General features: G+C 38.7%; 2 protein-coding genes and 1 long non-coding RNA gene across 6 annotated transcripts; all 3 read right to left on the bottom strand.

Annotated features, from left to right (window-relative positions):
• Positions 1–2,274: 2,274 nt before the first annotated feature.
• LOC100726042 (interleukin-22-like) lies at positions 2,275–6,983 on the bottom strand. The gene is made up of 5 exons (XM_003475934.2): positions 6,797–6,983; positions 6,317–6,382; positions 6,070–6,213; positions 5,118–5,183; positions 2,275–2,621 (listed from the first exon to the last, which is right to left on the bottom strand). The coding sequence occupies exons 1-5, from the start codon at positions 6,974–6,976 to the stop codon at positions 2,523–2,525; spliced, it is 555 nt and encodes a 184-aa protein (XP_003475982.1). The 5' UTR covers positions 6,977–6,983; the 3' UTR covers positions 2,275–2,522.
• Positions 6,984–14,174: 7,191 nt separating this feature from the next.
• On the bottom strand, positions 14,175–38,341 carry LOC134477172 (uncharacterized). Its single transcript, XR_010049083.1, has 3 exons — positions 38,236–38,341; positions 19,742–19,910; positions 14,175–15,997 (listed from the first exon to the last, which is right to left on the bottom strand). It is a non-coding gene; the product is annotated as an uncharacterized LOC134477172 (long non-coding RNA).
• A 1,902-nt stretch (positions 38,342–40,243) lies between these two features.
• On the bottom strand, positions 40,244–66,537 carry Mdm1 (Mdm1 nuclear protein). Of its 4 annotated transcripts, XM_063255099.1 has the most exons (15): positions 66,201–66,534; positions 65,238–65,352; positions 61,640–62,007; positions 60,471–60,608; positions 58,026–58,190; positions 56,252–56,355; positions 56,073–56,172; positions 51,304–51,333; positions 50,804–50,979; positions 49,511–49,813; positions 48,672–48,781; positions 48,477–48,586; positions 45,655–45,907; positions 43,670–43,729; positions 40,244–42,547 (listed from the first exon to the last, which is right to left on the bottom strand). In XM_063255099.1, exons 1-15 carry the CDS (start codon positions 66,216–66,218, stop codon positions 42,435–42,437), a joined length of 2,163 nt encoding a protein of 720 aa, XP_063111169.1. In that variant the 5' UTR covers positions 66,219–66,534; the 3' UTR covers positions 40,244–42,434. The 4 variants fall into 4 exon arrangements, with proteins under 4 accessions (XP_063111169.1, XP_063111171.1, XP_063111170.1 ...); XM_063255101.1 differs by lacking the exon at positions 43,670–43,729 and having other exon boundaries at positions 66,201–66,537; XM_063255100.1 differs by lacking the exon at positions 51,304–51,333.
• Positions 66,538–144,179: the final 77,642 nt, after the last annotated feature.

The raw sequence follows: 144,179 nt of genomic DNA on the forward strand, positions 1-144,179 counted from the left end.
CACATGGAAAACTAAGGGCATGGGAATGGCAGGTAAATGACGGGATACACAGTAATGAAACCTGAATGTGGTGATGCGATGGAATTCATGGAGGAGATTGAGGAGGCAATTTGATAGGATGATCAGGCAGGTCTTTCAAAGACAGGAACATTTGAGCAGCAATCTGAATGAAGGGAAGGAATGACCTCAGAGCCCTGGAGGGAAGATTGCTCTGGACGTAGGGAACAGAGGATGAAAGCCTCCTAGGCAGAAGCAAGACTGACGTGGGTCAGAGCCATCAAGGAGGCTGTGTGGCGGAAGCAGAGAGGAGGGGATGAGGATGACAGGAAATGAGATGAGGAAAGGGCAGGGGTCATGATGAGAGCTTGAGATTTTGTTCTCCATGCGAAAGTAAGCCACTGGGGAAACAGGAAAGTGTCCAATGTAATGCTCTTGTTTTATGTCCTTGTTTTATTTTTTTTGTTTCATTGTGCTTTGTTTTTCATTTACTTGAACTGTTGGATTGAAAATAAACATCAGGAAGATGTTTAGAGGCTAATTTGGACAATTCGATAGAGAGATAATAGTGACTTAGGGAGGATTTAGCCTTTAAGAGAATGAGAGGGTTCCATCATTATTTTTGTGTTAAAGCAGAGGAAATTTTTGACACATTGAATGTACAGTGTTGGGAAAGTAAAGGCCAAGGCTGAAGCTCTAGTTGTTTCTGAAATTTATCTGGGATCCTAGAAAATTTGATAACTCTCCTAGAAAATCTTTCCCATTTTAGAGATGCATTTTACTTCAATTATGAAGACTCAGCTTTAAGAAGACTTCTAAAATCAAATATGATATTTGTACAACTTAAAAGTATATTGCCACTACAATGGCTGCATATATTTCTCCTCAGCAACATCACTGGCTGAATATTTCTATAGCCTGCTAACAATGTAGATAGATTTTTGTCAATGTCCTGCCTTTTTCCTTCAGAATATTATGATGAATCAACATAATAAATCTGTATAGCCAACATAGCAGAAAGCCTTGTAAGAAGACCTGCCTCAATATACTTAGAAAATGCTTCTTGACCTTATCTTTGATTTGGGTTTCTCATCTGTGAAATGAGGACACATGAAACCCAGTTTTCTATCCCATTAACACAGACGTAGGACCACCAAATTTGGACTCACTCTTTTGGAGCTTTGGTCCATTTTCAGTTGGCCCCATTGTCTTTAGGCTTGTGTCACCACCATACATGATGGTTCAGAGAGGGGACAAAGCAGAGCTGCTCATCTCTTACAGGGGATATAAAAGGAAGAGAAAGTGGAGGAGGCTAAGGTCTCACTGTCCCCTCAGGACTCTCTCCCAAAGATCACTGTTTTAGCTTGTGTGCAGATGTCCCCTCAAAGCTTCATGAGGTCATAGGTGAAGCCTCTCAGAGGTGGCTGGATCTAAGGTGTGTGATGCTAGGATTAAGGGTGTGTGGAGACTAAATGAGTCCACTGATTGGTTTTGCATTCCACTGGAACCAGATAATGGGGAGCCCCAAAAAAAGGGTCAGTGCTATCTCTCTAAGGAAGGATGCATAGCCTAGCTAGAATATAAGGGATAAAAAGACATCTGGTGTTGTCACTTGCTTCTTTGCTGCTTTCTGCTTGCCATAAATAATTTCTCCTCTGCCGTGCCCCTGGGCTGTGCCACCCTGCCTTGGAGCCAGACAAACATGAACTAAAATCTCTGGAAACTGAGCTACCATAACCTATCCTTCTTAACTTTCAGGTGTTGGATATTTTCTCTAAGCAATGAGGTAAGTACCCAGCTTAGTGGGGCCTTCCTCTAGACACCAACGCCTACTAGGTCCTCTGCCTCCCAATAGCATTGGCCTTGAGACACTGACTTTAACACGGGCTTTTGGGGCCATTTCAGATCAAAACTTCCTCAGTACGACACAGATAGCTATATCATCTTCTGAAATCAATCATATAAAGTCAAGAGAATGATTCTCAGATGATGATGGCATTGATGATATTGAAGAAGAAAACTCACAAAACTAGAAATCTTATGATGCACATGTGTTTATTGAACTCAAATGAACATTATATTTCCATAATTATTATCATAAATATTAATATTGGACACATACTCAAGTATCAATATGAATAATACCCTTATAAATAAATCCTTATTAATAAAATGGCATAAATAAAATGCATACTTATAATAATAAATAAACTTATAAATATAAAATATTGATTATGGAAATGAACTTATTTAGGTTTTTTCTAAACATATGACAAATAAGGTTTTGTGAAAAGAGACAATTACTTAAAAATCAAGTTTTTTGTATAAAACATCAGTTAACCATAAAATATTATCAGTATATCTCTATGCTAGCAAGGTTTACCCTCTGGTATTATGGGCAAAGCAAACTTGGATTCTTTTGGTTCATGTGAAAATTACCCACAAATTGAGCTTGCCTTTCCATTTTCATTTAGTAAAAAAAATCCTTTTGATATTCTTATTTTTAACAGACAGGAGGGGTTCCTTCATTTTCCAGCTTCACTCTTTGGGACACAGGAATTTTTCAGGGTCATAAACAGCAAATCCACCTCGCCAATTACTTTGATCTCTCCACTTTCTCCAAGCTGTAAAAATAAGAACACAAATGAGTTTGCGTCTTTATGATTTGTGTTCTAAAATTGGGCAAGTTAGTGAAAGATGGCATGAATTAATTGCTGAAGACAGGAAACAAGAACAAACTTTAACAAAAGTACTAATAATACTTTTAGAAAACTATAAACTGTATGATTTGCCAGAGACCTTAATACCATAACTATCTGGACTGAGAAGACACCAAAAGGCATGGTATCTTAAGGTCACTTAAGCTTTGGTAGGTAGGTATGTTAAATAGTAAACAATGTATGCAAAAGTTAAAACATCACATTATGACTAGAAAATTAGCTAACTATTACTGGTCAACTAAAAATAAATCAAAGTTGAGTGGAAGTGGAAGGAAAGTGAGGCACAGAGCTGCACCACATCTAATTAAAATAAACAGATTGCATCTGCACTAGGGTCAGGGAATTTTGAAATTCTTCCAGTATGGCTGTCCAGGCCCTATCACCCACCACTGTCTGTAGAAAGTTATTGACTATAACTCAACCCACAAGCCTTGAAGCAAAGCCACACATACTACTTTGCGTTTGGGATTTTCTATTACTACTTTCATGACAAAGAAGAGGACACAAAAGCAGGTTTTAACTTTTGTGAGAAAAATAACAGCTATGCTCTTTTTAGTTGCTTAAATGAGTGACTACCAGGCCTACCTCCTTATGCCCTTCTTTCATCCTCCTCCCAACAGAGTTGAGGCTCTCAAACTCAGTGGGAGGAAAATGCAAATCAAGTCCAAACTGCTGTCATACTAAATTCATTTAGCTTATGAAATATCCTCTGGATTATTCTACTAGCATTGTTCATTCTCTGCGTTTTATTCTTTCTCTTCTTACCTTCCTCCATAATTTCGTTCCACATTTCTCTAGACTTGGGAAAAGATAATAGTTTGTATCTCAAAAATTCTGAAGACAAAATGAGAATTTCATGATGTGTCCTGTTGGCCACCTTCCATGCATACTATGACAGCCTGTCCTATGCTTTCACCTCCTCTGAGAGAATCAGTACCTCTCACAACGGGCCCGTTATTCCAGACAGCTCTGACCGCTTGTTCCTCCCCTTGAACTTTCTCTAAAGAGCATTCCTTGCTTAATTCTGCTTTTTGTTTGTTGGGTTGGTTCTTTTAGGGGAGCACCAGGAAAGAGCAAAATTACTCTTCCACATGGAAACCCAATGTCAAATTGAAAGTTAATGGATTAAAGGGCAAAGAATTTCTTTTCCAAAACCAACCTGATCTCCTAGATTTTATTCTTTCACACTTCAATGTTCTAAAGATGATACAATAAGCTAACATCAGAGATCTTTTAAAACCAGAAGTACAAAGCAGTTCTTATCTCTGGCATGCTAACATTCAGCTCTCTGTATCTAGGTGATAGCTCTACAAGAGGATGCATTTCTGCAGTGAAAAACTACAAAGCCTATAGCAATTAAGAGTAGCCATGTTCATTAAATTATACTCAGGAACATTGATCAAAATTAAGAAAGTAAAGGGGGAATTGAGGCTACTGGCATAAAGTGAGAATTCCATCAACTAGACAGAGCCTTCCTATCAGTGAGTATTCAGTTACCTGGCTGGCAAGGACCATCACTGTCACTGCCACCAATGACTCCTCTGGGTTGAGGATGACTCATATTTGCTAAATGAACTGTCTACTGCTGTTCTTCTCCCCCATAGGCCACAGAATGTTACTATTCACTGCAGATATGTGCAGTCACCCTCAGACATAAGAGCTCATGGGGATTTGTTGAGGAACTGAAGCAGGAAACATTGTAGAAACAAAGGTGAAAAAGGTGAGTAAGAAAATAAGGTCCCTGATTCTAACTTCCCATTTCATTGTAGTAAATCCATGCTTAATATTTTCACCCTATTGAAAATCATAGAAAAGAAATTCATCATTGTCCCCTTCTGATTTTAAATTGAAATCAATAGCTATTAGCTAATGTAGTATGATAATTTAAAACATGGACCCAGGATTTCACAAGTTTATCTTGTATAAAATACCAGTTTTTTCTATATTGTTCTGTGCTGATTTTTTGGAGTTTTAGAATATTAAAGTAATGGCTTGATAAATCACTTCAAATGAATTTTAACCCACGCACATTTCCACTTTTGAACCAGTGCTTTTTTCAGATTATGTGGGTCAATATGATTCTGAAATTTCTCAAAGAATTAATATTAATAAAATTAACACAGGGCACGTACATTCCAGCCATGACTCGGACACCAGTCTGCTTTCCCCAGAACATAGGATGATGAGACTGAGTGACATAACTCCCTGCTGATTCTCAAATTTAATGATTTGAGAATTTGGAAATCGATTCACAGAAGTATAGACATAACTATATACCTATGCATCAAATTAACCAATCTGATAGTAATACAGTCAAGTAAAATATCACAAAGTACAAAAAAAGAATATGAGGTCAATCCCCCTACTGATGGACTTATGGGAAATATTTATCAATATTACCTTTTTCACTGTGTCCTTCAGCTGTTGCACATTCCTCTGTATATGCTGGTCGTCACCGCTGATATGCTACAAAATGAAAGAAAAAGTTACCCTTGGTTATGCGGAAGCATTAGCGACCTCAGCCTTATCTGAGGCTCATGACTATTCACCTGGACTGGAAGCTTTCAGTAATTTTACCCACGGTGACCTAGATTCCAACAGTGACCTACATTATCTTGGAAACCAAAATCCAGAAACTACAAAGAGCCTTGTACTCTTCATCTCTGGGAAATCCTACTGAGGTTCAAGTCTATGACAAGAATCAAACAGAGCATGCCAATTCTCGCAGAAGTAAATCACTAATCTTAGCAGGCCAAAACTGTTCTGAGAACAAGAAATGTTTCCAAACTACAAAATAGTTTATGTGGAATGGTCTCAGTTAACTGGTCACCATTTCTGCCCACTCTACTCCAAAATTCTTCATAGTTTTCGGCATTCAGAGGCACTGAGTTCTCACACTTCCCATGACATAAGAAGGAGAGTAAATTTGTCCACCTACCAAGACTAGTACTTTCCACTCCCCTCCTTGTTTCCTAATTTTCCTGTTCATGCTTCCCTCAGATCAATTAGAATCAACAAAAACAGAATGAATCCTATATCAAAACATTTCTCATTATGGCTCCCAGGATGTTTTTCCTCATATGCAAACCAAGTTCTTTGCTCTCCACAAATAAATAAGGCTGTCTACATGTGTTTTCCAGACACCCACCACCACTATAAATACAAAATGTGCCTGGGTTAGAGCAAAAGCAAAGACTCAGTCACTCCAAATGAATCACAATAGCAGTGCTCCTGAGGCAGTTATTAAGCCTACTATGGGGCCAAGGAGTAGGGCAAGTTTCACTGAATGGAATCTAAGTGGAGAATCAGGGAGGACTCACAGGGAAGGATGTGACCTAAAAGAAGGACTTACACATAGGCTGAGCTTTCTGCTGAGGTCAGCCAGGAAGGGCACAACCTGCTCCATGTAGGGCTGGAATCGGTCTGATTGGGGGAGCAGCACTTCTTCAAGAGTGAAGTTCAGCACCTGCTTCATCAGATAGCAGCGATCTCTCATCTGCAGGAGGAAGGGAAGAAGCAGGTGTCATACTGTGGGATACCCAGAGACCCTTCCACCATTACATATAACCTGAGACCTGCTCAGTAGAATGATAGCTTACATTGACTCCTCGGAACAGTTTGTCCCCAATGAGACGGACATCTGTGTTGTTATCCTCAAAGCTGGCCTGCAAAAGAGAACAACACTAACTGCCTGGACATTGAAACAAAGAGAAAAACACTGTATGGGCCTTCTCCTCTTTCCAGAGCAACTTCAGAGTAAGTTAAGCCAGAATTCAGATATGTGCATGACTTCACTTCATTGCACATAGAAGAATAAAAGATAAATTGATAGTGTACTTTAATGAACCACTAAGAGTGTTCACTGGAAAAAAACCTCAATATATGTGTGCTGAAGGCACAAATGGAAGGAACTCTAGTAAACATGAAATCTTCAAAGCATTTTGGAAGATATGCAGAGAATTATCCACCTGTGGGCATAAATGATGGGTTCCTAAAGAGCTTAGAATGCAGCAATGAAAATTTTAAGAGCTACTTAGCTCCCAAGTAGACAAGAGAACAAGCAAGATTGAGAAGAGCACCTCCTTGGCGAGCATGAAGGTGTAGTTGGTGATGTAGGGCTCCTGGAAGTTGTGGAGCCTGCAGTGGGCACCCACAGGCACGCCTGCTCCTCCCTGCAGTGCCAGGGCAATAAGAAGGACACAGCTGGCGGCCACAGTCCCCATCAGGGAAGAGCTCGCAGATTTCTGCAGGGCAGCCATTGCAGACAACTTGAAGTGAGTGACCGGCAGCTGGAAGAACAACCTGGTAGCAAGAGAACAAAAGAGAAAGCCAACATCACTCAAGCAGGTCCACACCAAACGGACCCATGGCTCGGGTTACTGAAATACTCACCTGTGTCGGTGATGCTGCTTGTGATGGGGTTCCAGACGCGGCCGCTTTTATAGCCCTCGGGACTTCAAATTTTTTGCGTTGTGAAAAATATGACATCAGCAATTATCTAATTTCCAGTACTGCTTCTGAGAACTACCCAACCACCACAGGAGCCCACAAAACACCACCTCCTGTCTCTCCCACCTTGAGATGCAAGTGTTTCCCTGATACGTCACTATTAGGACCCAGAAAGTGCGTTGGCCACTAAGTCCCACAAATTTTCTACACCCTACATATTTTTCAAAGAAAACAAATGCTCTGCCTTAGTCGACCCCAGGTTTACTTCATTATTCTTTGATCTTCTCTGGTAACTGTTTAAGCATATTGGCCACAGACTCATTCCTACCACCTTGATAGACTCCTGTCTGTTTAGAAGTGACCAGAAACATACAGATAAAAAAAAGAAAAAGACCAAAAAGAAAAAAAAAAAGTGACCAGAAACAATGGACTCATGTCATATATCTGGTGCTTCCAAGCAAGTGCTAGCAGCACCTTGGAGAGCATTCCAACATTTTAAATAATTTTACCTCACTTTTAATGTATGCTGAATCTCTAACTTGATTCATGTTTTTAAAATAACACTATTGACTAATCAGTATCTGTTTCCTTCCCAGAGTCTAAGTGATCATAATAAGTGTGGTAGTTGCAAACATAAAATTTTACTGATGGAAGTGCAAACAATGACAGTTAAAGTTTAGATTTTCCATACTAAATAAGCTAATCACTATTTTTCAATATATACTTTTAATAAAACAAAATCATGTATATAGTAATTCATTTTGAAATTTTATCTACAGTAATTTTAGGTAACATTCAAATACCAAAAGACTTGTTCCAAATGACCTTTATTATCTATATGGACATCCAAATAAGAGAACTGGAGAATATAATGATGGCATATTGACCTTAAATTATTCATAATACATTGAGTCCCAGTTAATTACTAAACCTCTACTGGAAATCCTCCCAAGCATTGGGAGCAAGTGTAAGTTTCAAAATGCTCATAGCTATTGCCAATGAAAGGAGTGTGAGTTAGTACAAATTAGTTTGATTGGATTTGTGTACCACACAACTCATTAGGATCAGGCATCCTAAAGTACTGGAAAATAGAAATCCAACAATTGTAAAATCTTGATCATATGAGAGATGACAGAGAACTGAGAGAGGTCCTTAATCAATAATTCAAAATAGTATAATACATTGACCATTTGAGAAGGAGACCTTAGGAGAAAGGGAAACTGAGGGAAAATCAAACTGTTTGATCTCAGAGATTTATGGAATCAAAAAAGGTGAAAAACTGAAGTGGCATAGGATGGTGCCTTTCAGCAACTGAGGCAGGAGATTGGAGCATACAGATCAAAGAATGCCAAATTTCAATTAAAAGGAAGCATTGTGGTCAAAATCTCTGTTGATCATACTTAATAACAATATATTATATGTATAAATTGCTCAAAGCTATATATGCCCCCTTTACAAAAATATATGAAGCCAGTTATTAATTTGATTATTTATATATCTATATATATTTGCACACCATAAATACATACATTCATTTTTCAATTAAAAGTAAAATTCTTTCTTTACTTAAACAACATAAAACAAATCCCTGGACCTCTTTGAAATGTCTCAAACATTTGTTTAAGTTTCTTCATGATCCCAAAAAAGATGAAGAAGCTCTTTCTTTTCTGCTTTTCTGTTGTATGGAATGCGGCAAGTTTTGTACAAATTATACAGACCTGTGCATAATATTAACACTAGATTTGAACTATTTTATGAATTAAATGGGCTTTTGTTAGTTTGTCTGAGAAACCGAAATTTCACACCCATGGGAAAACACATTTTGATATGATTGAATGACATGTTTTCAAAGGAAGTCTCTGTGTCCTTCACCTTGCAACTCTAACACAACAGTGGTTCGTCCACAGGAAAGGTGCAGTAGCACATGCTGGATGAACAGACAGATTTGTGCATTTAAATAATGTACTACCTTTGGGAGCAGAGAGGTGATCTGGGGACTTCCTTAACAGTATTTCTCAAACTAGGGTTTGACCTGCTCCTACTTAACCTCATTAGTGAATAAATACTTGTGAAATAGAAATAAATTGCTAGAAATTTGCAACACACTCCTTAAGAGCAGCAATATATCTCTGATCTATTATATTCCCCAGTGGAGCAACCATTAATCAGAATGTGTTAATGAATCCAAGATCTTAAGTTTTCATGAACTTGACTGGATCTCACTAACCGAAATCTCTGGAGCTATCTGTAAATTACTATAGTTATAGCAACAGTCTCAAAAATATTTACTATTAGGCAAGAATATAAAGTATTGCTACTCCAGTGAAAAGAGATTCCAGAGACATGTGTGCTAAATAAATTCAGGTCTGCTTCCTCGCGAATGTTTAAGTCTCCTCCATAGCTGGCCCTCATGAAGCACCACCCCAGCACCACACTCCCAGACTGCACCTAAGGCTGATCTTCACACAGAGGCTGCTTTTGCTGAAAAGCACTGGCTGATTCTTCACTTGGACCTGCACTTGCATAGTGAGTTATTAAAAGGAAGTCAAATCTTAGCATCTTTGCCTTAATTTTGTGTTTGTCACCTTTATTATCTTATCTTTTGGCTACATTTCTGCCCAGCTCTGCACATGGGCGTATCCATCACTTAAGGAATGTCTTTCTAAAAACGAGCGGCCTGTACTGAAATTACCCCTAACTTTACATAACCTGTCTCATTCCCCTACAACACTCAAGACACCAAAATAAAAATAAATAATATGTTTTCTAGATTTCTAGGAACATTCAACGCCAGCTTTTACATCATCCTCTTTCAGAATCCTGCAGTGTTGGCACCTAGAAGTCTCCACTCACTCCCCTAATTGTTCCAGGAAAAACAGACCTTTGCAGACAGATCACCACATAATGGGATTCCCCCTGCCATCCCAGTGGCAACAATGACCTCAAGATGGGAGATGAGGCTTCCCCAGAAGCAGGAGCAATCATCTCATGGTGGAAACACACTTGCTCCTTCAAAACATTACAGCAGAAAACACCTCCAGAGCCACCTCCCACACAACCAGAACTCAGACAATAATCAAGAAACCTACACTTTGATCAAGACAGCTTTATAAGGCGTATTTCTTAACCCACAGCACAGTTCTCCCTCCATTTGAACCTATAGCTCGGTTCAAGACCCCTGAAAACAGCTAAGGGCCCCTGATATCCAGTTGTCTTCCCAATATGCCCATGTTGGTTAAATTGTTACTACTTCACCATTAATTTTTCTTGACTGGTCCAATTAAAAATCACCAACCAAGAGCTAACCTTTTGCTGTCTCCTTCACTAATAATTTCTAGCACCTAATTCATTCCCTAAAATCATTGCCTGATGCTTGGAAACTCACAACTGGAATGCATTCTTTAAAATACAAAATTTTATAGGAGAATGCTTTGTTTTTGTATCGCAGGTAACAAGATTTATATTCTTCATACTTCTCAACCCGATAATTAATTTTTAATATATGTGCAGAACCTAGACCTATAATTTTGCATTTCTTCAAATGGCGAGTCAGTAGTCCCAATAGAGTCTGAGAGGATGAGTCTTGCATCACATGGGAACTTCTCTCATATAAATATTACTGTCTTTGAATTCTCTGTTTTGTTCCATTGGTTTATTTGCTTTTGTCTTTGAGTTTTTGACCTAATTCTTTAAATTTTTATTAAGAAAAAGGAGATAAATGTGTTTCAAAATGCTCTCCCTGAGGTCTTGGAAATTCAGTTTAATTCCTTGTTACTTTGTAAGGAAAACAAGATGTTGAGCTGTGGGTAGTCACTCTCAGCTTGGTGTGAATGATACCCAAATGGCTTGAGGAAGAGACTTCTGTTTTCTAATACCCAGAGAGAGAACTGTTTCTTTTCCAGCTCAGTGGTAAGGAGGAGAGGTACCAGCAAAAAGAAAGAAAGAAAGAAAGAAAGAAAGAAAGAAAGAAAGAAAGAAAGAAAGAAAGAAAGAAAGAAAGAAAGAAAGAAAGGGAAAAAACTCAGAGGTCAGGTTTCCAAACATATACTTTATTTATTTCTCAATTCTGCTCTAAACTGATCCTGATGGAACTCAGAGCAAGTCTCTCCCATGTCCTGCTCCCTCTACCACACCCTGCCCACAAAGACACTTGTCAACTATGGTCACTCTTCCCTTCTGCCTGAGAACTGATCTTGCCAAGCAGTACTCACCTTACCTTGAAAGAGAAACTCTACCCACGGAAATGTCTCATAGTGTAAATGAGTCTATTTTGTGCTCTAAGAATGTGGGGTAGAGATCAGTCTAAAAGGTGAAGAAAGTTATGCTTATGCAAATTTCCTACTACTCTGGCACAAACAGAATTTGGTACAGGTTTCCTGACATTTGCCCTTTACCAGCATCTTACAAGTCCATCGGTTTTTCCCTGTCTCTTTCTTCATTAACTATTTTGCTAATAAATAAAAGTAACAAATCATACCTCATATTTGCTTGAGGTGCCAGAGACTCAAAGGCATAGGTCATTAGTATCAATGAATATTTTACCTCAGGCTTCTAACCAGTTTTCAGACTGTGAAAATTTTTCCACTTATTTTGCAGATTACGTATTATTTTAAACATCACTTTTTAAAGTCATATTCAGCTACCCTTAGTGGTACACATCTGTAATCCCAGCACTAGGAAGGCTGATACTAAAGGATCGCTATCAGTTCCAAACCTGCCTGGGCTACACAGTCAGCTCAAGGTCAGCCTGAACTATAGAGACCCTGTCTCGATAAAATAGAATACTAAATTAAAAACCACATTTAAAGCTCTTTTTGCTCTAGTGTACTTTTAAAGGATCTTTCAGCCTTTGATGGGAAAATTGGAGGACACTAAATATTTCCTATATTCTTATGACCTTGTTGAACTTTTAAAACTAAGAATAATCAAACATTGTCCCAATTCTGAGACCATTTGGTTTCAACATATCACAGATGTCAATCGTCAGAAAAGGCTCTTTTTCACTTTTCTTTGTCACTGTCCTAATTCATAGGCTGTGTGTACGTGCTATAAATAAGATAAAGTACCAAAAATTTGTAAACCAGCTGTCTTTGGGCGAAAGGTGCAAGCCTGAAAGGTAGGCTTTAAAATAAGTACAATTCTGCTAGTTCTGTTGTTAGTTCCAAATTTTCACAATAAACCAAACTAATAATATTTCATTGTACACAATACATATTTTATTACTGTTAGAAATATTTTACCAAGAAGGGTTCCTTGAACTTTCATTTCATTATTTTTTTAAAACACACACACAGTAGCTAACAGTGTTTGTTGTGTTTTACCAGTCTTAGTGTTAACCAGAAGGCTTTTAAGATTAAGGAGAAAACATTCAAACTACCTAAATGTAAACACTAATTAAAGGACTGGAATTTAAACTGCACTTATACTGCAAATATCCCTTTTTTTGTTTTTAACTTCAGATATTTTTCTTATTTTTGAATATTTGTCAATACCTAATAGGATATCTAAACATAAAACTGGTTTATGCTTTATATACATGGTCTGAAGATAATTTTATACAATATTTTTGTCCATCTATGCCTCCAATATAATCTATCACATGAGGCCAGGTGGAATTTCCACTTATATCATGTTGGCATTCCAAAAGTTTCATAGTTTAGAGCATTTCAGCTTTTAGATTTTTAGATGAATGCTGTTCCATGCGTATTTGATTAGCATTCTTTTAGAGAAAACACATGTACTGGAATGAGTGTGGTTGGGAATTAACTGTGAGAACTAGCTTGAAATAGTACTTAATATACTTCACTGACTGTAAAAGGGAGGCATTACAATAAATAATACAATTACAGACAAGTAGATTCATTTATGAAAGTGCATGGCTTATGTATGCACAGGTCTGAAAGAAAGTGTCTTGGGTAAAGTTTGCCAAGAAACCAGACAGAGACAAAGAGCAATATTCAGGATAGTAGATAAGAGGAATGAGACAGTATAATTTATGCATTCATTCATTCATTCATTCATTCATTTAGTCTAACGTCAGTTCCTTAAGACATAGGCTTTGCCTGCCTTGCATAGTTCTTAGACTATTGGAGCCCTCAAAACATTATACCTGGACAGTTTAGTTATAAGCACAGATGAATGAACAGTTACTGAATAAGTAGCTCTTGACAACTTCATTCATTAAGTTCTTCACAGACTGCCTAGCAATCAGTAGGGATTTAATAACTTGTCTCTTAAAGTAGCAAATGAATACATTTTAAAAATCCCATTATCTCCTCTTGTCTCTAATGTATAAATGGCATGTAATGTTTTCCTTTCCCTTTTTCACAGTTGGAAAGAATGAAATTTGTTTGTGACTCACTCAAAGCCACAGAGAAAGACAGAATTTGAGTTCAGTTCTTGTAACTCAACAATCAATACTATTAATCCATGTCTCTTTCCTTTTTAATCATCTATAATCAATTTATTAAGATCACTTTGACCCATGCATTTTTTGATGCTGGAATTTGATTTAAAGGAAAAAAGGAAGAACCATGGTCAACTTGAGGTCCCATGTTTGGAGCTCCAGAAGCAGCCACTAAGAGCATGACATTCCTCATAAATCTGCTTAGATCTGAATCTTTGATCTGCCTCGTAGTAAGTGGATAGCCTTAGCTAAGTTACCTAAATGTTCCATAAAAAGAGGATAATACTACCTACTTCATGGAATTGCTAACTATCTTTATGAAGTGCCAAGCAAATGACTGAAACATGATAAATGTTTAAGAAATTTAAAATGTTAACCAAAGCTTCTTCATGGGCAGTATACGAAACAACCAAGAAAAGGGTATAAATGTAGTGATAAACTACTAAAGTGTTAAGAAGCAGAGACTCTACAATGTAGTAATTATTTTATCTTGCACAGTCGAAATTGTTGAACAAATGAATAAATCTTGTTCTTGACATGAGATCTTAGTTTGGGTTCTCTTTCTCTTCATTCTCTATGGATTATTTTGTTTCTTCCTTTCAAATATATATTTATGATCTGTTTATCTTCTGATCAGTAAGTATATACTAATACTTTCTATTTTTTCAACCATTACAAATCAGTTGTTAAAAATAATCCCAGAAAAATATTTTAATGTATCTGATAAAGTTCTCATACCCAGCATATATAAAGAGTTCTTGTAAATCAGTAAGAAGAATACCAAATAGGAAGGGGAAATGGACCAAAGCTTAAATATGTACCTGGAAAAAGAGGATCTCTGATAAACATATGAGAAATTTTCGATTTAATTAGTCATATGAATTAGTCATAGTCACCAGAATGACTAAAATGAAAGGGACAAATGATATCAATTGTTGCCAACCATTTAGATCAAATGGAATTCTCGTAAAATGCTTGAAAAACTACAAATTTTTACAACTTCCCTAGAAAACCATTTTTGCAAAATCTACTAAAGCTGAATAGATGCTCTCTGACTCAGCTATTTCATTTCTTCACATAAATGAATTTGTCTACCAGAGACAGTTATAAATATTCATAACAGCATTTTTTCATTATAGTGCCACACTGAAAATATTCCAATGGGTGAAGCTGGTATCAGCAAGGGCTGCAGGCGGCTCATGACACCATGGCAAGGTAATTCCTGCTATTATGGGGTGAGAGGCCATGCTGACACTGCTCAATACCCTGAAACACTTGAGCAATTAGTAATTAAGATTAGAGTTAACTCCAACTTAGGCCTGTGACATAAAACATTTTTTCAAAACTTTAATTCAGGCAATTGAGTAAGATAAAGTACCACAAATTTGTGTTAGTTAATGTCAGCTACTTTAAGATGTTTTAGACACTTGTGATTCTTGCCAAGAAGTGCCATGAAGCCATGGTGATTGGTCAGAAAATCTGGGAAACATTTGACCAACCCATGCTGCAAAGATGGTCTATGGAGGTCCCTGAGAAACCTAAAGTCATTGGGGGAGAAAGACAAATGGAAGAGAAACTGCTGATTTTATGAGAAATTGAGGCCAAATGTGAAGACCTCAGACAAAATCATCAAAACGCTACCACAGCCTAAATGCTTACTGATTTCCTTCTCTCTATCAATTCCTGAGCCCAGAAGGAGTGGCTCAAAGCAGTCCAAAGGATTCTGTCCTGTCCTCTGATACCCCCACATCCCTCCCTCTTTCAGCTACTGTGGGAAGGGGTGAAGGATGGGAACAAGAATGCTGGGACCCTGGGAGACAGGAAAAAGGCAGTTGGGTGGTGAACTGTGGCCCCACAGATGAGGGCTATCTACCTAAGATGGAGAACTGCCAAATGTCAGAGTTAGTTGGCAAAGATTCTTTGCTTTCAACTACTTGTTTTGACTAAGTCTTGGCACAGTCTAAGCCAGACTGAGTAAAACCAAGGTTTTTCAATTTCTCATCAGAGATCCAGACAATAAAGAGGCAAATGACTCCTTGCCCCACCCCACCCTCACAGGACTGGGAGAAACATGCAGGGGAAGCAGCACATGGGAAGGTGATTTATGCAGAATTTCACCTCATCGTAGGACTTGATCCAAAAACATCAAGAAGGGACTGGAATGTTCCTACTTAAGGAAAATCTTTGACCTGACATTTTTGGTCTTTTGAGTAAGTACCACCCCTCCCCCAGAATAATTATTTTCAGATTCCTTCATATTCAGGCAGACTTCTCCAACACTGGCATCATCTAGTTCTCCAGGTCTGGTTTTTTCTTCTCATCACTTAGAAATTCTCAGGCTGTTCTCAGACAGTAGCGACCACAGCTTCCATCCAGCTTCCCGTGGAACTGCTTCAGAGCCTCCAGACAGATGTAGATATAGATTCTATTGGAAGCAAAGGAGGTGGTTTATCTGTGAAGATGACAGTGACTATGCCACATAATTTCTAATCTTGCTTTCCTTTTCCTATTTACACCAGGGGCAATTATCTGCATTTCTAAATAACTATTATCTTCAATTAGAACTGCCCTAAGCAAAACTGTGGGATAATACAGTCCGAGGGCTTCGGGGACCTTCGTCTCTCCATTTCTACGCTCTTTCACTCACAATTGCCACCTTCTGCCCTGTCTGTTTATATTCATATTGTGGTACATCATAAACTACTACCATCCACAATTTTACTCCACTCACCTAGATTTTATTTTATTTGATCTTTACACTAACCTGCAACATTACATTATTTGAGTTCTACAGATAACATGAGTCTCTGAAAAGTGAAATAATCCTCTTCGTGCCACACTATTGCAAGTCCAGAACTAACTGAAGAGCTTTCTTCATTCGCCATGTCATCTCCGAATGAAGGTTTAAGCTAAATGCGTCTCCACTTACAGGACTACTTAAGTTTAATAAAGGGGCAGATTCAGTCACTAAAGATGACTCTTCTGGACTCTAAGTTTTCACTTCCTAACTAAGCTTTACAGTGCTTTGCATTTGCCCCTCTCATAGTACATGTCAATCTGAATTTAAATACTTCATTTTTTCTCTCTCCCCCCAAGGGTACAAGAGGAGCAAACCAGTGCTCTCTGTTTGGTGGAGGATTAAGCCCATGCATATGGCAAAGACAGCACCTACACCTTATCATCTGAGCTAGGATCAGACTTGGGAGACTCATTCCTGGGTCTGGAAGGATGAGGGATCTGTGTCTCAAGAGAGTTGAGTTCTCCAGCTCTGCACACCACAAACAGGCGTGTCTGCACCCAGAACAATTCATGTTCACCATGAGCCTGCTCTCTCCTCATCAACTGCAAGTGCCCTTCCTGAGGGCACTGTAGGTGCAAACCACAGTGACAACCACACATGGCTTCTTCACCAGCCCTGATCTGTTCTACCAGCCTTGATGCCCTTATGTTAACAGCAGGCCTACTGAGATTTGCAGTGTGTCTGCAGTGAAGACCCAACCACAGAGGAGGCAGCCCAGGTTCTGGACTCTACCTCCTGCACCCTCAATGTCACCAAAAATTCACCTGGTCCATGTTGCTACTACGTAAGGCAGCACTAAGTAACTGAGAGTATAGTAGCCAACTAATCTATTCCTAGGCATTACTAATTAACAAACCTTAAAAGCAAGTAAGTTATTTACAAAATTCTTTAGCATCTTAGCTCCAAGTAATAGATAATGGAAAATCTCAACAAACTGACAAAGTTGTGAAGATTTAGAATGAGTGTTTCTCATCAACTTTCTATCGCTCACACTTCATGTTAGACTAAGCCCACCCTTAAGGCTCTGACTTTCTCATAACTTTAAACTTCTTTGACCTCTTTGGAACTATTTGTGGTTAATTTCATGTGTTACCACTGAGAAAAAGTAGAAGGTAGTTTTGACATTTTTATATAAGATCTAAGAGTGGATTTTTGCTTTGTCTGGTATCAGGTTGTTTTCAGGGACCTTACTATATCCTGACTACCTGGTAGCCACTAACATCCCCAGGATGTTCCACAAACCTCTTCTAGGGACTGCTGTGAGAATATGTTCTGATGTCCTGTTCACCTATGGGATTCCCCTGCATTGCTCTGGTGGTTTCATGTTCTCGACAATGACTTTGAACCGAGGAGGACTGGGGAAAAGAAGTGGAAGCTAGCATCACTTTACCACAAGTGCTTCCTTCTCTTATTTCTTTTTACCCACAGATAGAACCAAAACCCTGTCTTAATCTTGTGAGATAATCCACCTTCCTAGATGTTTACATTTGCTATTTATTCTATGTTGTAGAGAGATTTCATGAATTGATTAAACCACAAACTGACAAGAGCCTGAACTTGTAAAACATTTGAAGTCCTATTTCAGCCATACCACCCTGAATATGCCCAATCTCATACGATCTCATCTGGGGAAATTAAATGTCCTGGAGTTCTAAATGGAAATTCTTGCAGAAATCCTGATTTATCTGCAAAGGCCCTCTTGGTGAATTTACAAAAGCCACTCTTGTCCACAGGTCAGTCTCTCAGAAGGACTTCTGAGGAGTAACTACTTTGTGCATAGACCTGTGCTAATCCTCATTATATAGGAGGAAAGAATCACAATGTAATCATTTTATAATTGAAGCAAACCTAGAGAAGCAGCAGCTAAGGAGAATTAAAGTAACAATATTAACATCAACTGCGACAGATTCCAAACAAGGTGACATACATGTATGTAAGCTAAGTTCTTATTTTAAAAATTCTTTTTTTTTTTTTTAGAAATCTTGCTCTCTTTCTTTTTTTTGTTCTTGTTGTTTTTTATAAGTGAAAGGAATTTGCCCCTCAGGGTCCCAGATAAGCTCAACAGTGGTCATTACTCATTCACAGTTTCTGCTCTGAGAAGTAGTAAATAATAACATAATAACATTTCAGTCGATCTTCAGTTAAGCTTTGAAATAATAATCTTCTAGGCTGGCAAAGACTCAGCCTAAAACACAGCTGCCCTCTGGACATACAAGGCCCGAACCCTATGAGAATAAACTTAAATCATTGGAAACTGGCGAGTCCCAATTTGGCAGAGAGTAGAAACAATGTAAATTATAACATTACCCAGAGAAGTCTTTATCCCCAGTTTTACCAGTTCCCTGACCAGAATTTTCTCCTAAATAGAACTATCCAACAAATCAGATAGGGTGGTGCATTTCTATAATTCTAGTTACTCGGGAGGCTGAAGCAGGAAGATAACACTTTTGAAGCCAGCCGGGGCAACTTCGTGAGACTGTTTGAAAATAAGAACAGGCTGGGTAGGGATGTGGCTCATTCCGTGGTAAGTGCTTGCGTACCATGTACAAGACCATGGTTTGAATCTCCAGCATAGCAAAAAAATAAAAATAAACTCTGGCCTGCCCAACAATGGAAAGGAAGGAATCATCTTATGAAGAAACAAGCTCTCCTGTTGCTTCTGTGGAGCATACACTGCTAGGAGACTCTCATCATAATTCTCCAAGCAAGGTATTTTAGAAATGAGCAAACAGGAACTTACATGATACATGAGCTGCCATTTGGTGATGGGATAGAGGAATTTCATGCCTTGACAGATGTTCACTGAGTTCCTATCAGCTGTCAATTGCTCTGTTGGATCTGATGGTTACAGCTATGATAAATATGGTCCTGTTCTCACTGACGTACAATCCATCCAAGGACAAAAAAAAAAAACTAGAGGCCACCATCATACATTGTGCAAAGTGTCACGAGGAACACAAGGAACTAGGGAGCACAGATGTATTTACCTCAGCCTAGGCAGATGTGGGTCATTTCTTAAAGAGGCGACACCTCAGTAAGTGCAGGTGGGTAAACGAGGAGCTGGTCAGCAGTGGAAGTCAGGCCAGGTAGCATGCAAGGCTCGGAGGTGTGAGTGATGGTAGAATGATCACGTGGCAAGGCCAGGCGTCGAGAGGCGGCTGAGATGGGCACAGTGAGCGCAGTGCGGTCCCACAGGCACACCTCGCTCCCTCCCTGCTCTGTGCTAGAGTTGGATCCTAGGTTCCTTCTCGGCTGGGCTTTCCCTAATCAGCCCCTCATCTGCTCCTTTTTCCTTTTGTGTTATTTATCTCTGGCTGTACCACACACTGTACCAAAACTTAGCAGCTAAAAACAGCAAACACGTATCACCTCATAGATTTTAGAAGGTGTCTGTCTCTGGGTCACTTGTGATGTTGTACTGGAGATGCTGCCCAGAGCTGTAGACATCTAAAGGCTTGACTGGAGCCGGGACTCAGGTGTCACTCTCTTTATAGGGCTCTTCGCACCATGGCAGCTGGCATCTCCCAGAGTGTGAGATCTAAGAGAGAGAAGAAATTCATGATGCATTTTGCTTTGATTTGTTTTGTTTTGTTTTGTTTTGTTTTGTTTTGTTTTGTTTTGTTTTGTTGAGAGAGTCTGCAGTTCAGGTTGGCCCTGAGCACACTTTTTAACTCTGGCTATTCTTAAACTCACAACAATCCTCCTGCCTCAGCTTCCTAAGTGCTAGGATTACAGGCATATGCCACCACTCCTGGTTCATGATGCTTTTTTGGACCTAGACCCCACAGTCATACACCAGGGATAGTGTCCCTACTACTGCAACCCAAAACCCACTTCCTTACTCCAAAGTGCCAACACTGCAGCTAAACCTGAATAGTGATGTTTTAGTTTAGAAAAAACATTCATACCTTAACTTCTTTTGTCTTAAAAAAAAAATGACACATGGGTTTGCCACCACTGTCATACATCATCACTCCTGACTTATCGTATTCATTTGAAATCAGTCACCTGCCTTCACATGGAGCAGAGAGGAATTAGGCTTCATCTTTTTCTTTTTTTATTTTAAAGAGGTTAAGATTAAACAGAACAAAACAGGTCATAATGAAATAATTTAAAGAAACACAGATTTCAAAGCAAGTCCACTGGAGATCTTCACTATCTATCTTATTGCCTCTAGTTTTCTTCCAAATAGTTGTTCCTCATCTTCACACACATTGAATACATACTGAACATTATAGAACTAATCAAATCATAACAGGATGATGAAGGCTTTTTTAGATCTTCAAGACCTGACATTGGGGAGGTCAATAGTGACTGCCATAATGTCCCTCATTCTCTTCGTAGTATCTGTCCTTATCTTTACATATGCTGAAATTGAACATAAGAGACTGGACTGATATCACTCTGAACAGTGAATAATAGTGTTGTTAGATTTTATATCATAATGCTACAGAAGTAGCACTGGGTTTCTTAGTATCTCTTCTTCTTCAGAGTATCTGTTCATTACATCATGCATTGTATAATCTGTTCCCGTAAACAGTTTAGAAATTCTCCCCATGTGTGAATCTCTACATTTATATCTATCCTTTCTGTATTATAGGGAAAAACAGATCATAACAAGGCAACAAAAAAAATTCCTAGAAAAAACATGAAATGAAAAAGACATATAAAACCACAATATTAGGAGATCTACAGTAGTTACTATGCTTTCTCTTGTTATTTTCAACATAATTGTCCACATCATCAGGCTTAATATAATGGAACATAGCATTACATAGCTATTTTAATAAAAACACAACTTTGGAGACATTGTAGGACTTCAAAATCAGTTAATAATCAAACCACAATGGGTATTTTATTATATCTTGTCATCTTCAGAGTAGTTGCCTCTACTTTTAGACTTGATACTATCAAGCATACCAAATTCGAATAAAATCAGTCAAGGCAAAACAGCGGTCTAACAAACCAGCTTCAAATAAGATCCGTCATAGTAAGACAATGTAAGTAATACAGGGCTTCAGTTTAAGTTAATAGGAAATTAAGGATAGTTACTGTGGTATTAGGCTTAATCTTTCAGAGGAGGGAAAATCAAAGACTCGTGTACATTTTAATGGCTGCCATTCATACTTTATTGCCATAATGTCCCTCATCCTCTTCGTAGTATCTGTCCTTACATTACCGTCAGTGGTAATGTCCATCGTGACCACTTGATACAATCTAGTTCGTTGTATCTTTACTGTTTACTCATTTGTTTATCCCCTCTCTGAGACCACTGGAATATAAGCTCCCTAGAAATTTCTCTACTTTATTTACTATTGTATTTCTTTGAGTCTCAAAATAGTATTTGGTACATAGTAAGAACTCAGTAAGTACTTGATGACTGGATTGGTACAGAAATCAAAAGATACATTAGTGAATAGGTGAAATAAGATTGGAAAGATAAATAGAAGCCATATAGGAAGGTCCCCTAGACTATGTCCAGAAGTTTGGATTTCACCCCTTGAGTACAGAAAGTGGTCAGAGTTTTTAAAAGATGGCTGGGATGTTGTGGGTGTCAGGGAGAGACTCTTGCATGGCTTGGGATATGAGCCCCTCACTGACTTAAAATATATCCTGTATCACAATGACACAAACATCTTTGCCACTCCAGCCCCTCCCAGAGATCCACATATTGTTGAAATAGCCTCAAAACTTAAAAATTGCTTCTGTAAGTACTTGACAAACTCTAGTTTTTTAGAAAAACCTATTCACTGAATGATAAAGACCTAAGACTTTTATAATATAATCTATATTATTAAAGAATTATACATCCCCAAATACTGAAACAAAAACTCCATAATAGACAAGGCTCCATTCTGAGGCTGGTACACGTACCTTTTTTATAAATTGATAACATTTGCTTAGAGAAGGGATCAAGCTAGAAAACATTGTCCCGTAGGTTGTGAGGAAGCAGGATAATGGCAGTTGCAGTGATTGGGCAAATTATTGATTGTTGTAGCAGCACTTACACTCTGCAGATGAAGAGAAGCAAAATAACCCCAAGGATAATGCTATAAATAAAATTTTCTAAAGTTTTCTGCACATTTTTTGCAGAGAAAAACCCAAAATAAGTAATGCTAAAAGTAGAAACTCCTCTAATCCTGCCCTCCAGAAAAAAATCTTTTGATAGCCACGTGAAAATTCCTTTCATTGTTTTTAAAGACATGTTAACTGTATCATTCTTATTCCACAAAAATAGGGTCACGGTATGCACATTATTTTGTGATTTTTCTTATGGTGCTTAGTTTTTCAAAGTTCTGCTTAAGTCAACACATTTTTTTAAAGTCCAGCCTAAAAATCTTCTTATGACCATTTAAAAAAAATACTGCACAACAGGGAAGAAATATTTTTATTTCTTTCTTTTTCCATTTGTTAGCTTATCTCCAAATGCCACTAAACATTAAAGTCTTCCAACCCTATGTGTAACTTGTCCAGGAAGAAAGAAAAATAAATAGAAAAAAGAAATGATATGCTGTGAGCATATACCAACTCCCCATGATGAATGCAATCATTACGTATTGCAAACACATACTAATTAAAAATTTTTTTAACATTTTAGGAGAAAGTTTAAGGAAAAAATTAAAGCAAACAATTCAAAATGATGCAGTGATCAGTAACACATTTCTTGAAAAAAATAACAATAAAGGAACATTTTGCATTATTCAAAGATTATGCAAAAGGGAATTTATTGCCTACTTCAAAGTTATTTAGACTTTTCATCAGTTCTGGGAAGGGTTGATGCTACTGGAATTCAGAAAGGAAGCATGGCTGAGCTTAAATGTGTCTTTAAAGGAATAAGAAAGAGTATTTGAAGGGTTTCAGGAATTTGCTTTTTCCATGCTATGTAGCACCTGATATGATCAAAACTGGCTATTACTATGATTTACAATATTTTTCACTGATTTTACATATATATACATAAAACATATATGTATATATGCTTATATATGTGTATATATACATATATGTATATATATATGTTTGATATATACATGTATATAACACCTATATACACATGTATGTATAATACATATGTGCATTGTGTATATATATATATATATATATATATGTATATGTCCAGTTAAAAGTTCCCATGGTTAACACCTTCAAGACAAGGAGCCCATTTTTTCGTTTGACAAACATCTATGCTTCACCTTCTCCATACAGTCCCCTAGCCATGCAGTAACAGTGATTCATAGATCCTGCCTTCCAGGTGTTTTATGCCCAATGTGCAAAATTAGAAGAGGTATATTATGAAGGTGGGGAAAACACTGCAAACTAGAGATCCTCTGAGCTTTGGACTTGTCTGAGAGGAATCAACATGTACAGTTCCATTTTGTATGAACTTCGAGTAGTGAGAGGCCAAAAGACACTATAAGAGAGAGGGAAGTAGAAAAAGATGAAGCTAAAGAAAAAAGCATGATGGGTTCAGTAACCAGTATGAGTTTGCACACTATGGTGATGACAATGTACCAAAAGATTACAAGGGATGAACTATGGCGATCCCAGCAGCTCCTTAACAGTGGCATTCTGGAGAGAGTGAGGAGGAGAGCGGAGGTAAGATCAGAAGTAGAAAAACAAGTAGCAAGCTGGAGCAGGAGGCAGGAGACAGTGACCTGAGCTGGCTGTTGGAGCAGAGAAAGCACAATACACAGGATAGGCTTCGACAGGCTAAAGACAGACTGGATATGAAGCTAGAGCTAGGGAAAAGTTGGCAACTCCAAGCTTTCTGGCTTGAACAGAAGCCGTTGGTGTTTTATTTCCTGGACATCTAGGGAAAAACAATATAGAGAAAGAAAATGACTAATCCAGTTTGAGCCAGTCTGGTACAGAGGCCCAGGAAACAGTTAGAGACAAGGATACGGAGTGAAACTGACCATAGGCCACTGAGCTACAGTACTGATCAGGGACTCATCACTTACTGACAGTCATGCAAGAATGAGCTCACCCAGACAAAGGACATTGCGTGTAAGAGAAGTGCATGCAGTTGGAAAAAGACAGTTGAACAGTAAGTGTGGTAAGTCAAAGCTGCAACAAAAGTTTCTAGTGTATATTTGGGACAGATAAAAAGAGAGTGTGGTCAGCTCTACTTGGAAAGTTCTGGAGCTGTTATTCAAGGAGATGATGCATAAGCAGAGTGTGGTAAGTCAAGTAGGTTCTCAGCGAAACGAAAGAAAGATCAGGGCAAGCAAAAAACATCACTAAAAAATGGCACAGAGATGTGGAGAGGCACAAAGTGTGCGGGAAATCACAAGCAATGTGGAATTGCTGGCTTGGAGGATGCACATAGAGACAAGAAGTAATTTTCAAGACGTGGAATAACTGAGGTGTTAGTGTTTCATCATCAATGAACCTCGGTCTTCTTTAATAGGTAGGAAACAGGTATAATGGTGCACAGTGTGCGAATACAGATAAAATGTGTCAAATCTCCCACCCAATGCCTGGGACACTGAGACAGAAATGAATCTCTGCTATTACTTTGCTAGAACTTCACTCTGGCTTCAGTATGACAAGAGGTTGAAGGTGTAGGAATGGGACCACAAAGTGGCCAGCAGGTGAGGAATGAAAGGAATCTTCAGAAGATACAGGATGGCTCTTGCACTTGAGACATGAGACAACTCTTCAACAACTAGGCATCATTTCAGGCAATGAAGCCTTTCCCCAACAGGCACAAAAATACAAGAATGGGCAGAAATGACATCACAATAAGGAACTCTCTTAGAGATTTCCGAGCTGAAGCCAGGGTGCTGCCTTTCTCAGCCTCAGCTCAGCACCTGCATAAAGGGCAACTCCAAGTGACCACTACTCTGCAAGAAACCAAAAAGCCCATCAATATCAATATTGGAGTTACACATTAATTTTAGCAGAGACAAATTCACAACTACAGAATCTCTATACATAAATTCAGAGAAAGGAATGGTCATTCTTGAAAGATATTAGGGCCAGAATGGGACTATTCATAAAAGGAAGAAACAAATATAGTGTTATATTTTACAAAGCACACAAAGTAAGACCAGGTAGAAGCCATCAGACAGAGACAATAGAAGGTAGCTGTTATCATTGGTTAGAACACTTTCAGAGGAAGAATTGAATCCAGAGTTTAATTGTTGTGGATTGGAGAAAAGCTGGGTGATGGGAAAATGAAAGGAAGGGAGACAGAATTATCTTGGGAAGTTTGGCTGTGCTATTCGGAGGGTGGGGAATGTAGATAATCAGTCTTAAATGGAAGCTCTGAGATGGTTAACTTGTGTTTGTTGCTACTTTCTCAGCACCGACACGAGGGCCTAGAACATATCTCAATCCAGATCTCTTCCTAAAAATAAATTTAGGACCTTTTGAGATCATAGACCTGTGCCTTAATTTCATAAAGTAAACTTTGAGACTGTTAACAGTCATGCTGCTTGCTAGCGGCAGACGCATGCTGGAAACTCAAACTCTCATTGTTCTCTTGGTGTTCCATTTTCTATACCGCGTGTGCAAAGTAGGCGATAAGTGAAAATGAGTGGGAATCTAAACTTTTTATTTTGCCATTGCAATAAGATTTCAGCATGTGCAAAGCCAGTGTAGGCTTTCCAAGTGAAGAAAGTGAACTGCAGAATAATGGATAGAGTTGACCACATTCTTGTGAAATAAAATAATCTAGTTGGCACTGAAAAAACTTCAGGATCACTAGACAGTTAAAGTAATTTTCTCTGCATGATAAAATTACCAAAGACCTTCAGTTTACAACATATTTCTCAGCAGTGATGGAACTTTATTTAGTATGTTTTATCTCTGTTAAGAGAAAAATAATTTTAAAAAATACTTTCAATGCCCATAGGACAACATCCGTTGCCATTGCTAATTAGGAACAGATTATAGAAAATGTTTAAGTAAATTACTGGCCAATATGTAAACTAAGTTTTGTGGGAACATCAGCCACATCCTCAGAGAGCCACTGAAGGCATCTTTGAACACCATGGTAGTCTAGGAGAAGGGGGAGGAGAAAATTGCAACTGTAATGTGGAAGAAAGAAAAGGTAGTGGGAAAAAATTGGGAGGCATTCCCACTGCGGGGGCTGAGGTATGCTAAAACAAACCACAGATAATCTAGGGATTGCTACAACAGGCACCTACTGAGAAAGAAAATGACTCAGAGATTTGTAGTATCAAGAACAGAGGGTTTCCTGCCTCCTCCACCTCCTGTTCATATTCACGCAAGCGTGCACAAACAGCTCTGCCACGCTCCTGCTGTGGACACAGTTTGTAAATTACTAAACCCTAGGAGCCGACTTCATCGAGGCTGCTAGAGGATTCTGAAGCAAAGCTCCAGGATAGCAGCAGACCCCAAATAAGTTATGGTTATGGTAACTGAATGAAAGGGCAAACTCAGAATGCAGACACCTTGAGCAAGTTCAGAGAGTTATGTTATGCTACACAGATGTGTTTTTCTAATTAAACACCACCCTACAGCTTTATTCAGAAGCATAAATTATTGCAGAGATAGAAGTAGATGATGATGGTGGTGGATAGATAGGTAGATAAATAGAGATAACAAATAGTATGGTTTATAGGCAAATGGATATACATATGCACAGATATAGAGATACATCTCGTGCTGATGATGATGCTAGGAACCCTCCCACTCAGTGGTTGTTCTGTATTTTACTGTTTGAGGCAGGGTCTCGCAATATTCCCCAGGTGGGCTTCAAACTCATAATCCTCCTGCCTCAGCCTTCCCAGTACATGTGCCGCCATGCCCAGCCTCTGTGACTATTTTCTGAGAAGATGGTGGACAAGAGGTAGGCTACAGGTCTCATCAGTCAAAGTTCAAGAGCCACTCCCTTTTATTCCCAAACTCTAAGTTAACAGTATATTGACTCAGAAAGCAAAAGGTTTGAAACTCCGAAGAAAGGCATAAAGTACAAGATTTTCAGCTCTGATATCATTTGGCAGTAATTACATCTGTATCTCAGAGTTCTGCCAGTGCAATTCCTTTCTTGGGATGGTTTCAAACATCCAAGTGGAGCAGAAGACCAGCTCCCCTCTCACCAACCTCACACACTTATCATGCCCCTTGGAAAATTAGACGGTATCATTGGTCGCATACAGACACCTAAATGCCCATTACTGCTTCCCTTTCAAGGTTATTCAAGGATATTCAGTACGTATGATGCATTAAACAGTGAGACTTTTACATTCTTGTTAAGTGACAGGGACAACTTTCTACTTGGAAACATTAAGAAAAAAATTCCCTCTCTTCTGTACAAGAAATATCAGAAATTATTAAAATATACTATAAAACTCCAAAAAGTAAATCTGAGTTATCACCAAATACCTGAAGGAATTTGCTGTATGGTAAAAGCAACTCTCAAATCAATAGAGTGAGGATGGACATTTTAATAAAATGGCAATTGGGAAATCAGCTGCAAAAACACAAACTTGGATCCATAACTAAGGTAATACTCATCATAATTAATTCCAAATAAATCAGAGATCTAGACATGGGGCAGGGTAAATCATAAACATATGATAGAATACATGTAAATTTCTTTGTGGCATCAGAGTAGAGGTCCTTTTCTAACTATCCAAAGTTCATGAGAGAATAATGGTACCTTAACTACTAACCACACAAAAGCCTTCAGAATAGCAATAGTAATGATAATACACAACTAAAGGTAAGTGACAAACTTGCAAAACTATTTGTAACTCATCTCAAGTAATGTGACTTTGCTCTATACATTTTTTACAGAAAGAAAATACAATTACCCTTAAAGATATGAAAAGATTCTCAACCTCAGGGTTAAAGAAAAAAAAACCTCTAAGTCAGAATTATACTAGGAAATCATTTTTTACTTGTCAGATTGGCAAAAGTCCAAGAGTGAAATAATTAGTGAGCCTGATGGTTACTCCACTGAGACCTGACCAAATGCAGGTGGGAGAGTGCAGCCATCAAAAGTTCATTTACCCTTCGATCTCATAATCCCACTTCTGGAAATTTACCCTAAACGTACAGCTACATTAGAAAAAAATTCATTTGTACAGTTATTCACTGAAATATTGGAATCATGTAATTACAAAATTACATACAACCTAAGACGTCTAGTTAAAATACAGTAGAGTCGTGCAAGGAGATACTATATAAAGATACAGAATAAAAAGTGGATTCTGTGTATGCTTTAAGACAGAAAAATCACTATGAGAGATTGTCAAGTAAAAAAGCTTTAGTGTAAGAGAATACAAATACTTTTGTATTTGCCTATATTTACATGAAACATATTATACAAGAAACTCAGAAAAATATTTACTAATTTGGAGGAAGAATAAAAGTAGGAACAAAAACAGTAATGAGACAACTAAGTATGTGTAAATGTCACTTAATATTGTTTTGATTTTGATCCATAAAATATGTTTCTTCAACAAATAAAATGTTAAAGAAACATAATGCTGACATAGAATATGGCACAAACCCTGAAAAGCACCATGCTTCTGCCTCCTCTTCTTATTGTAACATATTTAAATCACATCCTTAGGTAAAGATCCTCCCAAGCCTCGCAGAATAACACTTTCCAAGAGACAATTTATTTAGTCTCTTGTTTTCTTGCTGAAGGGAGAGTTGTCACATAACAAGCAAATAAAGGTCACTATTTGAAGGATAGCTTGTTCAAGGATCCTCTGGCACAGGAACGAATCCAAGGCAGACTTTACATTTGAAGGGCAGGCAAATCATGAGAACACCAGATGTGGGCTTAGGAATTTTTAAACAACTTACAGTTGCTCACATAAGGACAGGAAATCTGGTCCTTGTGCAGGATCAGACCTATGTGTGGAGCCGGTCCGGTGCTTACTGGTTACATTTCTACAAGGGGTGGATTCATCAGTACAGTCATATCTGTGGCCTCTCAAGTCAGTGGGGGATGAGCCCCACTGCCCCAAAGCACCACTTAAATGGAACATGAATATGGCTCCATTACTCGGTTTCCATAAACCTGTTTCCAGATGTAAGATACCAATAATAAGGTTATCCACATGCAGGCACTGAGCACAATGTCAAGGACATTGTAAGCACTTAGTGTTCAGTAACCACTGATATTGATATTGATATTGATATTGATATGATATTAATATTGATATTCTATCTGTACAAAAGAGAGCCTATTTTTTCATTACCTCATCAGGCAAAATACCATGTACATGCATTGAAGTTATGAAAGAGGAATACCAAACAGCTTTGCTATCTCCCTCTTTTTAAAAATTTTATTTGATTTTTTTGTTTTGAATTGAACAATGGAGCCTACATCTGCACAGTGCCGAGTAAAGCCACATGTGTGAAAGTGTGGGAGCCCCTGGGGTGTTACCCTGCACGGCAGGACACTGACCATTTACTGTAAATTAACCAGGTGTAGAAAATCTAAACTCAGATTGGACATCTTTGGTTAAACTCATCAAACCCTTCAAAAACTCTTATACCTCTTGATATCAGAAAATTTTTATAAAGTAGGCTGAGGCAGGAGGATCACCATGAGTTTGAGGCCAGCCTGGGCTACCTAGCAAGATTCTGCCTCAAAAAAAAGACAGAAAATCCTTTCAATGCAGCTACTAATAGCCAGTTTGGTTTTAACTATTTTATAATCATCTTGGTGCTTCACTACTCGCGTGTCCTTGCTCATGCTAACAGCAATATGTATACAGAAGACACTGTCGATACTGCATTTGGTGGCAGACAGATCAGCTACTACCCACAAAAATCATTTCATTGCCACATCAAGGCGAGGGCGTTTATCTGCCATCATCTGAATCACTGAAAGCTCTGTGACGTTGGTGCTTATCTGAGAATCCAATTTAGAGAAAGCAATCGCACTTAACTCTAGCAGTGTTTCCATGGTCAACTCACAGTTTTACAAGGAAGAATCAAATTTAGTAAGGCCTTCATTGGAAGTGATATTTTTGGCTGGCCTAGTTTCACAAGTACTTTGGCAATGCTGCATTCTCACAAATCAGAGCACTCGCAACTGACATATGCAGGGTTGTTTATCAAGTACTGACTTAACTTATCAGAGAAGGAGGGGGAGGCTGCTGCTTTGATCTGGAAAGACAGGATGCAAAAGGCAAAGAAATTAAATAGAGCAGCTCCATGGTTATGCTCTGAGGCTTAGCACTGAGCCGATCTCTTTCAAATTCCTCGTCAGAGCCCCACCAGTCACATGAACTTCAAAAAATGTCTGAACATTTTTCACCCCAGGGTCCTCTTGTGAAGGTGGAGAAAAGTAGTATCATTTAATTAGGTAAGAAAAAGAAATAAAAAGGATAAAGCGATATGTATAAAAAAGAAAGAAGTCAGATGATCGTTATTTGCGGACGACACGATCTTTTACGTCGAAGACCCAAAAATTCCACCAAAAACTCCTAGAATTAATAATCAAATGCAGAAATATAGCAAGACACAAAATTAACACAAAATATCAGTAATGTTCTGTGTCAGTAATGAACATAGCAAAAAGAAGTTAGGGGGAAAATACTACTTACAACAGCACCAAGAAAAATTAAACACTTGGTAATTAACTTGAGAAAGTTAAACACCTCTACAAAGGAGACCATAGTACTCCTTAAAAAGAAATCAAAGAGGACATCAAAAAATAGAATGACATCTCCTGTTCCTGAATAGGTAGAACCAAATAAGTTAAAATGGCCTTACTTCCAAAACTGATGCATACATTTAATGCAAACCCAATGAAAATATCAACAGCATTCTTCACAGACCTGGAGAAAACAATCCTACAATTTATGTGGAACCAGAGGAGACCCAGGTTAACCAAAGCAATCCTGAGTAACAAAAGCAAAGAAGGAGGCATCAGAATTCCTGATCTGAAGTTGCATTACAAAGCTATAATGATTTTTTTTAAAAGGTAGTATGATCAATGGATATATGGGTCAATAGAACAAAAGAGGAAACAACCCAAGCATATCCAACTAGTTCAACTTTGACAAACAGGATAAAAATGTACACTGGAAGACAGATGGCTCCTTAATAAATGGTTCCAGGAAAGTTGGATAGCCATATGAGAAAGATTAAAATAGACTCATATCTCTCACAACTAAAATCAAAATTGATTTAAAAATCTAAATATTAAAACAGAAACACAATCTGATGGAAGATAAAATGTAATATACTCTTGAAATCGTAAGTGTAGGCAAGGGATTTCTAAACAAAACTGGTTTCACAGAAAATAGTTCCAAGAATTAATAAATGGGATCATATAAAATTAAAAAGCTTCTGCACAACAAATAATAACAGAGTGAAAAGATACTCCACAGGACAGAAAAAAATTTTGCCAGCTACACCTCAGACAGAGGACTAATGTCTGGAATATAAAGAACAAAAATAAAAAATTGATGTTCAAAATAGAAGACCCAATAAAAAATGGACAACTAAAATGAATAGACACTTCACAGAAGTACAAATGGCTAATGAATACATGAAGAAATGTCCAATATCACTGGCCATTAAAGAAATACTAATTAAAACAACACTGATATTCCATCTTACCCAGAAAGGAATAGCCACTATCAAGAAATCAAATAATAACAAAAGTTGGCGAGCCTGTGGGGAATAGAGGAAACCTTCTCAATGCTAGAAGGAATGTAAACTAATACAACCACATGAAAATCAATACAGAGAGTCCTCAAAAATCTAAAAATAGAATTCCATTCAATGCACCTAATCATCTTCTAGAAATCTTCCCAAAAGAGGTAAAGGCATACATCATATTACAGTTTTACATATATATCCATGTTTATAGCAGCACAATTCATAATAACTAAACCCTGGAAGAATGCCGTATGTCCATCAGCATGATAAAGAAAATGTGGTACTTCTACACAACGGAGTATACTCTGCCACAAAGAAAGATAAACTTTAGTCACTTGTAGAAAAATGAATATACCCTGAGAGCATAACTTTAAGTCAAATAAATCAGGCACACGCACACAAGCTTAAATATTGCCTGGTTTTTCTTATATGAAAAACCCAAATTATAAATAAAGAAAAAAATAAAATGTAAGAAGTAGAAAGATCTTTCTCAAATGGGAAGGAGTTCAAGAAATTTAGGGAGTGGAAAGAATGGGGAGAAAGAAGTGAAAGCAGATGAAAAAAGAAATTAAAATGTGTTTTTCACATGTACCAACTCCAAAAGGAATGCAAACAGTATGTACTATAGACATATACTAATGCAAAATTTAAAATTCAAAAGCTAGTATTTCTCTCGTAGGAATGAAGTCATTCATATAGAGCATGTAGTAATAAGTAGTAGGCATCCAAAATCACTGATATATTCATTATTTAGTAAAACCTTCATATACAACTTGATAGATATAACTAATGTAAACAATAATAGTTCTCACTGCATCTAGTTATTATGACACAAAGTGAATAAATGTATATAAATACTTCAGCCAGAACCAGGACACGGTCAAATCCCATAAGTGGAAGGTTTATACAGCAAATACATTTTCTCCTTTCAGTATAATTATCATCTAGGACTTCTTTGGGAAAGAAGAAAAATTAATCTAGAGTTGAAGTTCCAGTTTAATCAATAGTTTGAACTACATCAATTATTTCTACCTGCCAAAAGATCCCAATCTCTTATAGCTCAATCTAATACCTTAATTTAAGCCTCTTTTTATTGAATCCTCACTTTCTCCTAGAAGCAACTTTGGTAAAATGCCATCTCGTGTATGATATGATAGGGTTGGACTTTAAAAGAACAAGCCCTCCAGACCAGATATTGCCATCTAGATCAGCATCTTAGATACTCCAGTTAACACAATGGGCTCAAGCAACCATCTAGGTTAGACACTGACATCTAATCTCAGTGTCTCACTTATTTAGGAGTAAGTGGGAGGAGCCCCTTTTCCTCTCTTTCCATGGCAAAGGAGAGGAAGCTGAGAGACCTGGATTTAGACTACAGTTTAACCTCAATTTTCTAAGTGACAGAAGGAAGAGAGTCTTATATAATTATCTAAAACACTGAATTAAATAGTGTAGGCACAAGACAAATTGCCTAATGTATATTGGACACTGTTGCTTTGTTTCTGGTGATAGTTAATATTTTTATAGAGTGTTTGCTGTGTAGAGATGACTATGTCAGAATCCTATCTGGATCTTCTCATTTAATCATTATAGCAGACCTAAAGACAGGATAGAGATGCTCCATAACTTGCCTAGGAGGACACTGTCATCCTGTCAAAGCTGACATCTGATTCCAATAAGTCTGAATCACAGCCATTTAACAAGTAAACGACCCAGGGATATGCTTTCTTGAAACCATAAATTGATAATAATACTTTGTTGCCTACACTTATCAAACCTTTATAACTTAGAACTGAAGGACTTGGAGAAGTGATTCTCAACTCATTCATGCAGAGACTCCCCAGCTGGTTTCATGACTTTAAGAGTGAAAGTGATTTAAAAAAAAAAAAACAGCTTAAGCCACAGGTATATGGAAAAACAGAACTTCATTTATTTTTCTCTATAATGCTATCTAATTTTTTTAAAGTCCCATGCCAGTGGGTATCACAACAGAGTCGACTCCAAGTGATCACGAACAATTAAGACTCTCACTTCTCTGTCATCCCTGCAGTTGCCTCCACATTGTTCTTCACCTGTGGGCAAAGGTAAGAGCTGGTCCTATGTGGCCCCCGGTCCCCTCTTCTCTACTGAGAAGTATAGCTTCCTCCTGACCTCTGACTGATCCTCACAGGTGTGGCTCCATTTCTATGACCGAGCCCCTCTCATTGGAACAGGACAAATTCACACTTTCCTATGGCACCTTTGTCACCAGGGGAGATGCTGACATGTTCTACCTCAGCTTTTCTCCAGGGCTTAGCCACAGACCACAGCCATTTGCTCTTTTTAACAGACAGAATACAAGGGGGTGGCATATGTCCATAAAGCTGGTCGCCTTTCTCCACTCCACTTGGGGAAGTGTGGCTGATTCTACTTTCAAGAATCTCAAGCAAGTAACTGTCTAATATTTTAGACCCCCAAAGCGAGAGGTCCAGCTCTGAAGCAACTGTCAATTGCTGCAGGGTAAACTCTCTCACCATGACCAGTTTCAAGTTATCAATGTAAAAGCACTAAGGTGGAATCAAGAAGAGATGACACCACGGACTCCCCCAAATAGCTGACTTACTGCCCTAACAAATGTGTCACCCTCACCCAACCAGCACAGCACAGTGGAGTTGCAGGGAACCTGCCACCACTTGTTCACCCTTCTTCCCATTTTCATTCCCAGTCTTGTGGGTTTTACTTTCACAGAGGCTTAGAAATTGCTAGGGTTATTTCCAAAAGATGAAAAATATTAACAAAAAATGAGAAATATAAAATAAAAAGCGGCCTTTATTCTGAGAACACGGAGAGAGATGACCGGCACCCCCACCGCTGGGTCCGGCAGTCTCTCCGGCAAACACGTGGCGTTGGGGGCCTGTAAATAGCCTTGGTTTGGGGTGGAACCTAATGCGGGCATTTGGGATACACAGGTAGCCCATTGGTCCTAGGTTTGGCGCCATATGTAAATTTCCAGGGGTGGGAAGATGGCGTCACAGGTAACTTCCTAGGGGCAGGGGAGATGGGGCTTCCTGCTTCCGGTTGTGGCTTTCCTGGCTACAGTGTCCTATCTGGGCCAAAACCCTTTCAGAAATATTGGCTTTGTATGATTCCATTTTTATCTTTTAAAAGTCAAATCTAAAACTGGACTCTCTAGTTATGCAATTAAAACCCTCAGGTTATAACAGATTATGTAATCTAACAGGCAGCAAAGGCATATGGACTAGTGCTGAATTAGAAAATACAAAGTTTAACCAAAATTGTCAAGTATGCGGTAGGGGGTGGGAAGAATTTATATTCACTATATCAAAATAATGCCAATATGTCACAGACATTCCACTCCCTTACCCAGCTCCCAAATCCTCTGCTGGCATCTGCCATTCATTTCCAGCCCTTTCTGTCTCCCAGTGGGTGAAGGTTGGCATGTGTTACCGCTGCAGTCCAGTAGCCCCGAGGTTGATCCTCCAGGCTTGTACACCACTGTCATAACACCTGTTTCACGTCCTAGCTACATTTTTTGAAATAGCAAAGTAATTTTTATTCCTCCAAATAGAACTGTTTGCTGGGGATAAACATTTTAGGAAATGTAACTATTATTGAGCTATAAGCATATGCTAGAATCGTGTTCAAATGCATGAAATCAAGAATCATACATTTTGAGATAATTTATGATTGTTAATCCTATATTCCATTACTAGAACTCTGAGAAGTTATCTGATCCAGGATCACAAATCTATTAAGTGGCCAACAAGTGATTCAAACATCTCCTTGTATGACCCAAAAGTTTATCTTGTACTTAAAATTAACATTTGTAATTGTTTTTTCCCCAGCTTCTTGTGATTTATTAGGATTATGAAAGAAGATCTACTGTAGAAATACTGGTGAAGATTCAATCTTTCACTCAGAGATAAATTTCCACAACTGTATTCTAAACACATTTGACTTTGTGTCATTGATACATCTGGATTTCAGGCACAAGGCAGAGGTCAAGGTAAAAGTGATCTCCAGGGTCCTACAGCCACCAGTACCTTTAATCCCCAAAAAGAATGTTCTCCAGACATCCCCTGGAGAAGCAGAAGACAAAGAGAAGTTGTTTTTTTGTTTTTTGCTTTTTGTGTTTTTTTTTTTTTTTTGAGGTAGGCAGTCTAGCAGAGGGGAAAGCATACAAGATTTGTCATAGTTTTACTCTTAATGTACAACAGAGAGCCATAGAATCTCAAAATGAGTGTATCTGTATTGTCATTAACACTGTCACGAACAGTGCTCAGGCACATACAAACCACACATGTATTACTTGTTATTATCAACTTGGAAACATAGTTAACAACGGGAACCTGACACAAGAAAAAGTAATGCTTACGGGCTATGCTATCCTTCAGAGAAGGGGGAAATGGAAATTATTTGTCACAGAAAATCTGAAAATTCATAAAGCATGGGAAGAAAAATGATCTTTCTTATATAGAATTGATCAAAAATGTCTATTAAATTATTTTATAATTATTTGCACCCACGACTTTTTAAAAGTAGGTTACTACTGAAAGATACACTGATATTAATGTGTTGCACATATTGGAAGTGAAATTGTGTGGAACGCCACTGAATTTGTACAAGGAAAAGCATCAGTGTCTTTCTAGAAACTTCTCTGACAATATTAGAGCCTTTGTCACTACTTCTAAGTTCTGCCTTTATTGTATTATCAGTTGAAGAACAGTACAAATCTCTACTACTATATGTTCTTATATTTCTTCAAATTATAAAAATAAATGTGGGCAAAAATTTTTGATCCCAATATTTTGATTTTGACTGATAAAAGAAACTGACATGGACGTACAATTTTCTCATCTCCTCTCCTCACCCCTTACCCTTGGTTCGCTGCACCCCTTCCCATCTGCAAAAGAGCCTCTCCTTCTATCCCTCTTTTATGTTTCTTTTAGTTTGTACTTTGCCTTACTCACACAAGAAATACCATATGGTATTAAAGTTTGTGTCTGATTTTCACAGCCAAATTCACAGAAATTAATTTATACGATCACGCTATACTTTCTTTGAATACTACAGCACTTCGGATGTTTCATTTCTGCAAAATTACACAATAAATAACATCTGGGTTCTTTGTAGAACCAGAGTGTTAGTATTGTCACACAACCTATTTTCAATTTTGTTTTGATTTTCCCAGCACATTAACCGTTTTGACCTAAATACTTACTTAACGGGAACACTGAATGCTAAAGGTCTCATTGTGGGCAAAATTTTCCTGAGTGAGATGTCCAAGCTGACTAAAGTTGAAGTTATGAATGCAAAGCATCTCCATTTACACTTATGTGTAGCACTTAGGTTAGTTTTTATTTTCTTCTTAATATTACAAATTAGAGTTTTGCTTAGTTCATCTTAAAAGAGAAATGATTTACAGCAAACTTAGGAAATCTTTGAGATTGCGTAGATATTCATCCAGAGACCAACTTTGCCTGTCTTCCCTTTCATCAGTAATTATCTTGGTCCTTCATCTCCACATTTTCTGACTCATAGCTGATAACATCTCTAGTTCAGGGTTACTATAATGCAGTTCACATGCATCAGATTCCAGCTTCTACAATCGCTGAGTCACAATGCTGCAGCCAGAATCATTTTTGCTTTACCACGTAACAGAAGTAGACGAATCATTTCAACATCCCTACCCCAAATTGCCTCTGTCTGAGCTGAATGTAGGTCATAAAAGATACATCTGCAATGAGATGCGCCATGATTTTGGGGTACCTTGATGCCTGTGTGACAGATTTACACTTAGCTTCCGTGAAACATGTCTTTTATTTCCTATTACTTAATAGGAACATGCCATTATAAAAAAATATTTTGAAAAGCATACGTGAAACACCTTTATAAAGTTTATGCTATTCAATCTCAAAACTAAATTGCTAAGCTATTATCCCTATCTGCAAGATGACAGCACAAGCTCAAAGTTTCAAAGACTTCCTCAAAGTGAACTTGAGACCACAGGTTACTATAACTCTAAAACCAGTGGCTTCTGACTACCCAAATATCACAATCCCCTGTAAGGTTATATGTACAGATTTCCACCATATTCTACAGGTCTGTCCTGGATAGCTTCCCTCTATAAGTCTACCACCTGCTGCTTGTGGTTCATTTTTATTTTCTAGGTGGATTTCAGTCAAGAAAGCAAACCACCAAATGATTTTATTTGTATAAACCAGAGACATGAATGTTATAATGTTATAGCAACATACCTTTTCTTTTTATCTCCTTTCTAAAGCAGTTTGTTTGTTTCATCAGGCAAATCATGGAAAGACCAGGAAACAAATGATGTAGTGGCTGCAGCTGTGGACTTGCAAATTGCCTCTAGGGGGTAGAGAGGAGAAACTCTGATTTATAGCATCTGATTTCATTCCCTCCATGATCAGTTTTAACCTATTGATACTTTAACAACCTGTTCACAAAAGTCCTAAGCATTAAACAACGGACCCATGGGGGCTGGGGATTTAGCTCAGCGGCATAAGTACCTGCCTTGTAAGCAGGCAGTCGTGAGTTCGATCCCTGGTACCGATAAAAAAACGAAAAAGACAAAAAAAAAAAAAAAAAAAAACAACGGACCCATGAGCCAGTTCCAGCATGCAACAGTAGAATGTCCAATGGAGAAAGCAAATAATCTCCCAGCATAATCTAACTTTTTTTGGTAGTGATTTGAGTTGGTGTGAACATCTGAAACATCACTCTGTTTTCAACAGACTTACAAAATTGTTCCTAAGACTTGATTTCACAGTTTTAAAGGAAATGCTCTGCTAGGACTATGGGGCCTAATGAAGCCATGAATGACACTAGTGGATGGAGCACTTGTTGAAAGAGAAATGGATGCCATCTTTAGGATGACTACTCTTTCACTCTTACCGCCATGGGACAGGGATTGCAGGATGGGAGAGCTGACCGTGCTCGAGAGCACCAGGGAAGGAAACAGCAAATAGGATTCACGGAAGTTTGGCTCTGAGCCTGAGCGCAAATGGGTCTTTCTGGGCCTCTGCTCACCACAGAAGACATGTTGAGATTAGAGATCAAAGCCAACACTAGCATTAGAGTCCATGAGCACAGAGCTAAAGAAACCAATGGCTGGATGTAAGCTGAGGGCAAGCTGTGACCAGGGATCACAGTTTGATCTGTCCAGTGGCAACTGTTCTGCCTGGAGTAGCCTTTATGCAGCACAGTCACCGTGGAACACTGATTATGGCAGTCTGACAAACACTGATCCCTGAGCATGTCAACACAACCACTACTCACTGCATGCAAAAGAATCAAAAGCATTTTTCAAAACCAAGTATGATTCTAGGGTCACCTACTATTTTATGTTTCTTTTGCTAAGCTTCCAGAAGTCAGGATAAAAATGTACATGAAATGATACAAGCTATGTAATCTGTCCTGGAGCTCCTTGGATAGCTTACCTCAGCATGGTTCTAACCTTAAAAGGATAAATTTGTTTTGAAACCTAACCGATTTTCATTCTTCTTAAATCCACTTGTACAGTGATTGTGAGGACACTCAGTTTTCCTGATTAGGAAGGCAGCTATTTCCCTTCCAAGAAAATGAAGTGAAAAATCAACAGCCAAATGAGTCAACCAGAAAGAATTCAATCATCATAGGTCTTAAATTTTAGCAGAGACTCCAGAAACAAATGTAGGGGGATTTCAAGTAAGATTTAGATTTAATTCACCAGCTCAGAACTCTTGAACCAATCATTCAGCCCAGTCTGTTTTCCCATCCACAAACGGGAATTTATGCTATCTTGCACAGCAGTATTTCGTACCATGTACTAAACACGTTTATCGTGTTATCCTTAATTATCAAAATCAACCTTTAAGAATTAACTTGGAATTCAGATTCCTATGGGATCCCGAGATGACACCAAAAATTAACATGTAAAGACTTCCATGCATGTATGTGTATATGTGCATTTTTATTCAGGCCCTCAAACAGGGAAATGCTGAGTATTTCAGTATCTGGGGAGATGACAGAGGTGGGGGTGGGTAAAAGGGCATGTGTGCATTTTCAGAAAACCTTCCATTGTGACTTTGATATTCACCCCTCAGTCCAACTTATGAGATGCAAATTTAGACAGTTTGTAGTGTTGATGTGGGCATATTGTAGACATATACACAAAGTAGGTGTTAAGGAAAAATTAAAGGTTTAATTTCTTCAGTATTTTCCAGAGAAATGAAAGCATGTCTATAACAAGGACTCACACACAAGTAGGAACAGCAGTTTTATTAATTTAGTCTCAAATTGCAAATAACACAAAGGTCCACCAGTTGGGGGAATAAATGAGAACATACACAACAAAACATGAATGATTTTCAAAAAATATACTTAGCAAAATCTAGGTCTAAAAGATGATTTCATTTTCTAACATTTTTCCAAAGTAATCTTACAGACAGCCAGTTAACAGCAGCCTTAAGGAATAGGGTGAAAAGCCTGATTACAAAGGGAAATATCAATACTTTCAGGGGTGACTGAAGTATAACTTGATTGTGGTATTAGCTTCACAGATGTCAACATCTGTCCAAACTCATCAGCTACACATTTAACAATCCCAATTAACTCAAAAGTATCCCTTAGTAAAGGTGGTAAAAACTGAATTAACAATCACAGCTCTTCAATGCTAACAAATCTCATGAGACAGCTCCGTTTCTAAGACTACTTACCCATCAATTCAATTCATGTTCTTTGAATTACTCTTCTAGTACAAGTGAATGAACCGTAATGAGTCCTCAACACTATTGCCCCATCCCCACTCCCTGCACCAGTTTTTAAGACAGGTAGTCAGCGGTATACTGCAGTTAAATCATCAGACAAGAAAGACAACGGGATCATGACCTTGCCTCGTGAAAACCGTACCCTCGTCTAACTGACACCTGGTAGACCAACTTCAGGTATGATTCACTATAATAGGCACATCCAGATAGTAGTCTGTACTTTAGGGGACGTAGATGGAAGTTAACACACAAGCCCCTGAAAGTCTGCTATAATTTCTTTACTATACACAGATGGTCATTGAAAACTGTCCTAGTCAACTAAACTAGCCAGCTTCCTAAAAGGAAGAAAATGATTACTATCTTGAAGCTTATTCAGGGACAATTAAATTCCAAATTTATTTTACAACCAATATACCTCAGAAAACATTTGTCTAGAAGATAATTTATGTTCTAAAATAGTTATTTCATAATTACAAACTTTTATTTCTGTTTAGTGTCTCAGTAAAATGTGTTCTTTATGAACGTATTATTTCAAAAGATTAATAGAATATAAGCAAATATTTGTATGCTTATAGTTCCTTACAACCTCAGATGAGATTTAACAAACTTACTGTGAACCAATGATTTGCAAAAGCACTTTAGATGAAATCAGAAGCACTTTAGAAGTATTAATATTCTGTATCTTTTATCTTCAATACTTTTATGTATAATAGTAAAAATCTTATGTTTTATAAAATTCCTTATTTTTAGAAATAAATTTAGTGTGATTTGTAAAATAGAGTAAGACAATGGAATATTCTATGAGTGGATATAATCAAAAACTGTGTCAAATGTTTTAAAAATGAGCCTGCCTTAAAAATTCTGTTAGTCCATTTACATAAAAAAAACCTGTAGCCTTAGCTGTATTGCATTTCACAGCTACAACAGAATTACAACTTTTGACTGATCTGACCTCAGTAGAATAATTCTAAAAGATAACTGCTCCGTATAATAACTTTCTGGAGAAGACAAACACACTTAAACAACGTTTATTTCAAAACATCTACAAAGTTTTAGTTCTCCATTATACAAATAATGTTTCAAAATCCAGACATTATTCAAATGTAACCCAAAGGTATTATACAAATAGCATACACACAAAGATCAAAAATATATATATATACTCTCTCACCAAACTGTGTTACACAAATAAAAATATATACAGCTGGGAATTTCAAAGTACAATTATCTTAAATAGTGCTACAGCCATATACAGAAGGTACAAAAATAAACACTAATGGGAAAGTTAAAGGAACAATAAACTCATTTTGACATCTATAAAGATACAAAAAAACCAATCTGGTTTAATTTTAGTTCACTTCTCTTTAAAATATTCTCAGAATGGGAGAAATTCACAACTCTGCCAGTTATACCTGACCCCTAATACAGAAGAAAAAAATATGTGAAGAACTATACAATCTGTGTTGCTGTATTTTGGGATAAACGTAAAAGAATTTTTAAAAATTGAATTTGTATAAGTCTAGGTTGAGATTTTCCAAGTAAAATGAACTATTGAAAAAACTCAAGTAATTTAAGTTGGAAATACCAGAAGAAAATTCAAACACTTAAAAACTCTTAATACAGTAATCAATAAAGAAAAATTATGTCAATGGTTCAGTGAATTAAAAAAAAAACAAATTTAAGTAGTTTTATGTTTTGCCCCAAAAATTCTCCTTTCTTTTCTGAGCCCGTGTCAGAGTTTGAAAAGCGCGGAGACTAGAAGCTGCAGAGCGAGCAGAAATCTCGGACAGTCTGTCCTCATCTGTAATAGAAGAATCCCAAAATCATACTGAGGGCCAACATATTTCCTAAACAAATATTATGCTCTACATAACATTAAAGAGACTAAAAGTATCAAGCCTTATAATATCAATGTTGGGTATATCAGAAAAATATCCATTCAATGTAAAATTTTTAACATTTTCATATTTCATTGTAATTTTCCAAGTTTTATCATATATAGGTAAGTGAGCAGTTTTCCATTTTGAAATCCCATAATGTTATTACTGAAGCTTACGATTTCAGTATATTCAGAGACAGAACATTTTGAATTTCCCTACTTTCAAAAGTAATTACTTGGGTCAAAAGGTTTTTAAAATTTTTAAAAACAAAATGCTCTACCTTAACTGGCATTTATATTATGTTTCTAAAATAATCTCATGTAATACAGAAGCTATCCTTATTACTGAAATTCCCTATTCTGAGTAAGCAAATCTATTATAAGTTTATTTATAATCACTGTTCTTTCCCTTAAAAAAACAGAACAAGATTCAAAGTTACCAGATACTTTGAATTTGAAAACATAATCCCTTAATTTCTAGTCTCACTGAATCATGGGGGGGAAAACCTCAGACTTCTTAAGTAAGAGAACACTTTTAATATATGTACAGTATTTAATATATAAAATATCAAATTCAAATTTATTTCCCAATTTTGATTGTTCCTGTAAAAATTCAAAATTCTTATTATTAGAAGCAAATGAACATACAAAACAAAATCTATTTTCCTAATTATATAATTTTGGGCATACTGCAAATTGATAAAAATACAGATATTTGGAAAAATATTTCTATGTTCCTGGAGTCCCTAAGCTCAATAGAGCAGAAACTCAGAAAGTGTCCGAGCACTGCTGAGAGGTAAGATGCAGTCTCTGAGCATGTTTCCCTACGAAAAACTTCACCACTTCTGAGTTTACTCTCTTTTAAACAGGGATAATTTCACCCCAACACAGCACTTCAAGGCTCTAACAAAAAATGTGTGGACATACTCTTTAAGCCATGAAGTGCTAACCAAAGATAAGAACGTTCACAATTATGAACTATCTTATAACAAAATGTCATGGTTTTGTTTTTGTTTTTAGTATCTTACATAACTACTAAAATACCTTCATTGTTAAAGGCTTCATGCTGAGGTAACTGGAAATTTTTCATCTTTGCTTTTCCCACTTGAAAAAAAAAAGGCAGAAAAAAAATTATCCTTCAAAGCCACCAAAGAGCATGTAGTAATCATATGGTCTGAATGTCTGTCCCTTCAACATTCATGTTGAAACTGAACCGTCATCGAGATGGCCTGGGATGGAACCTTTCAGAGATGTTCAGGCCACAGAGCTTTGCCTGCTTTTCCTCTTCCTCCCGCTTTTGCTTCAGTATGCCAGGGAATGCTGCAGCAGGAAGGCCTGTGCCCGACACAGCCCCTTTACCCAGTGTCTCCCAGCCTCCAGGACAGTAAGGCCATGCATTTCTATTTGTAATGCACTGCCCAGTCTGGGGTATTATAATACAGCAGCACTAGACAGACTAAGATAATTACAGTAATCTTCATAAAAGTTACAGGCTAGGGATTTAGCTCAGCAGCCTAAGCGCCTGCCTGGTAAGCACGAGGTTGTAAGTTCAAACCCCGGTACCAAAAAAAAAAAAAAAAAAAGAAGTTAATACCAAAGGACCACTCATTAATTTTTAGTGTACTTAGCAAGTATGAAAACTATAAATAACTTCCTAGAATTCAATGTTAATACTGATCTAACTGTAAAGAAACGTAGTACACTACTCTTCGGAGATGACAGATTAAACATACACATTCATAAAAGTTATATAAAGTCATAAGACAAAATGAAAAGCAAGAAAACAGTACGAAATTTTTAGAAAATGAAAAAACTGGAATGAGAGGAGCCTGTAGTGACACCCAAGAAAGCTGAATTTTACACCAGCAAATAAGTGAATCCAAGATGACACTAAGTTGTTCCCCTCATGGCATGGGTTCGGAAGTACTAAGTCTCGCTTGAACCAGGGACCTGCTTGAAAATCTTTACAAAACAGGCAAGACACTCGATTCTTCTCTAAATTTACACACATGAACAACTGCCTCTGTCTCAAAAAGAAGTGGAGGTCTTGTCTCTAACAGCTTCTTGGAACTAGTATGAGTGGGTACCAGGTTCACCAGAGAGCAGCAGTACATGTTCAAAACATACACACATATGTCATAGAAATATATACGGTGCATCTCTTCAAAGAGATAAAACATTCCATCCCTGGAATAAGAATGGGATGCTATATAAAAAGTTCGCAGTATTAAAAAGTTCTTAGAAATTAAAAATATTATAGAAAATTTTAAAAAGAGATAAAATTAACCCTTTCAAATTAATACAAAAGGCAATAGAAGAATGCAAATTAAAACACGTGGACAACAGAAAAAAAAATAGGAAATCATGCCCAATTATGTCTAACATCTTAGTGATGGCAGTGCCAGAAAATAGAGGGGAAGAAATTACTAGCAAAGAAAATTTCCCAGAAGTACAAATTTTCCAGACTGAAAGGTCTACAGAGTACCAGTGAAATGAGTGCGAGAGGCCCACTTTGAGACACAGAGCACTGTAACACATCAGAGTACTGGGCCAGAAGAGAAAAGCCCAAAGCTGTCAGCAAGAAAAATGCTATACAAGAGACAACATAAAACAGCACATATCTTCTCAGTGTTAACAGTGAGTGTAGCAAACAGCAAAGCAGTGCTAATAAGTAAAGAAAAACCACCTCTGATCTTGAATTCTACACACAGGCAACACTGGGCACTGGCGAGAGACACTGGGTGCTCATGCCTGGAGGGGGTGCCACCTCTCTCCAGTGGGGTTCCCATAGGTGTGTACTAAAAACTTGAGAGACACCTCACACTTCTGTAAAAGTGAAAAATGTACTTGGTGCAGCACAGTGTCCTATGGAGGGTTGTTTTTTTTTTTTTTTTTTTACTTAAAGATCTATTAAATTAACTAAAAACAAATATAACTTATTAATATATAATATATTCTTATTGCATTTTACCTATCAGTGTCACACTTTCAAAAGTCAAAAAGTTAAAAGCAAAAGCAAAGAAAACTACCATTATGTTGAAATTCTGGATCCCTCAGAGATCCCTGAATCCGACGAGCAGGATGCCAGAAGGATGGAGTGCACGGCAGAGAAGGCAGCTGTCCTTGGCTGTTTGTTGGATAGTCCAGAGCTGTTGAAACTGGAAGAGTTGTCTCAGCACATCTGGGGATACTGCCATCAGAATCTTCCCGTAAAGGCAGAGGATCAACTGTTTTTATACCAGCAGCAGGAGAAGTCAGTAGGGATACAGCACGGCTTCCTTTCTAAATGACAAAAAGATACATACATGTTTGCGCATATATAAAGAAGCCAAACATTCAAATAAAAACAAATAACAGGAAATATGAGGAAAATGTATGAAACCTTCATGGAGGAGTAGGTAGTGGTTATAAAAGCATCACAACCAACATTAACAGATTTAACTGGATAAAAACAAAGAACATCAACATTTTTAAATTTTAAAAAATGACAAATTTGGGGAAAATATACGATGTATATGATTGACAACACATTAACATCATTGCTACATAAGTATTTCTTTAAAAGTAGTAAGAAAAACCTAACAGCTTAAAAATAATATAAATAAGCAATTCATACATACACAAATATAGTTAATATGTTCTACTTCAGTAGTACTCAGATCATTACAGAACAAAAGCACTGAGGTACCAGCTTCTTACTTACCAAACTGCAAAAGTTTTAAAAATAATAATACCCAGCACTGGCAAAGATGTAGAAAACTGGCACTCTCTACAGATTTATTAAAAGCATAATGTTTCCAGGGAGCCAACAAAACAGCAAAAGGTTTAAAAATGTGTGTCCTTTCACCTTGCATTGATGCTTAGAGCATATTTAAACAAGAGGAGAATAATGTGAACCAAAAATGTAGCCAAAGAATTGACTTCTTTTAGAGTATCTTTTCAAAATAGAAAAATTTAGAAGTAATAAATCTGAATAAAAATTAAGGATAAATAATAATATTTGGCTAAAGAATTTCCATACTATAGATTACACATCATGTTAAAAGTAAGATATAAATGATATTTAATGAAATGAAAATGAGTTCAAGATAGGGTTAAGAAAAATAGATCATGAAACCTAATCTACAATATAATAAATACACTGATAGACATACATAGAAAAAGGCCTCAGACAACAGTGGATATCTGTTTTCTTTTATTAGTGGTCAGTATTTTCTGTTTTCCAAATGACAATAATAAATCAGAATCCTCAAAATTCCTAACGATTTTACTCTCTAACAGAATATAAATTCGTAAAATTAAACACAACTGCAAACTTCCCTGATCATTCCCTCTAACTACTGCCTTGACTTGATTCTATCAATGCAACACTAAGAACATTGCTTTCCAACCTTAAGTATCATGCCCTGCCCTTGGAGAGCTTCAAAGAAGAGATGGCCTGAAGTCTCAGTGAACACACACACACATTTTAAATCAATGGCTAAACCACAAGTCTTCCATTTGTCTCCCTTTTTACTATAAATACCACTTAGTATAAATATAATATGAATAGTTCTAAAGGGAAGTTGTTTTATGTTTTTCTACACATATCAAAAGTTTGGTATCTCCATCAAACTGGTTAAAAAGGCCTGAAGGAGACCTGCAAAATACTGAGTTCCTAGGTTTTATATACGTGATTGCAATGTCTGCTTCTGAGTCTAAAGCCTCCTTGCTGGCCTCACTGGCTCCACTCTGCCCTCTCACGGCATGGCCACCGTGAGTTGATGTGCTCCATAAGTCAGGTCCTATTTGCTCTGCTGGAGAACATCTGCATTTTCATCACAGCATTTCCCACTATCTGAAGTTATCTTTCTAAAAAATTATGTCTGTCTCCTAATGAAAATGGAGGGTTCATGAAGGCAGATTTTGTCTTAATCACTAATGAATCCAAAACCCTAAAATGGGCTGCAATATACTAACAGCCCATTAAATACTGAGTTGAATGAATGAAAATGAAACCCCTATTTCCCTCCAAAGAGGGCCCAGATTTTTGCCCTCAGTGCACAGCACCCCCTTAATCCTCTTGGAAAGCCAGGGATTTAGGAGTCAGCCATGTTCCCAATGTTTTAAACTGTTCAGTGGTTTCCCATTGCTCTTGAGACAACGCCAGAAGTTCTCAATGTTGCTATCTTTTCTAACACATGTTGTTGCACTGTCCTCTCTGGTACACAGGGTACTTACTAGTGTTTGTTTTCTTTTTTCTAGAGGATCTTGGCACATGATACATTCCTCCTCCCCATCCTTATTACATGGTTAGAACATCTGCTTTCTCTGTATCTCGGGTGAATTATGACTTTTTTTAAGAAGCATTCTTGATTTCCAGAACCTTCTTCCTGGCGTTCATTTGGCCAGTTCCTTCTAGAATAGCACTAAGAACTTTGCTATTAGTTTTCAACATAGTGTTTTTAACACTATGGTGATTAACATCTACCACCTAGGTAAGTGGGTAAGAAACATCTCCTGAATGAACAGCCAACATTTGAAAATGCTCTCCTGAATGAACAAATCAATACTGTAAGAGCTCAAAACATGCTCAATAAAAAATACTGCTGCTCTTCCCTCCCTTCCTGTGGAGTCACTCGCATCATCTGGAAGTTTAGCAGCAGCACTACATTGCCACTACCGGGAAAAAAAAAAAGAAACAAAAACTCAACACATTTTCCTTACCAAAAGTAGGTCAACAGTAGCATCTCCACAAGGATAGGCATAATTTTCTAAAATCTGAAGTATTTTTTTCAAACCTATGTTTTCTAAGACAGTGACTAAAATAGCTCTCAAAGAAGATGCTTTTCCCTCAAATATAAACATTTACCTTAGTAAAATCATTCTTTGGAGTTCCTATGCCACCCTGAGAAGACATTTTTCTCCTCTGCTCTGAGATTGGAGGCTTTATCTTTGATGGGGACACTAAAACAGCTCCACCTGGAAAAATGCAGAGGTCGGGTTTCAGTCAAATTAACTCAGACAGAAGAGGTAGAGTAAGAACTGCCTGGTGTTTGCCCATTACCAATAGCTGGAGTAGTGAGGTCATGATGAGTCCTTTGGATTCCACCAAGTTCTCTCAGCTTCGGAGTAGGAAGCCTGCCTCCTTTCCCTGACGATACAGAAGAGTCTGACCTGCAAGTGGAAAAAAAATCTATTAGGAAGCATTTCCTCCAAAAAATGTAATCAAAAGTACCTTGTCAACATTGTGAAAGGTACAGCATTTAAGGAAGGCAATTTTTTTTCTGAAAAAATAAACCGATATGCAGTTAAAAGGGACTAAGTGATGGAAAAGGAGGGCAATCACTGCCGGTTAGCAGCAGCACAGCTGAGAATGCTTCCATTAAGCCAGGGGCCAATCTCTGCACTAGTCTCACCCACCATGAAGGAAACAGGATTTGGACTCTATCCGAAAGGTTACCAACGGTCAAGAACCAATTTGCAAAGCAATCTACACATAAGATAAAAAGAATTAGCTATTTCCAGAAATCACTTTTTTAAAAATACTAAAAACAATGTATTACTTTTAGTAAAACTATCAGATATTAATAAAGACTAGCTTTTTGCCCTCACAAAAAGTCATTCATCTGGACACATCTGCAAATCTGGCAAATCATAATTACAAGACCTGAGTGAAAATAACCCTACTCCCTCCCCTAGAAGCCCAGTGTTTAATTACCAATTAGCAATGACTCAAATATCTCAGTGGACCAAATTATAAACCATACAGCAGTGCCCACTTTGTGACGTTAAGGTAAAATCTTATTAGTCATATAACTAAAAGTGTAAACCACTGTACTTAATGACAAAACAAAATACATTTTAGTCATGCACAGTGATACACTGAGAATGTAAAGCCCTCACCCTTCTGCGTTGTCTGCCTGAGATTTCTTGTGGATGTCCAGTTTCTCTAGCTCTTCCACATGAACTGGTTTGTCACTTCCTCTTTCCTCCTCCTCTTCTTTCTCCTCTCTGGGCTGCTTCCGCGTGTCTTCATCGGTGTTCTCTGCACCCCAAGCCAGCTGCCTCCTAACAGGGAGGGTGGGAGGCTCTGACACATCCAGTTTCTCCATGGTGCTTTTCTGGGGCTGTTCTTCCAAAATCTCTCTTTTTTCTTCTGGTTTTGTAGGAAGGCATTTCTGCAAAGTCTTATGGCTTGTGGGATCCCTGAATTATAAAGTAAGTTTCATTTTAAATTTAAGTAGTTTGAGTTTTCTAGTTTAATTTTAGTGAGCTCATCACTTCCTTCCACTGTTCACAATCCCCACTGCTTTGTCCATATATTAAAGAAATCAAATTCAGTTTATCATACAGTATAATAAAAGTACAATGTGGAATTTCTATTAAAATAGTTCCAGAATGTAATTTTCTTCCTTTACTCCTACTCTCATATGAACATACTTGTGCCTCTAATGACAAAAGCCATACTTAGCATCAAAACTGGCATGCACATGCACAAACTAGGACCCATAAGCTATAACTCAGTTACTACAGTGATATTTGTACACAAAGTCATGTATTGGTGGCTAAACATACTGATTCAAGCTTTATACTTTGGACTCATTTTTTTCACATTAAAAAACACATTTTGTGATTTTAAATGAGATCACAATTGAATTTGGAAATTTGGTGTATACAACTATAACAACTGAATACTGTTTTATTTGCTACAAACCACTCTGCGCATAGTTAAACCACTTTACAACACAAAATAGCATAGAATTTTCCCATAAAATCAGAGGCCAACCTCCACGAGCCACAAAATCCATTAATGAATTATCATAGAGATCTACGAACAGCTTGCATTTTCTGAGTTTTGCTACTCTCTTTTCTTCTTTTTAAAGTCCTTTTACTTCTACTTTCTGCTGTGTATGAAAAAAAAGTCCTTTCACATCTACCACATCTTTCTACTGTGATTGTTACAAAGAATATTATAAAATCCAGTCTTCTGAAGTTTCACTATGTGTTGTTTATATATAAATTATAGAGTATATATAATTTTATTTCCTAGAGGATAAATTAAAAATAATAAATATGTGGCTGACATCTTCACTTGACCAAAATACAAGTTCTGAGTAATCATGGTATGTTCCTGTATCGCTCCATGGTACACATAAGCTACAACACGCATCTTCACATTCACAAAGAACATCTCACCTAGCAAGATCTAATGCTTTGATGTTGCTGCTAATGCTTCCTTCTGAGCTAGTAGTTGAAGAGACATCCCAACAGTAGTTCTTATCAGACAAAATCTGATTCAGATGGTCCCGAGAAAAATGTGTTCCCTGAACCCGTTTCCTGTAAAACTCAGCTTTTTCTCTGAGTTCTTTAACCTACATGGGAGAGAAGACATCATCTATTATTGTAAATGCTCTTTCACAAATATTACCAACTAGTACATCAAAGAAACTTCACAAATACAGCCAGAGACCAAGAAAAAAGGAAGGCAAAAATAGCCACATACAGTCATCAGACTATGTGCATTTAAGCAGAAATTAAAATAAGCTAAAGCAGGATGCAGTTATTTTATTTCAGATCAGCAGGCAAGAGAAATTCATAGCAGCTAAGACAAATATTGACATATTTTTTCTCCAACTGAAATTACTCAAATATTCTATGCATTTGTACAAGTTTTTAAAAGCTCAAAAGCAACCAACCTCTGCATACCACATGGCATTTAGAGAACCCTAGGGGAGGAATACAGAAACACACTTAATGACAGGTTAATATCATAACTGAACATTAACGGGAATCAAATACTGTACCATATTATTTCTCCTTCTAAACACACAATAAGTTTGTCAATCAATATTTCTTAGTATGTTTAGTAAATTTAATGGAGGTAACAAAGATAATCTTAATATTACCTTGCAAATCACCCACATTTTTGCATAGCTGGAATACTGAAGATGACTATTCCTACTTTTCCACTTCTAAAAGAGTACTCACAGGGCAGTAACTCCGAGCGTGCCTTTTTCTTGGCTTTAACTACAGATGCTTCTGCTACCTAGAGAAGTCCCCAAGAAACAGCTGTGATGCTTCCCTGTCCAAACCCCTCATATTCCCATGGAATCAGTAAAACCTCAACTTTTGAATAATGTATTAAATATATAATTAAGAAGAAATTTGCACAAAATAAAAATTTTAGTATATTAAACAAGGTGATGGGATGTAACAAAAATTCTGATGAGCGATAAGGTCATTTGAATTCCCTTACTGCAAATAACATTTTTATATGAAAAAGAAACATCAAACCATTTAAAATCTTTTATTTTATACATCATACTGCCACCTACTGGCTTTTCTAAGTACAGCTCTACAATGCTAAAAAAAGATATTTTATCATTAAAATTCTTAAAATCTTTCTTCTTGACAAAACTCTATATTTTCTATCATAAAGGTAAACTACTAGCACTAAAAAGATACCAGGACACTGTGCTAGACCATACTTGCTTCACTTAAAGGGAAAAAGCAAATAATGAAACTTGATGGTGTGAAAGCAGTTGGATAATTATCCTTGGCTCCTTACAAGACACTATTTTGAATGTAAAGGGATTGGAAGTGCTACACTCCAGAGAAATAGTCATCGTTTGCTCTAAATGAACCAAACCAAGAAATAATCCTACAGGATAATCTGAAATATTTTCTTCACTTCCAAAAATATAACTGTCCTATGCTCACTTATCATTTGTAATAATTCTTGTACTTCCAAATAAAAGCTCTAGCTAATAGGTTTTTGGTTTTTTGGGTTTTTTTTTTGTTTTTTTTGTTTTTTTTGTCTTTTTCCTTTTTATCGGTACCGGGGATCGAACCCACGACTGCCTGCTTGCAAGGCAGGCGCTTATGCCGCTGAGCTAAATCCCCAGCCCCTATTAGTACTCTGAATGCATGCAAACCTTGTTAAACAGTGTCTGATATTTCTAGTGTCTTTTATTTCGTGTAAGTGCCTGAATGTTTCAAACATCACATGGCCACTCCGTCGCTTCTATGAAATCTGTATGCTTTAGCATCACTTGCTCTTCTGTGTTCTCAAAATCCTCTATTAACCTATGAACTCCTCAAGATGAGGTGAAATACAGCAGTTAAGAATTGATTCCATAACCTAATTAAGAAGTAGGCCTGAACTAGACAGCTGGCTGCCAAAGATAAGCAAGAAACTCCCTTGTATTTAATGAGCTTACAGTCCAGTAGAAGACCTTTGCCTATACCTGAATACTATACTTCCGATACCATCCCCACTTAATAAACAAGACGCAAACTGAAGGAGAGGATCAAAAGGGGTCTAATCAGGACTACTCTGTGTGGTGGGCAGCAGAGGAAGAGCAACAGAGGAGGGGCATTCCACCCAAGTAAGAACACCTTATTGCTTGACAAGTGAGAGAGGAACAAAGAACCCCTCTACATACAGAATTTTGCTATCAATTATATTTAGAAAGGAAAGAGAGGAGACGCTACATAGAAACCCTATAAAACTTTACCTTATTCAATTCTGTTACTAATATTTAAAACTCAATGCACTTAATCTTCCTTATCAACAATGTTTAATAATCCCAGTGAAGATATATTTTTATAAATACAGTTTTTTAAACTTCTATAATCCTAAACTAAGATGAAAAATTAGGAAGGTAGCATCTCCCAAAGTGAAATGTTTTACTACAAAGAGAAAAAATCAATAGTGTGGATTCAAGAATCCCTACAACCAACAACCAGTCACTCAAAAGGGTAGATGTAAACCATGCCCAACTCAAAACAACACATGCACCCCTTTCTGGGTCAAGTAAAGCCATCAAATTACATAACACAAGAGTAAATACTACAAGTAGGATGTTTTGATTACCAAATTACTCTTCCCAAATTAAGACTTCAATAAAGTCATTTAAAATTATATGCAGGAAAATCAAACTCAGAAAACTAGACAGAAAAACAAAACTTGTTTAACCTCAAAAATCATGCCCCAAAATTGAGAAGTCAACCTTATATTTAGTTCACACAATGCCAATCAAACTACAGACTGTCTCTCAAATGTGGGACTTTACCGTGAAACAAAGTCCTATTTGTCCTATTCTTTATGAAGATATATTGAAGTTACTTTAATCCATAGTTTGGATGATTAAAAGATCACCTAAGAACCAAGCAAAAAAGAAATTTAAAACAGATTCAGTAATTCTGCAGATAAGGATCCAACAATTGCAATTGCTGGCTATTATCGAAAGCAATCTTTTAGCCGGGCAGGGAGGTACGGCCTATAACCTCAGCACTCTGAGAGATTGAGGGAAGAGGACTACAAGTTTGAGTTCAATGTAGGCAATTTTGTGACTCAGTGAATGCTGTTATAAGACAAAACAAAAGAGCTGGGAATGTAGCTAGGCAAAGGCCCTGGGTTTAAGCCCAGTACCACCCAAATTTAAAAAAAAAAAAAAAAAAATCTTGTAGGTAAGCTTTATAAAGCAACAGGTTATATTACAGAGATGACAAATATACAACCACCTAATAAAACCAACCACCTAGATATTAAATGAATAGATCCTTCTAACACCCAATGACTTCACTATAAATAAATGCAGTTAAGTACATTATTTCAACAATGTAAAAGAAAACGAAGATGGTTTCTGGACTAGAAAACTGTAATGAAACTCAAAAAGTGAGTTAATAATCTCACGATGCAGTCATGACATCAAAAGGCATGTATCTATGTATATATTCTGTAAGTGCTACGAGTGGAGAAAGGAAAAAGTATTTTACATTAGGATATCTATTCATCAGGTATGTACAGTAAATATCTTCTAGGAAAAATATAAAACTAAGCTTTTGGCAGACATGGCCCAGGCTAAATGCCTATAACCCAGTTAATGAAAACTGTGATTAACACCACTGACCAGTGACTTTTTAATGAAAAAGTTTCATTCTTTTCCAACTCCAATTTATTTTTTGATGATTTTGCTCAAAGCTAAACTATTCTTCTAATTTAAATATTTATAATTACCAATAGGAATAAAACAAATAAAAAGTGAAATTACCAAGTATTATAACAGGAAATCTTGAAAAAAGAGATCTTAGTGACACTGTCTTCCACCAAGACAAGATGAGGAATTTTACCTTATGACTTAATGCTTACATTTGAAATATAAGTATCAACTCAGCTTACAGAAGTCTCAATGACAAAGAGAGGATCTTCCCAAAACAAGAGCTTCTGATGACTTCAACCAGCTAAAGTGGTACACAGGTTAGTGGCCAGCTTCTATTTATTGGCCACTCTGGTCCTCCATGATCACACTGCGTTCTGCCTTTGTCCCCAGGTTTCCCATCAGACTCCCCAGACAGAGAGAGCTTTGCCAAGATCAGTGACATTCATAAACGCCTTAAGAGTCCAGCTGACTGGATTCTTTCTTCCATCTTGGTGCTTCTGACACTCATGTTTTCAGCTCGGTCTCACTGGGGTGAATAGATGAATGTGGTTCCAGGAACTTCCTCCCCCTCTCAGGGCTGCCTCTGAGCTATGCTCAGGCAGAGTGCGCTACGAGAGCCACCGTGGTGGGAGGAATCAAGTAAGCTCTCCCTTAAACAGTATGAGCAACACAGACACGGCCAGGACACATGTCCGGGAGCTGCCAGGGCAAAGAGCCAGCAGCAGTGCCAGCACCTTCTCCCACAGGCTGATGACACACAATTCTTGGCCATGGTTTTAAGCACTGAGCTGAATACAAGATTCATTTCCCATCCAAATAATCCCTCTGGAAATATTTATTGATATTAAACCCAAAAATGTTTTAATTTAGCTTGTGTACACAGGAAAAAAAAAACCTGTCAAGACATTATTTTAAAGACACTAATTATAAAATAATCGGGAACATTTCATTGCTTATCTTTGGACTATAAGAAGCTCCACTAAAGTAACACTTCTCAGCTCCAAAAAATAATCACCCTTTCCTAAAACCTATCTTTAGGCCTCTAGAATTTCTTATATCATGGTACCCCATATAGAAGCCCAACCTCTAAGAGCTTGGATTGCACCTTCTTTTTACTTATAGATAATAACAGTACACTGAGAGTGGCACCACTGTCGGACACATAATTTTCTCTTGAAAATTAATCTTCAGTTGAGAGCCTGGAGGTCTTGATATTACAAGAAAATCAAATCTATACTGATAGGATTCTACAACTTGAGTTCACACAACTGAGCACAGTAAAATACTTAAAAATATTTTAACTTTAAAGGCTTTAATAAACAATTTCTAAAAAGTCTCATTATAAAAACAGTAAACATACTGATAAATTATATCTTAATGCTTACAACTTTCAGTTTCTGATACTTATACTGCCCTTAGCATACCACACAACTTTACAGTCTGCTATTACTAAACAAAACTCTCTGTGAAATTAAATTGTTACAGAAGCTACAAGAAAATGTAAAATTATGAATATTCACCTGATTTGGCATGTTTTCCTTCACACGTGTCCAAGATCCACCTTTATACAAATACTGAGCAGGGCTCAGAAATTTTGCTTTATATTCAGAATTCACGTTCCTAACAAAGACAAAATGAAAATAAGTATCTTGCTTTGTTGACTATCTAAATACTACATTCTTCTAAATAAAATACATACCCAAGCTTTTGATGTCTCCAAGGAGTGAGCTTCTTTTTAGGCTCGTTTGAATCTTTTGGTGCCATCTCTGCTTCTAATTTTAAAGGGTCATCCATTTTATTACACTAAAATAGAAGTGATTTAAGTGTTTATGCTTAAAGCATGTTATAGATTAACACAAAAAACAAAGATGCTATAAAGCTGAATATTAATTACATCTGTGTCTTTAGAAGTATGTTTTATAATCCCACACTAAAGGAGATGGAGGTAGGAGGATCATAAAAGTTCAGATCCCACTGGGCAACTCGGTAAGATTTTGTCTCAAAACAATAAAAATGAAAAGGTCTAGGGATGTAAGCAGGTAACTCAGTGGTAGAATACCCAAGTATCACCAAAAAGATTAAGTTTTAACTAACAAAGATCTCAGAAATCAATAAGCAGGTTATAAAAGTTGTTTATACTTTTCTTTTATGTTTTTGTGTTGTGCGGTACTGAGGACTGAACCCAGGCCCTTTGCACCAAGCCACATCCCTAACTATCTTTCCATGTTATTTTGAAACAAGGTCTCAGTGAAGTGCCCATACTGGGCTCTAACTTGTGATCTTCTTGCCTCAGCCTCCCAGAGTGCTAAGATTACAGCTGTGTGCTCCACGCCAACCTGGCTAGTTTGTTTTTTGAAGGTCAAGATACAGTTTCATTTTCCAATAATAAAAATCTAGATTCTAATGGAAGGCAATTCAAAGACTAACAAGTACTAATTTAAATAAACTTATCTCATGTTGAACGCCATTTTAAATTCACCCTTGATGTGCTTAAGATTTTTTTTTTTTTTTTGAGGCAAGGTCTCACCATGCAGTTCAGGCTGCCCTTGTAGCCAAGGCCAGCTTCACACTCCAGCAATCTTCTTGCCTTAGTCTCCCGAGTACAGGGATTACAGGCCTGCCCTACCACACCCAGCTCATTCAAACATTGTAATTAAATGTAAGGTTCTGCTGAATAAGCTACCACAACATTTTACCAACGTAACACTTTTTCTTCCCCAAGAATGTCAATGGTTTCCCCCCAAAAAGTCCAAATACACACACACATATGTTAAACTGCTTACTTATGCGAATTTAATGCCAGTATAATTCACACAATTTACTTCAGTGTATACAAACAACTGATTCTTTGTGTGGCTACAATTTTACTTTTAGTTATATACTTTCTATTTTTAGGAAACATCAAGTATCAACATTACAGGAAATTCAAAAAATAGTATTTAAACTTCATTTTCCTATAATTTACAATGATATTTAGCCTGATGCCATAACTTAAAAGGGGCTACACAATGAAACAGCTATTTGTATACACTGAAGTGATTACTGTATGTGAAGAATACTGGCATTAAACTGGCATGCTTAAGTAATTATATACATATTTCTATTACTTAACTTACTGTATGTGTTTCTATTATTCCTGTTAACTCTGGGACTTACATTGCTATAAGGCCAATCATTTGATATTAAACAAAATAGACTAACATAGTGTACTGCTAAGTATCCATCACACTATTATTTTAAACCCATCTCTCCACTAACTTAAGAGCTCTTTGGGGTTTGTGTGTTACTCCTATTTTCTAAGCATCAAACCAGTGCCGGGCTCCAACAACATCCTCAATGAACATCTGACATTTGATGAACAAACAGATGAACTAATGAGTTAGCAAAAAACAAGTTTGGGTGAAAGAAAATTCAAGAATCTAAAATAATGGATAATTTGGTTTTTTGTTTAAAGGTTAAAAGTTGGTGAATACCTTTTCAGGAGATAGCGTTTCAAGATTCCCGTTGTCTTTCAAATCCTTTCTCAATTTTGGTTCCTTCACTGGAGATAAACCCTTGAAATTTCTTTTGTACTCGGTTTCGTGGATGACTGAGTTACCTTTGAATTGTGGAATAAATTTGCTTTTATTGTGGAAAACCTTAAAATAAAAATTAGTTTAGTTTAGTTCTTTTGTTTGTTAAGTAATACAGAACTTAGGTCTTCAATTGGTTTTATTATATATGTATTTGACAGGACACAAAAAAGCAAAATTATATTTGATTCTAACTTCATTTTACATGTCTAATTAATACCCAAATGTCACCTTTCTATAGCCATTGCTGTGTTTTGAAAGAATAATAGAAATCAAATAATTCTTAAGCTAAAGTAAGTAATAAATCATACCTATGTTTGACCTTTTCTCCTCAGTTTCCTATCTGTCTCCTATAGGTTAAGTACAATAGGTACATGTGGACATGTAGTAGGTACAATATGGACACAGACATTAACATCATTAAGGCAACTCTTTTTAATAGGTCTTTTTGCTTTCTACAGGGCTTTTTGCTTCTTAACATGAATTTTCTTCCTCCCTGAAACAACGTAAAATTAAATATAAAATTATTATTATTTTATACCTAGTATGTTCAATCTAGTTGGGTTTTGGGTTGATTTGGTTTGGGTTTTTTGTTTGTTTGTTTGGTGGGGGTGGTTATCATCATTGTTGTTTTTACTTTTTCCTTTGCTTATTTTAGCTTTTTCATTCAGTCAGGGAAAAAGTAGAGGTGAGTATTGTTTCTCTTTTTAAACGTTTCCTTCTACCCTTAATATTTTACAGTATCATTTCTATCTTATATATATTATCCCTGATCACAAAGAAAGTAAATGGGAAATACGGGGAGCTTAGGTAAGTTACATGGTCCTGGGGCTTTGTCATGCTGTGTGGCCTATCTCCATACAGATCCAATTCAACAGGATACCCATTAGTTTTATATAACTCCAAGAACTTCCCAATCAAAAACTGTTCTGACTCCTTTACAAATTAATATAGGACAGCCTTTCAGAAAACAGGTGTCTAATGAAACTGAACAGCTCTGTTAAGGGCCCACCATGAACAAACTTTGAAAACTCATCATAGAGCTCTTCAATCCACATTAATGTTTTGAACTTACAAAAAGCCCAAAAGAAGTTCTTTGAGACCCTCACTGTTAAAATCAATAAAATTACTAGTGAAGACATTGCTAATGATTTATTTTACATTGTATTTCTAATTCTATAAAAATAACATTTCTACACAATGCTTTCACTGACATGTAAAAATTTGTTAATAGGGCTTTTTTTTGAATCAGCTCTATCTCATAGGTCAAATCCTCTATAAAAACTGAACAATCAATTTTCAGGTCATAATTTTTTTAGGAATATTTACAATCCAAGAACAACTGTGAGCAAGCAAAAGTCCTTTTCTCTAGGCTAATGATATACCATTTTCTATTAATTATATGTTCCTAAAATGTTATATCAGCTTCAGTAACAAACCCAAACTGCTACAATTTATATGATCCCTGGTGTTATTATCTTAGTGTAAGATGATTCATGCTAATTATCCTCTCAGTTTTTAGGGATATATAATGTACACACGTGAATGATGAAGTATAAGAGAAAATGGGGATATGGGGAGCTGTGTGTATATAAAGAAAAATACGAAGACCAAAAGCAAAGACTTTGCTGTCATGGGACTCTAGGGATATTAAAAGTGGAGGTATTTCCCACCAAGGTCTGAAGGCACTATATGATTAAAAACACAGCTGAGATTTCAAAGTCTAAAATCTTTCTAAAGGATGGTAATAGTAAAACAGAATGTTTCTTAGAAATGGCACTTCAAAATTAAAATTGTACAAGAGTATAATGAAATCCAGTAGCACATTTAGTTATTACTATAGTTTTTCAGATCCATAAGTATAGTTAAAATGCCAGTTCCTATTATCATATACTCAATACAATGACTAACTTACATTTCTCATATTACTTTCAATATATGTTGTATTTAAACATTCAATATAGGTATGCCTTCTTAAAAGAAACACGAAAAACATTAGTAAACTAAACACAGTATCACAGAAAAACCCAACTGAATATTAATTTAAAAATAAAAAAGATCTGGCATGCAAAAACTTACCAGTTTCCCAAGTTTTCATTACCCTGTCTCATATTTAGTGTATGTGATGGATCTGGCAACAATGATCATCAGTAGCCTAGGACAGTATAATATTACTCCTATAAATCATAAGTAATAGGTGATTTTAGCAAAACTCTCATTCTGTTTTCTAGAAACTATCTCCAGGTCTACTTATTAGCAAATGGTTTTTAGGTGTCACATCTGTGTATCTATACATCACTAGATTGGACGATGATACTCAGAAATATATTACATCCCTTCAGCTACCTGACTGGCTCCAAGCACTGGCGCTGTTTCTTTAGAAGTCTTCCAGACGAACTGCCTTTGATACTCAGAATTTCTCAAGGGACTATGTGAAGGAACAACAGTCAATCCAGCTTTCTTACGCAGAAATCTGTCCAACAACTGTTAGGAAAAGAAAAATCCAGTCAAAACCTCAAAAAAACCTACTCAAACTCTGAATTGTGCTAAAAAAATATATAACATGAAAGTTCTTTTAACAAATTTTAAGTAGATTTGCAGTACTGCTAAGTATATGCACACTGTTGTGCAACAAACCCTTTTCAACTTTACATAATCCCTTTTTATACAAACTATTTAAGATTCCTTTCATAATACTATCAAGGTTATACATCCCAGAAAAGACATTTCTCAGTCCTTTTCTATCAGTCATTAATAAATAAATGTATTACCAAAAAACCCACAGTACCTTGCCTTACCCACACATTGCTTCTCTGGACACCCCTCCCCCTCCCCCTACCCCACAGACTCACATATCTCACTGTATTCCCCTACACCCCCCGGGTTTCTCAACAAGCCACAGATTCCCCACCAGCACTCCCAAATGCCTCTCCAGGGCTCCAGTGGTGGAAGTGAAATGGGGAAGCAGCAGTGGACTAAAAAAGAAACGTAGGCGGGAGTAAGATCCACACACAGATCCAGCAGCCTCTGCTTATGTGCTGACACAGTCCTGCCCCAGGCCAGCTATGACATAAGAGAGCAGAAATGCAAGATCTTTGAAAGCCACCAGAACTCTCCTCCTGTCAACTGAGATTGTTTGTTTTCCCACTGGTATACAATAAGTTGAAAAAGGAGATAGCTAGAAGCATCCCTGCCAGAGGCAATGGCCTACTCCCCTTCTCTGTCTCAACCTGATCTGTCCCTTAGGATTCAGGCGCTGATCTATGATGAAGAAAATCCAGAGGCAGGCTATCCACCCAATGAAGATATATCTTAGCATAACCAGTACAAAATGTCAAGTGTACAGAATAGAACCGCTCTCAATAATCAAAGTCAACACCTCTTATCAACTATACAACAGACAGAAAAATAACAATAGAAAAGCTGAAACACAAAATATAATATTCCTGAAATGATGAAACCAATAAAGAATTCTATGCTTTTGAAATCAAAACAACAGTTCGGATTGTGCCTACCCCATTATCTACATGTTCTGGAAGCAGGTTGGTAGAATGTTCCTGGTCCACATTTTCATTAACCAGTATGTGGTTTGTTGCTACATCCTCATGCTTTTCCACAGCATCTGGAGTGCCTTCAGCTCTGGAGTCTGCAGAATGAGATCTGCCTCTCTTAGGAAACGTGGAGGCCTCTAGTGAAAGAACTTTTTCTTGGTTAACGTCTTCTTGCTCTGCCTCTGATTTTGGTGTTTCTGGGACTTCAGGTTCTGGTGATACAACCACATCATTCTCTGAGAGAGCTCCATTCCACTTGAGAGATTTTGAAATCTGTGGGTCGTGGTAAGGGACTCTTCGTTTTGAAATAAAACCTGGCTCTTTTGTGATCCCTACAAAACACAGTACATAAAAAAAGAAGCTAGCAAAGCATGAAGTTACAAAGATAACTTCTAATAATCTATGAAAGTTTAAATGAAATTTAAAACTCAGTTGATACAACACAACTTTCTTCGGATTACAAAATAAAAAACAGCTTTTCAACATAAAATACATACTTTTGCTTTAAAGAAGTATTAAAACTTTAATTATAACAAAAAATTAAAAATTAGGGTCACAGTGTCCAAGTTATCCTCACACAAGTCACTTGGATTGCAACACGACGGCCCTGGCAAGCCGGGCAGTCCACACTGCCTCCGCTTCTAATTACTTTCCTGTACTACTTAACAGAACAAAGGGCCCTGGTCTGTCAAAATTTGGAACTTTTCACAAAGCTTCTCTTGTGTAGAGGAGACCAAGATGAGAAGGGATGAGATGTCATTATGCTGGATCTTGGTTCTACTTTTGCCTTGACTTCCTGAGAATTAAAAAGAATGAAGCCTTTTAACAAAAGCTGAGGTACAATTCCTCTATATTTCTATCTGGCAAGCAAATATCCAAAAAGTTAACCTTCTACTGAGGTAAAAATGAGCTCTGCAAATGATAGCCACTATGATACTGTCCTAGTTTGTAGCTATTCTTTAAATAGAAGACGACTGCAGGGTGGGAAAGGAAGATTTAAGAACAGAATACAAGGAAATGGAAGGTAGACAAAAAAATACAGCATGAAGCAAAACCCTGCACGTCTCAGCCTCTCTCCTGGATGCCTTGGCATTGAACCCAGGGTTCCTATCTGTACAGGCTTCCCTCTAACAGTGGTCTTCAAACGCGTGTATCTACGCCTGAATTAAGGAAAACATGCAGGGGGAAACAGATCCAAGACGCCACGGGTATTCTTGCTTGACATTGACCTGTCTGCCTGACAGCTGCATGTGCCATCTGCAGTTCCATTTCCCATCATCCCTTTCACAGTCATCATACTCCCAAGACAGATACCTTTCAACCACAGCCCCCCACCCACCCGACACATCACTGCAACATGTAACCAAGTCTCCAGAGTGAGGACACAAACAAAGGGATGACTCAAGGAAGCATTATTCCCGAGGAAGAATATCTTAACAGGAAAGCAAAGGCAGTGACTAGAAAATATAAAAGAACAGCATCTCATACAATTCTGGGTCTTTTCCATCTACATATCTTAGAACTGAAGTTCATTGTGAAATTCACATATGCATATTAATTTTGAATGGAAAGATTAAGACTTTTTCTCACATAAAAATACTAACTGGTTGCTCAGTTTGCCAATGAGAAGTGAGTTTCCCAATTATCAGTGAATGTATCCCATAAATTAAATGGCTAAACTGATTGAGCTAAAACACATCCTTTGAAATTATGTGTAAAATCTTAGAATAAAAAAATTAATTGAAATACGTAAGTGGGACAAAAGATTTTCTAAAGTCCTTAAGAAATATGAAAGCAAAAAATGGTTAGAGGCCACTGCTTTAGACTTCTCCATTTTAACAAAGAGTTAGGATTTGGGTGGACGTGCAAAATGCAAGATTTTAGGCATGATTCTCAAGGGGCTGGCCCTATGTCTCCTAGCATCAACAAATCCTTGTGAGGAAAAAAATATACTATATTAAGAGAATGGATGTACAGCCAGCCCTAGGTAAAACTGCTGTTGCTCTGTGCTAACCTTCGACCTATCTCTCAGCATCCAGGAGTTCTCAATGCACTCCTCACCCTTATCTAAATTTCCCACAGACATTCCTTCCCCACTGTTCTTCCTTCAAAACATACAGTACTCCAGTGTGGCTTCACTCCATCACTTTTCCTTCATGTAGCTGACCTAAGCTAAAGGCTATGGGGGCAACTCTGTGGTTACCTAATTGTCCAGCATCCTCATATCCCTCTCTCTAAGCCTTCAGTGGGACAGCTACACTTTAAGTAAGACTGATTTTGCATTCTTAACCTAATGGTTCCTCAAATGCATGAAATTTCTGGTTGCATGAAAACAGGATTATGAGCACAAGATCTTAGCCCACTGCCTGGGTAGCAGGGATACTCCGTTTCCAAAGTCAGGCCTTGACATAAACATCTTGATGCTTCAGAGGGACCTGCTCTCACCCATTCTTTGTTCAGCAAACCTAATCCTAAAAACTCTTATTCTATTAATTTCCCAGCTTGGCACCCAATCCTGGCTTTAATTATTGATCCTAGGAGGGCTCTCCATACCACATGTCAGTCATTCTCACACATCACCCACGGTGCACACAGCATAGACCTGTGTATATGTACCAGGCCCAAAAGCAGCCTCACATTTAGTCCCCTTAGCAATCCTGTAAAAACCCCACTTCTAAAAACAGGCTTACTTTGCCCAAGGTCATACAGCTACTATGGATTCAAACTTAGGTTGATTCATTCATTTAAAACTTAGACCAAGAGCAAGAATGGGGAGAGAGGGAGGGATGAAATGGTGGTAAAAAAGAACTAAGATGTGTTATGTTATGTACCAACTCCCCATGAAGAAGGTAATCACTATGTACTGCAATCTTTAATAAAGATTTAAAAACTAAAAGTTTTAATAAGCAGTAGAGTATTCCAATATTCTAAGTTAAATACTGAGAAGGATCAAAGAAATAAAAACCTGCTTTCAGAGATCTTATAATCTAGTGAGGAAGAAATTTTAAACTAGCAAGTACAATAAAATCACTCTATCTCTGTTCTATTATTTTCTGGGAAATAGGCTCTAAACAAGACAGACTTGATTTCAAATCATACCCCTGCCACTTACTGTGAACCTGGGCAAGCTACATCATCCACCTAAGCTTCCATTCCTCAAGACTTTAGGGACCTCTTTCTCAGGCTTGTCACTTCCTTCTCAGTTTTCAGGTCTCAGGACAAATGTCACCTCCTCATAAGAGCCTTTCTTGGCCACTGAATCTAAAGTGTATTCCTTCTAACCCACTACTCCTTCATGTTACCTATCACATTCTTCTATTTACACACAACCTGAAATTTCATTTATTTACTATATTACATGCTTATTGTCTCCACAGTTCTGGCGCTTTATCTGGTTCAGGATTATATCCCTAGAGCTGGGAAACTGGGGCCATAGTAAATTCACAATATTTATTAAACAAAGGAATGTGTTGAATAGGCCAACTGGACCTGGAATAAATCACTTTGCAAACTTAGTCCACTTATATTCAAGTTATAATCCCTATTAGTTTGCTCAACTTACCTAATTGATCTGATCTAAGTCCAGCCCACGGGTACTTTCTCTCCACTGAGGAATTGCAGGACTCTGACAAATAAGACTTTTTCCACAGAAAGTTTCTCTGGTATTCACTCAGCCCCTGCAATGCAAAGTACAGTTTGAGAATACTGCAATTAATAAACTTGTTATAAAGCAGTCATCAGTAAAAATAACTTCTGAACTTCCAAAGGCAGTTGAACCTGATAATTAAACAGATAACAAGCTCCTTCACAATAGCTAGTATTTACGCAGCTCTGTGCTAAGAGGCTTGCCTGTTATACCCTTTAATCCTCACAACCATAGGTCTAAGATTCCAAAGTGTGAGCCTCTTGTGACAACAGAAATCTACTAAAGATTTTTCCTAAGTTCCCACCGAGTACGCTATATTGTTATGCATAGCACCTTTTAATATTTAAATAGTCAATCTAAACTCCTCTCCCACTGTAGGCATAACTAGGATTTGAGGAACGCTGTGGCCACCTGTTACAATGAAGGCTGGAAGTCTCTGGCAGCTACAGAGTACTACTCTTTCTAAGAACTTATTTCTCATGACTTTAAAGGGTACACAGGCTTTAAAGTATTAAAAGAGAGACGAAATAAATACTAAACTGCGAGATGGGACACAGATGTCGCCTTTCATCCCCATTATAAAGTGCTTTCCTCCCAGCTTTTCTCCTGAGTCCCCCAAAATAAATGTCTCAATACCACCTAACGCATCCACAACCATTGCCGAGCAACTCGGCAATGCGAGGGTGCGGAGAGGAGCCAGGCAGGAGGACTAGCATCCCCAGGGCCTCGGCAGGGGGAGCAGCACCACCAGGGCCTCTGCAAGAGCTCGGGGCTGCCACAGGAACCCACGCGGCCCCGCGCCCCGCGCCCCGCACCCTGCACCCGCCCCTGGCGCCACTCCTCCCCCGATGCCCTCGGGCTCCGAAACCCCAGCTTCACCTTGAAGCGCACCGGCATGTCTCCTGGTGCTGGCACCCCCCGCCACCGCGACAGTTAACGGGACAAAAAGCCCAGAGGGGGCGGGGCGACAACAGTCAGTTCCCTAGGAAGAGCCTGGGCCTAGCGTCCCCAACTACGCGCCTGCGTACTCCGCGCCCCTGGCTTTGAGCCCTGTCACTCTACTTTTCCCCGCCTATTTTGAAGCCTGAGGACCAATAGACACTCATATACTCTCTTGCTGTCGTTATGACTCGACCAATCAGTGCCCACAACAACTCCAGGAGGCTAATAGAGATGGCGGGCGGAATGCTGGCCAATGAGGCTCCTGGACGCTGCATGGGTGGAGGCCCGCGGGAGCTTCGTCTTGCTAGGATCTAAGTGTCCTGAATCCCTACTGCGCAACAATGGGCCTGCGTGCTGGTGGGGTTCGGATGGGTCCTACCTCGTTGGGCCTAGGTTTTTGACATCATAAAGCATGGAAGTGTTTTCTGCATTCCAAAAAGTATGACAGAACCGAATGTTTATTTTTTCGAAAGCCTTTGGGTCTGTTTGGCTGAAAATCAGTTCCTGGAGCCGACACCACTTGACACTATTGTCAAATCAAAAGAGAGAATGTCGAAAAATAGATATAACTTGTTAGAATATATTTTATTGAAACGCGAAAGAAAAACTGCTACCGCCAGAAATGTTTATCTACCTACTCCATACCCTTTGGCCCAAAAAAGATATACACAGCGCTTAGATTAGAAAACATTTATTTTGAGTGTCTGTGAGTCTCAGCTTCTAAACTTTCAGCCTTGTACCCCACCACCACCACCGTTTTTTAAAATGAAATTATATCTGATTTTAATGGACTATAACCATCAACAAATATTATTGGTAGAACATTTTGCTGTCTCAGGATTAAGAAGTTACCCAGTCATCTAATACACTTGAAAAGGATGTGCATGTGTTCATTCAATGATAATATAATGCAATATGAACTTGATTTCCAGTTGAGAATTGTAAATGAAAAGAGCTACAGGAGTTTGGAATAGAGTCATCCCAGAGAGTGGAGAGGATTACAAAAGGGTCAGGAGAAAATACTCAGACTCGGCCTTGAAGTCTAAAAGGGCTACAAAACTAAAGAGGGAATGGGATGATCAGATGATGGATGCCTGGTTGGAATGCTGCCAGGCATCTTTCAGGAACAATGACTATAGTGCCTTGAACGTTTGTCATCTGTTCACTGATAAAAGTATACCTCCTTACAATGTTCAAATATTAGACCAACCCTTGATGTTCCTCTTTAGGCATTTTCTGCAAAAGCTTGTCTTCCTGATTCCTAATGATGTCTCTGTTCTTCATCACTTAAAAATTCATTTGACACCTGATATGTGAAACAAAGAGAATATTAAATTAGTCCCCATGCAGCCATGCATCCAGGGAGCCCTCGATTAATGTTAATTAGTGATGACAGCATCTCTGTTTGTAAATTAAGAATGGCGCAAACAAGACACAGTGGAGCATAAAACAAAAGTCCTTTGCAGGAAGGCAGCCTAGATCTTACAGGGTAGGAAAGACATTGGTCTGGTTGTACACACAGCTTCATTTACTACGTAATGCTAAGCGAAAATCAGCAAAAGCAAGCATATAGAATGTAGCCTGTTTGCTAAACAAGGATAATGATAAGCACAGTAGAGCTCTGCTGAGCAGGAACAGATGATAGAAAAACCAATGACAGGTGGTAAATATAATCTCTAGGTTTGCTAGAGATGCATTATAAGGATCAAGGAAGAAGAGAATTTCACTTGGTGATTGGTAGGCAAAACCTACCCCTCACCTGTTAGGCAAAGGTACAGAATGAAAAAAGACACAACCTCGGTAGATAAGTTTTGTGTGTTTGCCTGAGTTTCACCAGGTCCTTTCTCCTCTGCTACTATATAAACAGACTCAGTGCCCTTCAAAGTTCCACTCCAGAGTTTTTCAGGAGTCCCTTGGAGATGTTTCCCAGGTGCTTATGACTGCAGCATGCAGTGTGCCCAGCAACACTGCCCTTGCTTCAATAGCCACACATCTGTAGGTGTCACTGTTGCTGCTGGTCATTAGCTCAGTGCTGAGTCTCCACTGAGCAGAGCTGCTCTTCACACTGTCCAACAGTAGGGCAGGTAATCCAGAAAGTGCCTGCCTCCCCTTTTATGTGGTCCTCTTTGAAGTGAGGAGCAAAGCATTTTATAGAGCTTTTTTCCATGTTTGCTATAGCTTTCCTTATCTCTTAAGGGCTCAAAATGAGGTCTATGGAGCCTAGGCCAGTAAGTGTCTCCACAAATGACAGATTTTACACTATGTGCCTGTCTTCCCCTGGAAGGGGTCTTACAGGGACTGACTCTCTTCCTTCTGTTGATTTCTCAGATTGCTGGCTACTGCTTGTAGGAGACTAAATTAGCACAACTAATCTCAAGAAGGGCAACTTGGCAATCTTTTTAAACCAGTAAAAGTTTTATAAATTTATCTTACAGACTCATATTTGTTAAAAGATATTTGTTTAAGATTATTTAATACATTGCTTGTAGTCACATAAGGTAGAAAATAACCTATCTGTCCATCTAGAGGGGATTAAGTAAATTATGGCTCATTCAATGCCCAGAGAAGAACAGGCTGTGCCGCAGATCCAGAGGACAGTATGAGCTGCTCTCCTTTGAGGCCCTTCTAATCAGCAACCCCAGGTGGGCTGGGCCCCCTTAACATACTCTATCTGTACAGGGCTAACCAGAGAAACAGAAACTACCTAGACACCCCACAAAGAGAACTTACAAGCTATTGTTACCACAAAACTTTAAAAAACTGAAAAGAGAAAGAGGGGCTGATAAGTTCAGAAGGCATCTACCCCGAAACTGAGGTTACCACAAGGCAGGGGCTCATGGGAGAGGCCTTATGGGCTGGGCTGGACCTCAGAGAAAGGATCACTACGCAGCTGCTGTTCACTTTGAACAAAATAAGACTGCTTCCTGAAGGCCAAATGCTGGTAACAGGGGAAAGGAAAGTTGGAGGCTAGATCAGCTCCGGGGTAAAACGCCACAGTTTAGGTTCTACAGAGTGGAACAGGAGTGAAAGAGAACATCCCAGTCCCTCGGTAGCAAACCTGACAGGGATCTGGCCTTGTGGTTTGCAGTCTGAAGGCTGAGACAGGAACCGAAAATCAACAGCTTGGTAACTTGCACACACATACAACCCTTGAAGAGAAAGAGGACTCGTATGAGCTGATGAAGACACAAAGGAAAACAAGGGTAGGGGGTACATGTAGCAGATCATCAGCTGGGGAAAAAAATGAAGAAAAGAAAAAACTGTCATATGGTATCCTATCATGGCATCATTCACAGGCGCTTTTACCCTCACTCATGAATCTGACTCCATTAACAGAAGCTATAAAGATGAAGAGCATTTTATTCAGCTTACTTCTAGGGACATGAAATTTTGTTTAAGGTTTTGTTTGTTACCTTTAAGGCCTTTCTTAAGCAAGATAACTCCTTCCACTGGTCCTTTCTAGATCCATCTTGCTTGACAAACATCACAACAAATCTGTTGTGTCTTTTAAAGACAAAAACAGAAACAAAAATTCTTTAAATAAACTTTTATTTGATCTGGAATTATAAATATACTCATCCATTACTCGTTCGGTTAAAAACAGGAAGTGGATGGCTCTAAATCTAAGTCTCATTTTCTTGGTAGCTACTGAAACCCTAGAGCATCTGCATTTGCCTCTCACTATATTTTTATTTAACAACTAAAAAATTGTGTATGAGACAAATACTTTGAGATGAGGGTTACAGAAAGGAGATAATAAAGGTAAGACATGTCCCCTGTATTCAAAGATGGTTCCAATCTGAAGGGGGAAAAACGCATGCGCAAACTCAGGAACTGCGAACAGAGGAGGGAGCAAAGCAGAGGCTACATGTGAGCGCCTGGATATTGTAAGGGTGCTTTTAAATCTACTGTCAGAAAGCTCTATTCAAGATGGACTAAAGGCTAAGCAGGATGAAGTTGCTGCTTTTAAAATCCCATCCTGGGGAATACCTGATCTAGGGCATTTCACTTTCTCTTTGTTGCACCCCAGGGAACTGAATTGAGGCCAGACCTTCGGAGGGAAGTTCAACTAATATTTGCTCCAGATCAGTTCTCAAAAAGCAAACTGCATACTGTCAGTTTTGTCTCTATCTCTGTCTCTGTCTCTGTCTGCCTGTCTCTGGTTTATTTTATTAATGCTTTCACGAGTCAGAGTAAAGCTGCTTTAGAAACAACCGTTTTAGCAACAGAATGATAACAGCTGCTTTGTGTTTTCAAGTATTTTCTCTGAAATAAAAGGAAACTGAAACCCAGTTTCCAGGCCTCCAGTTTTTTAATTCTGTAATATTCTCTCCAACGACAACTGGGTTTCATTGGTAAATCTTGGGCTCAGACTTTGCCAAAAACTAATCGAACAACCACTTTCATTTGCCTTTTCCCATAGGTACTAAGCCATTTTTTCTCATACAAATGGATTTCTGATTGCATAATCCAAAAAAATGCAATTAAATCATTGTATCCTCTCTCAGAAGGAAAACTGCTGATACTTCACATTAATGTCAGTAAAAATCAAATAAATAACGTCTGTGATCTTACCAATGATTCAAGTGTAATTTGTACTCCAGACTTTTAGTCATAGGATAGCTTTGTTGACAAGGGAGTATCTCTGGCTTTTGAATCAGTGGGGCACCTTTGGAAGAGCTTTGGAGGGACTCCAGGTTCTCTTGACAACAAGAACTTTTTTCCTTTGGTGAACCAGAGAGACTCCACACCATACAAGGCCATGCTGAGCAAAGTAATTCTTAGTAAGACATAAACCACTGCAAGCCTTACATACCATAATAATGCTGCTGCGCCTAAGCTAAATAAGACGCAGGGAACGAAATTTAAGGGCACAAAATTCCTTTCATTGTAATGCCTGCACGGTTGATTGTGCTACCTAAGAATTGCCTTCCCTTTTCTTTGCTGATTTTTCATTGTTTTAAATCATCATCCTTTACAAAGCACCCACAGAAACATAGATTTTTCTAGAACTGCTAACTGTAGGTTTAGAAATATTCATTCTCTGAACCACATAAAATCAAATGACAGATTTTGTGGTCAGATCAGAGGATGATGGCCAACAGCTTTCTTAAGAACCTTATAAAACTCTACCCTTACACCAAAATAAATTTTGAAATATTTCTTTGCCATGTAGTTAACACATATGCATCTTAATAACTGCACATCAAGACCAGATAATGGTCATTTTTCTGTGTGAAATCACTGTTCTTTCCTTCAGTAAACTCTGTCAGCTATAAACAAGGAATCAAGAATTTTTCAGAACAAAGTCAATTTCTTCTCATTTGTGCTTTTAATTAGTGGTTACCATAAAAGATCTTATATGGATTTGGCGAGAGCAGTGAACTCATGACATCTTAGTACTATGTTGTTTATCCCCCAGTCTCTCAACTTTAATAATTGAATTAATGATATTGAGAGTATAGTGATATGCTTGCTCAGTTGTAAAATACTGTACATATAAACTTCAGAAATTGTTTCCGTATTATTGAGTACAATCAATAGAATAGGTTTTAGGAATCATATTCACTTTAGCTAAGCATGGCTGTGACAAGCGCTAGACTGACTGAGTCCAAATCCATTCCAATATTCTTATCCTGCAGAAACTGGAAAGCTAAAATATCTCTTTGACTTTAAAACCATGTGCACCAAAAATGTAGATAAAACTTATATTGTTCTGTTTAGAAGGCTTTGCATAAACTGAGTTATGGAGAAAAGTAAAGCAAAGTGTCTATCGTGGTAAGTCACAGCAACAGTGAGTTCTGTAGTTGGCAGTTCTATCTGCAACTTCCTGACCTGGCAGAGGTGGAGGCAGGGCTCAGCAATGGCTTCTCAGTTAGCAGAAAGCTTCTTGATTTTAGTTTCCTGACTGTAGGTCCCCTTCATTTGTCTGTTCTGTGAGGTAGCCCTAAAGCATTGATAATGAACCAATGGCATACATGCAGCAGCATCCAACAGCAAAGGTCACATTAACTGTGCAAAGGCATGCCAAATATAAACTTTTACCTTTCAGTAAAAAGTTGTATTACCTAAAGCTCTGTTTCTACACTTTTCTTTTAAGGCAAAAGAATTTAATATATGAGTTTTTTTCTCTAAACCAAAACCTCAGTATTCAGGTTTAATTGCAGTGTTGGCACTTTGCAATAAATAAGTAGGTTATCAGATGTAATTTGGGCACTTGGTCTCTAAAAGGTTTGCCATCCCTGTCCTGGAGCATCTTCAGCCCTCCTAATGAAATTTAAAGGCACTCATATCAGTCATCTGCTACCATAATAATAATGCTGAACAACAAATACCCACAAATGCAGTGTCTTGCAATAATAACCATTTATTATTGTTCATGATCTGTGGATCAGCTGGCCATTTTTACTAATCTAGATTGAATGTGGTTGATCTCACTAGGCTCAGTCATGTTTTTGTGATCAGCTGATGAGTTAGCTAAAAGGCTGGCTGGTCTCAGATAGTGGAAGAGGGGAAACTTCATTATGGTTCCATGTGGGCTTTCATCCTCCAGTAGATGGCTTGGACTGTTCTCATAGCAAAGGAGGGATTCTAAGAACAAGCTCAAAGTATGCAAGGCCTCTTGAGGATTTGGTTTCAAAGTGGTATATCATCATTTCTATTGTACTTTCCAAAGCAAATCAGAAACCTAGCCCAGATTCAAGGGCAAGAAAAATAGACTTGATTTTTCAGTAAGAGGGGTTGCATAGTCACATTTAAAAAAAAAAAAAAGAAAAGAAAATGTGGTAGGCTACAAATATGATAATTACCTCACTACTGAGTATCCTAAAATATCCCTTCTGTGTTTGAATAGCTAGGATAAATTATATCCTCTACAATTTAAATCTAGCCAATACAATGTCAGATCTGGCCCATGCATTTGTCTCTATTCCTTCTTGAAAGTGAATAAAATGACAGTGAATTAATAAAACAGGCATATACTGGTGGGTTTAAGCATAACAACAGACAACTCCAAAATGCAGGCATCACCAAATATTGGAGATAGAAAGAACAAAGTCTGCTATAGACTGGGTGCTCTGGGAAGCAGTCTCTTAGATGTGTAATGTGTTGAATGCACAATAATGAAAGCCTTTGGCATGAATACTTCAGAAAGGAAGGCAAGGCAGCACAACAGGATAAAAGGAAAAGCTAGACTTAAGGCAGGCCCAACAATGTCCTCTAGTCCTATGCAGAGCCTTGAACTAACACCGTCTGTTAGACTTGGACCAAAATGGACCTCCCTCTTCAGAAGGCCATGGCCTTGGGTAAGGCTGTCATTTGCAGAAAAGGAAATCCCTAAAGGGGCTGATGGCAGAGTGCCTTTCAGTAGTAGTGCAGCATGTCCTTCTCTGCAGTAGGACACAGACAGGACGTCACTGAAAGCATGTCCCTATTAGGTGCTCAGTGTTCTTAACAGACAGTACATAGTTGAAGCTGTAGATGAAACAAAAAACAAAGTACACCTCTCTTTTTCTTGGGAGACAGCTTCAAGAAACTTGTAGAATTTTAGTCTCCAAACCTTCTGGAGTGAAGGAGAATATCTACCAGTCAGCTCTGGTTCCTTTTATCATAGTCAGAGATTTGGATCAAACATTGCCTTGTCCTCTTCAGGTTCTGCCTTGGGAAACACCTGACTGCCAGCACCACTAGGATTCTAGAAAGAATCCCTTATTATTTTTTTTTTTTTACTTTCTAGCTGTGACCATTATTAATCAATGATCTGTCAACTTGACTGCATTAATAAATGTCTAGCAAATTAGTAAAGCACAGTTCTGGGGTGTTTGTGGGACTTTTCCAGAGATCATTGGCATGTTGATCAGAAAACTAAATAGGGAAAACTCATTCTGTTGTGGATAGCACTAACAAACAGTCTTGAATGGATTCAAAGAGAAAGAAGTGAATCTGTATGCCTTGTGGAGAACCACATTCTGCTTCAGTGTGTGTGTCTTTTGCTGCCATCACCTGTGGACATCAGACCACATTTTCTTGAGCCTTTTAACATAGTCTCATTTAGAGAGGCCACACTGACTCCATTTTTTCTGGACACATCCGTTCGACAATGTTATGGGAAGAGTGGAGGCCTTGAAACATTGCCCTACCCTAAGGTAAAAACATGAGGTCTTGTAAGGACAAGAATAAAACAATTTATATAATCTAAGCATGTGAAATTTAAGTTTCTTTGTTCTTTACCTCAATAAAAGCTACTTGCTTAGGCTGGCCAGGTGGCAGCCATTTTGCTGACCCTTAGTGTGTGCGACCCTTTATTTTCCCTTTGCTTGCAATACCCCAACAATCTCATACCAGCAACTCTCCAGGGACCCTCCAGGCCTTGGTTTTAGGCTGATGCTGTACCCTTGATCCCTCTTGTTCTGCAACTTTCAGCTTCTTGGATTGAGCAGCACTGGATCCTCCAGCTCTCTAGCACCTCTGATCCTGTAAGCCTGCCTAGTACATCCCCTAACCAATACACCTAGCTTTAGTTCTGATTCAAAACTCCCAGAGACAAAACACTAGAACTAAATCCTTCCCTCTCCCTTCTTTGGGTTATGGGAAAGTGATTATATTCAAGTCCTGGACCAGGGCAGATCAACCACAATCTGCTCTTCCAGAGATGACAATAATGTTGATGCTATTTAAACCACTAAGGAAACTTCATCCATGGTCCAGCAGGACATTCTGCTAATGACTTCCACAGACAAAATTAGGATAAAAATTGCAGATAAAGAGGAACTCTAGCTGTGGAGAAAAGAAAGAAAGAAAAGTAACTGAATCTGAGGATCTGACATATGGCTTGTCTTTGTACCTAGAAGGATAAAAAAACAACATGAAGGAAAGTTGTCCACACTGGTCAACCAAGAGGAAAAATAATATGATCTCCCTAAAATTAATTCCATTGTAGTCATTTATAAACTGATTACTCTCACTGATGTTGTCACACAGCATAATAACAATTGTACATATTATAAAAAATGCATTCATCAGTCAGAAAACTAAACTCTGCAACTACATGGATAGCCAATGTACAAGTGGGAACTGATGATTTCTATAAAATGTGAGCAGATCTTACTTTTTTAAAGTAAGAATGTCCTCTTTCTTCTTTGCTGTTGCTAAATAATGGAATGCGTACAGTTTAACATTAACCTAATAGATTTATATTTATTTGAACAGCACCTTTTTTGATGATGATTATTACTGGCTAATCTTTGTGGAGTATTTCTTACATGTCTTAAAACTTAATATGCTGTATCAGAATGCTTTGGCTAGGAAAACAGGAATAAGAGCTTCACATAGAATTATTAGTTTACATGGATATGAGAGAAGCTAAGGGTGTGAAAATCTAGAAGGTGACAATGGCAGACTGTAGAAAAAAGCCCTAATGACTTCAGCCTGAACTCAGTGCAGTGGGCAGAGTCTGAGAATTTTGCCATAACCACACAAGGAGAGCTCACTAAAGTGGCTGGGAGCTCCCTGCTGGTGAGGCCCTTTCTGACAAACCTCAGCAACCACTATTTCAAGAACACTTCTACCTAGCAAGTCTTGCACAAATCACAAACTTTTTTATTCACACATGGAATCACATAGGAAAGGGAATTCTAGGAAAGCAGTTCCCAACCTTAGACAGACACGATGCTTGTGCTGAGTTTATCAACAGTGTATCTACCACACAGAACCAAATCGATTATCGAGGAGGTGAGTGCTCTTGTTCAAGTTTTCAGTGGATAAAATTCCAAGATACTGAGATACTTCCCTGAGGCCACCTGGTAAAACCCAAGCAGTCTAATGCCCTGGGTCATACTTTACTGGCACATCACAATCTACATAAATACTAATTGCCTGTCTTAGTATTTCTCTTTGTATCACGCCCCTTCCTCTCTGAGCACCAGCAGCGTATTTGTTTTGTCTCTTCTAGAACACTGTAAGAGAGAGTGATCACAGAGTGATCTCAGGGTGATATATTAAGGAAGCATGGCACCTTTGGAGGCAAGCTGGAAAATTTCTGCTGCCATCAGTAATAAGTGAACTATTTCCAGACCTGCATTATTGTTCCTTCTGGTTGAAGAAATATAATGTCTACAGTTCTTAATTTTCCATTCTTCCCCAAGCTCTGCCTCCTATACAATGCTTTCTTGAATCTCCTTTTGGAGAACTCATTTCCTTGAGTTGAATATGAAGTACTCCAAGGGAATCACTTGGAAATCCTGATCCATGCTCTCTGGATTTTGTGAGACATAATAACTATTTTATGGCTCCTGCTTAAGGAACTGCAGTGGCGAAAGACTGTAGCTCTAATAGCAGGTTTAATGGTAGAGTGAAGAGAGGCAGGTACATTAAGAACTAGCAACAGCTGGAGATTTAGCTCAGAGGCATAAGCGCCTGCCTTGCAAGCACGTGGTCGTGAGTTTGATTCCCAGTACCAAAAAGAAATAAAATAATAAAGAACAAGCAATAGTTTTGCTCACAGTAGAGCAAGGACATATGTTTCTTTGTGAGCCATGCTGGACAGTGAGAGGGAGCCAGCTGGAAGTCAAATTTGATCCTACCTGAGAGTATTGCCTGGTGGGAAAATTTGACCCAGTGTTAGACTGCCTGAAATCAGGTACTGACCGTGCAATTGGAGTGGCCCCTGAGGTACAGCCTAACCCACACCAAAGGCTCCCTGCTCAGTCCTCATGGGCAGATTTGCAAGACATCCCTCCAGGGAAAAAGCCAGAAAACACGCATCTGTCACCTCACAGGAAAATCATCGGACTATGACAAAAGGTCTTTTCTCATTAACTCCTCCCTGATCCTGGCTGGGGAAATAAAAAGAGCCACATCTACAAAGCAGGGAGGAGTCAGAGAACAAGGGAACACAAGGGACTGGGGCAGACTAGTATGCATCTCTCCTAGCTTCGAGGATCCAAGCCCACTTCAGGCACAAAGGATGTGAAGTTTGGATAGAAGGAAGGGGAAGAGAAAGTGGATCAGAATTTTATACCACGTAGGAACTACAAAAATCATCTACGGCCATACCACCCTGAATGCACCCGATCTTGTCTGATCTCCGAAGCTAAGCAGGGTCGGGCCTGGTTAGTACTTGGATGGGAGGAACTACAAAAATCACTTTTAAAAGAGGTAGTTCTTATCACAAAATGACACTGAGATTTTTCCACATTTATGTAAAAAAAAAAAAATGAAAAAGAGACCCAGCTAAGATTGCAGCCAAAAATTTAACAAGGAAAGGTGAGAAAGAATAAAATAGATGTCTATTTCAACCTATACAGTCTAAGTAAATAAAATGATTATGCCAGCATAAAAGGGACAATAGGAGAAACAAAGGAACTATTAGTTGAGATAACACATAAATATTTCCATTTCCCAACCTGAAGGTAATTTTTTAAAATTTTATTTTAAAAACAAAAAGATAAAAACAATACAGAATTTCAAAATAAAATAATAGGAAATTAACACTAATTTATATATTGCATATTGTTATCTTCAAGCAATTGTTCAGATCACAAGATTTAGGCATAAAAATGATTAAACAATCTGATGAAAACACAAACTGTTCTTTTTGATAATACAAGAGATTAGTAGTACAGTTATTTATCTTGCATGTATAAACATACACACAAATATGTAAACATATATAGATATAAACTTTTCAATTCTTTTTTTTCTTTTTCCTTATCCCAGTTGTTTTTTCCTTTTGAGCACTTTCTTTCCCTTTCATTTTCAAAATATCTACTGGACATTTTTAGTCCTATTTACTTTCACTTTTTTTAACACTAGAGAGACAATGTGATACTTATACAAGCCAGTCTGATTTATTTCACTTATGAGTACGGTCTCAAGTTTCATCATCTACCTTAAAAGTTCTGAAATTTATCTTTTATAGCTAAGTAATACTCCATTGGATAAAAATGCCACACTTTTTTTTTATCCATTCCTTGGTTAATGGGCATTTGGGTTGTTTCCAAGACTTAGCTATTATAAACTGTGCTGATATAAACATGAGTACACATTTATCACTATGGTATGATGTTTTCAGTTCTTCTGGAAAAATATCCAGAAGAGGAATAGCTGAGTTGAATGGGACCTCTAACCCTAGTTTTTAAAAACTAACAGTAGAAAAGAGCTCTTCTTTCCTGTCAGCCCTGCCAACATTTGTTATTGATTTCTTAATGACAGCCATTTTCTGCTAGAATGAGATGGATTCTCAGTGTTATTTTAATTTGCATTTCTCGAATGACCACTGATATTGAACATTTCTTCATGTATTTATTTACCATTTGTATTTCTTCATCTGAGAAGTACATATTCATCTTGGTTGCCCATCTTTGGGTTGGGTCTTTGAATATGAGGGGCTTGATGTTTTTTAATTCCTTGTATGTTCTAGATATAAGTTCTTTCTCTGAGACAGTTGGCTAAAATTTTTTCCCACGCTGTGGGTTTTCTTTTTACTCCGTTGGTGATTTCTTTTTATGTGCAGAAACTCTTTAAAAAGATGAGATCCCTGACCGGAGCCGCGGAAGACAGGAGGCCAGACTCGAGCAGGATCAGCTCTCAAAGTTTATTGTGTACAGCGAACCAGACCTAACAAGGTCCGCCACCCTCAACGTTGGTTCCTCTTCTGCCCGTTGGGGGCAGGAACAGCCTCTTATAAGGGGAAGCAGTATCCAATCACAGAGAAGCGCGTCTAACAAGCTGATAGGCTAGCGTCACGGGTAACTGGGCAGACATGACAATTTGGCGGGCTTGTTCAGGCCGGGAAGAACCCGGAAGCAGGAAATGGGCGCCATCATAGGCGGCTTCCCACATCTCCCCCTTTTTTATTTATTAAAATAGGATGGTCTGTGGGTCCCTCCAAGGTGTCTATGACCTTGTTGCTGTTAGACACCTAGGAGTGGGCCTACCTTGTAGGCCGAGGCATGAGAGAATGTAGAGGTCTATACCCTGCTGTGCATCACCCTGTTTTGTGCATATCCTTGCGCCAGGACCATGCTCAAGGTGAGTGGTTCATTTTTTTGCAGGGCCAGGCTTTTGTGAACCGAACCTGGATGCATATAGACATTCATTCCTGCCTTCCCCCCAACCTTTGGGGCGGATGGCACTGCAGTACCCTTGGTCTCGCATCTCAATGCCAATAATTTGACTCCGGGAGGGACCCCTGGCCTTATAGGCGATGTATATCTGAGTGGAGCCTGTCTTAGGTTGACCGGGAGGGCTTTTCCCGTCTTACCCGTCATTGGCTTGCCCACTCAGCTCTTATAGCTGATGTTCTGCAATGTGAAGGAGATATGCGGCGGCCTGCTGGCCTGATGGGCCACCTGCTGCCATTTGCATGGCTGCCATAGCTGTGATCTTAACCTGCCGCTGAGTTTGTATGAGGCGATCTAACAAGCATTTAATAACCACAAGCCCCACTAGGATGGCCACGGCAATCAGGATCCAAGTAGTCAGGTTGGGCCAGAAGAACCAGGAGGTGACGCGTTCCCACAAACTGGCTATAACACTGCCTAAAGTTGATAAATCAAACCTGACTGGACCTAGTTGGATACCGACCATATTGTCAAGTTCCTGACCGACTATGAGGGACAAATTGTGAAACTTAGGTAGGTAGGTATCTTGCAGCCAAGCTGTCATATTTTTAACAGTGTTGGTCAAATTTGTGCAAACAGGGGTGATTAATAGGAACCCACAGAATAGAAAAAGCTCCAAACCAGACATTTTAGTTTGTAGATGGTCTCGGGCGCTGAGCGTCGGTCCCAGAAGGGTCGAGTTGACTTGTGTCCGCGGGCTTATCCTCCTGTGCTTTATCAGGAACTGGTGGGGAGTTTACTGCTCGCGTCAATCTTTCCGGGACCCACAGCGGTTCGCAGCCTGGTTCCTGTGGGAAGACACAAACCGCACCTCGGGTCCAGCTAACCACTGGATCCAGGCCCATCCATTGTCCTGTAAGGACATCTTTCCATCTCACCAGCCCTTTGTCGGCCGGGGACGGGTTATTGTGCTCCATGGCAGGGGAATGATTATTATGATTAAGGTTTAAAAAATTTATGGTAAAGAGTGCCAATGATATTCTTCCTTTGGGCATTAGGCCATGGCCTATTCCCTCCTTTTGTTTTTGTAAGACACCCTTGAGTGTCCGATGGGATCGCTCAATGATGCCTTGTCCTTGGGGGTTGTAAGGAATGCCATGTTTAAGAGTGACCTCCATTTGTTGACAAAATGTCATAAAAATTTTGCTGGTATAGGCAGGACCATTGTCTGTTTTTAATATATTGGGCTTTCCCCAAGCAGCCCAGGCTGCCAGGCAATGATTAATAGCGTGGGTGGCCCTTTCTCTGGGTTCTGCCGAGGCAAACATAACCTGGGAGGCGGTATCTACCGAAACATGAACATATTTAAGTTTTCCGAATTCTGGGATGTGTGTAACATCCATTTGCCAAATATGATTTGGGCGAAGTCCTCTTGGGTTAATGCCAATAGATTGTTGGGGTGAAGAGATCACACAGGCCTGCCAATGCCTCTAAAAGCACCATGGTAAATGGCGCATTGGGCCCATAAGCTGAAACTGCGTCCTTGATAGCTTTAAGTTGTTTAATTTCTAAGGGCTCATAATATCCTCCTCCTCCCCTGCCTCCTACTTGTACCGGGAATGCATGGAGATCGGAACACTCAAAGGGAAGCCGCGACCATACCCTCTGGTGGAAGGAACGTCCTCCTCCTCCCCCAGAAGGGGGCGCAGGAGGTAACCCAGGAAATAGCTCTCCCTCTAACCAGGGCGGTGCCATGGATTGTGGGCGCCCTCCGGCGGCCATGGGCGGAGGTGGCAGCCCAGGGAGCAACTCCTCTTCCGGCCACGGCGGTGCAGTAGGGCCTGGCGCCCTGAAGGGGGCGACCATGGGTCGCGAGCTTCGGAGCCCTTGTGTTTCTCTGGAGGCCCAAAGTCAGGTGTGACTTCGGGCTCCTCCGAGCACTCGGATCGAGCTTTGTCAAGAGCCTGTCAGGCTGAGCAAAGGGTTTGTTCGTCCGTCAGACAAGCCCTAATCAGTTCCCACAGGGGTAAAACCATGGGATCCAAGCGTCCCTCTTCTCGGGCGCATCTAAGATCCCCTCCTAACTTCTCCCATGACGGGAGGGTTAGAGAGCCCGTGGGCCAAAACCAGGGGGCAATTTCATTAACACGATCCAGAAATCTCGAAAGGGTGACCCGGTTTATGTAGATGCCTCGGGTCCGCAGCAGGACTCTTAGGGAGTCAGCGAGGGGTTTGTGAGCAGCGTTGCCCACAATGGCGAAGCGAAAGCGAAACAAATGCAAGGGAGAAAAAAAGACCGGCGTCCACCCGTGTGGCGCTCAAAATCTGTTAGGTGCGTCCACCCAACCCAGGCGATCCAGTACTCACCTGTCCCGGGAACCGCTGTATCTCACATAGCTGATCAGGGTGAAGAGAAGAGGCGCTCAGGGCCTTCCGTTGTTATTGGGCCAGGTCCTCCGTCGTACCGCAGGCGACAGCAATCGCACCTCCCGGCCGAAGAGGCACGTCGCTGAGTCTTTTACCTTTTTCCCCGTACGGGCCACCAGATGACCGGAGCCACGGAAGACAGGAGGCCAGACTCGAGCAGGATCAGCTCTCAAAGTTTATTGTGTACAGCGAACCGGACCTAACAAGGTCCGCCACCCTCAACGTTGGTTCCTCTTCTGCCCGTTGGGGGCAGGAACAGCCTCTTATAAGGGGAAGCAGTATCCAATCACAGAGAAGCGCGTCTAACAAGCTGATAGGCTAGCCTCACGGGTAACTGGGCAGACATGACAATTTGGCGGGCTTGTTCAGGCCGGGAAGAACCCGGAAGCAGGAAATGGGCGCCATCATAGGCGGCTTCCCACAGATCCCAGTTGTAGGTTCTTTGAAGTATTTCCCATGTGGTTTGTGTTTTGTTCATGAATTCTTCGCCTATTCCTATGTCTTCCAGATTTCTACCTATCTTGTCTGCCAGTGCACTTAGTGTTTCTGCTTTAAGACTTAGATCTTTGATCCATTTTGACTTTAGTGCATGGTGATAAACTTAGGTCTAGTTTTAATCTTTGGCATGTGGAATGTCTATTTTTCCAGCACTGTTACTAAAGAGGCTTTCTTCCAGTGAGCATATTTGGCTGCTATGTCAAAGATAATATGGCTAAGTGTCTTTGAGGTTGTGTCTGCATCTTCTAGTTTGCTCCACTGATCCTCAAGTCTGTTTTTTCCTATTGCCATGCTTATTTTACCACAGTAGTTTTGCAGTATAATTTCAAATCAGGGATTGTGACACCTCCTGCCTTGCCTTTGTTGCCCAGGATTGTCTTTGCTATTCTAGGTCTCTTCCATTTCCAAATGAATTTTAGGAATGTTTTCTCTAGTTCTGTGAGATATGCTAATAGTATTTTGATTTGGATTGCATTAAATCTGTATGACACTTTTGGAAGTATGGCCATTTTCACTATGTTGATTCTTCCTATCCAAGAGTAAGAAATATGTCTCCATTTTCTAATATCCACTGTGATCTCCTTTTTCAGAGAACTGTAGTTTTCAATATATAGATCTTTTACACCCTTTATTAGATTGATTCTAAAGTATTTCATTTTTTGATGCTATTGTAAAAGGTGTGATTTCCTAACTTCTCTCTCAGTGAGTTTTTTTGTTTCTGTACAAGAATGCTATTGATTTTTGAGTGTTGACTTTGTACTCAGCTTTCAAATTTTGTTAGCATTCCTGTACACAAACAACAAACTCAGTCAGAGAGAAACTAGGGAAACTATGACCTTTAAAATAGCATCCAAAAAAATAAACATTTAGGAATCAATCTAATAAAAGAAGTAAAGGATCAAGATATTGAAAATTACAGTACTCTGAAAAGAGGCTATCAGAAAATGGAAAGGTATCTCTTGCTCATGGATAGGAAGAACCAATATGGTGAAAATGGCCATATTCCCAAAATTGTTATACAGACCTATTGCAATTCCAATCAAAATACCATTAGCGTACCTCACAAAACTAGAGAAAACATTCCTAAAATTCATCTGGCACCAGAAGAGACCTAGAATAGAAAAGGCAATCCTGTGCAACAAAGACAAGACAGAGGGCATCAGTCCCTGACTTGAAATTATACTATAAGACTATTGTGATAAAATCAGCATAGTACTGGCAAAAAAAAAAAAACCAGATCAAAAGACAAGTGCAAGTGTCACTTAGTTCAATGAATAGGAAAGGTTGTACTAATATTGATTGAAGAAATTTTTATGCCCATATTTTGTACTTGAGTGACTAAAGATAATGATGTGTAATTTATCAACAATTGTTACTTTTTCATTATTTTGTTGTGAAAATTTGTTTTACCTTTTCTTCTTAATATTAACAAATAAAGTAAATTTTAAAAAAAGACAAGTGTAACCATTGGAAGATGCAGACACATCTAAAAACACATTCAGTCATCTTATCTCTGACAAATGGGCCAAACATGTGCACTGAAAGATAGCATCTTTAATAAATGGAGCTTGAAAAACTGGCTCTCTACATGCCAAAGACTAGATCCATGTGTACTGCCATGCACTAAACTAAAGTCAAAGTGGATCAAGGATCTAAATATTAAAACAGAAACACTAAATCTATTAGAAGACAAGGTAGGTAGAAATCTTGAAAACTCAGGGGTAAGTAGAGACTTCAGAGGACTGCACAGGAAATACTTCAAATAATAACTGAGATCTCATCTTATTAAAAAGCTTTTGCACATCCAGAGAAACCACCAGGACTTCCGGGAGAACATGGCGGACAAATAACAACAGGCATGGAGGTTCTCTGAGATTACCAGTTTAGATTCCAGGAGCAGTCCATGTGAGGAGTCCTACGCGAGGGAGATGTACTCTGCCAACCCAGGAACGAACTAAGCTGAGAGAAACCAACTGGAAATGCAGTCTTGATGCTATAACAGGAACAGATAAAATCTCAGTGCGGAAGCTGGATCCCATGCCATTGCAAGCCGTGATCTGAATTTCCTGCTGCCGCTACTGCGTCCCAATCTGCATGGCAGGGAGAGAGACGCGTCAAAGCTCTGAGAGCTGGAATTGGCGAACCAAACAGTATTGAGAGAGGGACTGGCAGGGAGCCTTGCATCAACCTGTGGTGAGTGAGAGAAATGGGGACCCTTTCATAGACTAGAAGGCTCCAACAGAGGACATTCTGGGAATGAGCAGACTAGCCAGAACAGGGCCCTGCAGTGACTTTAGTCGCATATTCCCCTCTCAAGTGGGAGTGGTGGGGAGTGCTTGGCCTGGTGATGCTGTGGACTAAGATCCAGTAGGCTAGCCCAAATCAGGTCCCTGTGCCTGGCAGTGCACCCTAGCAGTGAAGCATTCAGTAGGTTGACCTGGAGGGGTGGGCCCAGCAGAGGCTGCCCAGGTCTGTGTCTCCCTAGTACACTACATTGGGCGGGAACACCTAGCCGGCAGATTCAAACAAACTGTAACAGACAAAGAGAAAAAAAAAAACTGGGCCTCCTACATACGCTTGTATGGAAGGAACAAAAAGTATGGGAAAAGGGAGCAACAAGCAAGGGTCCTCAGTCCCCAATCCTGAGAACACTGATCCAGGAAAGGTAAATGCAAAAGAGAATGAAGACAGAAAACATGCAATATCAGACACAGCACCTATAAAGCGGTATCTCCAGAGCCTCATAGACGAGTTCAAAAATGAAGTATTTAATTAAATAAAGCAAGAAATAAGTAGAATAGTTAGAGAAATGCTAAGCACCACCCAAGAAAAAACAAGATGGTGGAATGGAAGAACAGAAAAAAAGGGGAGAATTGTTTCATGGAGAAAATAGAGAAAACATAGAATACGTGAAGCAGTTTCAAAGAGATTACCAGGAAACTAAAAACTCTATTGAAAACTGGCATAACAGCTTGAAAGAAACTAAGGATAGATTATCAGAACTGGAGGACACATTTGTAAGGTGGGAGCATGAAATGAAAAACTTCTTAAAAATAACAAGAAAACAAACAGCAATAATACAAAGACTAGAAGATGATAAGAGGATCTATAACTTAAGAATTAAGAACATAAGAGAAGAAGTAGGACTCAAACAAATGAACTACAAAAGCTATTCACAGAAATAATCCAGGAGAATTTCCCTAATTTAGCAAAAGGTAAAGGTACTCAGACGTATGAGGCATACAGGACCCCAGCCACCTACAACCCAAACAGAGCTACACCCAGGCATATAATAATCAAAATTCCAGAAATCCAATATAAGAACAGAATATTAAAAGCCATCAAAGACAAGAAACAGATCACTTACAAGGGAACACCCATCAGAATTACAGCAGACTTCTCAGCACAAACTATCAAATCATGAAGAGCGTGGGGGGAAATAATTCAAGCTTTGAAAGATAATAACCTCCAGACAAGATTGATATATCCTGCACAACTGTCCCTAGAAATTGATAGAAAAACAAGGTGCTTCCAGGATAAAGAGGAACTAGGGGAATTTGCAACCACCAATTCAACTCTACAGAGGTTACTGCAGGATATTCTAAAAATGAAAAATACCAAGATTCCAGAAACAGTGGCAGAGCGGCCACAATGAATGGAGCAGAAAGCGAAATGAAGAGGACAAACTGACAACTAATGACAGAAAAAGAGCTCAACAGAAATGAGGCAGAGAAGGTTGGATGGTAGGAACAGCCATTTTGGAGAAAACGACATCATAATAGGTAGTGCTGATTTAATATCCTCTTGTTTTGAAGAGATAGGAAATTGAGACAGATACAGAATATAGATACGCAAAGAAGAAAAAAGATTAATTAAAAGACAATAAAAATCAACAGTCATTGAAAAGATCCAGAATCTGACACAACAGGAATTTGAAAAAAAAAAAAAAGGAAAGAAAGCAGTAAAAAAATATATAGAGCAAAATTTACAAAAATAAAAATCTTGTTAGAATTGAAGATATAACTTTGTAAATTAAGAGTGCTCATTCAACACACATACTAATTCATCCATTCATTGGAAAGACTTTCTATAGACAAAGACTTTTTTGTTTTTGCTTTTGTGTTTTGGTACCAGGAGTGGAACTCACAACCCACAACCTCACACTTGTCATGCAGGTGCTGTGCCGCTGAGCTGTGTCTCCGGCCCCTCACTTATTCTGGAACTGCAGTGGAGACTAAAATGAGCAAAGCCTTTGCTATGGAACTTGACTCTATTGTGGGGAGGAAGGTAGTAAACAGAAACAGTTACATAATGTATTAGATGGTGATGTTATTAAGCAAAGCAAAGCCAAGGTTCACTGTCCTTGATGACTGTTGTATCCCAGCTGTCTAGAACAGTGCCTGGCACATAGCACGTACTCAAGAAGCTCTTGTTGAATGAATAGATGCAGGGGTTGTGAACTGCACATGTGAAGGCTCTGGGATGAGAATATCCTCGGCTTGTTCAAGAATATGAGTGCAGCTGGAGCACGGTAAACTTAAGGAGATGACCTTGTAGGGCATTGCAAGGACTTTGTATTTTATCCTGGGATATATAGAAATGTATCTGAGTTCCAAACTTCAGAGTTTTGCGATGTAATCTGTATTGCTGAAGAGCTGCCCTTGTCTCGGTGAGGAAAGTAGACCATAGCAGTGAGGGTGAGAGCAGGGATGCCCTCCAATCCAGGCAAACCTTCTTAGTGGCTGGAAATACAGTAGCATTGGTGGAGAAGTGATCCAATTGTTGAGAAGTGATGTCAGAGCAGACAAGACTTGCTAATGAATTCAATGCTATATGTGAGAAAGAGAAAAAAAGTTAAGGATGAAACTCAGGTTTTTTAACCCAAACAATTCAAAGAACAGAGGGGGAAAAAACAGTTGCAAAGTGAAAAATTGAGTGGCTATTTTAGATTTATTAATTTCAAATTGCCTAAAAGACATATAAGCAGAGATGATACAAGTGTTTCCTTGCTAAAAAAAAAATTTATGGAAAAAATTTACGGACTCCAAGTGTTCATACTCCAACACATCTGTCTTAAGATAATATAAGGGACCAGATTGTAAGGTTCACTACACAAGTCTTTTCCTCACAACTAGAGAATAAGCCAATAATTCTCTCCTTTCACAATTCCTAGAGAATTTTCTTTAAACTGGGAATAAAACCCAGGAATTCATTTATGCTAGGCCAGGGCTCTAACTATAAGTTATGTATTCCAAATCCTTTCTTTTCTTTTCTTTTTTTTTTTTTTTTTTTTTTTTTTTTTTTTTGAGACAAAGTCTCACTAAATTGCCCAGGCTGTCCTTGAATTTGGGCTCTTCCTGTCTCAGCCTCCCAAGTAGCTGGGATTACAGATGTGCATCACTGTACCCAGCTCCAATAGGATTTCTCCATAGTTATGCCCTTTCTTTTCCACATGCCATTCTCCCTTTTTCCTCTAGCTTCTTAGATCATCGGACTTTTTTAATGGGTAAGGGTAAAAAATCTAAGCTCTTCATTTAGTCGTGCTGGTCTTCATTTCCTTGGCAAAATTTAGTCACTTCCTGCACCAGTCGTGGATGAAGATTGCACTCCTCACCTCTGATTTCCATCTCTAGGCCCTACACCATACCCATCCCTTCAAGGCACAGCCTTTGGACTCTTTTCTGGTCTCCTTCCCTCTCACTGGAGCTCTGCACTGTTCCTGGTAGTTGACTTCTCACTGTGGGCTCCCCAGGATTCATTCCCAGACCCCTGCTCTTCTGTCTCCATGCTGTCTCCTTCTAGAAGTTTCTCCATTCCCATAACTGCTATCAATACCTTTGCACCATGAGCTGTTACCTGTCTGCCATCACTTCCTGTCAGAGTTTGGACTTCTGAGAGGCAGGCAAGCAAAGTTGTGGTCTACACTAAGTGCTGGATTCAAATGGCCCTAGTGTCAACAAACCCAGTTTAGCTGTATAAACTTGGAGGCATCCAAGCATCTCATCCTTTGTAAAGTGAGGATAATAATGTTAAGCAGCTATCTGAAGCAGTTCTCAGGGAATGAGTGAGCTGAGTAAAACACACAGTGCCTGACACAGGTATATAATAAGTGTTTGGTATCACTACTGGAGATCATGCAGTCACCACACACTCAATTTATACAACAAACTCCTCATAGCTTCCCACCCTGTTTAGTCACTTCTCTCCTGTATTTCCACAGTGTCTCTAGTGGTCCCCTGCACCAGTGTGAAAAGTCTGTGTCTTTTACTTGCTCTCTACTTCAGTTCCTTTACAACACCAGTTAGCAGGCAGGTCTAACTAATTTTTCGACTAATTCTTTCTTTGCGATGGTACTTAAAATGTTTTATTTCCTTTTCATCCCTCTGCTATAGCCAGTGTGGTTCTTACTCCACACCCTGGGACAGCCAAAGCCACATTGCCATCAGTCTCTCAGTCTGCATAAGCTCAGCCTTCCCCTCTAACATTGGAAATCTTTAGTCCAAATTATTGTCCTTTCCTCCACTCAAAAACCTTCAGTATTCCTTGGTTCACTGCCAGCAAGGAAAGAATCCTCCAGGTAGAAAGATTTCTAGAACCTCTATAATATGGCCCTACTTTGACCAAATCAAATTTCCTTTCATGTGGGCAACTCTGTCTTCCCACTGCCCCTGAGCCACCTTACACTCTCTGGCCTCTGTTTTCTTGAATGCTGTTATCATCTGAATCGTCCTCCTCACTTTTCTCTGCCTATCTCATCTACCTGTACTTCATTCCAGCTCAATCTCAGCTTTCTCCCCATGGTATACAAATCCACTTGACCTCATTCTTCCATTACTACCGCACCCTAAGCCAACCCTTGACCTCAATGACGTATCATAGCATATTATTCCAGGTAGTTTCACTGTGTAAATAATTTTTGTGTACATTAGATTATACAATCCTAAAAGTCTGTGATATTTTCTAAACTTCAGGGCCCTGCTTAACCTTTGCCTATACTACACCCAGAAAAGCCATAAATATATGGAAAAGACGTTGAAAATTTTGGCGATCATAATATAGATGGTTACTATATCCTGATTACTCTTCTGGGGAATTTTGCATATGTTAATTTGCTTAATTCCCACAATAATTCTATAAAATAGAAATTATCCACATTTTCCAATTGAGGAAATTGAGGCATAAAAGGATCAAGTAACTTGTCCATAGTTGCTTGCTGTCCCATATGCAGTCATGTGAAATAATGTAAAATATAATCAAGAAAGACTATATTAAAATGCTGCAAAAACATCATTGACTCCTCCTCCAAGAGGAAATAATCCACTGTCACTTCTGGGATATAAAATAACTGTATTTCTGGAATGAGAGGGGAAAGGTTTAGAGCATCATATATTTTAAAAGAGATTTCCTATCATTTCTTTGTTTCTCCAATTCTAAATGAATCAGAGAAGAAATCTAAAAAGAAAAAAGCTAGTTCCCTTGCTCTCTCCATTTTATAAGTGAAATTACTAGAATTTCTTTGAGAGCTCAGCCAGGCACAACCATCAGTCCATTGTGAAATAACCCCATGAAGTGGTAATCACCCATCCTTGAAACACATGTGACATAGTACGCTCTGAAGGTCACATGCTTCTCTTCATTGCCTTGGATGTGCACAAATAATGAAGCAATATATGAATATGTGCCTGCTTTAAAATCAGTCAGGTGTTCCCCATAAATGGCAGCTTGTTTGCACCAACCTGATCTCTGCATCCTCACTTTTCTGGAAAGAGCATGAAAGGACTGAGCTGCCTTCACTTTGAACATTCAGAGCAACAACCCCAAAGCTGCACTCCTGTCCCAACACTCATCACTGCCTTGTGTGATGTAACTGCAACCAGGCCTCAGCGAGAGCCTGAGTTGGTAAGACTCAGAGCTGAACAAATCCATCATTTTCTTGTGACCTGAGTAGGAATGTGTACCTCTTGGTTTGGAGAAGGAAGTTGACAAACAGTGGCCTGCTACCTCGGAAAACTCTGCCTGGTGAAAGGCCAGCTCTCCAGGGTTTCTGTCCTCAGTTGCCTCATGGAAGTATTGCAAATCTAGTTAAAAAATTCTTGAAATCGTTCTCTCTCCTTGCAGTATTGATGTTTTTGGAAATGAAATTGATATTGTGAAACATTACATAAATAATATTTCCCCAGTTCACTGCTGTTCAGATACATTTTTTCTATGCTCAGATGATATCCATGTAAATGGAAGACTTCAGATTTGATTATATTAATGATACCACATGGATTTAAAATCTAGTTATCTATGTCATTCTACCTCCATCAAAATATTTGGGTGAGAAGATGTTTTGACTGTCACGCACATTCTTGCCTGACATTCAACTACGTGATTAGCTGTTTTCCCCCAGCATTTACTCTACCTTAATGGCTTCAGTTATCCAACGTTGCCAAGCAAGACTTGAGGCACTACATTCAGAAGGCAGCCTGCCAGATTAAGCAGAGAAGTCACAGGAAGCACACATAATGTTGTAAAGAAAAGTCAGTCAGTCAGTTCCCCTGAGACCAGGTGTATGCCAAGGTAACCATGGTGTTTAATCTCCTCAGACTCCCCACACACACACCCTGTACACTATGTTCAAAAGAAACATGATAATAGCTAACAGCTGGGCTCTTTCTAGCACTTTCTTATCAAGTACCTTCTAGTTTGCAGCTTTACAGAACAAAGAGTGGCTCTGATTCTTAAGCCTAGAAGCTTGATTTATAAACAGTATACTGAACGATGTCAAAATTTTATTACCAAATCTTATATACCATAATACGTGTATGGTGTGGCTATGGTATCCAAGAATAACGTATTTTAGCACACTGGAAATTTCTGCATGTTACCTTTCTCTTTGCCCTGGGAAGTGTCATTTCACTTTTGTCTTTATTTCAATAGTTGCCATAAAGATACCCATCACCAATCTGATTTCTTTAGAGCTACAAGTCATATAGTAAGCTGGAATTCATATATTTTATTTAAATGTATCTTAGCTGAAGAACAGAAAAAACCTGTGTATCACTGACCCGACACCTATATGTTCTCTCTCATAAAGGCCAATACACAAGTTAAATCCTGGTGTATAAACAAGTATTACAATGCTTTTGGAATCGACAAATTTGATTCACAAAACATCCTGGAACCAAGGTGTAATCAAGACTTTCACTGATCCCACAGGACTGGACTATGAGTCATCTCCCTTTCTTCTCCATCTGGCACAAGTAAATAGCAACTGAACAGAATCTTGTCTCCCCAAAAGTATTGCTTCTTTAACCATCATAATGGTATTCATTTGCAGATTTAAAGGGCCAGGTATATTTCAGACAGGCCATCAAATCCCAAAAAAGCAACTCATATGTGGAGAAACCCTGTTGCAAAGTTTAAAACCTCTTAAAGAAACAGAATAGGCAGAATCATCCTCATGGGTCACTTGCCTGGGAAACTTAAACTGTAAGGACCTGACCAGCACTGTGGCCCCAAGCAGTGACACTACCTTTTGTTCTCAGGTTCATTTTCCTCTCTAAATATTTCTGTCACCTGCTTTTTCCCTAGAGGCTGAGCTAAGAGAAGATTGTTACCTCTCTCAGCAAGTCCATCTGGCTCACTGAAATTTATCTCACAAATAGCGAGTCAAATCTGGGAAGAGCAACACAAATCAGTCCAATTTTTATAATCCACCCCAACTTTGTGTAAAAAAAAAAAAAGCAATAACTTCCCTTTCACTGAAGCAACACCCATAAGACAATGGAGCTTCCAAAGCATTCAAATATGAGTGGAACTGGGCTGATGTTTATCCAGTGTGTTTAATCAAGTTAAACTTATGACACTTCAATCTTCCACCAAAAGTGACTTCCTGTTTTAATCTGCATAAACTGGAGGGAGTGCAAATCATTTGGGCATCACAGGGTAATGATGCATTCAAAATATAAACAAGAGCAGGGAAATCTTTATTTTTCCTGGAAATTACTGCTTGATGTTTCAAGAAGCAGTGGCGGCTAAGACATTTCTTCATTTTTTAACCAGGTATCAGATTTGCAGCTCGCCACCCAAATCTGTGGCTAGAACAGTGTTTCCTAAACTATGAAGTGGGAAAACATACTCTGGAGCCTGGGTATGAATTCTGGCTGCACCATACTAGTGTGAGCTTAGACAATTTCCTTAATCTCTAGGTACCGCAGTTTCCTCAGGATGACATGTGGATAAAAATAGTTTTAATCTCATAAGATGCTTTTCACATGAGCATTTAGCTAACATAGATGAAGTACTTAAATAGTGGCTGGCTAGTTGTACATTCTATCTATTATCAATGTTATAGTCTATAGATTGATGATTCTAGGAGATATTTCCAGAGAAAAAAGAATGTGGACCAGGAATATTAAAAATGCTTTATTTCATCATATCCAAAGCTATCAATTATATGCCACCAAGAAATAAAAAAACAATGGCAATTAAAATAGGATACAGGCCCATCACCTCTCTGCCATCCTGGGAACCTTGGTCTGGAGGAACCCAGATGCCTGGCCCATTCCCCTACATCACAGGAAGGGCAACCAGCATAGGAAGCACCAGGGATTTGGCAATCAGTTCATCCAGTGGAACCCACTAGAAACACTTTGCACACAAACCCCTAATTTATGGTTGATTCTGTTATATAACTATAAGCTTTATTCCTATGATCCAAGTACAAAATCAATATTTACCACAGTTTGTCAGTTTCTAAACTGTGTTTGATGCTGTCATTATTGCTAATTGTACTGCTGTAGCCAGGATATCATATCTGTGATACTCGGGTTGTTCTCCTTTGTATAACAATATTGGGAAGCTCTGGCATAATAACCCTACCACAGACCAGCAGCACAAAACTAGGGATTGCACCAAAGAGAAGCCAACATTCCATTCTCAATTAGTTGGAAAGATAGGATCTTGGCATAGACACAAACCAAGAAGCTCCTACAAATAGATGATATCCCCTAATGAACACACTTTTCCAAGAGAGGCCTTGATACTAGTGATGTTTCTACCTGTCACCAAAATCCACAAGGATAATCACAGAAAACAAAATAAAAAAATTTTTTTCAACAGAAGATATCAAGACAAAGGAGTAAAATGTAATCTCAGACCTCTAGCCTACCAAGAAGTACAAAAGACATAGACATAGAATAAAGTTACCTACCTGAAATTTCTGAAATAATAGCAACTGAAGTAAAGAAACAATTCCATGAGGCTGTAAAGGAAATCAGATCAGATATAATGGGTGTAAAATAAGAAATAACAACCATAACGAAATAATTGCTGAGCATATCTAATGAAGACATAGATTTTTTTTAAAAATAGAGTACCATAGGAAAATGAGAGAAGCCTTCAATGAGCAATATAGGGAAGAACTGGAATGCATGAAAGAGATACCAAGTGACATTCAGGAAATAAAAAACTCCATTGAAAGCTAGCAAAACCACTTGAAGGAAACTAAAGATAAACTTTCTGATCTTGAAGATAGGATTACAGCTAGTGATCATGAAAGGAAAGATCTCTTAAAAATATCAAGGAACCAGGAAATACAAATTCAACAGCTGCAGGATGATGCAAAGAAAAAAATATAAGACTGGTAGGTGTCAACACAAAAGCAAGAGTCAACACAAATGACATACAAAGATATTAGCAGAAGTAATAGCAGAAAATTTCTCAAGGATGTGAAAAGAAACTGACATACAGAAAAGTGAGGCATACAGAACTCCAAACAGCCATAACCAAAATAAATTTACACAGACATATAATAAAGATCCCAGAAATTCATCACAGAACAGAATATTAAACATTGTTAGAGAAAAAAAAACAGATTGCCTGTAAAGGAAGTTCATTACAATCATGGCAGACTTCTTAACACAAACCATCAAGTCAAGAGGAGCTTGGAATGAAGTATTGCAAGTCCTGAAAGAAAACAACTTCCAAGTCATATTGATGTACCCTGTAAAACTATCTTTTAAAATTCTTGGAGATATAAGATACTTCCATGACAAAGATTAACTGAAGAAATTCATGACCCCTAAACTAACCATTCAAAGGATACTACAAGATATTCTAGAAAGAAATAAAAATGACCACAACTGCAAGAACAACAACAGAAAAAATCACCAAGCAGGGCAAGCAATTAAACAAAAGGTAAAAGTGGGGAGACAACAACAGGAAAATACCATGACAAAGACTAACCAATACATATCAATCATAACCATTAATGTAAATGGCCTCAATTCAACAATAAAAAGAAACAGGCTGGTAGAATGGATCAATAAACAAGATCCAAAAATATGCTGTATACAAGAAACATATTTAATTCAAAAATAGTTCATAGACTGAAAGTCAAAGGATGGAAAACAATCTTTCATGTGACAGGAACCCAGAAAAAGCAAGGGTAGCTATTCTGTTTGCCGGCAATGTGAACTTCATTGATTTTGAAGGATCAAAAGAGATAAAGAAGGTCATTACATACTTGTTAGGGGAAAACTTCAAGAGGAAGAGATATTTTATATATATATATATATATATATATATATATATATATATTTATACATATATATATATATATATATAATATGGGAGCACCCAACTATATATAACAAAATAGATATGAAAATCAAATAAGTAATAACACAATTATAATAGGGGAACTTAATACCTCATTGTCACAAAGAGATAGATAAGCCAGACAAAAAATTGGCAAATAACAAAACTGAACCAAACTTGTGAACAAATGGACTAAGTAGACTTTAACAGAGTGTTTCACCCAACATCAAATATATATTATTCTCAACTGCACACAGGATGTTCTCTAAAACAGACCATATACTATCCCATAGAGTATGATGAAATAAGTGCAAAAGAATTGAAATTATCCCATGCAGATTATATGACCATAGTGCAATGAAATTGGAAATTAATTACAAAAGATCACAAAAACTCCATAAAACATGGAAATTAGACAACATCCTCCTGAACAACCAATGGGTCACAGATGAAATTAAAAGAAGAAAGTAAGCAATACCTACAACCAAACAAAAATGCAAATATAATTTACCAGAACCTGTGGGATGCAATAAAAGCAGTCTTCACAGGGAAATTTATAATGGTGAATTCTCACATCAGGAAAACAGAACAAGCACAAATAGGCAACTTAATGTTGCACTTCAAGCTTCTAGAAAAAGAAGAGCAAGTCAAGCCCAAAACAAAAAGAAAGGAAAGTATAAAGATCACAGAAGAAATTAATGTAATTTGAGACTAAGAAAACAATACAAAAAATTAATGAGTTAAAGGGTTGGTTCTCTGAAAGAATGAAATGGATAAACTCTTAGACAACCTTATCAAAAAAGGAAAGAAAATACCTCAAATTCATGCAATAAGGAATGAAAAGACTCACTATAGAGTCACCAATGCTTACTTTGAAAATCTTTACTCTCAGCAGCCATGTGGGACCTGGGAGGAGAAACAAGAAACCAACTCACTCTTTCTGTGAGTCAGCAGCAGCCATGCAGGATCCAAGAGGAAAAACAAGAAGCCAATTTACCCTTCCTACTTGCCAGGCAGCACACAACTAGGAGATAAGAACCTTAACCCCACACACACACCCCCAGGAAGCAACCAGCTGATTTGGAGAAACACAGCCTGAATTGACAGCAACTGAGGTACAAAAACAACTTAATGCTTGTATTGCTTCATTTGACTTTGCAAACCTAAAGCTTCTATTTAGAAGCATCTATTTAGAAGATAAAATATGCAATATAGCAATTATGGGGGTTTCCTTCTGTCTTGCTTTTGAAAACCAATATTGTTCTCATTATTTTGTTTTGTTCCATTTTATTGTTTTGTTTTATTTAATGTTCTTTTTGATTGGTTTTAATATATTCTGTTTTGTTTGATTTTTTAATGTATGATAGTTTGGGCAGCAATTTTAAAGATAACAAGAGGCATTATGGTAGCCATTATGGATTTCTTTTTATCCTGTTTTGAAGTTCTGTATCATCTTCATTACTTTGTTTTGATTGGCTTTATTCTGTTTGGTTTGGTTTTATTCTCTTTAAAATAAAATTTTTTTAAAAAGATAAGCTTTCTGTAATCAGTACCTCAGATTTCAGAGATTCAATAAAATTTCCTTTCTTCTCTTGAAAAGAAGGCAAAAAAAATCTTTACTCTCATAGGATGAAAAACACAAAAGAAATGGACAGATTCTTAGAAACACAAATTACCAAACCTGGATCCAGAAAATACAAAGATTCGGAATAGCCCAATATCAGTGACTAAAATTGAGAATGTAATTAAAATCTTAGCCACAAATAAAATCATATCCTAATGGATTCATGGCTTAATTCTATAAGAAATTTACAGAGGATTTAATATAAACATTCCTAAAACTCTTTAATAAAATTGTAAGTGAAGCAATATTTTCTGTCTCATTTCTGGAAGCAAATATTACCCTGATACCAAAACTAGAGAAAGACCCAATGAAAAAGAGAGCTACAGGCCAATTTCCCAATGAACACAGATGAAAAACTCAATTAGATACTAGCAAACAAAATTTAGCCCATCATTAAGAAGATTATAGATCATGACCAAGTGGGATTTATCTCAGGTTTGCAAGTGGTTCAATATATGAAAATCAGTAAATCTAATACAACATATCAACAGAGCCAAAGACAAAAATCACATGATCATCTCAGTAGACACAGAAAAAGCTCTTGCACATAAAATCCAGTGCACATTCATGATAAAAAACGAAAACCTACAGAAATTTGGAATAAATGGTCTTTACCTCAATCTGATAAAAGCCAACAAACAGTAAACATCATACTAAATGGACAAAAACTTAAACCTTTCAACCTAAAATCAAGAACATCCACTGATACTACTCTTATTCAATATATTTCTGGAAACATTAGCCAGAGCAATTAGACAAGAGAAATAAAAAGCATAAGGATAAGAAAAGGAAGGAGTTAAACTATCATTATTTACAGGTGACATGATATGCTACAGAGAAGACCACCAAAAGACTTAGATTTATAACCAAATTCAGTAATGTAGTTGGGTATCAAGTCAACACTCAAAAATCAATAACATTCCTGTACACAAACAACACTGAGAGAGAAACTAGGGAAACCACACCCTTTACAATAGCATCCAAAAAATAAATACTTAGGAGTCAATCTAATGAAAGAAGTTTCTAAATATTGAAAATTACAGTACTCTGAAAAAGAAATCAAAGAGGATATCAGAAAATGGAAAGATATTCTTTGCTCATAAAAAGGAAGAACCAAAAGAGTAAGAATAGCTATACATTCTAAATTCTTATACAGATGTACTGCAATCTAAACAAAAGTACCATTAACATACCATAGAAAAAAACATTTCTAAAATTCAACTGGAACCAGAAGAGACTTAAAATAACAAAGGCAATCTTGGGAAACAAAGGCAAGGCAGGAAGCATCACAATCCCTGATTTGAAATTATACTACAAAACTACTGTGAAAAATAAGCATGGCACTGAGAAAAAACAGATTTGAGGATCAGTGGCACAGATTAGAAGATACAGACACAACTACAAAGACACTCAGCCACCTTATCTTTGACAAAGCAGCCAAATATGTTCCCTAGAAGAAAGCTTCTTTAATAAATAGTGCTGGAAAAATAGACTTTCCACATAACAAAGATTACAACTAGACCTATGTCTATCACCATACACTAAACTAAAGTCAAAATATATCAATGATCTAAATATTAAAGCAAAAACACTAAATCTACTGGAGGACAAAGTAGGTAGAAATCATGAAGACATAGGATTAGGCAGAGAGCGGATGAACAAAAATGAACTGCATTAGAAATACTTCAAAGAATCAACAACTGGGATCTCATCTTAATAAAAAAAATTTTTGCACATCAAAAGAAATCACCAGTGGAGTGAAAAGATAACTCACAGAGCAGGAAAAAACTTTAGCTAATTGTCCCTCAGACAAAGGTCTTCTATCTAAAGCATATAAAGATTTTTTAAAGGAATTCAAACCAGAAATAATCTCCCAGGTAAAAGAAGAAATGATAAAAGAAATGAAAGAGATGCTGAATATATCTAAAGAAAACACAGTTAAAAAATTGGAGGAACTAACAAAAAGATAGAATTCCTATATAAGCAATATAAGAAACAAACAGAATACATAAAGCAGATGCACAGAGATATACAGGAAATAAAAAATTCCACTGAAAGCTGTAAAAACTGCCTCAATGAAAGTGAAAATAGAATTTCAGACCTTGAAGACAAGATTGCAGCTAGTGAACAGGAAAGAAAAGATCTTTTAAAAATAACAAAGAATCAGGAAATAAACATTCAACAACTTCAAAATGACACAAAGAAAAACAACATAAGATTGATAGGGATTAATGAAAAAGAAGGGGATGACATAAAGGACATCAAGAGGATATTTAGAAAAGTAATAGCTGAAAATTTCCAAAACATGAGATCGGAAACTGACATCAAGATCAGTGAAGCGTATAGAACTCCAAATAGTCATAACCAAAATAAAACTACACCCAGACATGTAATAATCGCCATCCCAGCAATCCAACACAAGAATAGATTATTAAAAGCTGTAAGAGAGAAAAGATAGATCACTTATAAAGGAAAACCTATCAGAATCACAGCAGACTTCTCAGCACAAACAATAAAGTCAAGAAGAGCATGGAGTGAAGTATTACACATCCTACAGGAAAATGATTTCCAACCTAGACTGAAGTACCCTGCAAAACTGCCCTTCAAAATCTATGGTGAAATAAGATACTTCCATGACAAAGAACAGCTGAAGAACTTCATGCTCACCAAGCCAACCCTGCCAAAAATATTGAAAGACAGTTTAGATACACAAAGGAAAAAACCATTAAGCAAAGAAGATAATTAATCAGAACAGAAAGATAAAGATACAACAGCAGAAAGATAACATGTCAACAATAAACCAACATATAACAGTTATAACTATTAATGTAAATGGTCTCAATGCACCAATTAAAAGAAACAGACTGGAAGAATGGATCAAGAAACAAAATCCAACCATATGCTGTCTACAAGAAACTCATCTAACCCAAAAGAATACTCATAGACTAAAAGTCAAAGGATTGAAAACAATACTTCATGCAACAGGAACCCAAATAAAAAGCGGGAGTAGCCATTCTGTTCGCAGACAATGTGAACTTTAATCCAATAATGATCAGAAGAGACAAAGAAGGTCACTACATACTTGTTAGGGGGAAACTTCAAGAGGAAGAAATAACTATCTTAAATATATATGCACCAAATTCTAGAGCACCCAGTTATATAAAACAAGTATTAACAGAAATGAAAAATCAAATTATCAGTAACACAATTGTAACAGGAGACCTTAACACACCATTGATACCAAGGGACAGATCAACCAGACAGAAAATCAGCAAAGAAATAAAAGAACTGAATCACACATGTGAACAAATGGACTTGATAGACAAATACAGAGTGTTCCATCCAACAACATGAGAATATACATTCATCTCCACAATATATGGGTCATTCTCTAAAATAGACCATATATTAGCTCACAGAACATATTTAAATAAATGCAAAAGAGTTGAAATTATCCCTTGTATGCTATTGGATCATAGCACTTTGAAATTAGAAATCAGTGATAAAAGATAGTGCAAAAATCCCACAAACACATGGAAACTGAATAACAGACTGTTGAGTAATCAGTGGGTCACAGGGAAAATTAATGAAGAAATTAAACAATACCTACAAGAAAATGAAAATACAAATACAACTTACCGTAATCTGTGGGATGCAAAGAAAGCCATCCTCAGAAGAAAATTTATTGCACTGAGTTCCCACATCAGGAAAACAGAACAAATACAAATAAATAACTTGATGCTACACCTCAAACAGCTAGAAAAAGAAGAGCAAGTAAAGCCCAAAGCCAAAAGAAGAGAGGAAATTATAAAAATCAGAGCAGAAATCAATGCAATAGAGACTAAGAAAATAATCCATAGAATCAATGAATCAAAGAGTTGGTTCTTTGAAAGAATAAATAAAATGGATAAGCCCCTAGCCAACCTTATTTTAAAAAGGGAAGAAAAAGCTCAAATTCATGCAATAAGAAATGAAAAAGGTGAAATCACCACAGACTTTATAGAAATACAAAAGATCATCAACACCTATTTCGAAAACCTCTACTCTCAAAGGTTTGATAACACAGAAGAAATAGGCATATTCCTGGAAACATATGAAGTACCAAAGCTAGGTCAAGAGGATGTAAAACTGCTGAATAACCCAATTTCTATTAATGAAATTGAAAATGTAATTAAGTCCTTACCTACAAGAAGAGCCCAGGCCCAGACAGATTCACTGAAGAATTCTACAAGAAATGCAAAGAAGACCTAATGCTGATACTCCTCAAACTCTTCAATGCAATTGGAAGGGAAACAATCCTTCCTAAGTCATTCCTAGAAGCAAATATTACTCTAGTAGCAAAACCTGAGAAAGACCCAACTAAAAAAGAGAACTATAGACCAGTCTCCCTAATGAACAAAGATGCAAAAATCCTCAATAAAATATTGGCAAATAAGATGGAGCAAATCATCAAGAAGATTATACACCATGACCAAGAGGGATTCATCCCAGGCATGCAGGGATGGTTCAACATATGTAAATCAATAAATGTAATCCACCATATCAATAAAGCCAAAAGTAAGAATCACATGATCATTTCTGTAGATGCAGAAAAGGCTTTTGATAAGGTCCAACATTCATTCATGATAAGAACTTTACAGAAAATTAGAATAGATGGTCTTTACCTCAACATAATAAAGGCCATCTATGACAAACCAACAGCCAGTATCATACTAAATGGCCAAAAACTGAAGGCCTTTAAAATCAGGCACAAGACAAGGATGTCCTTTATCACCTCTCCTATTTAATATAGTACTGGAAATACTAGCAAGAGCAATTAGACAAGAGAGAGAAATAAAAGGGGTAAAGATAGAAAAAGAAGAAGTTAAATTACCATTGTTTGCAGATGACATGATACCCCTCATTGAAGATCCTCTAAACTCCATTGAAAGACTCTTAGATATAATAAATAAATTCAGTAATATAGCTGGATACAAAATCAATACTCAAAAATCAATAGCATTCCTATACACTAACAACAAAATCACAGAGAGAGGAATAAGAGAAGCCACACCCTTCACACTAGCAACCAAAAAATGAAATATTTAGCAATTACTCTTATGAAAGAAGTGAAAGATCTATACAGGGAAAATTATAAAACTGAAAAAAGAAATTGAAGATGATCTCAGAAAATGGAAAGATATCCCTTGCTCATGGATAGGAAGAATAAATATTGTGAAAATGGCCATTCTCCCAAAACTTTTACAGATTCAATCAATCCCAATAAAAATACCATCAATATACCTCATAGATCTCAAGAAATCACTCCTAAAATTTATTTGGAGTGAGATGAGACCTAGAATAGCAAAGACAGTTCTAGGCAACAAAGGCAAGGCAAGAGGCATCACAATCCCTGACTTGAAGTTATACTACAAAGTAACTGTAATAAAATCAGCATGGTACTGGAATAAAAACAGAGCTGAAGATCAATAGATTAGAAGATACAACCACAACTACAAACACACTCAACCACCTTATCTTTGATAAAGGAGCCAAACAGGTTCACTGGAAAATAACAGTCTCTTTAATAAATGGTGCTGGAAAAACTGGCTCTCCATATGCTGAAAACTAAAACTAGACCCATGCCTATCACCATGTACTAAATTAAAATCTAAATGGATCAAAAATCTGAATATTAAAACAGAAACACTAAATCTATTGGAAGACAAATTGGGTAGAAACCTTGAAGACATAGGGGTAGGTAGAGAATTCATGAACAGGACTCAAACCGCACAGCAACTACTTCCCAGAATCAATAGATGGGATCACGTCTTATTAAAAAGTTTCTGCATGTCAAAAGAAACCTCCAGCATAGTAAAAAGGAAACCCACAAACTGGGAAAAAATCTTAGTGAACTCTCTCTCAGACAAAGGACTTCTGTCTAAAACATATAAAGAATTTTTTAAAAATCAGACCCCCAAAATTCAAAGATCCAATCCAAAAATGGGCATCTGAGATGAATACACACTTCTCAGATGAAGAAATACAAATGGCAAATGAATATATGAAAAAATGTTCATCATCATTAATCATTAGAGAAATGCAAATTAAAACCACACTGAGATTCCATCTCACTCCTGAAAGAATAGCCAGGATCAAAGAAAACTACCAACAACAAATGCTGGACAGGCTGTGGGGAAAAAGGAACTCTCCTTCACTGTTGGTGGGAGTGTAGACTGATGCAACCATTGTGGAGGTCAGTCTGGAGATTTCTCAAAAAGCTGGGATTGGAAGTCCCATTTGTTCCAGCTATTCCACTTCTAGGCATCTTCCCAGAAGAACTAAAAGCATCATACCACAGTGATATATGTGCACCTATGTTTATAGCAGCACAATTTGTAATTGACAGATCTTGGAAACAACCCAAATGTCCATCAACTGAGGAATGGATAAAAAAGCTGTGCTATTTCTATACAATGGAGTACTACTCAGCTATAAAGAAGGATCACATTGAGATATTTATAAATAAATGGACGCAGCTTGAGACCATACTCATAAGTGAAATAAATCAAACTTACATATATGAATACCGAATAGTTTCCCTATTGTAAGAAATGATTCAAATATATGAAAGTATGTGGTAATCATGATTCCCCATTATGTGGCTTTGAACCCCGTTATCACTCATTAATTGAAATGGCTTTATTCTGGGCTGTTTGATATTACTGCCTGTGATGATACAAACAGCTATTTTAAAGAAACAAGGCATCATAGCTAGGGCTGATTTAATATCATCTTGTTTTGAAGTCCCACTAAACTGCTGTTCTTTTGTCTCCATTGGTTTTATCATGTTGTATCTTACTGGATTTTATTATATGTGATAGTATAAACAAAAATTTTTATAGGCAAAGAGATTATATAGAAACCATTGTTCATTTTCCATTAGCTCGTTCTAAATACCCTGTAATACTTTCATCCTCTTGAATGGTCTCACACTGTCTTGATATGTTTAATGCTATAGTATATGAGGTTATATTCAAATATTTCAAGGAAAGAGACACTATGGTAACTAATATTAAGTTGGGTTATCTTGTGGTGAAGCACTAGGTTGCTGAATTTTGTTATGCTTTGCCCTGATTGATATGTTGTTATATCCTCTTTTATCTCAATCTCCCCCTTTTTCTTAAAAAATTTATTTATTCTTTTATTATCTTTTTAATTAAGGGAAAAAACCAAAAAAATTAGCAGGATATATTATAATAACTTTTTTGATTTCCTATTAACTTGATTTGAAGTCCTGTATTACTCCCACTATCTTGTTTTGACTGATTTTACTCTGTTCCGTTCTGTTTGATAGTATCAAGTTTGAGGGTATAGGCAACTACTTTGAAAGCAATAAGATTCATCATGATGCCCATTCTGGCTTGACTATTATCTTCTTTTGAAGTCCTGTAATGTTTCCAATGTTTAGGTTTTATTGGTCTTGTTCTGTACTGTTTTGCTCAATTTTATTATACCTAATGATATAGGCAATTCTTTTTAAGGTAGCAAGAGACATTATGGTAACCATTGTTGATAAACTTGTATTCTGTTTTTACATCATGCGCTATGTCTATCCTTTATTTTGACTGACTGCTTTGTTTTGTCATCTTTGGTTTTATTCTCTTCCAAAAAAATAATAAGAACTATAGGAGTAATAAAACGCAAAATGTGTAAATTTTATTGTAAAAAAAGTGCTTCAAAGGCTACAATTGCAAGTATGTTTAGGTATGTTAAGATAGATGACCATATTACTAAGTTTTTGTTGGATCATTGAACACAACTGTTTACAGTCTCACTGTTTGAATGTCCACTTTGTATGGTTTAATACTGTAACCTGAACAACTATTTCTAAGATGACAATATGTAATTTATTAACTAGTGATTTCTTATTGTTTTTTTTGAAATTCTGTATACTGTTTTGGTTTTTTTCAGGTCCCCAAAATTCAAAGCCCCAATCCAAAAATAGACATCTGAGATGAATACACATTTCTCAGATGAAGAAATACAAAGGGAAATCAAATATATGAAAAAGTGTTCAATATCATTGATCTTTCAAGAAAGGCAAATTAAAACAACACTGAATTTCCATTTCACTGCAGAAAGAATGACTGTCATCAAAAAAAAAACCCATCCAATAGCAAATATTGGTGGGGCTGTGAGGAAAAAGGAACCCTTCTACATTGCTGTTGGGAATGGAGACAGGTACAAACATTGTGGAAACCAGTGTGAAGATTCCTCAAAAAACTAGGATTAGAGTTCCCCTTGACTCAACTATTCCCTTTCTGGGTATTTTTCCAGAATAACTGTAAATATTATAACAAAATGATAAATGTCTATCCATGTTTATAGCAGCACAAATTGTAATAGCTAAATCTTGGAAGCAACTCAAATGCCCATCAACTGAGGAATAGATTTTTTTTAAAAAAGATGTGGTATTTTTATACAATGGAGTACTACTCAGCTATATAGAAAGATAAACTAGAAGCTTTTATAGGTAATTGGATACAACTAGAGACCATACTCATAAGTGAACCAAATCAAACTCACATGTGTAAACACCATATTTTATTCCTAGCATAAGAAGCTGAAAGAGTAAATAAGACCCAAAATGTACAATAGATATCGAGAAAGAGAATGAAACTGCTCAAAAGGAAATAATAACTGGGATGAGGGAAAGGAGAAAAGAAAGGGAAACACACACACACACACACACACACACACACACACACACACACACAAAAGATAGCCAAAATAATTGAACTACTAATTCTATTAGTTCATTGGAAGGAACAGTTAGTCTTATTTTGTTCGATAAATTTTGCATGCTATATCTGGTAATCAGAGTAACTATTTTGAAGATAGCAGTCTGCAGTATAATAACCTTTGTTAATTTCCTATCATCTTGTTTTGAAATTCTATATCATTTTTATTGGTTTTTAAAATTCTTTTAAAGTGAAAAAGTATTAAAGATTTAAAAATAAAAATAAATAAAATAGAATACAATTTTTCCCCAACAACTGGCAATTTTCCTGACTTTATTTGCATTACCCGCTTACCATGAAGTAGGAAATTCTTCTACATCTATTCAAGAATAAAATATAGACTTAACTATTGGGTGTCTTCTTGGCTCACATTCTACTGTGGACCTGACTATTGTTTTACAAGAAAATATGGAATTGTAGTGCTATGGTCTGAATATTGTGCCCCCCTAAGATTCATATGTTGAAATACTGATTCTTAAGGTGATGGTATTAGGAGGTGGGATATTTGGAAGGTGATTAGGTCAGAAGGTCACAGCTCTAAGAGATCTCAGGCCCTCACACTTTCTTCCATGGGAGAACAGCAGCAAAAAGGCACTGTCTATGACTCAGAAAACGTGACATTACCAGTCATCAAATTCTGGTGCCTTCATCTTGGACTTCCCAGTGCCTAAAATTGTGAGAAATAAATTTCCGTTGTTTATAAGATGTTCTGATTGTGGTATTTTCTTATAACAGCCTGAACAGATTAAAACATAGCCCTGTAATGATGAATTTTTGTGGTTCTAACATCATACACACATCCCACCACACTGTTTCCATATCTTCTGTCATACAGAGTAATGAATTAACTGTGTAGATGTGTCTAGATGTCCCCAGAAAGCCTGGACCTAGTGTATGCGATGCTGGGATTGCTTCATGGTGCAATGCACTAGCATTAAGGGTGTGAGTGCTACCCACTGTAAGTAGCCTGAATAACAAAAGAATTACAAAAAGCTGTGATCATCCCTTACTGGTTTGGTTTTGCTGTCTTCTGCTTGGAATGAACTGTTTCTCCTCTGTGATCCCCCTCTCTGAAGCCACCTTGACTTGGAGTCAATTGATTATAGGCTGAAACCTCTACAAACAGTGAGCTACATAAACTTCTCCCCCTTTAACTTTGGGTATCGGGTATTTTGTCTCAGCAATGAGACAAATGTAATTAAGATAGTTATTATGAGGACAATAGAAACTTTTATAACCAAGTTCACAGGTGCCCACACAGTAACTACCACAGCACAACGGCTGTCTGACCCAAAACTTCTGTAAGATACCATCACCTTTAAGAAGCACTCTAGGTTCAGAGATGATAAAATATGAAGGGAAAGTGCTCCTCAGAATTGATGAAATATTTATGATCCCCTTTCAAGGATTCTCAGTGCATATTAGCATATTAGAGATCAAAGAAAGTCTTTCAGTAAAGAAACCACCCTCCTTGATTTGAGTCAATATTTGGGGCCAGACAGCCTCGTTACTAGCTATACTTACCAGCGCAATGGGCTGTACTGAATCAGAACCAATGAAATCTGAGCATAAAAGAGTCATCCAAAGGAATTTGTCCAGCCACTTTATAATCAAGCAGCAGCAGAGGGAAGGAGCACTGGCCTGTTCTAGGATCAAAGATAGAAGTAGTTGCAGTTAGTCAATAATTCCATATTCTTAAAGAAAATACTTTGATCCCAGCTCAGATTTTTCCACCTCAATGAGGCTAACTCTTCAGAGCTGGAAAATTTCAATTTAATAACTATATTGAGCCATCAATCATATATATATATATATATATATATATATATATATATATATATCAAGTCCTCAAAGCTACAAAATAATTATGGGACTATACTGAATCATCTGCAAAAAATACAGAGATAATAAAGCAATGCACTTGAGCAACTCATGCATAGCACTAAAGTAATACCTGGCTGGGAGAGTTGCAAGCCCAGCTCAGTGAGGCAGGCTGAAGGGAGCTGTAGGAAATGCTGAAGAGGCCTAGGCCACCGTGAGGTCTGGGGGCCGCAGCCACTCCCCTGCCCCTTATTCTAAAGAGACATGACCACAGAGGTCACCAAACAAATGGCGCACAAAGGACTGGCTTACTTTTAACTTTAGATTCGGCACATTCTAGTTGTTTTGTGTCCACAAAACTGTAAGAACTAAATGAGGCTTTCAAAGCCTGGCACTGGACAGCTTCACCTGCAAAGACTGGGAGACAGCCAAGCACAGCTGACTTGTTCCATCTCCAGGTTGGCATCTGGGATGAGACCCAACAGTGAGAAAGAGATCGTTTGTCAGGGGTAAAGAGAGAATGCATGCAGATATGAGGAGCTTACCTAGAGATAGCTATTACCCCAATTCTCTTCAAGCCCCAGATGTGCGAGTAGGGCAAAGGTTAGCACCCTAGAATTTACTGGCAGCCCCCACACACCCTTGAACTGGAAACCATCTAGACCTTCCAAAGGTATCCAGTCTCCCTCACACTGGGGCTGAAACCTCAGTTAGAACCACCGAGATGGAGGATCTAAAGACGAGGAGGCTCATTGCTTGTCCCCAGATCACCCACTTCCCAGCCAAGTTTCCAATTCCTTTTCCTGTCAAAGAGGCCTACTGGGCACACCTACAGTTCTGTAGTGCTTCTCACACATTGACAGCCACTCCGTGGCAAGAGGATGTCAGATGCTTAAATGCTTAACTTCTTACTAGAAGAGAAACAGGGAGACTAATGTGAGAGAAATGTTGTAAAACAGTTTCTTTTCAAGGCCAGGAAACCATTAAATCAGCACACTTCGCCCATCTTCCAACCCAACTAATTCAAAAGGGAGGGTGAAAGAGAAAGAGAAATCAACACCAAAAATAAGTAAAATAAAATAAAATAAAATCTGCAGACAAATAACTGTCAGTAAATCAGTTCTTTCTGAATGTATTCTTCAGTGCAAGGCACAGTTTCCCACTGCAATAAGGATGGATCTTACTCTATTAGTTGATAATGGAGCACTAGTTTGTATCATGGAAAAACTCACTTAAAATATTCACCATGGAATTAATATGCTTCATTGCTCAAGAGTCGGTGTTGTAATTGCATGCCAAGGTATCTTATGCCAAATATCTCATGAGACAAAAAATATCAGATTTTTAAAAACGTAATTGAATTCATTTTCAAAACATTTACTGATAGAGACAACCTGGTATAATATCCACCTGATGCCCTGTAGAAGGGAAGCTAGTGCTATCGATTTGATGTCCCTTGTCTTCAGGAATTATACTTACAGCAATGGACTTGTGGTGACTTAACCGAAGCAAAACACTGCACAGACTTTGAAACTTCAGTAATTAGCAGCTGTGAAGTCAATAACAGTAAGATGGCTTAGCTCCTCCATGCAGACATTAATAGAGAAAAGAGACAGCTTGTTGAAGGGAAAAAATGTTCCCACTTGCAAGGAGGAAAGGAAGAACAAGGTAGGAGAGAACAAAGGGACAGAAAGCTGTGTTGTCCAGAACCACAGCTGTAGAAACAAGCGGAGGATAATGCAATAGAAAGGACCAGGACACGTGTGAGGAAAAATCCAGTACTGAAAGTATATGCAAACTAGCTACAGAACTTAAAGATGATGAGACTGGAGATCTAATAATTTTTGTGACAGCTTTTGGAACTTGCTGGAAGATGGAGAGATGCCCGAAGAAAGAGGTGACTTATATCATTGGTTTCCATGGTGATGAGTAGAGTGTCATGATCAGAACATTAGGATTTTGGAATAGGAATGAGAATAGAATGGTAGCATATATTAATATCTTACCTTTAAATCCTTTCCAAGATTCTGGTATTTATTCATTAATATTCATAATGTCTGTGAAGTATACATTTCATTTGAGAGATTAAGAAACTAAAATAGGGGCAATCTAAATGGACACATGACTGAAAAGGTGTATTTTATTCTACAGATCAACTTGTGGACTATTTGGCTATATAACTATATTCAGTATATCTTCCTATGATACCTTACTATACTATATACTTTATATAGTATTATAATCAATAGAGAATAAAAGCTATTTCATTCACTGAAAAATAATGCGTATTTTGAGCTAATATTTTTGGAACATATGCTAGCATTATACATTGGAACACTGGGAAAACTTGCTAACAAATATTTTGTTTCTCCTTGTCTACAAAATAAGACAACATAAAAATTTCAACCTTTTCAATAACTCAGCATTGATTTCCTAACTTTTTGCATCAAAGCCTGCTGGTTTACCTTCCCCATGGATTGCTTTTATTGCAAATGACATTCTTTCAGAACTTTTTTAAAAATTTTTCTGGGCTCTGTTTCTTGTTATTCACTTTCCTTTCATTCATCTGTACCATGAGACCCTCTTTCAAAAACTCCCTCAAAACTAGGGTAACTATGTCACTATGTTACTATAAAATTTCTGGTGGGTCACTAGTCACCATAGGGAGGAATTTTATAGAGTCGAGGAGGCTTAGGAATCAGTCAAACGGGGTTTTAATCCTACTTCTGCCACCTACAGGCAGGGTGACTGTCGTGGAACTTCTCTAACTTCGGTCTTCTCTATTTGTGATATAATTCAACATTAGCCTGTGCTTACCAGTGTCGCTGTGAGGACAAGGCTGGGTAATGTCTACAGAGCACCTAGCAAAAATTATTCCCAGGGCTGTAGGAACCCCGGGGCCCTCCCTGGGCAGCTTTCTTCCCACTTTCTCATACATTTTTTCACAACTTCTACCAGACCCTGAAGCCTTACCACAAACTAAGCCTCTTGGGAGAGTGTGAGTTCTCTGTGTTCTTCTCTAAAGGACAGAAAGAGAGAGAATGCTCTGGAAAGCTGAGTTCGTGTCCGCCTACCTATTAGGACTTCAAGCAGCGGCGAAGGTTCTACAGATTCAGAAACCAGCATTTCCGTTTGTTGTTTCTCCTCTAGAAACTATATAGTTTAAGGCAAGTCATTTAATAGTTCAGATCTGTGATTTTCTATTCTGTAAAATGGCATCACAAATACATGTTTCGTAGGGACATTATAAATGTTAAAGTTGACTGTGACTATGAAAATGGCCTTGTACGGATCTTGCACAGTGCACAATAGCACTGTCCTTTCAATAAAGTAAAATATGATTATGAATTAAAAATAGTTCCTACCATTCTTACTTTGCTAGAATTTAATAGTAACTAATTACTGATATTTCTGTGATGCAGTTACTAAAATCATGGAAGAGAATGTTTAATGACACGAGAAACTATTCATGATCTATGACTAAGTGAAAAGTGTATCATTTTTGCTTTGAAAAAAAAAAGCTATACACACAACTGAATAGGAAAAAGGGCTGTCAATAATTTTACATAATTATGTTGTCTCTAGATTTTGCCCCGTGAGAAAGAAGGGTGCCTCTGTGTGCGTGTATGTGTGTGTGTGTGTGTGTGTGTGTGTGTGTGTGTGTGCATGTGTGTGCGTGTGTGTGCGTGTGTGTGCGTGTGTGTGTGTGTGTTTTCCTGAATCCTTTTCTGTTTAGGGAAAGAAAATAAACATAAAAATTTTAAAGGTAACTACAGCAATGAAAAGTATTATCTGTTGATTGTTAGGTACCTTAAGCAGACAATGGAAGCAACTGCACTAAACTCAGCGGGGAATAAGGATCAGCCAGCGGGGGGTGAGGAAAAACTGGGGGAAAGAGGTCAGAGAGAGGACAAGCATGAAGGCAGGGCTCCCCCAGGCATTCATTGCTGAGACCGCTGAAAGGCGCACGGGGTAGAGGGTGTCTTGGCCAGGCAGGCCACAGGCACTCAACCTTCACTGGAGAGTCAGTGACCTTCTGGGTCCAGAAGGTTTTGAACCATCCTGTCTTTCCTGTCTGGGTACCACAAAAAGCATGATTTACTTGCTTGCTTAAATAAAAGCTAATAGATGGCCTCTCTTATAACTTTCAAGCCTAGAGACTTAGATTTACTCCTATTTGATTCACTTTTCCAGTGAGCAACAATAAGCCAAAAGCTATTGCCACTAGGTGGCATGGCCCAAATACAATTTAACTTCCAATCGAGCAGAAAAGTTTGCGTCTAGGGGAACTTCAGCCACCCTATAAATCAAAGGCATTGTTAAAGGCAACAAGATGAAGATTGTTGAAGGTTTACAGTTTCCTCCTGCTAAATACAAATGAAACTAAACAAGGAAAACCACCACCATCACCATAACTACTACTCTCCAAAATAATATAGTCAGTGTGTTTCTCACGGCCATGTCCTAAGGACCCCTCAAAAGATATCACCCCAACTCCTATCAATGCCTGAAAGAACAATATTTTTGTCAACCAAATTAAATACGTGCCCTCTGTAATGCTCCAAAAATAAAATTAGGTCTTTGATCTCTTTTTTTTGGTCTTTTTCCTTTTTTTTATCGGTACCGGGGATAGAACTCAGGACTGCCTGCTTGCAAGGCAGGCGCTTATGCCGCTGAACTAAATCCCCAGCCCCAAGGTCTTTGATCTTATCAAAGAAAATGTCTAGCCGTAGATGTAAGACTGGCATTAGCTGAGAGGACAAGAAGTATTCCAGTGCTGGATCTATTACAGCTGAGGAAGGACAAGAGTGGTAGCCAGGCCAAAAACATTTTACTCCTTTTGACCTAACTTTTTCTCTTTCTAAATATCAGTGCCATGGTCAAGATCGCTATGTTAATCTAGAGTTACCTTTATAAGCTTGCCTAGTATTTGTTACTCTATGAAAGTAGTATTTTAATTCAGTGGCTAAAAAAAATCAGGTAATTCTGGAGTATGTACAGAAAAACCTAGACAGAATAGAACAGAGTGGGGCCTTGAGCCTTAGGACTTTACGTATGTCCGCGGAGGATCCCTGAAGTTTTGGCATGTTCAATTGAGGACAAGAGTAAATGTAGAAATAATTAAAGAAAACTGCTAAAAGAAAAATGTGGCAAGACATATTTTATGTAATTCATAGATCTACCTGAGATTATAAAGCCCTGCTGATAAAATGTGGAGAAATACAAGCAGTTCGGAATTTCTGACCATGTAACAGTGATAGAAAGTCCTCCCAAATTCTCCTTAATTCTACTTAAATAAACTAAATATATGTGATATGACCATATATCAAAAGCACATTTTTAAAGCAAACATCCATCTATATACCCACAACAGGGTATTTTCACTTCAGAAGCAGAAAGCTGATTACTGCTTTTGATAATGCAACCATTTAAGGAACACCTCTTTTAAAATTGATTTTATACCTGACATATATCTTTTGAAAAGCCACAAAATCATTACTAACAAAAGTAAATTTCATTTGTTCTTAGAACAAAAAGTCATTCAGAGCTAAATTTGTCAAATAGATTGGGAAATAAGGTGGACTTTGAAGCATTAATTAGAAGAATATGCTGTGGTATGATGCTGGGCTAGAATCCCCATTATGCCATTTTTGTTAGCTTTGAAACATAAGCAAATAATGAAAGCATTCTGTGCCTCAGTTTCTTCTTCTAGAATATGCAAGTGATAAATCTGATAACATTGCTACAAGACTAAATGGGACAGTGTGAGGTTTGGGATGTGTTCAGGGATAGACTGCTTGGCTTGCACACCAAAGAGCTTTTGTTGGCTCTCCAACACTGCCAATAAAAGTGAAAATAAATAACATGACACCTGTAAAATATCACATGGTGCTGATGCATACTATATGCTAAATAAATAGTAACAGTGACAGTAATGACAACAGCAATAGTAGAAGTCATAGCAGCCACCGTAATATGTGGCAGATGAACTCAAACAGGCAATTAAAAAGGTATACAGCCTCCCAAAAGTAGAAACTTTCATTAATTTTCATGTGTGTTCTGGCTCATGTCTACATCATGTCTTTGTTGCTTACTAATCAACCCATAGTGAAACTCAGATGGCATACATTTTCCAAAGTATTCTCCTGAAGTCAATAGAGATGTTCAAACAGATAGTTTCTGCATTAGTAGCTTTAAATTATTGTACTAATACATTAAAATTAATTAAGATACTCTATTCTCTTGACATGATCAAATTGTATAACATTTCTTAATTTACAAAAAAAGATATATCAAGCTAATGGAAATCATTTTTTAAACTGTTAACATAGATCTAGTCCATCGCTGATTAAAATAGAGCTACTCAGTTAATCAAATCATTATTGGCTGTGAATTTTGGACTGCATGGGCTGAACTAATCACCAGAGATACAGAGATGAGCCAAACTGACATAACAGTTGGACTTAGTTCTTAGGCTCCAAAAAACTACTACTAGCTAAGAGACGTGTTCACACACACACACACACACACACACACACACACGCACGATCTCAGGAAAAATACCCAAAACCCTAGCAATAGCAGTCACCTCTGGGGAACAATTTTTTTTTATTTTTTAGTATTTTAAAACTTTTTGAGTTAGCATGTGTATGCAGTACCTTTTCAAAAAGTAGAAGCTAAAAATTAAAACTTTTATATGAATGAAGAAATTGAATAGTTTGTTCACATCCATGATGTTGAGCTATGTGTTTTAACTATGTGAGGTCTTTGGACTTACTTCTTCATTTAGGAAGAAAATTAAATCGTTCAGTTCAATATAGTACTGATATTGATCCCCGGCCCATTAATTACTCCTAATTTCCCTTGTAAGTATATGATAACAGCTGTGCAATCAATCAATCCATGTGCCATGATGATGGTCTGTTGAAACACTTTGCTAAATGAATTTGCTAGAATAGTAGAAGTCACCACAGCCACTATCATAAGACGGGGCATCAGGATCCTGCCACCATCTAGCTGGGTAACCATTTCCAAAGCTGGTGAGCAGGGCACACACCCATCAGCAGCTTGTCTCTGAGAGGCACTAGCCAATACCCTTCTCTGTGAATGCTGAAGTTCATTTTCCTCTTCAAGGCTCATTTCTATATGCTTGACTCTAGAAAACAATGTCCTTCACTTTAACCTTGCCACAAATCCACCAGTCAATTTATCAGCAAACATTTATGAATCATATCTCACATTCAAGGTCTGTGATTGATGCTTTTGGAGATGTCAGGAGATATAAGAGGTGGTTTCTAACCTAGGAGAGTTTATAGTCTAGTGAGAGAAATAAAATACAAAACAACTCAAAAGGTACAATCACCCAAGGTAGGATATTAAAATGACAAATTCAGAGGTGAAGAGAGAAGGGAATTAACATTTATCAAATGCTTGTGCTCTGTGCCAGTGCCTCTCACGCTCATCACTTAATCATCCTGCCAGTCCCGCTTTTAACTCAGAGATTTTATAGACTCAGAGATTGAGAAAACCGCCTAGAATCACACAGATAGATAATGGCAGGGCCCGTATTAAAACTTCTGATTCCAGAGCTCTACTTACGCTTCTGACTCTAAAGCGTCACTCAGTACAGTGTCTACCATGCTCCCCATGGAATGTAAAAATTGACTGGAAAAATCACTTCAAGTGGTATCATAGGATATCGTTACTAGGATGTGGAATTTCAGGAAAGCTTTGAAGAAATCAATCTTACGTGATAGAAGGAAGGAAGATAGGTCTATTTCCATTCATCAGAAGTGCTTTCACTATTCAGAAAAGATAGAAAAGCCCATGCTGGTGAGAGGAGAATTTGATGTTGTACCCAACCCTGTTTCAGCAAGGTCATTAGAGTCAGAAGTGCTTCAGAAGGGATCGGCTCTCTATTAATCAGCAAGTCCTCTTTGGGAGGCAGAACCACTGGGAATGATATGGGCCTGAGTACCTCAAAAACTTGCATCACTCTTTAGAGATTCTTGATGTTTGTCAGACTCATCATACAGGACCAGCAATTTTATTTGATTCAAAGTAATGAATACATATTATTAAAATGGAGACATTGTAGAGTAGAACCCAACACTGACTTTTTGATATGGCACGTGTACACATATGGCCCTGTATACACTGCCATTCCGCTGACCCAGTGAATGCTTTGCTTGCAATGGGAGGCACCATGGGCTCTGGCCCACACAGCTGGCAGTGGAAGATTGCATTCCTCTACTGCTGGGATTGCTCAGGTAGGACTGAGAAGGGCCAGCATGGAGAAGACTCGTGTGTGGAGTAACACTTACTATTGTGCAGGCAAAGTGTACAGGGAAAGGCCGTCCACGGCAGTCCTCCACATCCGTGTTCTGGTGTGGCTGTAAAGCCCAGAGAGCTTTGCCAGCCATCGCCTCTGCTCTTTCCAGACACATTGTCTCTTTACCTTTTCTGAGCAAGGAACCTCTTTTCTTGTTGCTCTAGTGACTTCTCCTCCTCTCCCTGGAATACTTTTCCTCTGATTAGCATATGGCATTACCCTTGTCTCCCAGGATTTTGCCTCAAATATGTCACTTTTTCAGTGGGGCTGTTCTTAACCACCATAGGTAGCCTTGTGAAACCCCAAACCTGCCCTGCTGTCAACATCTGACATACCTACATTATATTTGTTTATTGCTTACCTTCCTCCACCAAAATAAACACTCTCTCAGAGAGAGGACTGTGATAGACTTCACCCCAGCACCTTGAAAAGGCATCAACAAATAATAGCTGAATGAATAAATCTGTCTTGGAATGCTTGGTTCAAAAATCCTTCCTTCTCCCTTTCTTCCTTCCTTTCTTTTCCTTTTTGTCTTTATAAAACACCTGTCAAAAGAAAAAGAGAAGTTGCATTTACATAAAACTTGAAAGAATTTTAGAGAATTTGTGTAGTATAATCTCACTTTTAAAAACTATATATTTGGATATGTATCATTAAATATCTTCTATATGCTAACAGCTTAATAAACATACATGTAGGCCATGTAGTGTAGTCTTATATAAATATTAATAACTCCATCATCATCAAAGCTCTGGAAAATACATACTAAACTTTTAGAAGTGGGAGTGATGTTTGAAGGAGTCTGAGAAGCCTGGATTTTACTTTACATAATTGCCCATAAATAGAAATGATTTTTAATGGAAAAGTATTATTTTATAATTACAAAAAGAGAAACATTTAAATGACATTCAATAACAATGCTATTTTTTTGTAATTTCTATTGGGAATTTTTCTGTTTTCATCTTTAGCTTCTCACAGAATGATTTCCTCTGGATTTGGGGCGCTGCCTCAGAAATTCTTTCTTGGCTACTATAAAAAATGTTACAAGGGGTCTATGCTGTCCAGAAAGCAAAAGATAATGGTGCTTTTTAGTTTCCTGGGGGTTACAGATTTTAGGATTCTTTGTTCCAATTGGCATGGCTATGAAATAATTGTCACAAATCCCTCCTGTTGGCCTATCTTTAATCCCAGACAGTCCTGAGATTCCTATCCCCCAGATATCTGTGATTTCAACATCTATAGCCTGACAGCATGATAGGATTGTCCGTTACAATGCCACAGACCAACAGAAAGACATTGGGCCCTGATGCAGTTTCCCAACGCCCATGGTCTCTGCTGCAGCTGGGCAGAGAGGCCCAGGAAAGCTCTACAGAAGATCTTTCAGGTCTCCACCCAGAGTCCTGGCCTGTCAGACTGAGAGGGCCCCACCTAGTTTGGAAAGGTCACAGTATGTGGGGCAATCTGCATGGGTGTCCCTGGATGTGTTTGTTGTTGAGTTGGGCAATGTGGGCTATGTACACGCGCAGCACAGACTCCACCACCCACCACATCTGGGCTCTGGCAGCCACACTGAGAAGAGACACTTCTGCCTCTCGGTGTCCACACCCTTTCCCAGGCTGCCCCACAGGAAGTCAGCCGGGAGGGAGGAGGCTTCGTGGGAACCATCTCCTGCTCTGACAAACATCTCCTCTCCAAAGGAATTCATTCAGAACCTGCTTTCCTCTTTCCTGCTAGTCCTCCAGACTGAGTGGCCAGTTTGCAGAATGTTTACACTCATGTATTCACACTAAAGGAAGTCACGGTGTAGGGTTCAACTTGCTTACCAGCCACACTCACGCAGGCAGGCTTATAAGCCTGGTGGTTAGCAAGTTGAGTAACATGTTCAACCTCCATTAATCAAGTGATGAAAGTAGAGAGAAGCTAGATAGCAATTAAGCACACACAGAGAGAGAGAGAGAGAGAGAGAGACAGAGACAGAGAGAGACAGAGAGAGAGAGAGAGTTTTTAAATGGTTATTGATTACCAAATACTTGGTTTAACTTAACTGCTGGTAGAAAGTACAACCTTGGAACAACTTCTTTGCAAGACAATTTGACATGCATCTAAAGCCTTGAAAGTTTTTCTGTTTACCAGTGATCCAGGGAATCAGCAGGTACATATAACAAGGATGTTCCTTCCAAGGTTATATCCATAGGGATACAATACTTTAGTGACAGTCAAATAATATTTTAGAAGGTTAAGGAGATGAAAGTTGCTCATGATAAATGGAAAATCCTGTTCTTATGTAAAAATGCATGTACTTTCATATAAAAATATGTGCATGATATATGTATATGGTACATGTGTGCAAAAAGACAGAGACCATTCCCTTTCTGTCTAACTACCCTCTTCCCTTAGCTTCCTGAACCCTCTTCCTGCAGTCCCCTGGTTGCTCCTTTGGACCCCAAACTGTGTCCTGCTCGCCTTCCCAACCAATACCTTTTGCAGGCTTCTGTCCTCAGCTCTCTTCATTTACATCTAACTCCCTGGACCAGTCCCGTCTCCCTACAGCTTTTTTGTACCGATGGTCCTCAGATTAAAATCTTTCCCATCCCCTTCCCTTATATATATCCAACTGCCTGCTAGCAATCTTCACTCAGGTATGAAATTTTTACTGGGCTTTCTCATATTGAAGATGGAACTCTTGATTCCCATTACCATCATTACCCACTGTCTATACAAACACTGCTTCTCTCGAATTGCTCCCCACCTCAGTTCACAGATCATCATTTCACCAGAAATGGGGCTGGAAATAAGGATGTCATCCTTCTGATACCTTTCTTCTCTCACACCTTGCGAATAATCCATCAGCAAACCCCATCGACTGTATGATCAAAATACACACAAATCCATCATCTTGATCATTTGCACTGCCTGTCCTCTGCCCAGGCCACCAGCATCTCTCCCCTAGATTTCCCAGTTGCTCTCCCTGAATCAACACTGCCTCTCTACAAGTCATTCTCTACAGGGCAACTAATTACTATTTTAAAAAATCCAATCACAAGGCATGAAACCCATGATCGAAATGTACCCAGGAATGATGAGGATTATAGACTGTTCTTATTTTATTCTCTGTTGTTTATCAAATTGTTAACAATAAACACATTCCTCTATTACCAATAAAAAATCAAAATAAATAAAAAAATAAAACTGTAGGTTTCAGCATAGAATATGATGAGTTTATCTCTCATGAGTCTGCTTGGACAAACCAATAAGCTACAGAGCAACAGTGAGTCCCCAGCCTCCCCGCACAGCACCACATAGCAAAGGGAGAATCCCCTAAACCAAGGCAGCAAATGCACTGCACTGGAGATACCATTCTGCTTCCTGTACACAAGTCAGACATCTTTAAATGATTGTCACCACTGCCAGCTCAGGTGCATGCAGCCTTAGAATCCTCCTTATCCCAGAGACAGGCACTATCATTCAGTGAGAGCTCACTCTTAAGAAGAAATATATCTATTATCTAGAATAAGCATCTGTCTGAAGAATATCAAATTAAATTATTAAATAATATGGAATAACCCCTTTTAAATAAATATTATGTACTAATCACTTTTATAAATAAAGAATCATGCATCTTCACAAAATCCTGTAAGGTCGTAGGACAGATATTTTTATGCCCCTTTTAAGGGAACCAAGATGAAAGCCACAGAGCAGAGCTCTGGTCACCTGGTTGCCACACTCCTGTGTGCTTCTCTGTGCTTCCTATAAAGCTCTGCAGGCTCTGAGATAAGGCAGAACCTCACACCACAGCAGAGGCAGAGGTGGGCCGGGGTTAGCTCTGAGCTTGGACAGAAATGAGCAGCAGGTAATGAGTAATTCGTTACTATTAACAACTTTGAAAATAAATAGTGGGGAAATAGATGAAGTTCACAATTTCATAACAAAAGCCATCATGTTCTTGAGGGGCAGGGCCTCTGGAGGCCAAACATATTTGTTGGTTACCATAGCAACCATGAACCACCATCCGTCCCTTTGACCTATTCTGAAATAGCTTTATATTCAGGCTTTCCAAGCCTGCAAAGAACAGATTGCTCAACTGGCTTTAGCATCTTTTCGCACTTTGCTGTATCTTCTCTGCGGTCATACACAGGTTCAGCGCCCGAGAAAAATAAAGCGCCCACAAGACTGCCATGAAGTGGAGCACAAATTTTCACTGCCACTCTAACTGCCAGAGCCTGCTTCCTACGCCACTAAGCCATTCTAACTGCCATCATGACCCTGGTCCCCGGCAAACCAATTCCTAGAAGTTTTATGGTAGGAAATAGGTGAAGAAACTCCACATTCCCAAAGGAATAGGTATGGCTCTCTAAAATAGAAGCCTCTAAAGCAAATACTCTGCGTAACAGACAGGACCACGTGGCAGCCTCAGCAGAGGAGCTGTCTTCTCCGCAGTCTCATCTCCCTCCTCCTTCTCCCTCACCCTGCATGAATAGCATTGCCTGCTTCCCACCCTCCAAGGGCATTTCCCACCACCCCATCACACACCCAAAGATTAAGCCTTTACATTCTGTTTCACCTGTATGCCATTCACTCCAATTTTAGAAGAAAATGCTTTGTCTTCTGGAGCAATATGCAAATTAGGGGGAGCCATACTTTGGCCAGGGAATTTCTTCTGATTTTACAGGAAGACTGGCTTCAGTTCAGCCTTGTCCTCCATATTTTTGGTTCAGGGGTAAAGAGGAGGTAAGGGATGTATAGAGCATCCGGTTGGTGCTATCAGCCCCGCCTTCTATGACCTAATCCACTCCCCTCTGCCTAAGACCTCCGGGCTTCAAATATCTCAGCTTCACTTTTCTACAAGAATGGCCTTACCTTTCCCACAGCTGTTGGCAAACGATCCTAAGACCTTCAGTGTGTTGGATGGGAATGATTATGCAATGCCATATGTTATTGTTGAAAGAATAATGTGCTCAAGCCAGAACATCAGGATCAGAACACAGTACTGGCTCTTCCAGTTGTTAATTATGTGTCTGACTGCTAAACAGGCTCTGACTGTTTTCCTCCTCAGGATAACAATGGCTGCAGAGTGCTATGTGCACACATGTTTTTAATGTAACACTATCAGGGAATACCACTGATGCCGATTCTAAGTGCTGGAGAAAGAAAGTCAGATGAGAAAAACAAAGTGTGATTGGCTGAATAAAAGAAATGATATGCCAGAAAATTGCTTGCAAGGTACCTCTCATTGTCAACCTGGTAACAATTAGTTATTCTATTAAATGTGTGCCAAGTTAAGTCTGCTGTTACTTTACCACAATTACAATTGAATCTATGCAGGGCCATTTACTCACAATCAAAACACAAAAAATGATACCCCGGTACCCTTCCCCCCAGGAGGAGGGGAAATGGCATTTCTACTGTACTCCATGTTAGGGCCTCCTGAGTTGGCCACCTTCCCATCTGAACTTTCTGTTTTACTCCATGCTACTCACACACCTTCCAGCTTTATTGATTCGTGAATTTCCTTGTTTGCTCAGGCACCAGGGCTTGTCTGAAATGGATAATAACGCGGTTGAATTGAAGGAAGCTGACAAAAGCCATCATCAGAGGAGTGGGGGGCAAGGCCAATCTGGGGATGAGCAAGGAGATGGGAAAGGAGGAGCTCTATGCACCTGAAGAGGTGTTTGTGGAATGAGAGAAAGCCATGGGATTGCACAAGAAAGGTCAAAACTGCAAAAATCAGAGGCCAAAGATTCCCCCACAGAAAGTCACAATGAGATAGCTGAGGTCAGTGGGCCTTTCCAGCAGCCCAGGTCTCTAGATGTTCCTTGTGAGAGTCCCCTATCACCTTTACAGGCTAAATCTTTTAGAAAGACCCTCCATGGGACCCCCCAGTAGAGCTGAGAAAAATAAACCAGGTTGGATGATACTCTCTATCAGGCCAGCGGGCAGAGTTCAAAAGGAAGCTGTGACTTCACTTCTGAAGTTAAAATCCCAAACAATACAAGATATCTCCCAAAGGACCAAGGTCCATTGTGGACCTAACAGTGGCAATGGGGATGGAATGGAGACCTATCTGAGTGGGTCAGAAGAGGCTGACCGTGAAGGCATGAGGCCATGTCTTGAGGAGAATGTAATTTCATGCTTGCCAATTATCAAGTTGAGGGCCTACAACGAGAGACTTGGGAGAAGTATGGTCTCCCACATCCCGCAGGAGAACGGAGATCGCAGGATAAAGACAAAACCAACATAAGAGCTCAGCACGTCAATTGCACACCCCACCCCACTTCCCCACACAGGACGACAGCCCTGTGTTCTGTCAAAGCACAGCTGCAGCAGTTTCCTGTTTGCCTTTGACAAAATCCAAACCCCTTCCAGGGCCTTCAAAGCCAGAGCACCATTGTCTGGTGCCCGCCTATCTGGGTCAACCCCAGTGCCCTTACTCTGAGCTCTTTTCTGTACTTTCTGCCTCTGAACCTCTGGCATGCCGTGTCCGCTAGCTGGACCTCGGGACAGCCTCTCTTCAGGACAGGCTCCTTCTCCCCTTCACTACAGTCACATGAACCTCCTTGTGGTCAGCCAGCAAGGGCTTCTGGAGAACCCACAGTGAGCCCAGCACAGCCCTGCCCTGGGGAACTTCCTTCGAGCTGAGGAGACTGACAATGAGCAAAGAAACCAGGAGCCAGTACATACGCTGTCAGACATTGCTAAGAACTGTGGGGGGAAAGCACAGTGAGGGGTGAGGGAGGAAGAGACGGTAAGAGGGGTAAGATCTTCCCCCGTGTTTCTTTCTGGCTGCATCTACTTCTTCATAAAGCGTGATGTTGTAACGGGTATAGTTGTTGCATCCGTGTTCCCCACTGGAATGGAGGTAAGATCTGCCTTATTTTCCAGGCCCGTTAGCATTTATGGCTGGGCTAGTAGGTGCTAACTCTGTTGAATAAACGGATGAGAAGAAGGATGGGAGAAATGGAAGGAAGGGAGGAAGGGTGGGGAGGAGGGAGGGGAAGAATGGAAAAACTGTGAAATATAGGGAGAAGCAAAGGCCCCCAAGAGCCAGGAAAGAGCCAAGGTGAGTGGGGAGACAGCCTGGTGGGTGGGGCCTCAGAGGGTGTGGCCACGCCTGCCTACCTGGGTCAGCCGGGGATGGGAATGGGAGGGGCGGTTGTCCTGGTTCATTTAAAGGATGTGAAATAGAATCGCACAGCAACCTTAGCATGAGCTCTCCCCGAAGAGGAGGAAACAGATGCTCACAGTGATTAAACACCCCATTCAAGGTTGAAAAGCCTTCTGGGGTGAGAACTGGGAAAGTTTGCTCTTGGGAAACTGGGGCTTAGACATTGCCCTCGGAAAGGAGTGCAGACGAGGACAAATGTTGGCCTTGGGTGCCTGGGGCTGCCACTTCTGGGGGTCCTTGTTCTTTGAAGAGTTTCAGTGCTGAGACTGAAGTGTCCTTGGTGAGGGCAAGTGAAATGAACAGCTGCATATGTCACTGATGGCAACAGATAAGTAACACTTTAGACACATGGACTGTGTATGCCTTGAATGCCTTGAAATTTTACTTTGCATATTGAATACATTGAAAATATGCAAATTTTATTTTGCATATTTTAAGGGCATAAACACCCAGGGATACTAATCACAAATTAAGAAATGGGAAGAAACAAAACCATCAAAATTTTCCTATTGTGTAGAAAATCAAAGAAAAGAAAACTTGAATACATCCAGCTGATGGAATAGTATGCAGTTGTTAAAAATGAAGTTGATAAAGACCAAGTAAAATAGAAAATGCTTCAGATACTACTAAATAAAAGCTTAAGTAAGATTAAATTTTTATGTATGATCTATAACATGCAAGCTATACATGATTAATTATATGTACATAAAATGGAAAATACATGATTAACGCAAAATTTAAGAGAAAATATAAAATGTAAATAATAAGTGCACAGGAGGACTGCCAGACTTAGATTCGGTAGTGATACGGGGTGGGAAGAGAAGGTTTTACAGGAGAAAGTAGTATCTAAATGCTGCGGCAGACAGAAAGCAAATGGAAAGATAGACAACACAGACCAGGAAACAGAGTAGAAAACAGCGACAGACCAAAATCAAGAAAAGCATAGCGGGTTCCAAGTGAGTGAACTTGAGAAGGTGCTGCTGGGGTGAAGAAGTGAAGGAAATTCCATTTGGCACCCTCAGTAGTTCAGGGGCTTGGAAGGAAGGAAGCCGGAGACGAGGTGGCCAACCCGGGCGAGAACAGCAGTGTGGGCGGCGGCGGCCAGAGGTGGCCCTGAAGAGGTTGAAGATCTAGTTTCTCTCTCCAGCCCTGTGACTAGATCAGTGGGCAGCACAGGGCAGGTTTACAGACTGCTTGACAATTCAGGGGAAAGGCGAGGATGGATTTGTTTCTTGGGAGAGTCTGGGTAATTTTTCTATCTTCATAGGTTTCTAGGGTTTCCAATCTTTATTTTACAAGCATGTGTTATTTTCATGACGAGAAAAAAATAACCTGCTTTAAGGAAGATGAGCTTTGAAGAGTTCTGCCTGAGAGTCCCTCTGAGCCTCTGGGACTAAGTGCTAAGCCAGGGGTCTCGATGTCTGTTCAAGAATCCACACCCACGTGCTAACCAGTAGCTCCAGAGAGCCGCCCACGGCTGCACCAAGAGGATGCATTTCCCATGTTAAGGCAGACTTGACTTAAGTAACATAATGGGGAAGGAGAGAGATATTTACTGTCGCTACATCCACTCATTAATATTAAGCATCTTACCATCTTTTTCTCCTTCTTATAATGTTCTATTTTGCCACCCTTCTTCACCTCATGGTGTGGTGACTCGTGTGCCCATTTCCTGTACTAGAGGCTAAATTCTGATGGCAGGTGCCAGACTTCATCTCAGGAGGTGCAGCAGCTGGAGGCCCTGTGCAAAGTCTCCCCCCATGGGGAACACTTAGCAGACAATTATTAAGCTGAGCAGTTTCTCGAGAAACTCCTTATAAAGGTGAACACAGCAAAAATAGTTGAGGATTTTCTGCTGGCACGAAACACAATCACTGTCAGGATGCTACCAAAAAAGGGATAATGGCCACCCAGGGTTGATACCCAGCCAGTACAAATTTCTGACGTAAGGGTCTGTGTCTGTTCCTGACCCTGGTAACAACCACATTTACTCTGAGGATCCAGATTCTCTGGCCTTTCTCTAAATTCTTAACTGTCTTGGAAAATCCTGCTCTTTCCTCCATGAGGCAGACCCAGAGTCCTCTTTGGAAGGCGAGATTAGTCACCTCCTGTGTCTCACAGCAGAACAAACCTCCCAGCACTCTGCATGTTCTCTTACACTGCACTGTTTCTGTGCTAAATCGGTTTTTGTTTCCATACCCGCAGCCTATGCAAGCTTGCATTTCACTCATCTTGGCGGATCTGGCAAAGCACATTGCCTGTCAGAAGCAGGAGCTCAGCAAATATTTCTTGAATGAATGAACAGGCACCACCTTTGCAAATGGGATCTAAGCAAGGGAAGGAAATCCCCTGAGGTGCTAGAAATTAAAGTTCTTATTACTTCGTTATACACAGGTTCATGGCTTGCTTTTTAATTTAAAAAATAAAATGGCTTAAAATTGAGCACTCGCTGGGGTGCCGCGTGTTTTACACGCATTATTGTGCTAAAATCCAAAACCTCCACCTGAGGCAGAGATTACTACCTTGTTTTACAGTTGAATAAACAGAAACTGAGAAAGGTTAGGAAATATATCCAGATTCACATATGTGGTAAGTAGGAGTCTGTTTGGCTTGAAAATCTGCTCTTTCCACTGCCTGGGTTTCCATACGTGAATTATAATCTCAGCAGTATCCTATATCATTAACCTATTTTTAATTATTTTCTTGCATAAGGGAGAAGCTTCTACACACAACTTTAGTAGCTATTATTTTGTAAGTGCACTGACAGAAGCATTTACATCGCTGGGAGTATGTTCAAAATGCAGGAGCTCTGACTCAACCCTAGACCTCATGAATCAGACTATACATCTCAACAAGACCTTTAGTGGTGTGTTTTCATTGAAGTCTGAGAAGCACTGATATAGACCATGAGTCCATGAACCATAGCTCACAAATTCAGCCCACTCCATCTTTCCATGGGCCAAAAACTAAGACTGGCTTTTGTTTGTTTTTGTTTACATTTTTAGAGTCGTTTTAGATCAGGCTGGCTTTGAACTCACTGTATAGCCCAGACTGGCCTTGAACTTGTAGGGATCCTCTTTCCTCAGCTTCCTGAGTGCTGTGCTTTTTGTATTTTTAAGTGATTGTAATTTTTTTCAAAAAAAGAATACTATTCGGTGACGTATGAAATACTATACGAAATTCACATTTTTGTCCATAAATAAAGTTTTATTGAAACATGTTCATTTGTTTATTTATTGTCTGCAGTGTCAGACAACAGGCTATATGGCCCACAAAGATATTTACTGTCTGTTCCTCCATAGAAAAAAATGTTGCCATCGCCTTCCTGACTCTGTGCCCCACCAGCCAACCCTGAGTCTGTGGTTCTATTGTAATTGTGCAAAGAAGCAGGAGCAGTTAGGAGAAGTAAAGGAGAAGAGTGCCCCCACGAGAGCCTGCACACAGCTCAGGGGTCCACGTCCATAGAGCACAAGTCTAGATGGCAGAGGGAACGTGGGCGTGTGGGGGTGGAGCAAGGGAACACACGAGAAAGCACAGTGAAATATGCACGGATGACTTGAGCAAGCAGCACCTCAAAGGTGATGGGAGAAGACTGGCCAGACCAAGAATGGACAGGTCCAGGGCATAATTGGATCTGTTTTGAGACTACTACAAAATGAAGGGTCACACGGTGTTCCAACAGCTGGATTGGCAGACCTTCTCAAGGGTCTCCTCACTGTGAGGGTGGAAAGGAAGGTGCTCAAATCCAAAAGAAGAAATCCTAACCTCCGGGAAGAGCAATGAAGGTCACCAGCTTTCCACACCTTGACCTGCACTGAGCTTGTCACTAGCAGTCACCCAGTCCCCACGCCCAGTCTGATTCCCTGGGGATCTGTGTTTTAACAAATATCCCAGGTGATTCCTCTGCTTTGAGAAACACTGCCTCCCTGAAAGTAAGAATTCAGGCTTCTGCCAAGAGCTAGCGCAGCTTGAGTGGGTGCTTCGAAGCAATCATATATGCGGGGAGGGGGCTCATTCTGGTTTCCAGTGGTGCTCAGGATTTCAGGAAGAAGCAGCAGCATTAAAGAATTGATGGGCTTAGGGGCTGGGGGTTTAGCTCAGCGGCATTAGCACCTGCCTGGCAAGCAGGTGGTTGTGAGTTCGATCCCTGGTACCGATAAAAATGAAAAAGACAAAAAAAAAAAAAAAAAAAAAAAAAAAGAATTGATGGGCTAGATCTGCTGATACCAAGGAGTGAGGAGGTCCAGAAAGGCAGAGGCATCTGAGAAACTTATGGAAAGGCCACTAGTTGAAGAACGTGGGACTGAAACTAAGCATTTGAACTCAAAGGATAGCCCCAAATAAGATCTGGAGCATATGACAGCTGAAGAAGAAAAATATTTGCCTCTGCTCTCCCTAATGATGTGAGGATCTCCAGTGACATTTGATAGATTAGGATGCTCAGGATCAGGGTCAATACAGACGGAGCTCATAGGTATTTGCTGTTTTCAGAACCTCTTATCTCCACTCCCACCATCCCACAATAAAATTATCAAGAAGCATGAATATAAGGCATTGTCTCAAGCACCCATAATTCAGTTCCCCAAAAAATGGTCGGATAGAAGGACGGGGTGGGAAGTTTGTGCTTGTTTTAATCTGTAGAGCTGCTGTGGAAAAGCAGTTGTTTTGCTGTTTCCTATTCATTTAAGGAAATAATGCTGAAGGCAACCTCATTTGAAACTCAGCAAGTGACATCTGCCCTATTTTGGCTTCTCAATGAGATGTTGACTCAGCTTTTGCATGCAGCACCTTACTGCCTTGAGACAAGAAAACATTCCCAGGGGGCTGGGGATTTAGCCGGGGCTGGGGATTTAGCTCAGCGGCATAAGCACCTGCCTTGCAAGCAGGTGGTCGTGAGTTCGATCCCTGGTACCGATAAAAAAAAAGGAAAAAGACAAAAAAAAAAAAAAAAAAAAGAAAAAAGAAAACATTCCCAGGCTCTGTAAGCTATTATGCAGGGTTGCTATTAGAAATTAGTACACTTAAATGGTTTCCCAGCCCACCCACCAAGAATATAGCCCTGACCCTTAAGGTCGGTACATCAGGGAGGTAAATCCGAGGAAGGCTGACACTCCCTGCCCAGTTATTTTCAAACCCCAGAGGCGGCTTCAGCATATAATATCACTTATGTAACTTCTCCATACAAGGACATCTGTGCCCTAGCCCAGCCTCCACATTCAGCCCGCCCCATCTCCCCAGCACTTGCGCTGCTCCACCAACTGTAAATTTGCCAACTCTTTAAGGATGTGGACCTTGAGTAAATAAATACTCAAAGATGCAATTTGCTTTTGTGTAACGAGGTTCAGGAGTTGCAGTTCTGTTCCAGGTTTACAATTTTAGTGCAATGGGAGAAGAAACAGAGTTGGAAACTCCTTAGGAATTTTTATCCTAGAAAGTGTTATATGACTTTGAAATAAATTATTTCTAATTTATGTTACAATTTGCATGTAAGTTTATTAATATTAAATCTAGAACTATATTGCTGAGTTTCTAAATGCTAGATTTGACTATTTATGACTCAAACCATGTATGAAAACCTTTAAATAAATCCTGGCAATAATGAGTGACCATCAGTTCTTCTACAGATAGGAACCAACTAATGGTATTTTGCTTCAAAGAATTCAGCCTATCAAACAGACATTAAATATTCATCTATTTAAAAAGCTCTAAATGTCAACAAAAGAACAAAGCTGTCAAATGCTAGGAGCATTTCATTAAATAAACAGCCTCAAACACTGCAGAGTTTGATGAAGTTGAGGTGTCACAAACTTTGCTAGTGATGGCTACAAGATGGTGTCCTTGTTGTTAGCAAAATAACAAATGAACAGGAAAATACAGTGTCCAGAATTTCAATTCCTCATTTTGTACATTTCTGTTAACTGTGCCCTATTATAAATAAGTCTTTCAATGACTAACTAGACATCAACTTCAATGGGAAACTATGATATCAGTACTACAGTGACTTCGATTGTCACAACCAGGCTGCAAGGATAGAATGGATACTCCACACATACATTGTATTTCAGATGGGCTATTCTAACAGTATCTTTTTATCTTCTGTGCTAAGTGTTCTGGATAGGGATGCTCTTGGAAGCAAGTAGCAAAGCATCCAACCAACAGTGGCAAATACATTTGTATTTCAAGTTTCCCATTGCCATATAACAAACCACCCCAAAATTTAGCAGCTTGAAATAACATTTTTTTTTTCATGAACCCGTAATTTTGTTCAGATACATTTTGTAGTAGCTTGACTTGGGCAGCTTGTTGGCTCCACTCAGTATCAGCAAGAACAATTTGACTGAGGGCTGGAGTCATCTGAAAACTGGTACATTCACATGCGTGGCACTTCTGGCTGGGGAGCTGCAGAGAACTGGAGGCTGGTACCGCCATCTCTATGCCATCTCTACCCGTGTGTGGTCTCCATCTATTTTCTCCGGCTTGGCAGCTTCCGTATGACTTTTAGCATGTCGGCTCAAGGCTCCCAAGGTGTATGTCAGAGAAAAGAACAAGGCAGAAATAGTAATGCCTCGTGTTCTGGGTGGAGAGCCAGGCAGTGCACTTCCACTACAATCTAATTTTGAAGCAAGTCACTAAGGCTTGGCTACATTTAAGAGGAGATGAATTGGACTATTTTCTTTGATGGAAAGGATGTCAATATAGCCATGAATTAAAGAATTCCATAAGGATTTGTTTCTATCATTTTTAAATTGGCTATTTGTCTCAAAATTGTAATCATGCTCAAGACCAGAAGGAGCAGAAGGAATAATACCAACAGTTTCTGGTCCTTTTGATCTGGAATTAAAAGCACTTTCCAAGCCCTCCTCAGCAGAAATCAGTTTAAGCCTATTGGCCACAACTCTGCCGGAAATCATCCAGCAGCCATCTTGCCATCAGGAGCAGAAGCCATCTAGCTTCAAGGGAGACTGGCACAATGAATACTTAGCTTTCTTCTGCTCCAGTGTAGAGGCAGGCAAGGGTGGAGAGAGGCAGAAGTGGGTTCCGGGTCAGTCAAGCCCTACTTTTGCCCTCCCAGGGTTCCACCTCAGACATATGATCACAAGTAAGAGGAGCTTCAAAGAGCTGCTTCTCTCCTTCAGCCAAAGTTAACAATATAATTACCCAAATATGGTTAGAAGATGAAAAATATGTCAGCTAACAAATGGAATTATTTACAACTCTCAATTTGCCAATAGGATCAAGAGGTAGGTATTGGATTGACTGAACCATTCATACAGTTTAAACAGGAAGAAGAACTGGCTCACCACAGAAATGTTTGCCAACAAGATAGGGAAGACACAGAAAAAAGAAGGCCATTGACATTTTATGTGAGAAAACATTTTAACTGTCCTGAAAATTACCTTCAATTCAGAGGCTCGAGGCCTAAAAATAATCTGAGCGTAAGCGAACAGAGGCATTAACTTGTATACCTAAACCCAGCTTTATATCTAATTTTGTAGAACATTCCCTCTTATTGGTTTCTGTTGTTAACTATTGAATGGCAATAGGAAAACATTGTGAGTTGATGCATTTGATGCAGCTGCAATGGTGCGGGTAACTCACCTGCAATGGTCATTCAAATTTAAGATTTAAAGTTGTCTAGTGCTAGACTAAAGAAAGATCAAAACTTCTTTTTTTATTCCTCCTAGTAAATAGCAGGCTTCCCCAGTCTACAGGTTCATGTCTCACACAAGAATAAATTCACAATGCAGCAGATGTTTTTCTAAACATTTTTTTTCAAACATTAGCATTACCTTATAGCTCCTAAAATAGCTCAAGTGACAAATCCAGAGAACTGGATTTACTGTAGTGTCCACAACTCTTTCCAGGGTATAAGACACATGTTCTGAAAACACAGTCAAATGTGAAGAAAAAGTGTAACCAGAGTGAGAGCCCTAGACCATCCCAGGCTACACCTTATAATGAATATAAGGGAATGAAAGAAATGAGGAATAGGAAATATTTCCCTTTAAAATGAAAGAATTCTGACATAAGGAAATTATTTATCCAAACTTATGTAGCTCATATTAAACAGGAAAAAAGCACCAAGGTATTTGCAAACATTTCCAATATTGTTTAATTTGGAAGAGAAAGCAACACAGGTTTTTATTCTAAACGATGGCTAACTTGATCCAAAATAGATTCTTTAAAAAAAAAAAAACCCACAAGACATGTATTATGGGAGTTACCAACTGTTTTTATCACTTATAAGTTAATACACTGTTTTCAATACTTTCCTATCATCTAAAATTTTTAATTAAGAAGCAAATACTAAGCTTATAGAGTTCATGACCCTGTATATGTCTTATTCATGTTTCAAATAATAATCATGTCATGATTTTTGACATTCATGAAATGTAAAGAAATAAAATATTTGAACTTTTTTATTTTTAAAGAATACCAGTTCAGGCCTGAGGATGTAGCTCAGTTGTAGAGCACTTGTTTAGCATGTGTAGGGCCTGGATTCAAACCTAAGTATGTCAAAAAATCAAAATTAAAATACCAATTTAGCATCATACTCAAAGATAACTCAGATATTCCTAAGCCACCTAGCAAAATTCTGAAATGCAAATAAAGGGAAACCAAACTTTTGTAAGTAAGGATGGGAAGGGGGATTGAAAGGAGGAGAGGTGAATGGGAAAAAAAGGAGCAAGTTTTATCATATACAAGTATAAATTCCCTATGATGAATGCTAATACTATATATCTAAAATGTATCAATTCAAAATTTTTAAAAATTCTGAAATGTAGAAATTATAATAAACTTATTCTATAACTCTCAAAAGTAACTCCCAAGTAGTTCTAGGCCCAGAACAAGCAGTCCATTCATACGAGACTTCACTAAATTTCACTGAGTTCATAACATTGCTTACAAACTCATGTATATTCTTCATAGATGAAAATTTTTGAGATAGGATATTCCTCACACTCATTTTCAGCTAGAAATTTCCATTCGATTTTGATAAAATGACTTTTCAATTAGGCGACAAGACTAAGAGTCCCCCTGTACACTCATTTGTTTTTTTATACCACAAAAACTAATACAGATAATACAAACTAAAACAAGGGTTGTCCACTCCTGGAATATATGTCTGAGACAATAAGACACTGATAATAATTTGGTACCCAAGCAGTTGCCCCTTCAGTGCCTCCCTTGCCTCTGCCAGCTTCACCAGAAATGAGATTTAACTGCAAGTTCTTCTCTTTCCCGGATCATGCCAAGCCTCCGGAACGCTAGAAGTTCTAGGATACATGGGAGACACATACACAGAGTTCAGCTCAGTATGCATTTATTGAGTTTCATTACCAGGTGCCATGCTGGTTTTAGAAATACAGTTCCAGCCTCTATCTGAGCTTACTCATTAGCTACATCACCTCAGACAGGTTCCTGGACCTAAGTTCTTCCTATCACCCACACCACCACCATCACCACAGCCACCACCACCTCCATCATAACCACCATCACCACCATAACATGGTCTCTCAATCTTTTTCCCCAGGTAAACTAAGACGAAGAGACACATATGCACAGATTGTTCGTATTTTTATACTATGGTAAGTGAAGTATTAGAAGAGAGGTATTTATAGCACGAGGAATTCAGGAAGGCCTTTAAGCCAAGACTTAAAAACTGAGTCCTGTTAGCCAGAGGAAGACAAGTGCTCCAGAGGAAAGCGCTTGTGCAAAACCACAGGGAGGAGCATGTTGTGCACAGCAACTGGTTGTGGTTTGCTAATGGTAAAACATGCTGGGGAGAAGTCTAAAATGAAACCCATGAGGAAGGTGAAGGTCAGGTCATGGGAGGTCTTCTAGGTCACACAGTGGTAACTGAATTTCTTTCTGTCCATCAAATTTCCTAATCCAGTTTTATACAAAATAATAGTGTTTACAGGAGGTATTTCATGAGATGTTCTTCAGTGTTTTTCAAAATAACAGCACTGTGACTTACGTTTAGAAATATCCCAAATTTCACTCCTTCTTAGCAATTCAAAGCATACTCTCACTTATTAAAGGCTCCAGAAAATCCTGAATAAAGGGAAGCTTCACTGGGTGTGGTGGTACACACCTGTAATCCCAGACTGTGGGAAGGTCAAGCAGGAGAATTTCAAATTTGAGCCCAGCCCAGGCAATTTAATGATTTAGCAAGATCTTGTCTCAAAATAAAAAATTCAAAAAGGACTGCCAATATTATGGCTCAGAGTGAAGGTCCTGCGCTCTACCCTCAGACCACACAAAAGAGACTTAAAACCTTAGTTTAGCATAGTATTATTTGAAACAGACTCAACTTGAGGACACCACTTACTCAGGGAAATTTGGATGAGTTTTTATTATAATATGGAACATTGTAGTAACATCACTCTAACCTCAGAGGTGAATTTTTTAAGGAGCTTGTGCAGAAAAGAGGAGTGAAATGATGATGATCCAGGACCCATGAGGTGGAACAGATCAAGAAATACTCAGGGGATGGATGAAAGTGTCTAAATTTTCCCAGCAAGAATGGAGGGAGGGAGACAGACGACTCTAGAGTGATACCTCAAGTCATCTTGATATAGGGGAATGAATCTCCCGACCTACTATGTGCACGAGTTCATGTTCTCTAAAACAGAAGAATGAATTTTAGGAAAAATGGAGGCAAAAGAGTAGAATATATTTATTGAGGGAAAGAAAGCTTCTGTCTAAAGAGAGACAGAAGGAGGTCCCGAGCAGGTTGTCCAAGACTCTGTCTTTTCTAGGGACTTCTATAGACTAAAACCATGGTTCATGGTGGGACATAACTTTTTGGCTAACTAGCCAATAAGATCAATAGTTTAGGTAAAATTGATTAAATTGGGGACAAATGGGAAAGCAAATCACATAGAAAGTGGGCATTCTTAGAGTTCAATGACTCCTTCTATAGGGGATTGGGATGGTGACTCTTGGCTTCTCGAAGTGATCTAGATTTAATCCCTAAGGATTATAGTTAAGGGTGTGGTTGCATTTGTTTTGCCTTCTGTTTTCAGATCTGGCCCACAGAAAGAGGTGTGTGTGTCCCCTTCAAGGTCATCAGATATCTGGTCCTCTATGCCGGCTTCCTCCAAGGCCTAGCCTTGTCTGACTGCCTATAATACTTCTAACTAACTCAGCTGCCTGCAACAATCTGACTAGTAGTTCCTGCCTCTCCCTACTCAAAAATCCCAAAGTTAATTTAAGATTCCATGTGCATTGTGTTAATTTAGCAGCAAATTTGCTAATAATAAGGTTATCACTTAATTATTTTTTTAAAATCTGGATTTTAAAAAACTACACTGCCAAATTAAAATACACATAGACGTATGTAGACAAGTGAGTCTCACACGCTCACAGTAGATTACTGAAGCCATCATTTAGTAAGCAAGTCTGCAGCTGAACCACTGCCATAATTCAGATGTACTATAACAGATCTATTTAAACAAATTAATTTTTAATGCATGCTGTAGTAAATCATTTAAAAACTAATTTGTGTTCTTTTTGTTCTTTCTCTAAAGTTTTGAGAGAAAGAGACACATCATTTTTGTGTCCTGAGGGTCCAAAATAGTTTCTTACACATGGAAAGTATGCACTAAAATGTTACTGAGCTAAGGAAATTAATTAAGCCCAGTCTCAGTAAAAAATACAAAATTGACAAATTTCCCCCTGTACTCTCTCCCTGATCCATCTCATGTTTCCATCCGCAAACTCTTGTCATTAGCTCCTCTCTGCCTCCAAACCTGAGGCAGGTTTTCCAACTGCACCTCACTTTTTCATCTGAATGTTCACCACTGAATTTAATGTGTTCCTGGTGACACTGCTGGTTGCTTGACTTCACAGTATCCCTTAATCCTTATTTTAAAATTGCCCCATTTTTTTAGTGAACCGCAGCACCCACCTAAAAAGCTACCTTAATTGGGCACACAATATAATTTTGGTAAACAAGATCAAAGTGGAAGTCTGATGGGAAGTCCTGAGGAAGGCTGGCCTTCCCCGCATAGACATTACCCCTATCCTCTTCAGCTTTCTCTTCTGTCTTGAGGACAGATACTCTGCCTGGACCTGCAGCTCTCCTGTCACACAAGAGAGAATGAAAGATGTGAGAAAGGTGGCCAAGGAGAAGAAAGAAGGTGCCTGGCATCTTGATGGGACCCACAAACTACCCTCCTAGTATCTTTGCAATGCTTTTGACCTAGGGAATAAACTGATGCATCTCTTAATCAAATAGCTCACTTATTTAAGATGTATTTTGTTCCAGACTGCAGTTCCTTGCAGCTAAACAAAATCGTACATGACAAAGCACACAAAATGAAAATGTTGATATCCATCTTCAAAGGGCCCCTGATGAGTGCTCCCCCGACCAGCTCTCAGACCTATTCCTGTCTGATCATGAATAATCCAGTTTCTGCGTCTGCCATCTACCCAGCATCTTAAGAAAAGAAGGGATATGGATGCACCCTTGCTGCCTGCCTCTTGCCTTAGCTCTTTAAACTCCTCTTCTTCTCTCCATTTTTACCACCCGCCAGCTGGATACCACTGTCTTCATCTCTTAGCTGCACTCCCTGCATGATCTTGCCAGATCCAGTGTATCCTCCACACAGGATCCAGAGCAGTCATCTGAAATATATGTCAGGTCAGCCACTCCCCATTTTAAAACTTTCAGGTGCTTCGTTTCTTACTTATAATAAAATGTAAATGTCTGACTGATACAGGCAGTATCCCCTAAATTCATACGTAGAAACTGCAATGTGATGCCATTTGGAGATAAGGCCTTTGGGAGGTGATTGAGTCATGAAGATGAAGTCCTTGTGACAAGATTCGTGGCCCTATAAGAAGAGAAACCAGAGAGTCCCAACCTCTCCTCTCCTCTGTGTGTGTGTGTGTGTGTGTGTGTGTGTGTGTGTGTGCGCGTGCGTGTGTCCGTCCTCATGCAAGGCTATAAAAAAAAAGTATGTATCTGCAAACCAGAAGAAAGTCCACAACAGAAACTGGGACGACTGACACCTTGATCTGGGACTTCTCGGCCCCCAGATCTGTGACAAACAAATTACTGTCGCTTAAGCCACCCTAGTCTGTGATGACTTTGTCCCAGTAGCTCCAGGGATGGCACTACCGTGGCTTACAAAGCACTGAATGATCCTCTCTCATCTTACCCTCTTTTTTCTCTTACTCACTGCATGCAAGCCATCCCACCTTGACTTCATTCCTCCAAACTGCCAAGTGTATTTCCACATCAGGTCCTTGTACACGCTGTTCCTTCAGTTTCAAATGTCACTTCACCGAGTCCTTATTTTGGTTCCTTCTCATCATTCAGATCTCAGTTCGGGTATCACCTCCCAAAAGGCCTTCTCGGACATCCCAGTTCACCTGTAATTCATGACCTCAGCACACTGCATTATTCTTTCACATGCTAATCTATGTAAATTATCTTGTTTATTTAATTGTTTACTGGGGCTGTGTAGTTTTTTAGGTTTCCTTTCTTCCCACTTTAGATGATAAGCTTCCTAAATACACGGATTATGTCTATCTTATTCACTGATCCATATCCAGATCTAGAAAAATAATCACATCCAGGGGCTGGGGATTTAGCTCAGTGGCATAAGCACCTGCCTTGCAAGCAGGCAGTCGTGAGTTCGATCCCTGGTACAGATAAAAACGAAAAAGACAAAAAAAAAAAAAAATAATCACATCCAATAGACCCTTGATAAATATTGTTTTTAACAAACTGATTTGGTGGTTGTTTTTTTTTTTTTTTTTTTAGAAAAAAAAGCAATATATATTCTTGGATTCTTAACAAACAGATTTGGGTTTTGTTTTGTTATTTTTTGGGAAAAAAAATATATAGTTTTGGATTCTTAGAAGCCTGCCAAATTTCACGATTTTGAAACATATAATGTTTTTTTTTAAATCTATATGAGCAAAACAAAATTTTTGATTTAAATAAAAGTTTATTCTAGCATTTAATTCAGAATTCACTGAATGTACTTAATCCCCTAATTATCCTCTATCACAGGTAAGTATCTTTGCTTACCACGTTAGAATAACATAATAAGGGATTAGCCCCTTAACACAGGCTGCCAAGTGCCGTGTTTTTATAGAAAACAAGCCCTCAGGGTTTGGAAGGGAGCCCGACACACCCACAGTCAAAAGCCTCCAGATCCCTTCCATACCTTACCCGTCCTAAGGAAAGGCTTACAGCCAACCTAGAAAGCGAGGAACTTCCTTCAGATTCTTCAGTTACAATTCAGGGAAAATAAACTGTGTAGGAAAACATTTCAAGGTAATAAATACAGCTGCTTTCAGGGAAATATGCTTTCAAACCACAAAGAAAAGGGTGTATATTTCTAGTCGGTTCTATTTCTAGAGAGTTTATTCAGCAATTTCAAGATTTTATAGAGGTACACCAATATTTGCATTACTAAATTCTCACAGTCGTATGAAAGGGAGAAATAACACCATTCGCCCTTCCTAGAGCTGCTGGAGGCTCAGAGCAGAACAAGTTAAACAGCCCAGTGCTCGAGGCTCCCAAAGACACTCTCATGTGGCATCATAGACAGCTGCAGGCAGAAGAGGGGGCAGCCGGCAGGTGCCAGGACCGGTCAGGGCACACCCAAGACACAAGATCCTGGGTACAATGGGTCCCCACGTGAGGACATCTCCCTCCCCTCCAGCCTTCCACTTCCCCCGATTTCACTTCTCAAAGCTGGTGTCCAATGTTCTGGCTACTTCTCAGGGGCCCGTGAGAGCAAAATTACTTTCACAATAACACTAAAAATATAACTTGTCTTTTTCACTATATAAACATTTACACCGATAGTACAACATGACTCTGGACCAGCACTTTAATACAAGTCAAAGTAGTGGCACCAAACTACACCTGCTCATCACCATCTTCTTCACTGTAGCACTCACACTCAACAGAAAGACAGAGAGGAGGCAAGGACGGAAGAAGGCCACGAGGGAGGAAGAAGGAAAGGAAAAGAAAGTGGGTTTTACTTAAGAATGTCTACAATGAAGCATTAAAAATCGTAAGTTTTGGGCCAGGGATTTAGCTCAGGGGCATAAGCACCTGCCTGGCAAACACAAGGTTATGAGTCCAATCCCCGGTACAAAAAACAAACCGTAAATTTCATCACATTTCGGTTAACATTCTGGATGCCTAACTGGAAAGTCCACACCAAGCACTCCTGCTGCATGTCACAGCAGCACAATGGTCTCTGGAAAAATATTTGTGTCGTCGTGTGAATTTCAAGCTGAACTAGCAACTTTTCTATAAAAGATTCTTTTACTTGAAAGAACAACTGATTCAGACTTAGCAGACATTTTCTTGAAAATAAGCACATGAGTCTGTCACTTTAAAGAAAACATGTAGTGATATTTGTTGCCCAATAGCATTTAAGAAATTACCCCTGGCCAAGGTCTGGGCAGTAGCTACAACTGTCCAGAAAGGCCCTTAAAATACTGCTCCTGTTTCCAACTACATACTTCTGTGACACCAGATTTTCTTCATATAGTGTGATAAAAGCAATGTATCATGCTAGATTGAATGCAGAAGCTGATATTAAAATGCAGCTGTCTTCTATTAAGTCAGACATTAATATTTGCAAAAAACATAATGTACTCACTATTTTTGTTTTGATAAATATATTTTAATAAAAATATGTCACATATAATAGTTTTATTATTTTCAAGTGAATTAATTATTTTTAAATGTATCTAATGTGATTAATATCCATAGATATTAATCAAATAAAATGTCCTGTGGAATCTGCATTGCTTTTTGAGAGCATAAAGGATCCTAAAACCCAAAGCTGGCACAATAAAGAGTTATGATGGAAATATACAAGAGAAATAGAAAAAATGTATAATAGAAATACATAAGGGAAATACCAATCTACATTTCTAACAACACAGATAATTTTCATTCTACCACAAAATGTACCTTCTCACCGCTCATGGTGGCTCACGCCTGTAATCCCAGCACTCGGGAGGCTGAGGCAGGGGCTTGTTGCTGAGTTCGAGACCAGCCTGGGCTACAAAGTGAGCTTAGGGCCAGCCTGAACTGCATAGCGAGACCCTGCTCAAAAGACAAAAAAAAAAAAAAAAAAAAAAAAAATAGCTTCTTTATGTAGTTAAAGAAACTCAGTCAGCAGAGCCCAGTGCTGCCTGGTATCTCCAGAACTTTCAGCAATTGCAGTTCTTTCAGCAGTTCTAGCCTTTGCCTGGTAAGTGTGAGGTCATGAGTTCAATCCCCGGTACCAAAAGAAAAAGGAAAGAACAAGACAGCATACACTCAGATAAGTTCTACAATAAAATAACATACTAATAACAGCAGACACTGTTATTCCACACTTTGTATTTTTAATTTATTGTACCTATACAACAACCCTCAGCAAGATTTTTATTCTCTTACAGATGAGGAAACTGAGTCACAGAAACGTGAATAACTTGCCCCAGTCTTTAGCAAGAGAAAGGCTAAGAGTCAAGCCCAGGCCTCGTGGCCTCAGGGTCTGTCCTAACAGCTTTACAATGCTACACTTCCCATTCCTACAGCTGAGCCATGAGCGTCAGCAGGACCCATGGTCGGTGTTGAATTCCCCTCAGCCCCAAACTGCAGGGAGGTCTGTAAAGCCACACAAGAGGCCTGGCCGTGGAACCTGGATGGGGCGGAGCCTGCAGGCAGCGGTTAAACATGATGACCACACAGAGACGAAGGCCAGGCAACCAGACAGCATGCTTCTCACGCCTTTCGGCTCTTACCACCCCACTAGGAAGCGGTGCCTTAGTGTCTTCGGGCTGCTGTAACAACATACATGGGTGGGGTGGCCTCCAAACAACAGACGTGGTTTGTTTTTCCCCGTTCTGTAGGCTGGAGAGTCCATGATGAAGGCACTGGCAGATGCTGTGTCTGATGAGGGCCCCGTCACCCAAGGGCAGCTGACTTCTTCACCTAACCTCACGTGGGAGAAGGAAGAGGGAGTCTCCTGCAGGCCTCTTTTATGATGGCAAGAGCCCCATTCTTGGGGCTGCACCCCTGTGACCTATTCATCTGTCACCTCCTAAAGGTCCCACCTCTTAATATCATCTTTTCAGGGGTAAGGGACTTCTTGGGAGAAACATAAATATCATTCAGCCTGTAACAGATAGATGCTTTTTGGCTTTGTGTTTTGTTTTTACAAATGAGGAAGCTGAGGCTCAACAAGATTGCACAATTTGGCTAAAGACTTACTCAGCAACAAACCACAACTAGATGCCAAACTTTCTGATTCCAAGATGGCAGCTATGAGGTGGCCTTTGGAGATTGGCAGGCAATGTCAAACAGCAAATGAATGGGAGACCAGGGTAGTGGAATGGTTAAGAACTGTAATGGTGACTGAAATCCTGGTACATCAATTAAAAGAGCTGCTTAACTTTTCTGAGTCTTAGCTTTCACCTATAAAACAAATTTAGGACTATGCGTGATAATAATGTCTACCTCCTGGGGTTGCTATGGGAACTCAATGAAATTCTATGTGTACCTGGTAGCGCCCTGCCCAGTGGCTAGCAGGTGCTCAGAAATAGCAGCCATTTTGAGTAGGCTTTCCTTTTATTTTGAGGCCATCCAATTCTTCCTCCAGCCATCTGAACCTCTCGATTCAGAGACCATCAGTGCTAAAAGGAACTCAGAATTTATTTAATCTAATTTGAGAAATTTGAGAATTAGTACACAAGTTGCTCAAGGCTTTTTAGCTAGTTGTAGACAGAACAAAACCAGAGCTTTTATTTGTAACCTAAATTAAAAAGATGTTGGTATGAGATAGAAAACTACTTCAGAAGTAAAACTGAGAGAGCTCCAGGCAGGCCTTTGACAGACAAAGAACTTGTGGGAAAGGCAGCCAGGCCACACGTGGGCAGAGCAGGGAAGCTGCTGGCACAGGGCAGGCAGGACCTCGCCCCACTGTCAGCCAGGGGCCCTTTCCAGGAAGCAGGAAGCCCCGCTTTGAGATACTCATTCCGCATCATTCCACCCCTGCCCTGCGGTATTGTCTGCACCAAACAAAGGAAACTGGAGCTGGTTGATACACAAGAGAAGTTAACAAAAGGACAGAATCCAGTATCTTGGAAAGCATATGGTAGACATGCGATTAGTGCTAGTAACACGATCAGAGAAGAAAAAAGGGAAAAGCCTTTTATATCACTGGAGAAGCTTGTCTCCACTTGCTAAAAGACTAGCAGAAAACTGAATAAAATTAACAAGCAGGTGTTAGATGAGGGTGTGGAGTATTAGCAAAGGCGTATTGAACTAAAGAGGTAATAAAGATCTGTGAGAAGGAAGCCTGAGGAGAACAAGTGTGTGTGTTTTCACATATCCACACATAAATATTTAGCTGCTGAGAGGCCTGTCTTTTGCCTTTGCAACAAATTTAAGAGCTGCCCTCAAAGGCAAATTAAATTGTGTCCACCGAGCTATTTATGAGGGTCAGGGAGGTGCTGGTGTGAAGGGAGATGTGATGGAAGTGTGACAGGGCAGGCAGCCAACGATTAAGGCGCGGGGATTGCAAACTGAGGTTAAAGGTGCACGCGTCACTGTCGAGTTAGTGTCACTGCTGCAGCTCTGAAGAGAAAGTAGCACATTTGGGAAATAAGTGGCAATGCCCACTAAAAGGAAATCTTAGAATTCTGTATGTTTTTAAGCCACATATATTATTCAAAGAAATTAAAGTTGACCCCATATTATACAAAGACATTGAGTGATAATTAAGCAAAGAAATCACTCCAAATTCCAAAGGTTTTCCATTGACCGGAGCCAGTATTCAGGTCCTGTTCGCTACTTTTAGGCACCCAATGAATGTTTACCAGCATCCTGCCTTGCTTAGATTTGCCCTTTGAGTTAAAAAGGCACTGAGTTCAAATATTGTGTTAATCGGCCTTCCATCACTATAAAAAAAAAATACCTGAAGCAATTAACTTATAACCAGAAAAGATTATTGTGGCTCATAGTTTTGAGGATCTAGTTTGTGATCCATTTGCCCTGTTGTTTTTAGCCCTGGAGCAAGACAGCACCTCAAAGCAGGAGCACATGGCCAAAGCAAAACTGCTCACCTTGTAAGAGAAGAAGAGGGAATGAAGTCCCACAGTCCCCTTCAAGGACAGACTTTCGATGACCTGAAGACCTCTAACCTTTTAAAGATCCTACCATCTCTCAACAGCACCCAGCAGGGACCAAGCCACTAACACTAGGGCCTTTCAAGGACTCTGACTCTAGCAAACATGCAAAGGAAAAAATGCAATTCATATTGTGAGCTATGCACTACCACATCAGCTATGACATGATACACTAAAAAGATCAGTCTCAGAGCCTGTAAGTCTTCATAGCAATTTTCCTAAAGAGAGAGCCACAAGTGTTCTAGGAAAAAGAATTGCCCTGAAACTGAGAAAGGAAAGTTAAGGCAATTCACAAATGGCACTGTAGTCCAGCTGAGACGTGCACTTCCTTTACTGAGTGACACACTCATCCACATGTGACTCCCACTCCAGATGTTAGCTTCATTAACTCCGAGCTAGGGCTGCAGGTCTCATACTGACGGTGATAAATGTAAGGGTTCTGTTCAACTGGCTTTTTTTTCTCATGGGACTTCCTTGAGAAAGTCCAGGGTCCCCCCAGCCGCTATGTTCTCATATCTTCTGGTTTTAAAATTTTGATAGCACTTGTACAATTGTCTGCCCCGAATGTAAACTCTCCACCTTTTATCTTCTGCCTTTTTTTACAGACACAATTTTAGGTTGGCAGGCAACTATTAACTTTTCCCAAAAGTTGCTGAATTTGCAAGTTTTTCCTGTATTTTACAACTTTCTATTATATATATTTAGAGAGAGAGACTTAAACACACAACCACAAATAGATTCATAAACACCCTTTTCTTTCTGCCCTTGCTTTCTTTTCTTCTCTTTTTGCAGTCTGAGGATTGAACTTAGGGCCTCCTCTCTGAGCTACATCCTATCTCTTTAGTATTTATTCTGAGACACTGAGTTAGGCACTAACTTGTCCAGGCTGGATTCAAACTTGCAATCTCCCTGCATCAGCCTCCCAGAGTGCTGAGTTATAAGCCACCATGTCCAGATACAAGCACCATTTTCATAATATTTTTCTTAAGTCTCTTCTTAAAGTGTCTCAGCCACCACAAAGAAGAAATATACACAAAAAAGTAATTGGAATAGGACTCCTACACACCTTTGTTAGCTATCTTTGGCTAACATCTATCATTGTTGATCTATAGCGGAAAGCATTGTCAATGGCCTCTTGCTATTTGAATAAATTAAGGAGGAAATCAGCAGCAGGTTTCAGGATGGGAAGATTTGGATTGGAGATTTCCTTAGTGATATTACAGCACACCTCCACCCACTCCCTTCTGGGACCAAAATTGTCATCAAGGTTCCAGGGTTTGCAAGGCACAATTAATGATCAGGGAGTTAAAATGCATCTTGTAAGAAAGAGTGGAAAATCCAACAAAAGGAGACGTGGGCACAACTTGGTAGATCTTGGAATGAGGCTATAAAAAAAAAAAAATGGGACTGAAGAAAGAAGGAACAACTTCTTGCTAAATCCCACCAGGGAAAGCTAGACTTTAAATTTCTTCCCCACTTACCCCCAACCCTGTTCTTTTGGAATCATATCAGTTCTTACACCTGAGTCTCAGGCCAGAAAGGAACAATCTGCAGACAGTGCTGAATGGCGCCAGCCTTGCTCTGGTGACTTTGCTGCCCAGAGAGACCCGACAAGAGCAGGTCTCATCTTTCCAGGTGAATAGGCACAATTAATGAAGCACTTCAGCAGCCAAAAAAAAGCAGCCTCAGGAACCTGCATAATTCTGTGCTTTTGTTTCCAGCATCCTTAGGAAGCAAACATGCAGATTCTGACAATTTTAAATTTTGTGAGGTGCCTAGAAGCCTCTAGAGAAAGGATATTTGCTTACCTACTGCAGTTCTTTGAGGCTGCAGAATTCCTTTGGCCAACTTTTCTTTAAAATTTGAGGAAATAAGACAAAACCAAAAAAAAAGGAATGTCTTCAGGACATTTGGACTACATAATGTGTCAGCTCTCCAATGCTGTAAACAAAGTCTGAGAAAATCACCTCGAAGGAGGAAAGATTTATTTTGGCCACATGGTTGGTTCCAGGAGTTTCAGTCCATGGTCAGTTGGCCTGTCCCCCTGGGCCTATGGTGAGGCAGTACACTCATGGCAGGGGTGTGCAGTAGAGCAAAGCTCCTCACCTCAGGGGAGTCAGGAAGAAGAGAGAGAAAAGAAGGGGCTACATAAAAAATACACCCTTCAAGAGCATGGCCCCTGGGAACTTTGTCCAGGTAGGCCTATCTCCTAAAGTTTCCACTGTCTCCCAAAAAGCCAGTAAGCTATAAATCCATCAGTGAATTAAACCCTCATGATAGAATCATCTCCCAAAATGCTCCACCTCTGGACACTACAGTATGAGGGAACAGCTCTTCAAGACACAAACTTTGGGGGACATTTCAGATCTGAACCATTACAGGAGAAAGAACAGAGAGAGAGAGAAGACAGGAGGGAGGGGAGAAAAGAGGAAAGGAGGAGAAGGGAGAAGGGAGGA

This window comes from Cavia porcellus, unplaced genomic scaffold, assembly GCF_034190915.1.
Source record: "Cavia porcellus strain 051 isolate PalLab524CR breed Dunkin Hartley unplaced genomic scaffold, mCavPor4.1 scaffold_8, whole genome shotgun sequence".
In the NCBI taxonomy this organism is placed as follows: Eukaryota; Metazoa; Chordata; class Mammalia; order Rodentia; family Caviidae; genus Cavia; species Cavia porcellus.

Excerpts from the sequence above, each read along its gene's own strand:
- LOC100726042 (XM_003475934.2), bottom strand. The coding sequence starts at position 6,976 with ATGGCTGCCCTGCAGAAATCTGCGAGCTCTTCCCTGATGGGGACTGTG. Across the intron at positions 6,383-6,796 it reads CCTTCATGCTCGCCAAGGAG|GCCAGCTTTGAGGATAACAA; the intron begins GTGCTCTTCTCA and ends TCTCTTTTGCAG. Across the intron at positions 5,184-6,069 it reads GCAGAAAGCTCAGCCTATGT|CATATCAGCGGTGACGACCA; the intron begins GTAAGTCCTTCT and ends TTCATTTTGTAG.
- Mdm1 (XM_063255099.1), bottom strand. Across the intron at positions 62,008-65,237 it reads ACTTAGATCAGATCAATTAG|GGATCACAAAAGAGCCAGGT; the intron begins GTAAGTTGAGCA and ends TGTGTTTTGTAG. Across the intron at positions 60,609-61,639 it reads CAGAACATGTAGATAATGGG|TTGTTGGACAGATTTCTGCG; the intron begins GTAGGCACAATC and ends TTTTCCTAACAG.